The 112,419-nt window shown below is 34.3% G+C and overlaps 1 pseudogene; it reads right to left on the reverse strand.

Moving 5' to 3' along the window:
* Positions 1–44,281: 44,281 nt before the first annotated feature.
* LOC112400757 (E3 ubiquitin-protein ligase ZFP91 pseudogene) lies at positions 44,282–106,934 on the reverse strand (annotated as a pseudogene).
* Positions 106,935–112,419: the final 5,485 nt, after the last annotated feature.

Here is a 112,419-nt window from a genome sequence, read left to right on the forward strand (position 1 = left end):
CGTTATGTATATATGTAATGAATAAATGATGGAATGTTTTATATATATATATATATATATATATATATATATATATACATATATATAAAACTAATGTTCAGTAGTTACTATATGCCAGGTAATTTTATAGTCACTAGGGACACTGTGGAGTGACGAATAACACAGGCCAGGACATATCTCTGCCTTTATGGAATTTACACTCTTTTGGATTATAAGCTTTTACCATGAGACTCAGTTTAGAGTTATCTGAAGTTGTAAAATATATTCAATTTGGGTAAACTTGCCAACTGTATGGGTTGCATGTAAGATTATGGGGAGATTTTACAGCAAACACAATGAAGGGATAGTCTGCAAAATAGAGTCTGATTGCATATTATGTTTGTTTTTGACTTTCAAACCATTTTTAACCATGTTGAACCTTCAGCACATATTTACATTTTGAAATTAGGCATCAACATTGAAGTGTTAGGTTTTATTTAAAATAAGGATTCTTAAATTTTTCTTAAACTGACTGTACTGGGCCCATGTGATCTCATGGAGCCTCTGGACTGTTTCTGGATAGTATCTGTACCTCTAGAGTTGAGGCAGGGGAAGTAGAGCCTCACACGTGAAAAATTCATTTGATATGCCAAAGTTTATGGGGTCTTTTTAAGACTTTAATTTTACTTTTAGGTTCACAGAAAAATTAAGAGGAAGTTACAGGTATTTCTTATACACTCCCTACCCACACACATGCATAGCTTCCCCCATTAACAACATTACAACCCTTAACCTCCAGAGTGATACATATGTTATAATTTATGAACCTTCATTGATGGATCATAACACACAAAGTCCATAGTTTACATTATGGTTCACTCTTGGTGTGGTACATACTATGAGTTTGGATATTTATATATATAATAACATGTATCTATTATTATAGTAACATACAGAGTATTTTCACTCTCCTAAAACCCTCTGGGCTCCACCCATTCATATCTCTCCCTTCCAAATCCCAGAAACCACTGACTTTTTACTGTCTTCATAATTTTGCCTTTTCCTGAATGTCATCTAATTGGAATCATACAAACTTTTCAAATTGGGTTCTTTCACTTAGTAATATGCATTTAGGTTCCTCCATGTCTTTTCATGGTTTGAGAGCTCATTTCCTTTTAGCACTAAATAATATTCCATTGTCTGGATGTACCACAGTTTATCCAGTCACCTACTGAAGGAAATCTTGGTTTCCTCCAGGTTTTGGCAATCATAAATAAAGCTACTATAAATGTGTGTACAGACTTTTGTGTAGATATAAGTTTTCAACTCCTTTGGGTAAAAAACAGGAAGCACTAATGATGTATCGTATGGTAAGAGTATATTTAGTTTTGTAAGAGTCTGCCAAATGTGCTGTCTGTCTTTCGATGTGCCTGCGCTATTTTGTATTCCCACCAGCAATGAACTAAAATTCCTGTTGCTCAACGTAACAACATTTGGTGTTGTCAGTGTTCCAGATTTTGGCCATTCTAATAAGTGTTTACATGTATCTCGTTATTTTAATTTACATTTCCCTAATGATATATGGTGTGGAGCATCTTTTCATATGCTTATTTTCCATTTGTGTATCTCCTTTACAGAAGTATCTGTTAAGAATTTTGACCCATTTTTTAATCAGGTTGTTTGTTTTCTTCTTGTTGAGTTGTGAGATTTCTTTGTATATTTGGTAACAGTCCTTTATCAGATACGTCTTTTTTAAGTGTTTTCTACCAGTCAATGGCTTTTCTCATTCTCTTGGCATTGTCTTTGAAAGAGTAGAAATTTTTAATTTTAATGAGACCCACCTTATCAATTACTTCTTTCTTGGATCATGCCTTTGGTGCTGTATATAAAATGTCACCATCATACTCTAGGTTTTCTCCTACGTTACCTCCTAGGAGTTCTACAGTTTTGCATTTTAAATTTAGGTATATAATCCATTTTGTGTTAATTTTTTTGAAGGGTGTAAGAACTGTCTCTAAATTAATTCTTTTGCATGTGGATGCCCAGTTGTTCCAGTATTATTTGTTGAAAAAATATTTTTTTTCCATAGTGTTGCCTTGACTCCATTGTTAAAGATCAAAAACTATATTTGTGTGAACGTATTTCTGGGCTCTCTATTCTGTTCTATTGATCTTCATGTTCATTTTTTTGCCAACACCATACTATCTTAATTACTGTAGCTTTATTGTATGTTTTGAAGTAGAGTTGCTTCAGTCTTCCAGCTTTGTTCTTCTCCTTCAATATATTTTATATTTTCATAAATGTTATTCTTTTTTACAGTATTATTCACCAATTTATATTTCCACCAACAGTGCATAAGGGTTCCCTTTTCTCTACATCTTTGCCAACATTTGTTATTACTTGTCTTTTTGATAATAGTTATTCTAACAGGTGTAAGTTGATAACTCATTGCAGTTTTAATTTGCATTTCTCTGAAGATTAGTGACACTGAGCACCTTTTTACATACCTGTTGGTCATCTGTATGTCTTCTTTAGAAAAATGTCTATTTAAATGTACCTAAATAGAAGATCAGTTTAGACCTTCTGCCCATTTTTTAATTGGATTGTTTTTCTGTTGTTGAGTTGTATAAGTTCTTTATATATATTGGACATTAATCCCTTATCAGATATATAAATTGCCAATATATTCTCCTATTCATTAGGTTACATTTTCATTTTATTAATGGTTTCCTTTGCTATGCAGAAGCTTTTAAGTTTGATATAGTCTCACTTGTTCACGTTTCTTTTGTTGCCTTTGCTTTTGGTGTAACATCCAAAATTGTTCATGAAGACCAATGTCAAGGAAGTTACTGCCTATGTTTTCTTCTAGGAGTTTTATAGTTTCAGGTTTTATATTTAAGTCTTTAATCCATTTTGAGTTAAATTGTTGTGTATGTTGTAATATAGTGTTATAATTTCTTTCTTTTGCATGTGACTGTCCAGTATTTCCAGCACCGTTTATTGAAGAGACTGTCTTTTCCTCATTGTATATTCTTGGCTCTCTTGTCATAAATAAGTTGACCATATACGTTAGGTTTATTTCTGGGCTCTCTATTCTGTTCCATTGATCTATGTGTCTGCTTTTATGCTAATACCATAGTGTTTTAATTAGTATAACTTTGTAATATATTTTGAAATCAGGGAGTGTAATGCCTCCAGCTTTGTTCTTCTTTCTTCAGATACCTTTAGATATTTGGGTTTGTTTGTGGTTCCATACAAATTTTAGGAACGTTTGTTTAATTTCTGTGAAAATTGCCATTGAAATTTTGGTAGAGATTGCATTGAATCTTTAGATTGCTTTGAGTAGTATGAACATTATAACATTATTAATTTTTCTGATCCATGAGCATAGACTGTCTTTCCATTTATTTGTGTATTCTTCAATATTGAGTTGAGTATTCTGGGTCTTTTACTGCGCATACAAATTTTAGAATTAGTTTGTAGGTATCACAAAATAATTTGCTTGGATTTTGGTTGAGATTGCATTGAATTTGTGGATCAAGTGGAGAGGAACTGACATCTTAACAATATTGAGTCTTTTTAACCATGAACATAGATTATCTTTCCATTTATTTAATTTTTCATCAGAGTTGTATAGTTTTTCTCATAGAGGTATTGTACATACCTTTTTAAGATTTATACCTAAGTTTTTCATTTTAGGGGAGGTGCTAATTTAAATGACATTGTGGGGTTTTTTCATATTTCATTTTCTAATTGCTGCTATATGGAAATGTGATTGGCTTTGGTATATTAGCCTTGTATCCTGCAGACTTGCTGTAATCCCTTATTAGTTCTAGGAAAGTTTTCATTGATTCTTTTGGATTTTCTAAGTAGGTGATCATGTCATCTGTGAACAAAGGCAGTTTCATTTCTTCCCAATCTGTATACTTCTTGTTTTCTTTTCTTGTCTTACTGCATTAGCTGGAAATTCCAGTACAGTGCTGAAAACGAGTAGTGAGAGAGGACATCCTTGCTTTGTTCGTGATTTAGTGGGAAAGCTTCAAGGTTTTCACCACTAAGTATGAAATTAGCTGTAGGTTTCTGTAGGTATTATTCAAGTTGAGGAAGTTCTCATCTATTCATAGTCTACTGAGAGTTTTTATCATAAACATCTGTTGAATTTTGTCAAATGCTTTTCTTATTGCATCTATGGATAAGATCATTTGATTTTTTTTAGTCTCTTTATATGATGGATTACATTAGTTGATTTTTGAAATTTGAACCAGCCTTGCTTATAGGATAAATCACACTTAGTTGTGGTATATAATTCTTTTTATATATTATTGGATTTGATTTGCTAATATTTTGTTGAGCATTTTTACATCTATGTTCATGAGAGGTATCAGTCTGTAGTTTTCTTTGCTTGTAATGTCTTTGTCAGGTTTTGGTATTAGGATAATGCTGGCCTCATAGAATGAGTTAAGAAATATTCCCTCTGCTTTTATCCTCTCAAAAATATTGTGGTGAATTTTTTTTCTTAAATGTTTTATAGAATTTACCACTGGACACATCTGGGCCTGGTGTTTCTGTTTTGGAAGGTTATCAGTATTGATTCAATTTCTTTTATAGATATAGGCTTATTTTATTGTATTTTCTTCTTGTGTTAGTTTGTGTCCTGTGCAGCTTGGATCTTTCAAATAATTAGTCCATTTCACCTAGGTTCTTAAATTTGTGGGTATAGAGTTGTTCATAGTATTCTTTTATTAGTCTTTTAATGCCCATAGGCTCTGTTGTAATGTTCACTCTTTTCATTTCTGATATTAGTAATTTGTATCCTCTCTTTTTCTTAGATAGCCTGGCTAGAGGCTTATCCGTATCATTGAAGTTTTCAAAGAATCAGCTTTTGAATTTGTTGATTTTCTCTATTGATTTACCATTTTCAAATTAATTGATTGTTGCTCTAATTATTATTTCTTTTTTTCTTTTCACTTTGGATTCAATTTGTTCCTCTTTGTCTAGTTTCCTAAGGTAGACACTTAGATTATTGATTTGAAATCTGTCTTCTTTTCTAATTATTCATTCCATGCTATGAATTTACCTTTAATATGCTTTTCCTGCAGTAGTTTATGTTTTAACATCATGCATATTTTATCTTTCACTCCATATTATACCTTTTAATGTAAACATGATCTAGTAAAGTTAATACAGCAATTAATACAGCATTCTTATTTTGTGGCCTTCAATGTTGCTAGCATGACTTATGCTGCATAACTCTAAGAATATAAACATCTCAGGTAAGAAATAAACTGGTAAGTTAATAGTTTTCAAAGCAAACAGTTGTGGTTGGAAATATGGCCTGGGAGGCAGGACCTTTTCCTCAGACTACCAGAAATTCTCTTGCCTCTTAACAATTACCTGTTGTTCTAATACTGTTTCTAAACTATTACTAGTGTCCAAGTAAACGATAGAGCCAATTGTCCAGCAAGTAAACAGAACTGAAAGAAACATTTGTTACATCATATTAAGCTCAGACTTAAAAGGTTGTACATAGAACATTTTATATATTCTGTAGATCCAATTTCTTGATGCTATGTAATCTATGGCAATAGCAGGGAATGGTACAATAACTATATTGAAAAATTCAAAATTGAACCTTCTTGTGGGAACACATTTGTTAAGAAGGCTTTCTTAGGAAAGATCTATTGCTAGTAAATGGTTTTAAGTTAACCTGAAAATGTGTTTATTTTCCTTTTAATATTGATAGTTTTCCTAAGTACATGATTTTATATTGACAAATATTTTCTCTTGTCACTTTGATGTTATCAAAGTAATATTTTCTTTGTTGTTAAAAAAGTTTTAATTCCTCGTACACAATCTGCCTTTTCTATGCGGATGCTTTTAGATCTTGTCTTTGTCTCTGATGTTCTTTAGAAATGAATTTCTTTGTCCTGCTTGGAATATGATGTCCTTCATGAAATGGAGGACTTATATTTTTCATCAATATTGGAAAATTCTCACTACATTTTTAAATATAACCTCTCCATTGTTTTCTTTATTCTTTTCTGGAACTCAGATCAGATGTCTCATACACCTTCTTATATTACTGACTATGCATCTTATCTCAGTTTCCTATTTTTATCTTCCTTTGGGCTGAATCATAATTTAAGACCAATCCAGTAAGTGTTTCTACACTTGTTTCTAATCTGCTTTTTAAACTATCCTAAGATTGTATTTTATTTTGTTTCTTTTCTTTTGGGTGGCAATACCTTTAATTACCAGCGTTTATTCAGTTTACTTCTAAATCTAAGTGTGCAGTAATATTCTGAATTTTTGTAACCTCTTTTTCTCACTCATTTAAAAATTTTGTATGCATGCATTAAAAAAAAAAACTCCTACATAATTATTTTATAATCTGCATAGAATACCTCCAATCTTGGATTATTTGGATATAAATTTATTGTGTACTGTTCTGGCTAACTCATGTTTATGGTAGATAGTCTTCTCATGGCACTTGTTACTGTGTTTTATTATAAACGCAGATTTATTGGTATTTAATCTATATGTATTACTGGGCATCTGTGTAGAGAGATGCCTTCCTATAAGGATCAAAGAACCAGAATCCTATTCTCTGTGGAGTCATTCATCTCTACATACTTATGTTTCTAGAATTATTAAGAAATGAGAAAATTATGCCTTCTGTGTTCAATACCACTCTAGTTTTAGCTCCTGTCTTGTTTATTCTGTTTTGTTATTTTTAGTTAACTTCGTTATTTTTTGTGAGGTCAAAATGTTTGCTATAATTTATCTAACATTTATATTTTTTTATTGACTTTATGTTTCAGAATATCTATACTATGACATTTACGGGAGTAGTTTTCAGTAATACTGATAATTACCCTCAAAATTTGTGCTTTTTAATTCTTACATACAGAAATATATAAAACAGAAATACTAACTCAAAAGTTAAATTTGATTAACTTAATCAAATTAATACTCCCTTTTATTTAATAAAATGTTGATATTAATACTTAATCAAGTATTAGGAATCAAAAATTAATTTTTAATTAAATATTTAAAATCAATATAAGATTTCTATTATTGACATGCATGGACAAGTTGTAATGCTGCACTGACATTTTTACATAGTTGCAAGTATTTTCATATACACATTTGCAACAAAATAAGCTATCTTTCTAAATTTGTACAAATTGATTCATTTAGACAATAAAACCTCCAATGAGATATGAATGTGTATCAAGATGTTCCTTAAATGACTATATTAGGCCAGCAACAGTGTAATATAGAAAGATAAACAGTAAGGTAATGCTACATGGTAGCAATGGACCCAATATTATTTATTTCCTGAATGCTTAGACAAGCTAGAAGAATCCCAACCTGATTCCTAGTTAAATTAATAAGATGCAAGCATAGCAAAACCCTCACTGTTGGCACATCTTTGTAATTTATATGAAAGTCTCAAGTTTAAATTGTACCTTATAAGAAGGACAGAAAAACAAGTTTTTTCAGGCACATATCTATGCCCATGAAGAAAGAAATATTCAAAGGATGTATTTAAATTTTGAAAGATTGTCAGATGGAAATTCTTTTGAGTTGTTTTTCTATTTTTAAATAGAATTTTAAAAATTCCCCCAATAAGCTTTCCTTCTAATATAGCGAGATTCTTCTCTGTATTTTTTCATTAAATATATTATGTAACATTTTGAGAACACACTCTTACAAAATGTTCTTAAATATAATGTGAATGTATTCTGAGCAGTAAACATGTAAGGCATTCTGCCAATTTTCTTCATTTGTTGATATAATATTAAGAGTTTGAGACATAGCTCAATGCCAAAAAAATGATACTGTACTATAAGTGTAACATTAATTCATAAGTGATGATTAACAATAAGTAATAGTGAATAGAAAAGTGTTCAAAAAATGTTTATTGTCATCTTCAGTATCACTAAAACTTATCCTAGATGAGTTGTTCATACTTGACTTTTTTTAAAAGTTTATAATTCATGGAACTCATTAGCAGAGACAAGGCATATTCAAATTTAAGTGTCATGGTGGGTTATCTCAGGACCTGAAAAGAAGTAGTATAAACCCAAGTTAACGACACATAATGGGATATACACCCAAGTTTTGTATTGATGTGATTTATAGGTCCTTTCCTCTCTAATTGTATGTCATATCCTAAAATTCCTGTATTTTTCCCAAACATATGATCTTCTTCTGATAAAGATATCCTCAGACAATCACTAAGTCTTGTATCATCCATGTTGCACAGTTCTTTGAAGACTAACATTTGAAGAGTTAATTTGTGCTGAACATAAAATATTTCTGAGATCGACATGTGAATTTTTGCCATCCTTATTACAAGATGATGTTGTTGCCATTTTAATATTTTTACCACTAATAGATGATAAATTTTTAAAAAATATATTACTCAGTTCTTCAAAGCATATACACTGGACACATTTTTTCTATAATTTCCTTAAATTTATTTTTGTCTACAAATTATAATATTTTGTTTAATTTTATAATCTTAGTTTCTCATGTATGTGTATATGTGTGCATAAAAGAAAGAATCATGCATGTAATTAAAATGCTTGTAAGGAATTAAATAAATTACCCTGCTAATATTATAAACTAAATAATAGATGGCACTTTATGTTCTATGTGTTTGGAGATTGTTAGATACCACTAAATAGAAAAATCATATGAAGTGCACAAATATTTTCATAATTTGAAATATTCAATTTTACTCAATGCCAATCTTTAATCCTAGAAAAGTTAGACTAGCATACAACCTCCTCATGTTACTAATAATTTTTAATTTTAAATGAAATATAGACAAAAGAATGGTTAAAAATTTATAAAGTTGCTAACGCTTGTAGATAATACATGCATGTGGAAACTCAGGCCTCAACAAAGTCACATAGAAAACAAACTCAATTGTACTGAACTATAGTACAAAAATATTCAAGTAATAAATATGTCACTACTACAAATCAATAAATTTTGAATCTGTGGCAATTCAGACAACATAAATTAATAGATATCATATAGTAACTATCTCCACAGTGGATTTTTTTAAACAAGAAATCTAAAGTTTTCATAAATGTTGAGTGTTAGGAGCCATGTATTTAGTTAAGTGTTTAATATGAATTGTCTCATTTACCTCTCAGAAGTCCACATGGTAATATTTATAATATCCCCATTTTTCGCAAAAGGGAAATGAGGAAGCTAGTCTGACACCATTCTCCCAATATTTAAGATTTTACCTAACAGAAAGCAACACAGCATGGTGATTAAAAGCAAGAATGCCAGAACTTGAATATGTAGCTTTTATTTCATATGTTAAAGAAAGAAATACTCTATAAACTTGTCTATTTCATTTTTCTCATATGGAAAATGGGAACATAGCCAACATCTGTTTGCATTCTTTTGATAATTAAATATTAGCACGTGTGAAGAACTCTGTGACACAGTGCCCACTCATCAAATGAGAGCTATTAATTTCACAAAGTTTTGGGGTGATCTATTTCTGCTGTATGTCCTTTCCACTTATTATTGCTTTTGATCCTTTGTGTTTGTTTCGTTTCTATGGTTGTGCTTTTTTTAAATAGCAGTCTTAGGTAGTGCTTTACTGGTAGAAATGATCTGCGATCTCACCTTGAAAGCATGCTCCCTCGGTAGTGATCTGCGTTCCTTCCGACACGCGCTCTAATGGAGGCATTTCTTGCAATTACAGAGCCTACATTTCTTGTACCATAAATTTATATCCCATCCTAGCAGTGTTTGTGCTGATGATTTTCATGAGTGACTATTTTTCCACGTAAAGCATTGAATGAGACATAGATGTATCCTTGCCGCTTGCCATGATAAATATGTTTTATTCTATTCTACAATTTCTAACAAAAGATGGAATCTTTTCAGAATTTTATATTTAAGCCAGGTTCTCAGTTCTTTGTATAATTTTTCAGTACCAAGATGCGCCTTCCTTTTCCCCAGACCTTTCGATGTAAGGTTCTTGGTTACAAGGATTGATAAATGCCCCCCAAGGGAAGCTGAGTATCAATACAAGCTTACCTGTCTAGTTTCACACTTACTCTTTATGTTTTGACCTTTGGGTATTTACTTAACTTTCTTAAAGTCTCAGCTATATATTTAAAACAATTTTTACACATATTTTATCAAACATTTCAATGTGGGAGACATTTTAGACAAACATTGCAAGTAAGAGCAATTATTATTGAATTTTTCTTTTAAAACAATGTTTCAGACTGGTATACAAAAGTGACTCAGCAAGAGTAAAGATAAGGTGACCAATATGAAAGTTTTTGCAGTAGTCTTAATAAGAGAGAAGAATGACTTTGACTTTCAACAACAATGACTAAATGTGGTCAAATCAGGAATACATTTGGAAGTAGAGCCTAATGGGATTTATTGAAAAATTAGATGTGGGTTGTGGAAATCATAGGAAAAAAAAAGAGATTTCTAAGAGTTAAACCTGAAAAACAAGGAAGATGGAAGTGTATTTTAATTACCCAGGGAAAAATGAGAGCATTACACAAAAATCTCTAATAGTGAGGCTAGAGATACACTAAAGATTTGCTGTAGAACTGGTCAGATTTGATGACAGAAGGGTGAAGTGTGTAGCACAGAGAGGGAGGTGATTTATACGTGGGGTCCTCAGTTGATGAAGTTTCCAATAATTAAGATAATTAAAGTGGCAAGAGGAGAAGATTTGCAGAGAATGCTGACACAAATTCAGTTCTAGGCATGATGAGTTTGAGATGCTTATGGGACAATCATATGGATATTTTCAGATCAATTTTTTTAAAAAAGGATTGCATCCTCAGGGTAAAGTTCTGAGCCAGAGATAGAGACTTTGAAGGCATATTTACACTAATTATCTAAGTTTCTGAGACATAATAATATGTGAACTTTCTGAAACTTACTGGATACATTTTACAAAGTCAGTAGTATTTATGAAAGAAGTAAATATATTTTTACCATAATATTGGTGAGATCCCAAGTCTCTCTTCACATTCTGGATTTATTTTACCTGTAATATAGCTTTTATTTATAACTTCTATGCTTTACAATAATGAATTCCATTAATATGTATTTGAATTTTAAACCTTGACTTCAAACACCATTCTCCTGTGGCAAATAAACTGATTAAAATTAAGACCCAGAAAATTCTTTTATTAATCTGTTGTTTAGATGCTTATGTTCAATTTCTTGTATTATATATAACTTTGCTTCCAAGATGAAATCTGCCAACTACTATAGCACCATACTGAACTTTGGCCAAAACACAGGAATTTATTTTAATGATCCTCATATTTTCAGATTCTTCACTTGAAGTACAGGGCACCCTCTAGAGAACAGAATCAATAAACCTTGAAGAATGCATATGGAACATTATTTAAACTAAGAGCTGAAGGGAAGCTAGCAGATGCTAAGGAGCACTGAGGGTGAACTGCAGAAGTCTGCTAGGGACGACAGGCACATGAATGAAACATGCATCCACAGGATGGTAACTGTGGTATAATGAGAAGAGTGAGAAAAGAAAGAGCAGGGAAACTCATTACCTGACAGAACAGTAAGAGCCCTATGTAAGTGCATGTCCACAAAATGATATAGTCATCCATTCATTTAACAAAATGATTGGGCTTCCTGGTGCTGTGCTTGGTTGTAGGGGTACAGAATGGAATAAGATTTGGAAGGAATACTGATCATTGTGATATTGTTTATATACTCTAAGTGGCATTCAGTGGTGTCCTGGGAAGCCATAGAAAGAACGTTTGATGCCAATCAGTGGGTTAGAAGAGGTATCCATCTCACCAGGAGTTTAACCTTTCAAGGATATGTTGGAGTTAGTTAGAAATGGAGAGTTAGTTCAAAGCAGAGAGAAAGCACATGCAAAGGTATGTAGCCAAGAAACAATGAATGTCCTTGGGATATGGCTTCTCCAGTGTGTCTGTGATACAGATCAGAGAGGATTCAAAAGAGATGAGGCTGGAAGGGTTTTAAAGGGCTGAGATATAAATGAGTTTGTGTGCTATGCTCAGGAGTCTGCATCTTAATTTGAAGATGATGGAGAGGCACTGAATTCTTTGAAGCACAAGAATGAAGTGAAGAAATATGCACTTTGATAGCAGGGTGAAGGATGTCATGGAGGAAGGCAAAATTCATGTTGGACTTTATAAACGACACTAGTATTTAAGAAGCAGTGGTAAGAAATGAGGTGTAGGGAGAATTTGCAAATAAGAAACCAGTTGTTAAACATTAGAATCCCTAAAGTCTCAAGAGGGAGGAGATACAGGGATATGTGTATATGTATAGCTGATTCACTTTGTTATAAAGCAGAAACTAACACACCATTGTAAAGCAATTACACTTCAATAAAGATGTTTTTAAAAAATCCCTAAAGTCTTTGAAATTCATTCACAGGTACTTTATATGAAGATGTTTTTTCTAAGAAAATGCATGAAGATTATCTATAAAAATAAATAAAATAACAGAACAATTAAATATAAAAATCAGGTGCAATCTTTAGTTACCTTATTCAATGCTTAGCTATAGCAACAAATGTCTAATGGAAATTAACTTTCCAGAAGTGTTATCTATCTGTTCTATATACATCTGTTCCTCTGTTAACTGCTTGAAAGAGAAATGCCAGTATATAACGTTTCAATGACTAATAGGATTAATACATTCCCAAACCTAACTTTAAACATGTAGAAAACTTAAAGGTTTCAGAATCACTTAATATTTACTTTTAATTCCTCAGGAAACTTTTAAGATATGTGGCATGCTCATTAGCTTTCAAACTATTACATGATAATAGTGACTATTACAAAGTAATCAATATAAAGTCAGGAATATCTTGTCTTTATTCCCTTCACTGTCATTATTTTTGTATGACCAGTAGTAAGCAAAGTTCCTTGTTCTGCCCTTAGCCACTATATTAATTATCAGAATGACTTTGATTAAATATTTTATTCATTCATCTATTCAGTTATTACATTAATGAATATTTCTTGAGGGTTTTATTGATGTGAGTTACTGAGCTAGGAATCAGGGATATGAAGACAAATAACTAAGTGGATACTGCGTATAAAATAGATAACTAATGAGAACCTTCTGTATAGCACAGGAAACTCTACTCGGTGCTCTGTAGTGACCTAAATGGGAAGGAAACCCAGAAAAGAGGGGATATATGTGTATGTATGGTAGATTCACTTTGCTGTACAGCAGAAACTGGCACAGCAGAATAAAGCAACTATACTCCAATAAATAAATAAAAAGAACTAAGTGGATAATTAGTCATAGAGAGGGCCTATAAGAAACTTATAATAAAATGCAGTTAGTGCAATGATGAGTATAACTACATATAAGAATAAAAAGCCACCAAAAGCTTTCTGTTAACCTGTTTGATAGGTAGGATAATAGTCAGCAAATGCTTTCTGGATGAGGTTAGTGGGCCTATATACTGAACCAAAATAAGCATATGAGTTACATAGGTAAAAATGCAGTGAAAACAATATCCCATGAAATGTTTACTAGAATTTATGATGTAGACAGTTGGGAAACCTTATCCTTTGCAAAATGGCAATCATAGACGCTTTGCTTTTACCATTCTAGTGGCAGTGTGAAGGATGCATTTGAAGGTAACAAATATAAAGCCAAAAAAGTTATGACAGTCCTATAGGCATCCAAACTAGAGAGAATGATAAGTTCTACTGGCAGTAGCAAAGAGGGTACAAATTCTAGGGATGCAAAATTGGTCAAATCTAAAAAATGTGAAGGTGGTTCAACATAGCAACACTGGAAACTAGTTACATGAGGTTTAAGAATAGGGTTAGAGGAGTAATGGAATGAAAGAGCTGGAAGTAAAAATGATAATTATGAACAATTATTTGCCAATATATTTTAAATTTATTTATTTTATTTTTGGCTGCATTGGGTCTTCGTTGTTGCGCGTGGGCTTTCTCTAGTTGCAGTGAGCGGGGGCTACTCTTCATTGCAGTGCGGGGGCTTCTCATTATGGTGGCTTCTCTTGTTGTGGAATATGGGCTCTAGGCACACAGGCTTCAGTAGTTGCAGCACGCAGGCTCAGTAGTTGTGGCGCACAGGCTTAGCTGCTCCACAGCATGTGGGATCTTCCTGGACCAGGGCTTGAAGATGTGTCCCCTGCATTGGCAAGCGGATTCTTACTGTGCCACCAGGGAAGTCATGCCAATATATTTTAAATACTTGGTGAAATGGGCACATTCCTAGGAAAATGCCAGAACAAAAATGATACAAGAGGAATTTGACTAGTTATATATCAATTTTAGAATCTGAGTCTGTAATTTTAAAATCTTTCCATGAATGAACCTCTACATCTATTTGGTTTCACCCATAAATTTTAACAACTGTTTAAGTGATAAATTCTGCTTATCTTACAAACATCTCCTAGGGAAAAAAAAAATCAGATCATTCCACAGCTCATTTAATGAGGCTCACATAACCTTGATACCATAAGATATTATAAGAAAATTATACACCAATATCATTCATGAGCATAGATGCAAAAATCCTAAACACTATATTAGCGATACAAATCTAAGATTATATAAAAAGGGTAGTAAATATAATCACTAATCATTTAAAATATTAATAAATTCACTTCCTAAATTCGAGAATTGTCATCTATATACATAATTAAGAGAGTGAAAATGCAATTTGCTCAATTGTAGAAGGTATTTTCAACTCATATAACCTATAAAAGTCCTATATCTAACTTATATGACGTATTAAAGAAATAAAAAATCAAGAACCCAATTTTAAGAAGGTTGGAGACATCAAGAATCAGTTCATAACTAAATGATTCTAATTAGCTTATAAATATGGAAAGGTCCTCAATTCTTATGTAATCACAGAAATGCTGACATGTCCTCAACTGAATGGTCAATATTAAAAAAAAAAAGAAGAAAAGAAAAATTCTAACAAACTGATGGAGAAAATATAGAACAGTGGGAGCCCCCATATACTATTTGAAGGAATATAAATTGTTAAAATTTCCTGTCAAAAATTATTTGGCATTATCTACTAACATTGAACCTGCAAATACTCCATGAGACAGCAATTCCACTTCTAGGTACATACCCAACTGACATTCATGTGTATGCGCTCCACGATTCTTAGAGCTGAATATTCATGGGAATGCTATAATAGACCAGAAACTGAAAACAACTCAAATATCTGCCAAAGGTTGATTAGATAGATTGCTGTATATGAATACAGTGGAATACTATACAGCAATAAAAACAAAAGATTATAAGCATTAACAGTTAATACATATTTAGTGAGCAAAAGAAGCCAGACAGGAAATAATACATGATGGATGATTATGTTTATATTAGCTCCAAAATGCTGGCCAAATTAAGCTATAGTTTTTAGTGTGGTACTTAGGTGTGTGAGGAAGTTATTGCCATAAAATTAAGATAATATTTATCTCTGGGGGAGAGGAGGTAGAAATCAAGAGTGATAATGAAATATCTTTGGGGAAGGTAGCAATATTCTTTTTTCTTTAGATCACTGAGCTGTACATTTTCTCTGTGCTACATTTTATAATGAAAACCATTGAAAGCTACTGTGGAAAGATAAATTCTTGTTGGTTTAGTTCTATTTATTTCAAATAGCTTAATCCTACTCAAAACGACCCTAAGTGTAGAGATAAGTAACTTGGATGCTCGGATGATGGAAAAGACTGATATTGATAGTTACTTTATGGTTTTATTATGAGAGGTAAATGAGAAAATGCTGGTTAATAGAATCTGAAATAGATTTTCCTTATGTATTAAATTTCTTCTCTCAATTTCTTTTCTAATCTATCTATCTCATATCAAACTTGCCATCATCTTCATTTTCTCTCTCTCTTTCCTTTCTTTCTTCTCTACTTCAATATGATAAAAGTCTGTCAAGTTATTATCAAAATATCTAAATTCTCCTTCCACTTTCCTTTTCTTTCTACCACAATAACTTTGATAATTACTTCAATAATGAGGGGGGGACTGGAAAATAGCATCAGAATGAAGAGAAATTGCTGATACAGAAGATGTAGGATTTAATAATTAGGATTGAGTTCAGTAATGGAAAAGCCTGTGTAAGTGAATGAATGAAGGAAGTGGTGTTTAATTGTATATTTAGTATCAGAAACATGCTATGTAGAATATTTAATAAATGGTGGATATAGTTCATTTGTTATGATCATTTGATAACAGGAGGGGATGCCCAGGTATGTGATAGGATATTCAGTGATAGGATATATGTGGTAGGCCATACCCATTTAGAGTTAATGAAGGAAATCTCAACTGCATGTTAATATTTGGAAATTATTTATATAAAAATATCTATTGAAACATTTTATATAATTTAGATAAATGTATATAAAAAATAGAATGAGAAAAACAATAGGGTCAAAAATTAAACTTATGGCATACCAGTTTGAAATACTAATTGCAATAAGCATCAGCAAAGGAAATTATAAAGAAACTGGTTTTTATTCTACCTGCAAGCTATTTATTACAATAGCCTGTCATGGTTTCACATTTACTGGTAGAAGACATGAGAGTTCTGGCACAGAGAAAAAGGACTTTGTTTTTCACAGCTCAGCAAGTTTCATATGAGTTTCATATCCTTGTCAGTTTCCCTTGCTCCCTAAGTCCCATGGGGATAATGTCGAAGCACACCGACATGGATGCTGCGAATTTCATATCCACACAGGAAAAGATAAATAAATTGTGCAGATTCATACAACAGAAACTTACACAGCAACAAAAAAGCACATATTTCAGATATACACAATAACATAGATGAATCTTAATGGCATTGTTCTAAGTGATAGAAGCCAGGCACAAAGTATTTTATAATCTGTGATTCATTAATCTGACATACTAGAATAGACAATACTAGAATAGACAAAACTATAGTGAGAGAAAGCAGATTAGTGATTGCTAGGTACTGGCATCAGTGATGTATTGACTGAAAAGTTTCAGAAGAAGGCTGTTGGGGGTGTTGAAAGTATTGTATATTATGAGTATGATGGTGTTTACATACTATGTTTTCTATAGTAAATGCCAAAGAATTATATTTTCATGATGGCTGAATTTTGTTGTATGTATATGTCATTAGTTGGATTGTGTTCCCCTAAAGGAGATGTTGAAGTCCCAGCCCCTGGTATCTGTGAATTTGGCATTATTTGGCCATAGGGTCTTTGTCTGCAGATGTAATCAAGTCAAAATGAGATCATACTGGATTAAGGTATTCCCTAAATCTAATGACCAATGTCCTTATAAGAGGCCATGTGAAGGCACAGGTACAGAGATAGTCAGAGAGAATGCCACTCAGAGACAAGAGTGATAGAGCTGTAAACCAAGAAGTGTAAAAGATTGCTGGCAGTTACCAGAAGCTAGGAGAGAATCATAAAAAAGTTTTATCCTCAGAGCCTCAAGAAGGAAGCAACCTTGCTGACATCTTGATTTCAAACTTCTAGCTTCCAGACTGTGAGAGAATAAAGTTCTATAAGCCACCCAGTTTGTAATAATTTGCTATAGGAGTCGTAGGAAGCTAAAATAGTATATTTTACCCCTGTAAAGCTGCCTTTTGAAAAATAACATAAGGATATATTGCAAACAATATATGCAAACAGCATTGGTGAATTGTTTCTTATAACAACTTATTTTTAGAATTAAATCCAAGGTTGTATATTAGTTAGCATAGCCTAACTGATGTAATAAGTAGTCCCCAATGTGCTATATTTTTGCTCTTCTGATAATACCGGACAGGAGAAAAAGTTGGCAGTGATCCAACTTGATGAAGGCTCTGCCATATTCAACAGTTTGTTTGCTACAACTCCTGTGAAGAAGTACAGAGGAACACAGGTGTGATAGTTTCACGAGCCAAGACTGGAATAGGTGCCAATCACTTTCACACGTATTTCCTTGGCTGGCACACAGTTGTATGGCTTTACCTAACTGCCAAGGAACCTAGTAAATTTGTTTAGCTGTGTACTAGCTCTTGAAGAAATATTGCTTCAATTTGAGATGAACAAAAATTGAATATTCTCAGCTAAAGAATCTCTGTGAAAGTTCATTACTACCATACCACTTTAGACCAGGCTATAGCAGTAGTATTATAATTGGTCTTCATATAGCCACTCACTTCTCCACCCCAATCCAATGAGGACTTCTTAAAATGTAAGCCTCTTCATGCCGTGCCTCAGTTTAATACTCTTCAGTAGATATCCAGTGTTGATTTAAGTGAAAATACTTAATAGATCCTAGGAATTCTAACGTGATCTGAGTTTTGCTTATGTTTCCAAACTTACCTATTTAAGTAAGTCATTTATATTCTTTTCTCAAGCTAATTTAAACTTCTTACAATACCTAAAACATCATACTTCAGCATCTAAAACCCATCATGCTTTGTCTCACCTCAGTGAGAGACTAGACCTGAATGATAAGGTCTAGTCCCTTAACATTCAGGTCTACTCTCAGAATCATTTCCTGTGAAGCAATTATACTCCAGTAAAGATGCGAATACAAAAATAATTTCCTTAAGGAAACTTTTTTCCATTGACTCCTATGCCCCAAGGCTAAGTTAGTTTTCCTGTATTTAGGCTTATAGAAAGTCCTGTACATATCCCTTTAGAGCACAGGCACATAAGTAATTATTTAAATAATCATAATAATTATTTTTTAAATCTGAGTTTCCCAGTTAAAAATTTACAAGCAGAGATTGTGGCAGTTTTGTCCACCATTTCCTATTTCAGTGACCATCACATAGCAGGTTGTTAAAAGGTTAATTAATTGATGGCGCTGCTTACTGTTTGATAGAAGGGTATCTACTTATATACTTTCCAAAATGGATTTTTCTTGAATTGAGAGAGACAGAGTAAGGTAACCAAATAATTGTATTATTTTTCTGAAAAATATTGGAATCCATGAGGTAACGTACCTTTGATAATAGCACAAAAGAGCACACACCTAACTCCTGTCTCATTTTGTAATCACGTGTGTAATAAAACCACAGAATAGAAATGACAGGGACTTATTATTTGGTACAGAAGTCATATACCCTAAAGATGCTGCTAGTTTTCTAATTTTTTTGATTTCTATGATCATGTGAAGTTTGCATTAAAGAACAGACAAGTTTCCCAGACACATAATCGATTTCATAAACAAACACACTTAAAACATCTCTAAGCCCCTGTCTCCCACCACAAAGCAATAGTGCTTGGTTAGGACTGATAGAATAAATAAAATGAAACAACAAAACATTTGAATGCCCTAAATTGCAAAGCTAGGTTCATTGAAAAATTCTTAATGTTTTAAATATGCATAAACATAATATATAAGGCAGAATGTTTATTAAGGATGGCTCTCAGAACTTATTACTTCCAAATCTTAAAAGATATGTCCAGAATTTGCATGAATGTATAATGCTCATCACTGATAATTTATCCATTTATAGATGGATAATTTCCATATATCATGGAAACATTTACTGGGATGTTAAAGTGGAGTGCGTGGAGCTGGAGCACTCTTGCTGGGCTGGGAGACCACAGCAGTGCTCCCGTAGTGCTGCCCCAGTGAGTGCTCACAATGGCCATCACCACCCCACCTGGATCATAGCCCAGGCCCCCCGGTCTGTCTCTGCATGGCTAGACTGAGTCTCTTTCCAGGGCCCAACTGGTCCAGGTCGTGTGCTAGGCTGTGGTGTGGAGTGAGCAGGGCCAAGTTATTCACACCACTTGGATTGGGGAGTGCGGGGAAGCAGCGGCTGCCAGTGCAAACTCTCTCCACCCTAACTGTTGGCAAATCAGCACACGTGCTCCCCTCACGAGTGGAATAGGCTTCTCCAGCCTTTCTTTCTGTCTAAGAGGTTCTCCTGGGCTTCCCTGGTGGCGCAGTGGTTGAGAGTCCGCCTGCCGATGCAGGGACACAGGTTTGTGCCCCGGTCTGGGAAGATCCCACATGCCGGCAGAGCGGCTGGGCCCATGAGCCATGGCCCCTGAGCCTGCACATCTGGATCCTGTGCTCCTCAACAGGAGAGGCCACAACAGTGAGAGGCCCGCGTACGGCAAAAAAAGAGACTTTCTTAAAATCTCCCTTTCAGAATTTCATAAAAAGATACTTTTAAAGATTTGGAGTAGATAAACAATAACTGTATATTGATAGGAAGATAGATTTTACTTCTGTTTCAAAGAAACTTGGGAAATCTCAGTTCTAGATTTGGGGTTTTTTTGCATTTTTAATCTAGATATTTTTATCGTTCTAATTCTAAATGAAAGATTTTAAGAGCACTATCTTAAATACTTTGTATTAACAGACTCATTGGGGATTTTTAAACATAAATACTTTTAAATTTAGTTAGTAACTTATTCCATATTGCTACAGAGCATGGAAAGTGTGCTTGGCTGTGTGTGTACACACTCATATGGCATAATACATAGTCAAATAATTTGCATATGGTGTATTTTGCAGCCATTCAATAGCAGAAACATTAAATTTAAGAATTTGTGGAATCTTCAACAATATGATCCAATGACAGGAGATCCTCTGACAGTGAAGCATGATATGTCCAAATTAAAGTCCATTTAGCCCAGCTTAGATCTGAGCCATATCTATGGCCAATGTTTTTCTGATACGAATATAAAAAGTTAATTGAAAAAATTTTCATAAGCATGAACAGTAAATGAATAAAACTAAATTATCAACTTGAAAAGAGGATGAAAATATATATTTAACTGTCGATACTATAATGAGTAGAAAGAAATGATTAGAATTACATAATTCTCTAAAGTTAGAATACCCAATAGTAGCTTTATGACGCATTATCTTAGGGAAGACTTATTTACTCCATGCTTACTGAGTGACTGACTAACTCAGTGGCTGTCCACACTGAGTAACACTGTCACAAATTTACCTGTCTCAGATTTCAGTTCCTTCCAACCTGGCAGGTACTTACATATTTTAAATGATTTTAATGAGAACAACTTCAAATTACTTTATAAAAAATACTCAACAACATTTTGTTAACTGGAAAACTCAGCATTCACTAGGGCTGTTTTGCCAACTTCCCCCACAATACAAACACTGTATAACTTTACCTCTGTTAACTTTTCTATCTTGCAACTCAGGTGCTTTATTCCTACCAGAAAGAATGAAATGCTAAAGTCTCAGTGAACCTTGACTCATTTTCTTTTCCCCCAGGTCACATTCAAAGAAACATTAGTTCTATTTAGTTTCTATTCTGTTTCCCTTCCCTCTCACCAACTATGATTGACTGTGATAAAACAACACTGATGACAATAACAACAAAGTGACACCCCTATTAATGTGAATAATACCTCCTAATAATATCTGGAAGATAGAGAAGTCATGAGGACAAAACTCTGCATCATTAAAAACAAAATTAGGTAACAACCGAGAATTGGAAGAACAGAAATATCTGGCCACAGAAAAATAACTGTGCAAATAAAGGGAGAGGAAAAAAAAACAAAACTTACTGGAACCTAGAATGTGGTCTGAGGTTTACAGAGATGACCTGGAGAGTGGTTGAGAAGACTATCCAGATAGATGAGCATCTGAGAATTGAAACTCAGAAAGGGATATCTGATAAGGAAATTTAGGCTGAAACACCAGGCAGTGAAATTCTCTGCTCAGGCTTCCCTCCAGGAATATGATGAGAGGTTGAGCTTCGTTGGGAAAGCGCCTGATGCCCTCCTCCTTCTCCTCGCTCTCTCTCAACTTGGTGTGGCTGTGGACGCTGGAGGAGCTGTGGAGGAGCTGAAACAAAACAGTAACCCATTTAATATTTTATTTTTAGTGAGTAAACAGAGAACATCTATTCTAAAATTTATGAACACTGTACAAGCATACCTTGTTTTACTGTGCTTCACAGATGTGGTGTAGTTTACAAATTGAAGGTCTGTGGCAACCTTGTGTCAAGCAAGTCTATCGGTGATATTTTTCCAATAGCATTTACTGACTTCCTGTCTCTGTGTCCCATTTTGGTAATTCTCACCATCTTTCAAACTTTTTCATTATTATATTTGTTATGATCTGTGGTCAGTGATCTTTGATGTTATATGACTCACTGGCTCAGATGATGATAAGAATTTTTTAGCCATAAAGTATTTTTAATTAAGGTATGAACATTTCTTTTTAGACACAATGCTATTGCACATCTAATGGACTACACATAGCATAAACATAACTTTTACGTGCCTCAGAAAACCAAAAAATTCATGTGACTTGCTTTATTGCAATATTTGGTTTATTGCAGTGGTCTGGAACTGAACCTACAATATCTCTGACATATGTCTGTAACCTCAAATGACCCAGAACAGGGTTTCCCACGGGAAGATAAAACACACTTATGAATATCCTTGATGTCCCAGTAAACAATAGGGTGAAGTACTTGAATACCTTAATTTTACAGGCCTCAGACTCTCATTTTCTGTTCATATATAAAGTTCCTACACAAAGCTAGAAAAGTGATCAATGTTCCATAAAGGGAAGATTTTCAATTACACCCTGGCTTCACCAGAACAAAAGATTAGTGACAGCTTGAAACACTTTCTTCTTTGTGGCTTCAGTTAACCATCTGAAAATCCAAGAAAATGAAATGATGACTTAATCTTAAGAGGGGGGTGTCATTATCATAACTTTCTACACCTCATATAAGACTCCAAAATTCTCTTCCTATTTAGGGAATCCATGAAAGCCAAATTTTACTGGCGGTATCTCCCTTGGGAATATCTAACACAAGTAAAGGGATATTTAAAATTTTCATGACCAGCCAGACCAACCTCATGCATTTCACATAAAAAGTGAAAATTGTGTTTTTCCTACTCTTTAAACTATATTTTCCACTTCTTTGTTGACTCTTCTGATAAGATGAATTCTAGGCCTTGATATGCGGAAGGAAGGGGTTTGAAATGAGAGATAACATACATATATTGCTTAGCAAAAGCAGCCTATCTCTGAAAGAAAGAACCCAGGGACTGTGAGACTCACCAGTGTGTTCAATGAAGCATAGCTGATGATATGAGCAGGCTTGGGGCTGAGGTGCTCGTTTACAAAAGTGGAAGAGGTGGGTCAGCTATTGACAACCAGAACCACCCAACTTCTGAACCAAATAAACAAGAAGTTTATACGCATTTGCAGCTATGATGAAAACAAATAGGAAACGATAGAGAAGCTAATAGGAGGAAAATTATTTCTGAAGACAGGACACCATACTGTGCTAAATAATCTTTTCTGGTTGCTGCATAATGAATTCTAAGTCAGTAGTTCTAGTGTACACTTATATATAAAATTTTCAGTCAATGTATTTTACTTTTTAACATTGCAGATAAAGGTATTGTAGCAGAAAATTGCAAAGATTCAGAAATGGAAAAGAACAGATGAGAAATTCTAAAAAACTGACAAAAATAGGGTGGAAGGGTTTGGTAGGGAGACATCAAAATAACTTTTGTGGAGAGAAACAATTTTTCAGCATGTGTATCATTCACGCTTGCAGTGTTTGAAAATATTTCTTTCTAAATCTTGGACTTTTTCCATTCACCATGATGTTGCCATGCACACCATTTTCTGTAGGGTAAGTGCAAAGTCTTGAAACAGTGAGACTCTTTCCCTCAAGAATTTTATTTGTATGCTTCACGAAGTGCCCCACTGCAACAAGAGCCTCTGTCTAGTTGCTGTCCCTGTCTCCCCTACAAGTTTTACAGCCTTCTCTTCCTTTCCTTTTTACTATGCTACTAAATGCTTTTCAATCAAGATTGAACAATGGGAGATTTTTATGGACGAGAGAGGTAAAACACTTTTCCCCTACCTATAGAGCAATTATTAAGTTTCATATGGTTGATCATTTCTTTACAAGCTGTGTGTTTTGTCATATGTGTGTGTCATGTATGATTAAAGCATGTGTTTGTGTGCTCAGTCTATGATTACATCTATATGATATTAAACTATAAGATATAGAGATAATCTGCCAAATAAGCTAGCTATATAATATTCAGAAACCAAATTTCTGTCACTTGTCAAAATGAGGTCATCAGTCAAATCAATATTTTTCTTCTCTGTTCATTTAGCCTATTGGGACAATTAAATTTATTCAAAGAGCTCTATTCTTCTGTCTCAAGGATCTGATTAATTAGTACGTTTTCCCCCCTTAGAACAGCATTAGCTTCCTTTGTCTGGAATCATTAAACTTCACAAACACCCACACTTAATTTCCTTCAGTCTATTTATCTTAGAAACCGAGGCATCAAAGTAGTTAGTATGACTGATTCCTTCATGGTTTAACCAGTGAGAACATGCATATGGGGCCATGCTCAAACCAATCCTTTTGTCTCCAGCTATGTCTTTGTACACAAAAGAGCCAACTGGGAATAAAGCCTGTAGTTCACTTACAAATAATATTGTTATGTGGCCACAGCTTTAGACAATCTCCTAAATACCAAATATATGTTGGCAATCAAAACAGAGTGGGTAGCTATCCAAATTTCTATTCTCTTGAATATGTATAGCCTCTTCATTGCTGAAGAGTTTGCCGGTGTTGAGAATTTGGATTCAAACATGGCATTTAAAACCCACAAAATGATTTTTCATCAAAAATGAAAACCAAGATTGCCATTTAAATAGAAGATCAGAGGATAAGACAGAGAGAATCACAATGATGAGCAGAAAAATAGACGCATGGAGAGATTAGAATGGCAAAAGAACAGGGCAAAGTTAGAAAGCTTTTGATTGACATGTAATATATTGAATACTTTAGGAGTGATCAACATTGTAGGAACCATGAGCTCTATAGAAGTAATAGATATGTTGTAAGCTGAAGGCAAGCGCAATAAAATTTAAGAAAAAAATTATTAAATATCAATTGAATTGAAAAATCAATTACAAGACTGTGAACTAAGGGTGAATTTGTGTGGCAAAAGTATTAAAAAATGAGGGGATAAGTGAGGGCTGATATAGCAGGAGAAAGTTTAGGGTAGATGTTATCAGGTACCATGATGAATGATACTTGCAGAAAAAATAAAATTTACTAGGTCAAGGAGAAATGGAGTGAAGTTCTAAGTGAGGGAAAACAGGAACAGTAGTGAGCTTGTATATTTATTTCTTGTTGCTGCTATAACAAATTACTATGAACTGGATGGCCTAAAACAACTTGTGGCCAGTAGTCCAAAATTAGTATCGCTGAACCAAAAGGTGTTAGCAGAGCTGTCCTCCTCCCTGGCTACTCTAAGGTACAATACATTTCTTGCCTCTTGTAGCTTCTGATGCTACTGGCATCCTTGGTGCTTGTGGCCAAATCACTGCTATCTCTGCCTTCATGGTCACATTAACTTCTGTTTCTGTTAAATCTCCCTCTGGCTTCCTCCTAAACAGACGCTTGTGATTATATCTAGGGTCCACACAGATAGTCCAAGATAACCTCTTCATCTCAAGATCCTGAACTCCTTGATTTAATCACACCTGCAAAGATCTTTTGTTCTTATAAGGTAACATTTTTAGACATTGCAAGGATTAGGAATCTAATCCCCAGGGTCTGGGGACCATTATTCAGCCTCCCACCACACGGCAGCTCCGAGAGAGAGCAATGAGGCTGAGCTAATGGGCAGCTGAAGGAGGTTTACTGAGGAAGGAGAAGCAATAAAACAGGGTAAGAAACTGCGGTTGTTTTATAAATGATCCTAAAACCCAGAAAAATTTGTACTTGGTAACATATGATCTTCCAGTCTATTTTGTCCAGAAGTTACCTTTTACAATAACACATCATTCTTCAAATTTCCCCAAGATATTTTTATTTGAATACTTTATTATAAAAACACTTTGAATATTAATGATTTTGACAAACACATAATCTTATGGTGATACTGATCCTTTGTAAAACTTTATATTCAAGTAATATGGTAAGGATTCACTCAATAACCCCTATGAAATTTTCAAGAATATGTCAATGATATGATCAACATGCTTAATTTTCAGTATGTTAACACTTCTAATTTATCACCTCTCAAATGCTGCTAAAGAAAAAAACCTTTAAAGATTTGAAAAATGATTAGTTATTGTCTGCTCTCATTGCTAATAACATAATGAACTGGAAAAGAGAAAAACACATGTTTCAAGCTGACCACAGAAATTTAAATATAAACACTGCATTGATCTTTTTAATTGAAAATTAAAATAAAGGTGAATTTGAGAAAGGAAGACAACTGTTTTTTTTTTCATTTTGTCATATGCTATTACTCCAGCATGACCATAGTTTTCTCTACGGGTATGAAAGAAAAGACTGAAGCAGTAACCTTTTATTGCCTCTTTGAATGACAAAATCCCAGAGAGGGTTCAATACTTCTTTGACTCAAAAAAACTGATCTGTGAAATGCAGTCTTGATTTGCCAGTAAACTGCTTGCCTTCATTTATGAGGTGGTGTCTTTAAATAATACATGTGTTTAGATATAGTTAGGTTCAAATATAATTATAGAGAACATGAAGAAATGTATTCAACTTAAGATTATACCAGCAATATATTACTTGTTCTTTGTACTAAATAATTCATGAGACCCTTTATTTAACAATCACCAAAACTTAGCAACATCTACCACACTGATCCACAAGGGGGATGTATTTTTAAGAACTTTATTTCTTTGTTAATACACATCATATGTTGATTTTTTATTTTGTTTTCATGCAGGTATATACAATAGTAATCAAAAATAAAAAGACATAATTTAGGCAATAAATGTTTCTCAAAGCATCAAAGTTTTGTTGATGTAAGAAAAATTACTGAACCAAATGTTGGGAAATCAGAAATCATAGGCCAATTGATTTTACCAGAAAAACATTCCAGTTAACATTATATTAATTCTAACAGCAAAATTTCTCTGTATTAGCAATAACAACATAAAGAAAACCCCAGAGTAATTATAAACAAAACCAAAATCTTTTGTGTGATATTTTGCTCTAATCAAGGAAAACAAAATATCTGATGGGTAAGATTATTTTCAGCAATTTGAAACCGTCAGGTGTCTAGCATCCCATTTTATTCCATGTTTGACTATTGTATTTAAGCTATTGTCATAAAACAAAAGCTATTAGCTGCATAATGCAGGTCAAATGATACTTTCAGTGAAAATTGTTTAGAGTACAGGAAATCATAACTTTAATATATTTTTTTAAAAAGCTTTTGTGTCAAAAGAATATTTGAATTCCAAGTGAAGCACATACACATTTTGTGATTTTAAGTAAGTTACTGTTTCAGAGCCTCAGTAGTCTTATATAAAATATGGAGATAAGTTCAATTGTTTTGAACATTAAATATGATCTATATAATAAAAATAGCTAATAATCATCTAAAACTTATTATATGAATAACACTGTGTAAAACTATGTGTATATCACATGTATTCACTTCCTTAATCCCCACAGTAACTCAGTTAGTAAGGTACTAATATATACCCTATTTTACGGAGGAGGAAAATAAGACATAAAGAGGGTAGGGAACTTGCCTAAGATAACACTGTTACTAGATTGAAGAGCCAGGATTAAGACTTAAACAATTTTGCTCCAGAGGCTTCCTTTAATAATCAATAACATGATACCACAACAATAATCTGTCTCCCTAGAACATATCTAATATGATGGAATATACTATCTACTCAATAAATAATAGCTAGTTTTTTAAAACTCTCGACTCTCATCCTGCCTGTATACTTGCTTTTGGGCAATCAATACTCCTTTCTAAGTCCTAATTTCCTCATTATATGATTGAAAGTATGAATTTCATTGCTTCCCCCTAAATCACAAATTCTATGATGATGCCATTATATTATGTTTATGTAATGATGAGCAAAAAGAGTAATTTTAATTTTTTTCAATAAATTAAGTTATGAAAATTCTCCTTACTCTAATCAGATTATGTAATATATAATATATATAATATGCATTTTCTATGGTGAATACTTGTAAATCAGCAGTGAAACTCAAAATAATTACAGTAGAGTTAAGAGTAAGTTTCACTTTACTTAGAGTATACTTTGGCACACTTAGTATTTGTTTGCACCTGAGAAACCCATGTTTTGTAAGATAACTAATTCAAGAAAATGATTCTAGATGATAGCGTGTTCATATATGAATAACTTGACCTTTAGTTAGTTTCCAAAAGAGAGAAGTTTGATACATAAATGAATTTCATCTCCTTGAGCATCACTTCAAAATTCAGTCACAATAGTTTGGTGATTTTTTTTTTTTAGTGAATTCTCCCCATTCTAATTAAATTTCATAAATATTTATTGGAATTTACTCTGTCAAATACTGTAGAAACTATGCAGGAAATAAATAAATAAGACCAAAACACAGTACCTACTCTCCAGGTACTCACAGTTGCAATTGCATACCCACATACACAGACAAAGCAGAGTGAGATAAATGTGTGTGTGTGTGTGTGTGTGTGTGTCTGTGTGTTTGGAGGTGTTGATTAAGAAAACAAAGAAAACTTGAGGCTATAAATTGCTGACAGGGCCAAATAACTGAAGATGAAATAGAAATCAATGAGGCACACTACATAAGATTTTCACTGACAACAACCACAAGGGAGTAGAATCATATCCAGTAAACTGTAATAATAGCATTAGAAAGTTTAAAAACACTTTTTAAAAATTATTAGTTATCTATTTTATACATAGTAGTGTATATATGTCAATCCCAATCTCCCAATTCAACCCACAACCCCCACCCCGCTTTCCCCCCTTGGTGTCCATGCATTTGTTCTCTACATCTGTGTCTCTATTCTGCCTTGCAAACCGGTTCAGCTGTACCATTTTTCTAGATTCCACATACATGCATTAATATATGATACTTGTTTTCCTCTTTCTGAATTACTTCATTCTGTGTGACAATCTCTAGATCCATCCACATCTCTGAAAATGGCCCAATTTCATTCCTGTTTATGGCTGAGTAATATTCCATTGTATATAGGTACCACATCTTCTTTATCCATTCGTCTGTCATTGGGCATGTAGGTTGCTTCCATGACATGGCTATTGTAAATAGAGCTGCAATGAACATTAGGCACATGTGTATTTTTGAATTATGGTTTTCTCTGGGTATATGCCCAGCAGTGGGATTGCTGGTTCATATGGTAATTCTGTTTTTACTTTGTTAAGGAAACTCCGTACTGTTCCCCATAGTGGCTGTATCAATTTACATTCCCACTAACAGCATACAAGGGTTCCCTTTTCTCCACACCCTCTCCAGCATTTGTTGTTTGTAGATTTTCTGATTATGCACATTCTAACCAGTGTGAGGTGATACCTTGTTGTAGTTTTGATTTGCATTTCTCTAATAATTAGTGATGTTAAGCAGCTTTTCATGTATCTCTTGGCTATCTGTATGTCTTCTTTGGAGAAATGTCTATCTAGGTCTTCTGCCCATTTTTTGATTGGGTTGTTTGTCTTTTTAATATTGAGCTGCATGAGCTGTTTATATATGTTGGAGATTAATCCTTTGTCCATTGATTCGTCTGCAAATATATTCTCCCATTCCGAGGGTTGTCTTTGCATATTGTTTATAGTTTCCTTTGCTGCACAAAAAGTTTTAAGTTTCATTAGGTCCCATTTGTTTATTTTTGTTTTTATTTCCATTTCTCTAGGAGGTGGGTCAAAAAAAGATCTTGCTGTGATTTATATCAGAGTGTTCTTACTATGTTTTCCTCTAACAGTTTTATAGTGTCTGGTCTTATATTTAGGTCTTTAATCCATTTTGAGTTTATTTTTGTGTATGGTGTTAGGGAGAGTTCTAATTTCATTCTTTTACATGTAGCTGTCCAGTTTTCCCAGCACCATTTATTGAAGAGCCTGTCTTTTCTCCATTGTATATACTTGCCTCCTTTGTCATATATTAGTTCACCACAGGTGCATGGGTTTAACTCTGGGCTTTCTATCCTGTTCCATTGATCTTTATTTCTGTTTTTGTGACAGTACCATACTGTCTTGATTACTGTAGCTTTGTAGTGTAGTCTGAATTCAGGGAGACTTATTCCTCCAGTTCTGTTTTTTTTGCCCTCAAGATTGCTTTGGCTCTTCAGGGTCTTTTGTGCCTCCATAAAAATTTTAAGATTTTTTTTTGTTCTAGTTCTATAAAAAATGCCACTGGTAATTTGATAGGGATGGCACTGAATCTGTAGATTTATCTGGGTAGTATAGTCATTTTCACAACTTTGGTTCTTCCAATCCAAGAACATGGTATATCTCTCCATCTGTTTGTGTCATCTTTGATTTCTTTCATCAGTGTCTTCTTATACTTTTCTGAGTACAGGTCTTTTACCTCCTTGTAGGTTTATTCCTAGGTATTTTATTCTTTTTTGTTGCAATGGTGAATGGGATTGTTTCCTTAATTTCCCTTTCTGATCTTTCATTGTTAGTGTATAGGAATGCAAGAGATTTCTGTGCATTAATTTTGTACCTTCAAATTTACCAAATTCATTGATTAGCTCTAATAATATTCTGGTGGCACCTTTAGGATTATCTATGTATAGTATTCTGTCATCTGCAAACAGTGACAGATTTACTTATTCTTTTGCAATTTGTATTCCTTTTATTTCTTTTTCTTCTCTGATTGCTGTGGCTAAGACTTCCAAATCTATGTTGAATAATCATGGACAGAGTGGACATCCTTGTCTTATTCCTGATCTTAGAGGAAGTGTTTTCAGTTTTTTACTATTGAGAATGATATTTGTTGTGAGTTTGTCGTATATGGCTTTTGGTATGTTGAGGTAGGTTCCCTCTGTGCCCACTTTCTGGAGAGTTTTTATCATAAATCGGTGTTGAATTTTGTCAGAAGATTATCCTGCCTCTACTGAGTTGATCATATGTTTTTTTATTCTTCAATCTGTTAATATGGTGTATCACAGTGATTGATTTGCATATATTGAAGAATCCTTTTATCACTGGGATAAATGCCACTTGATAATAGTGTATGATCCTTTTAATATGTTGTTGGATTCTGTTTGCTAGTTTTTGTTGCAGATTTTTGTATCTATATTCATCAGCAATAGTGATCTCTAATTTTCTTTTTTTTGTAGTATCTTTGTCTGGTTTTGGTATCAGGGTGATTGGTAGAATGAGTTTGGGAGTGTTCCTTCCTCTGCAATTTTTGGAAGAGTTTGAGAAGGATGGGTGTTAACTCTTCTCTAAATGACTGATAGGGTTCACCTGTGAATCCATCTGGTCCTGGACTTTTGTTTTCTGGAAGATTTTTAATCACATTTTCAATTTCATTACTTGTGATTAGTCTGTTCATATTTTCTGTTTCTTCCTGGTTTAGTCTTGGAAGGTTACACCTTTGTAAGAATTTGTCCATTTATTCCAAGCTGTTCATTTTATTGGCATAGAGTTGTTTGTAGTAATCTCTTGTGAGTCTTTCTATTTCTGTGGTGTCCATTTAAACTTCTCCTTTTTCATTTCTGATTTTATTGATTTGAGTCCTCTCCCTCTTTTTCTTGATAAGTCTGGCTAAAGATTCTAGTTTTATTGATTTTTGCTATTGTTTTCTTTGTTTCTACTTCATTTATTTCTGCTCTGATCTTTATGATTTCTTTGCTTCTACTAACTTTGGGTTTTGTTTGTTCTTCTTTCTCTAGTTCCTTTACATGTAAGGTTAGATTGTTTATTTGAGATTTTTCTTGTTTCTTGGGGTAGGATCATATTGCTATAAACTTCCCTCTTAGAACTGCTTTTGCTGCTTCCCATTGGTTTTGGATCGCTGTGTTTTTGTTGTCATTTGTCTCTAGGAATTTTTGATTTCCTGTTTGATTTCATCAGTGATCTATTGGTTATTTAGTAACATATTGTTTAGCCTCCATGTGTTTGTGTTTTTTACATTTTTTCCCCTGTAATTAATTTCTAGTCTCATAGCATTGTGGTCAGAAAAGATGCTTGATATGACCTCAATTTTCTTAAATTTACCAAGGCTTGATTTGTGACTCAAGCTGTGGTGTATCCTGGAGAATATTCTGTGTACACTTGAGAAGAAAGTGTAATCTGCTGTTTTTGGATGGAAAGTCCAATAAATATCAATTAAAACTATCTTGTCTATTGTGTCATTTAAAGCTTGTGTTTCCTTATTAATTTTCTGTCTGCTTGATCTGTCCTTTGTTGTAAGTGAGGTGTTAAAGTCCCCCACTATGATTGTGTTACTGTTGATTTCCTCTTTTATAGTTGTTAGCATTTGCCTTACATATGGAGGTGCTCCTATGTTGGGTGCATATATATTTATAATTATTATATCCTCTTCTTGGATTGATCCCTTGATCATTATGTATTGTCCTTCTTTGTCTCTTGTAACATTCTTTATTTTAAAGTCTATTTTTTCTGATATGAGCATTGCTACTCCATCTTTCTTTGATTTCCTTTTGCACGGAATATCTTTTTCCATTCCCTCTCTTTCAGTGTATGTGTTCCTAGGTCTGAAGTGTGTCTCTTTTAGACAGCATATATTCAGGTCTTGTTTTTGTATTCATTCAGCGAACCTGTGTCTTTTGGTTGGTGCATTTAATCCATTCACATTTAAGGTAATTATCAACCTGTATGTTCCTATTACCATTTTCTTAATTGTTTTGGGTTTGTTTTTGTAGGTCCTTTTCTACTCTGTGTTTCCCACTTAGAGAACTTCCTTTAGCATTTGTTGTAGAGCTGGTTTGGTGGTGCTGAATTCTCTTAGCTTTTGCTTGTCTGTAAAGTTTTAATTTCTCTGTCAAATCTGAATGAGATCCTTGCCGTGTAGAGTGATCTTGGTTGTAGGTTCTTCCCTTTCATCACTTTACATAAATCATGCCACTCCCTTCTGGCTTGCAGAGTTTCTGCTGAGAAATCAGCTGTTAACCTTATGGGAGTTTTATTGTATGTTGTCATTTTTCCCTTGTTGCTTTTAATAATTTTTCTTTGTCTTTAATTTTTGTCAATTTGATTACTGTATGTCTTGGCATGTTTCTCCTTGGGTTTATCCTGCCTAGGAGTCTCTGTGCTTCCTGGACTTGGGTGGCTATTTCCTTTCCCATATTAGGGAATTTTTCAACTATAATCTCTTCAAATATTTTCTCAGGTCCTTTCTGTCTCTCTTCTCCTTCTAGGACCCCTATAATGTAAATGTTGGTGTGTTTCATATTGTCCCAGAGGTCTCTTAGGCTGTCTTCATTTCTTTTCATTCTTTTTTCTTTATTCGGTTTCACGGCAGTGATTTGCACCATTCTGTCTTCCAGGTCACTTGTCCGCTTTTCTGCCTCAGTTATTCTGCTATTGATTCCTCCTAGTGCATTTTTCATTTCAGTTATTGTATTATTCATCACTGTTTGTTTGTTCTTTAATTCTTCTAGGTCTTTGTTAAACATTTCTTGTATCTTCTCAATCTTTGCCTCCATTCTTTTCCGAGGTCCTGGATCATCTTCACTATCATTATTCTGAATTCTTTCGAATAGTGGAGTGAAGTTGCCTTTCTCCACTTCATTTAGTTGTTTTTCTGGGGTTTTATCTTGTTCCTTCATCTGGTACATAGTCCTCTGCCTTTTCATTTTGTCTATCTTTCTGTGACTGTGGTTTTCGTTCCACAGGCTGCAGGATTGTAGTTCTTCTTGCTTTTGCTGTCTGCTTTCTGGTAGATGAAGCTATCTAAGCGGCTTGTGCAAACTTTCTGATGGGAGGGACTGGTGGTGTGTAGAGCTGGGCGTTGCTCTGTTGGGAAGAGCTTAGTAAAACTTTAATCCACTTGTTTGCTGATGGGTAGGGTTGAGTTCCCTCCCTGTCGGTTGTATAGCTGAATGTGACCCAGCACTGAAGGCTACAGGCTCTTTGGTGGGGCTAATAGCGGACCAGATGACTCATGCCAAGGAGTACTTCCCAGAACTTCTGCTGCCAGTGCCCTTGTCCCCACAATGAGCCACAGCCACCTCCTAACCCTGCCTCTATAGGAGACCCTCCAACACTAGCAGGTAGGTCTGGTTCAGTCTCTATGGCATCACTGCTCCTTCCCCTTAGATCCCGATGTGCACACTATTTTGTGTGTGCCCTCCAAGAGTGGAGTCTCTGTTTTCCCCAGTCCTGTCAAAGTCCTGCAATCAAATCCTGCCAGGCTTCAAAGTCTGATTCTCTGGGAATTCCTCCTCCCATTGCCGGACCCCCAGGTTGGGAAGACTGATATGGGGCTCAGAACCTTCAGTCCAGTGGGTGGACTTCTGTGGTATAAGGGTTCTCCAGTTTGTGAGTCGCCCATCCAGCGGCTATGGAATTTGATTTTATTGTGATTGTGCCCCTCCTACCGTCTCATTGCGGCTTCTCCTTTGTCTTTGAATGTGAAGTATCTTATTTGGTGAGTTGCAGTGTCTTCCTGTCGTTGATTGTTCAGCAGTTAGTTGTGATTCTGGTGCTCTGGCAAGAGGGAGTGAGTGCACTACTCTTGCAAGAGGGAGTGGGTCCTTCTACTCTGCCATCTTGAACTAATCTCTAAAAATATTTTTTAAGTTCTTTCAACCCTGCTAAAACTTAGAACCATACTTAAAAGATTAAAGGGGGAGAAAAAAACAGCAAAAATAAACTCTTCCTTGATCAAAGACTTTTGATCAGACAAACTTTTTTTTTTAATTAATTAATTTATTTTTGCTGTGTTGGGTCTTCATTTCTGTGCCAGGGCTTTCTCTAGTTGTGGCAAGTGGGAGCCACTCTTCATCGTGGTGCACGGGCCTCTCACTATCGCGGCCTCTCTTGTTGCGGAGCACAGGCTCCAGACACGCAGGCTCAGCAGTTGTGGCTCATGGGCCTAGTTGCTCCATGGCATGTGGGATCCTCCCAGACCAGGGTTCGAACCCGTGTCCCCTTCATTAACAGGCAGATTCTCAACCACTGCATGACCAGTGAAGCCCCCAGACAAACTTTTTAGAAACACTTTTGTATCAAACCAAAGTCAGGTCTCTGACACAATTACAAGTTCTAAATACAGATCAGTGAGGAAAAATATATGATTTGTTAGAATCAGTTTATACATAATGGCAGTATATTCATTTAAAAATTTTTTAAAGTACAGAATGTAGCTACACCTTAGAAAACAGAAAAGGCCTTTCACCTTGTGAAGGTGATCTTATATAACTAAGAAGGTAGTAAAGTTTTCTTAATCTGGATTTTAAAGTTGGAATACTGTTCTCAGCTTCAGAGACATAGAGTTGGCTTGTCTATGGTGGTCGTGTTTTTATTGAAAGGATGGATGTATTTATTAGAAACCCCACTAATTTATATTTTTAAGGGATTACACATATGGTGCTATAACAAAGACCCAAAGTAAAGGTGACTCAAATAAGAAGCAAGTTGATTTTTCTCAAAAGTAATGATGGGAGAGTAATTAATCCAAGATAATGGATCAGCATCATGGTGTCATAGACACAGACCCATGTATTTTGTGGTTCTGCCATCTCTGTGGCATAACCCTCACATACAAGGTCCAAGGTTACTTGTTGCCATACTTGTACTCTTATTAGAAAGATGCAGGAGGAAGGGAAATGATGGTGGAACTCTTCTCTTAGGAATAAGACCTGAAATTTCTACTCATCCATACTTCTCATATTCCATGGGTCAACACTTAACGTGACCATAATTAGTTGCAAGGAAGGCCGAACAATGTAGTCTTCTAGTCAACTGCCTTGTGCCAAGCTACAATTTCTATTCTCTACAGAAAAATGCGGAGACATATATTGTGTAAAACCTAGCAGTTTCTCCCATGACAATTTTCGCATTGTTTTGAAGGTGGTTTTCCTTGATAGTTCAAAGTCTCTGACACTCAGGAGCTGGCCTGTTTTACTGGATAATTAGATGACACCTTGAGGTTTTGCCAACAGCTCAGAACCAAGCCATTGTGGAAATATTTACTGTTCGTTTCAGCTGAGGGGAAATGGTGCTGTTTGAGTTGGAAAGGAGGGGCTGTGACTTTGATCCTTTTCTATGATCTATCTCAGGGACAGAGATTCTGAGCCATAGTAACATGTGCATAAACTTTTAAACTCATTTTGGACTCTGTTTTCTTCTGTTATTTTTAAGGAATATAACACATAAAGATGACTTAGAATTATAGAAAAATTTTAAGGGACTTTTCAAACAATTTCTGTTCTCCCCCTCTGGTGTTCATTGATTTTATTGTACCAGTTGTTTACATATAAGAATCAAAAATAACAGTTTTAATATAATCAATGAACTAAAGGGAAGTGTAATACATGTGATTGTCAAGAGGCTATGGAACCATGTTGTAGACTTACCAAGGGTCTCCGATACCCCAGACCAAGAAAGGTAGGCATCCCGACCTGAGAAATGATCTGCTATGTAAATACACAGATATTTTAGTCCATGAAGTTCTAATTAATATCTCTCATGTAATCACTCCCATTTAAGATCTTAAACCAAAAACCTAACTCTGAAAATTAAAATTCTAATGGACAAAATAAATGAAAAACAAAAATCCATCAGCCTCAGCATGGTGGACCTGGTGATATGTTGGTATTTTGCTGTGCCTGGCAATACTCCAGGTAAAAATCAAAACATGTGGTCTCACTACTTGTTACAGTAGCTAGAGTGATCTTTTAAAAACTAAAGTCTTATCATGTCACTTTGCTGAAAGCCAATAGATTCCAACTTCCTTCAGTGAAAGCCAGAGTCTTCCTCTTGGCCTTCAAGCATTGCATGCTTTTTTCTCCTTTTCTGACTTAGTCTCTCCTCCTAGCTTCATTAACTACAGCCATTTGTGCTTCTTGCTATTTCTGGAACACACCAACTATTCCTGAAATTCTGCCTTCAAGCCTTTGCCATGGTTTTTACCTCTGCCTGGAATATTCTTCTCCCAGATATCTTATAGGGCTTGTTCCCTTACTTCATTATGTTTCTGCCCAAAATATCACCCAGTCAGAGAGACCTTCCCTGACTAGTATGTTTAAAATAAAACTTTTCAGTCACTTTCTGCCCGCTTAGGCTGATTTATTTATTTCCTTCTTAGCACTCATGCATTTAATTCATTGTTCATCATTGTCTTTTGTTCCATTAAAGGGTAATCCCCATGAGGGCAGTGACTTTCTATGTTCACATTCACTGCTGATCTTCATAGCTTAGAACAGTATCTAATGATTTGTGGGGCTTCAATACAAATCTGTTGAATAAATGAATAAAATAGTGTCATAGAATTTCTAATGGAAAGGAGCAGGAAGTTGTTGGACACAGCCTCCCTTGATATTGAAGGCAACCAGTGGATTGGGTGGGTTTGTGAGAAAAATTCATGACTTTACCCAGTCAACTAGAATTTCACCTTTAACTTGTTTCTGTGTTATCCCATAGAAGAGTCCACCTATTATTTGTTCACCTGACTTAACAGTGACATGTGGAATCCATTGCATTTTTATTTTTTTCAAGTACAATTTGAAGCTGAACTAAATCTTTTATTTTTATACTGATAAAAGAGAGAGCTTTATGTCTAAGACCAGCATCTTTACAGAAAAAGAGAACCAGGTAACTGTCAGAGTCATACACAACTAAGGAAGTGCTATGATAAATGGAGTGTCTGATAAGAAGTTGCTAGAACCATAATGCATACCAAGAATTATCCTGTGACAACATCCCACTGATTAAAGACCCATTCTCCTGATTATTTACAACTCAACCTCATTTATTTCTATCTGTAATGCATAACTAAAAGGCTTGACATACAAAAACCCAGTGCTTCAGAGGGTTACATTTTTTTTATAACAATGTATCTCCACTAACAGAGAGCAAAGGAAAATAGAGCTATTGCTGCAGCAATAGAATTCATAGAAATATCAGCTGCGGTTTCCCTAGGGACACACTAGCAGAAAATTGCAAGATATCATTTCAGTAAAGGATAAAAGTAATTCCAGAAGGTATGGAGAAGCCAGACAACCTCTCAATTCATTTATCAAAGTGCCTACAGCTCCCTTTTCAAGTCAGGTGAAACAACAATAAATATTTGCAAAGTAAATTAATCTGTACCCAAAGCATTTTAATAAATAAAAGGTCAAAAGAACACAGTACAGAGCTTTTAGCTCTTGCCAATTCTGTAAGTGAAATTTGATTGCAAAGGAGAAAAAATAATATAAAGGCAATAAAAATACAAAGAGCTATTGTAGAAAAGCTGGCCCTACTCATTTTATATTCATTATTTGAATTCAATTTGAATCATAAAATGGTCACATAATATAAAGTGCAGCAGGTAATTAGTAACCAAAGTGTAAGACCTAAAGTTTCCATTTTGATTAGTAGTGGAAAAAATTTAAAAAGATTAAAAAATGCTTAGTACCAGAAGAGGTGGATGTATATTTTACTAAATTGCAATGGGGAGTTAGAGGAATTTTCAGTTGGAGAAAGAATTCTTCTAGGAGCAAGCTCAGATAATTTCTTTGTTTCTCTGTTTCATCTGTCCCCAAAGTGAGTAAACACACATTTCCTAAAAGTTCACTGAAACATCTAACAAAAATGTTTATTCTGAAGCAGCATTTGCATATTTTCAATTTATTTTCATTAAAAATCAAGAGTTTTCATAATGTAGAGTTTGACAACAATCACATTGACAATAACAAAAAAAAATTACAATAGAACTTGTACTGCCTGAGAAATTTCTCTTGTGGCAGGCCATATTCTACATTTATAAATTTAAGAAACTGTGAAACAAATATCTAGAGTCCTATGGATGGTTAAATACAAATATAACTCCAGGGTAGTGTATATTACTTTATACCGGGCATCCTCATTCTTGCCAGGCAGGCATCTCAAGCCTGCCCACGCATCATGTGTTAAACTGAATTTGCTTATTTTGTACCTTTGTATTTTTTTTTAACACGATTGACTTCAGTGTTACCAAAATCTTAAAAGGAATTTTCAATTCTCTTCTTTACCTTCATCAAATCACTCAAACACTTCTGTTTATGTTTCTAAAATGTGCTTGCCCCTTTTTATTCGTATCTAATATTATTGTATCAATTTAAGTCCTCATCACTTCTCATCTCAACCATTACAGTAGCCCCCTAGGTACCCTTGCTTCTGCTGCACTCAAATCAATTGTTTCCCCCCGGAGTGGTACATAAAAACACATCTGCCAATGTCAGAGCTTGAGATCTTTCAATTGTTCCCTATTACAAAGTTGAAGTCTTTTAATATAACATTTAAGTCATTCTATGATTTGGCCCTATGCTCCCTCTCCTTAACCCCTCTTACTACTTCATGCCTCATTCACCAAATTTCTTGTGGCTCCATAAACATACCATGCTGTTTTTTGCCTCCTTGACTTCACTTAAATGTCTACGGGTGTGTGTACACTGTGTGTTTAGTGCATGTCATGTCTGGAGTAATAATAGTGATAGTGATAATAATAGTAACCACTTCCATAGTTTTTCTCTAAAACAAGCCCTGTTGTAAGCAATATGCATATATAAATGCACTTAAATCTAACAAAAGATCTATGTACTATTATTATCTCATTTTATATGTAAGGGAACTGAGGCACATTTATCCTAATTAACATACTTAGCTAGTGAACTGGGAGCTGGAATATAAATCTAGAGAGTCTGGTTTCAGATTTTATGCTGTTAAACATTTTCAACTGGTTATTTCTACTCATTATTCTAAAACCAAATGTAGGATCCCCATCCTCCAAAGTACATTCCATTTCCATGAGATAAAATTAAGTACATGTTCTCTCTACTGTAGTCCTTATATATTGAATTCTGTTTTCACTGAAATTGAAGCAAGCCATTAGACCATAGGCTCTATCAAAAAAGATATCAAATCTGTTTCATCTAAAATCTTCCAAGCACATAATATTGTTGATAAGTGTTTGTTAGACAGAACATCCTTTCTGTTTATATAGAACATATTTGCATCAAAATCTGGAATATATATCTTACTTTTCAGAGTTTCTTGCTTAGTACTTCCATTTTTTTTTAATCAGAATATATTTGCTTTACAATGTTTTGTTACTTTCTGCTGTACAGTGAAGTGAATCAGCTATGTGTATACACATACATCCCTTCCCTCTTGGACCTCCTTCACCCCCATCCCACCCATCTAAGGGCCAAATTTTTTTTCCTGTGTAAAATGAGAATAATAACGATGCCTACCTCACAACACTTTGTTGAAAATAATTAGATAACATGTATGTTTACCACAAGATAAGCACTACACTAATAGATTGGCTCTGCTTATTTTACCCTGTTCTAAGCAATTTTGGGTCATAGATATCAATTCTGAGTTTAAATCATTTAATTATGAGAATATTCCAATATTGATTTTACTGTATTCAACATATTTTTTCACTTAATTTGTTGTTAAAAGAAGAATTTGTAAATTCTTCTTCACTTTGAAAAAGTCACTCTAATAAAACAATACTTTTAAATCAGGAATATTGGTAATGTAGGCTTGTCATTTTTTGATGAGCCCCAGGAAAACTACTGGAGTGTTTTGTTTATTTAATCATGGTTGATACCCTAAAGTCCTTAGTAAGAAAAAGGCAAAAACTTTCCTGAGAATGGGGACATATCTTTTTTTTAAAAAAAAGGCAGAAATATTTGACAGTGTTATTTTTTCAGATAAGTCAGGTCAGCTCACTCAGCTTCACTCCTACAGACAGCTGCTCAGGGATTTTCTCTTTTAAGTGTTTATGCCTTTCCTATATACATCACAGAAGCTTTTATTGATGGAAGAGTGTTGCAAATGACTTGTATTAACATACGTAAATAATCTCATCTTTACAAATATGTGCACACATGCACACCCACACTCACACACAAGCCCTAACACTATGAGAATAGTTTTATCTATCAGATGAAGACCTGACTTGGACCAGTATTCTTGCTTTTGCCTTTCCTCACATCCAGCAATAACATGTCTGTTAAGGGATCTAATCATTTTGCCTCGAGCCTGTCACCAGGTTCGTGGTACAAGGACTCAATATCAGACTCCTTTTTTTGTATTGAAAGCAATTTCCTAGTAAGATCACATATTTACATGTATTTCAGCCTTGCTACTATTCCAAATCCCCATTTCTACATTCCTTTGTTTCCTGAGATCAGTGAACCCATAATTATTTTGACCATCACAGTTTGGTACATATTTTGCTTGTCTGAAAGAATTGCTCCCTGCTGTTCCAGTATTTGTCCTGTTCTGTTATTCCTTTTACTTCAGACTTTTCTAGACCTCTACTAAGCAGACCTTGAAACTTAGGTTATGACACTCATATGATATCATATTACAGCCTCTTTCTCTCTCTCTCTCCCTCTCTCTCTCCCCACCACACACACATATACACATACGTAATGACAATGTAAGATAACAAACATTTAATTTTTGTTTCATATTATGTTTTCAGATGTTGATACTTGCAAAATGCGAAGAACACATAGAATTACATGGAATTATGTTTGGACTTTTACTTATTTTTTAACAGCAAATATATTATCCTCATTTATTTTGATATTCACTCATTCACCCAAGGCCTATACCTCTTGTACCATGTGCTTTCCTAAAAATTTCTGACATGGCAATCCCTTTACATTTTATGTTCTGATACTTAAATACTTCTAGGAAAAAAAATGACTATTCACCCCAAAGTTAACTCTGTAACATGATCAAACTCAACCATAGCATAGATCATCATAGGAAACAACTCAGAAGCATACTTTTTATTATGTAAAAAATAGATTTTTAAAAAAATACATTTACAAGTTTAAATATATTATATATATACTCAGATATATGTATATATAATTTTTCTAGTAGGAGACTGGCAAAACCATGATTAAAAGCATGATTGTGTTTGGAGTGGAAAATTAAGCTATAAGTTAGAAACGAACTCAAGGAAAAACCCTTCCTAATACAAAAGATTTCCCCAGTGACCTCTATCTCTTAATTCTGCACATAGGAAATAAGATCAATTCGTTGATTTTAAATCAGACTATCAACTACCCAGATGGATTACATAACAGCAAAATAAGACATATATACCTCAAGAAAGTACATTCTGAAAGTATAGACTGCAGGTAATTAAAATTAGTAATGCTGCATTGTTAAAAACTTTTCCAAAAGAGTGTATGTTACCTTAGGAAGTACACTTTTTTTGAAGACACAAACTTTAGTTACCTAAAGTTTACTATTTAGTAAAGAAAAACAGCCCCAGGAAAAATTTTGAATACTGATTTACTATCTGCTTACAGAAGGAAAAGGGATCACTCAGGAACCTTTTTTTTTTTAATGTAATGAATTGGCTCAAGTGGTTATGGAGGCTGAGAAACTGAGATGTCCCAAGATATGGAGTTTGCAAGGTGAAGACCCAGAAGAACAGATGGCTTTTCCAGTCTAAGTCTAGAGCAGATGCCAATGGTGTAAGTTCCAATATGAGTCTGAGTCCAAGGGCAGGAGAAGACCAATGCCCCACATTGGTCTAAGTTTTCAAACTCCAGTTTAGCCATAAACTTGTTCTTCAAGTCATATATATTAGAAGACCTGACACACAGCAAGCCAAACCGCTGAGAAGCTGAGGTATGCAGCAGACTATTTATTTCCAGGGCAACCAAACGAGAAGGGAGAACAACTCTCCGAACCTCCACCTCGAGGGTGAGAACCTTGGGAGGTTTGCAGGATAAAGAATAAAGAAGCAGGGTGTTCTGAGGTATGGGGAGCTTGGGGAGGGTGGGGAAAGGTGATTGGAAAAAGGTGCAGTAATCTTCGCAGGCATAATTAAGCTACAGGAGAACAATAAAACTAAAAGCTGGTTCTTTGACAAGATAAACAAAATTGATAAACCATGAGCCAGATTCATCAAGAAAAAAAGGGAGAAGACTCAAATCAATAGAATTAGAAATGAAAAAGGAGAAGTAACAACTGACACTGCAGGATCATGAGAGATTACTACAAGCAACTATATGCCAATAAAATGGACAACCTGGAAGAAATGGACAAATTTTATATATAACACATATATATGGAATCTAAGAAAGAAAAAAAAAAGGTCATCAAGAACCTAGGGGCAAGAAAGGAATAAAGACACAGACCTACGAGAGAATGGACTTCAGGATATGGGGAGGGGGAATGGTAAGCTGTGACAAAGTGGCATGGACATATATACACTACCAAACTTAAAATAGGTAGCTAGTGGGAAGCAGCCACATAGCACAGGGAGATCAGCTTGGTGCTTTGTGACCACCTAAGGGGGTGGGATAGGGAGGGTGGGAGGGAGGGAGACGCAAGAGGGAAGAGATATGGGAACATATGTGTATGTATAACTGATTCACTTTGTTATAAAGCAGAAACTAACACACCATTGTAAAGCAATTATACTCCAGTAAAGATGTTAATAAATAAATAAATAGCTGAGTACAAGATCTTAGATAAAAAAAAAAAATCACAAACCCTGGCAACAGTTTTATTAGTAGGAAAAAATACTTTCATTCAAACCGAAACCGGAGACAATGTAACCTATGTTTTATCTAGATGTTATAAATATCCCTCATCTGTTTCAAAAAAAGAGAAAAAGAGGCAATTTTAATATTTGAATATTAAAAGACCTTACAAACATTTTTTAATAGTATCTTTTAGAATATATCACGTCTTCATATTAGTGAACTCTGCATTTTGACCTATTCCATTTTCATCAAATTTGCCTGCTTTAATATAACAAATTTAAAACATGTTAAAATTTCCCCTCAAATATTAGAGTATTGAAAAATCTGTTCCACCTGTTTTTCTTTACAATTTACAATTCCTGGTGAAAATTTAATACCTTATAGATATCTGTGAAAAACAAATCATACAATTTAGTTTCTTTGCTAGGAATATTAAGTAAAACAACTGAAATAAAACAACTCATGCAGTGTTTGGCACAAAACATATATTTAATAAATGCATAATATTTCTAAAGTGAAATTTATAGATAAATTTTCCATAAAAAGTATAAAACTTTTCCACCTAATTATTGTTTCATGCTAAAATTCTTTTTCTTATTTTATATTTCAAAGTTCCTGAAATAGTCATCACAAACAATTATGCTGAAAGAAAAATAATTATTTCTCTTTAAAATGGTATATTAGGGAATTTTTTAAAATTCTCTAATTTTTTTTATTTTACTGGATTTTAAATGCTCTAATTTTTTTTTTTTTTTTGGTCCTTTTTGTCTTTTAAATACAAAGTCTTAGCTGTCCCAGTGCCCAAAGTCTTCCCTTCCACTAAGGTCCAGTAGAGTCTGAATCTTCAATCAGAACCTCTGTGGTAGCAGCGAGTATATCCGAGTTCATGACCAGTCCTTCAGCACCTCCACTGCTGCCACTTCGCACAAAGATCTTCCCATCATCCATCAGGCTCACAGGTTCCTTTCCACTACAGTATGACCTTGACAGCCCTTCAGCTAGCTACTAGCAGGAGGCGCTCTCCAGAGATGGAGTTTCCCAAGGGCTCAGGAAGAAGAGGAAGACCCTGACCATCTGCAGGTTGTGTCAGGGACTCTGGATTAGTGTCCAAGATATCTGTGCTGGTGATGAGGGCGCCAGCATTGGCAGCCAGAGCTTCAGCAATCAGCACCTCAGGGTGGGTTTTTGCTTTGTGAGCCACTATGCTGTCCTTCTCATTTTTTTTTGCCACAGATATTGCAAGAAAACTGGTAGAAGGACTCTGCATCATGATTCTTCATGTGCCAGTTAAAGGATGCCTTTTGCTGACAAGTAAATCCACAGATCTCACATTGTAATGGCTCCTCGCCAGTGTGAATCATCCGGTGCACTGCCAGATTGTGGGAACTCTTGAAGGCCCGAGCACAGTATTCACAGATACAGTCTCTTTGATCTGTATGATGTTTGGCATGTCACAGAAGTTGCTTCTGGAGGCTGAAAAGTGGCCCACAGGAGGCATGGGGACATAAGTGTTCCTTCTTCAGCAAACACTGATATTTAATGTGGTGCTGCAAATAGCTAGGGTGAGCAAGAAGGCCCAAAATTCCACCCTAAGATCATGCTAATCACCTTCAGTTTTAAATGTGCAGAAGCCTACAGCTTAATTATTATTATTTTTTAACATCTTTATTAGAGTATAGTGGCTTTAAAATGGCGTGTCAGTTTCTGCTTTATAACAAAGTGAATCAGTTATACATACACATATGTCCCCATATCTCTTCCCTCTTGCATCTCCTTCCCTCCAACCCTCCCTATCCCACCCATCTAGGTGGTCACATAGCACTGAGCTGATCTCCCTGTGCTATGCAGCTGTTTCCCACTAGCTATCTATTTTACGTTTGGTACTGTATATATGTCCATGCCACTCTCTCACTTTCGCACAGCTTCACTACAAATAACTCAATTTGTACAAATAATTACAAATAACTCAATTTCTTTTTATGGCTGAGTAATATTCCATTGTATATATGTGCCACATCTTCTTTATCCATTCATCTGTTGATGGGCACTTAGGCTGCTTCCATGTCCTGGCTATTATAAATAGAGCTGCAATGAACATTGTGGTACCTGACTCTTTTAGAATTATTGTTTTCTCAGGGAATATGCCCAGTAGTGGGATTGCTGGGTCATGTGGTAGTTCCATTTTTAGTTTTTTAAGGAACCTCCATACTGTTCCCCATAGTGGCTGTATCAATTTACATTCCCACCAACAGTGCAAGAGGGTTCCCTTTTCTCAACACCCTCTCCAGCATTTATTGTTTCTAGATTTTTTGATGAAGGCCATTCTGACCGGTGTGAGATGATATCTCATTGTAGTTTTGATTTGCATTTCTCTAATGATTAATTATGTTGAGCATTCTTTCATGTGTTTGTTGGCAATCTGTATGTCTTCTTTGGAGAAATGTCTATTTAGGTCTTCTGCCCATTTTTGGATTGGGTTGTTTGTTTTTTTGATATTGAGCTGCGTGAGCTGCTTGTAAATTATGGAGACTAATCCTTTGTCAGTTGCTTCATTTGCAAATATTTTCTCCCATTCTGAGGGTGGTCTTTTCGTCTTATTTATGGTTTCCTTTGCTCTGCAAAAGCTTTTAAGTTTCATTAGGTCCCATTTGTTTATTTTTGTTTTTATTTCCATTACTCTAGGAGGTGGGTCAAAAAGGATCTTGCTGTGATTTATGTCATAGAGTGTTCTGCCTATGTTTTCCTCTAAGAGTTTGATGGTGTCTGGCCTTACATTTAAGTCTTTAATCCATTTTGAGTTTATTTCTGTGTATGGTGTTAGGGAGTTTTCTAAATTCATTCATTTACATGTAGCTGCCCAGTTTTCCCAGCACAAATTATTGGAGAGGCTGTCTTTTCTCCATTGCATAACCTTGTCTCCTTTGTCATAGATTAGTTGACCATAGGTCTGTGGGTTTATCTCTGGGCTTTCTATCCTGTTCCATTGATCTCTATTTCTGTTTTTGTGCCAGTACCATACTGTCTTGATTACTGTAGCTTTGTAGTATAGTCTGAAGTCAGGGAGCCTGATTCCTCCAGCTCCATTTTTCTTTCTCAAGATTGCTTTTGCAATTCTGGGTCTTTTGCATTTCTATACAAATTGTGAAATTTTTTGTTCTAGTTCTGTGAAAAATGCCAGTGGTATTTGATAGGGATTGTGTTGAATATGCAGATTGCTTTGGGTAGTAGAGGCATTTTCACAATGTTGATTCTTCCAATTCAAGAACATGGTATATCACTCCATCTATTTGTATCATCTTTCATTTCTTCCATCAATGTCATAATTTTCTGCATACAGGTCTTTTGTCTCCTTAGATAGGTTTATTCCTAGATATTTTATTCTTTTTGTTGCAATGGTAAATGGGAGTGTTTTCTTAATTTCACTTTCAGGTTTTTCATCATTAGTGTATAGGTATGCAAGATTTTTCTGTGCATTAATTTTGTATCCTGCAACTTCACCAAATTCATTGATTAGATCTAGTAGTTTTCTGGTAGCATCTTTAGAATTCTCTATGTATAGTATCATGTCATCTGCAAACAGTGACAGCTTTACTTCTTCTTTTCCTATTTGGATTCCTTTTATTTCTTTTTCTTCTCTGATCACTGTGGCTAAAACTTCAAAAACTATGTTGCATCATAGTGGTCAGAGTGCACAACCTTGTCTTGTTCCTGATCTTAGTGGAAATGGTTTCAGTTTTTCACCATAGAGGATATTCTTGGCTGTGGGTTTGTCATATATGGCCTTTATTATGTTGAGGAAAGTTCCCTCTATGCCTACTTTCTGGAGGGTTTTTATCATAAATGTGTGTTGAATTTTGTCAGAATCTTTCTCTGCATCCATTGAGATGATTGTATGGTTTTCTCCTTCAATTTGTTAATATGGTGTATCACATTGATTGATTTGCATATATTGAAGAATCCTTGCATTCCTGGGATAAACCCCACTTGATCATGGTTTATGATCCTTGTAATGTGCTGTTGGATTCTGTTTGCTAGTATTTTGTTGAGGATTTTTGCATCTATGTTCATCAGTGATATTGACCTGTAGTTTTCTTTCTTTGTGACATCTTTGTCTGGTTTTCATATCAGGGTGATGGTGGCCTTGTAGAATGAGTTTGGAAATGTTCCTCCCTCTGCTGTATTTTGCAGGAGTTTGAGAAGGATAGGTGTGAGCTCTTTTCTAAATGTTTGGTAGAATTTGCCTGTGAAGCCATCTGGTCCTGGGCTATTGTTTGTTGGAAGCTTTCTAATCACAGTTTCAATTTCAGTGCTTGTGATTGGTCTGCTCATATTTTCTATTTCTTCCTGGTTGAGTCTCGGAAGGTTGTGCATTTCTAAGAATTTGTCCATTTCTTCCAGGTTGTCCATTTTATTGGCATATAGTGGCTTGTAGTAATCTATCATGATCCTTTGTATTTCTGCAGTTTTAGTTGTTACTACTCCTTTTTCATTTCTAATTCTATTGATTTGAGTCTTCTCCCTTTTTCTTTTTGATGAGTCTGGCTAATGGTTTATCAATTTTGTTTATCTTGTCAAAGAACCAGCTTTTAGTTTTATTGTTGTTTGCTATTGTTTCCTTCATTCTTCTTGATTTATTTCTTATCTGATGTTTATGATTTCTTTCCTTCTGCTAACTTTGGGGTTATTTTATTCTTCTTTCTCTACTTGCTTTAGGTGTAAGGTGAGGTTGTTTATTTGAGATGTTTCTTGTTTCCTAAGGTACGATTTTATTGCTGAAAACTTCCCTCTCAGAACTGTTTTGGCTGCACCTCATAGGTTTTGGGTCATCGTGTTTTCACTGTCATTTTTTTCTAGGTATTTTTTTATTTCCTCTTTGATTTCTTCAGTGATCTGTTGGTTATTAAGTAGTGTATTGTTTAGCCTCCATGTGTTTGTATTTTTTATAGATTTTTTTCCTGGAATTGATATTTGGTCTCAAAGCATTGTGTTCAGAAAAGATACTTGATGCGATTTCAATTTTCTTAAATTTACCAAGGCTTGATTTGTGACACAAGGTATGATCTATCCTGGAGAGTGTTCCATGAGCACTTGAGAAGAATGTGTATTCTTTTGTTTTTGGATGGAATGTCCTATAAATATCATTTAAGTCCCTCATGTTTAATGTATCATTTAAAGCTTGTGTTTCCTTTTTTAATTTCATTTTGGATGATCTGTCCATTGGTTAAAGTGGTGTGTTAAAGTCCCTTACTATGATTGTGTTACTGTTGATTTCCCCTTTTATGGCTGTTAGTATTTGCCTTATGCATTGAGGTTCTCCTATGTTGGGTGCATCAATATTTACAATTCTTATATCTTCTTCTTGGATTGATCCCTTGATCATTATGTAGTGTCCTTCTTTGTCTCTTGTAATAGTCTTTATTTTAAAGTCTATTTGTGTGATATACGAATTGCCACTCCAGCTTTCTTTTGATTTCCATTTGCATGGAATATCTATCTTTTTCCATCCCCTCACTTTCAGTCTGTATGTGTCCCTAGGTCTGAAGTGGTTCTCTTGTAAACAGCATATATACAGGTCTTGTTTTTGTGTCCATTCAACTAGTCTATGCCTTTTGTTTGGAGTATTTAATCCATTTACATTTAAGGTAATTATCAATATGTATGTTCCTATTACCATTTTCTTAATTGTTTTGGGTTTGTTTTTGTAGGTCTTTTCCTTCTCTTGTGTTTCCTACCTAGAGAAGTTCCTTTGGCATTTGTTGTAAAGCTGGTTTGGTGGTGCTGAATTCTCTCAGCTTTTGCTTGTCTGTAAAGGTTTTAATTTTTCCATCCAATCTGAATGAGATCCTTGCTGGTCGAGTAATCTTGGTTGTAGGTTTTTCTTCTTCATCACTTTAAGTATGTCCTGCCACTGCCTTCTAGCTTGCAGAGTTTCTGCTGAAAGTTCAGCTGTTAACCTTATGGGGATTCCCATGTATGTTATTTGTTTTTTTTTTCCCTTGCTGTTTTTAATATTTTTTCTTTGTATTTAATTTTTGATAGTTTGATTAATATGTGTCTTGGCATGTTTCTCTTTCGATTTATCCTGTATGGGACTCTCTGTGCTTCCTGGATTTGATTAAGTATTTCCTTTCCCATATTAGGGAAATTTTCAACTGTAATCTCTTCAAGTATTTTCTCAGTCCCTTTCTTTTTCTCTTCTTCTTCTGGGACCCCTATAATTCGAATGTTGGTGTGTTTAATGTTTTCCCAGAGGTCTCTGAGACTGTCCTCAGTTCTTTTCATTCTTTTCTCTTTATTCTGCTCTGCAGTAATTATTTCCACTATTTTATCTTCCAGGTCACTTATCCATTCTTCTGCCTCAGTTATTCTGCTATTGATCCATTCTAGAGAATTTTTAATTTCATTTATTGTGTTGTTCATCATTGTTTGTTTGCTCTTTAGTTCTTCTAGGTCCTTGTTAAACATTCTTGTATTTTCTCCATTCTATATCCAAGATTTTGGGTCATCTTTACTATTATTTTACTGAATTCGTTTTCAGGTAGGTTGCCTATTTCCTCTGCATTTATTAGTTGTGGTGGGTTTTTGCTTTGCTCCTTCATCTGCTGTGTGTTTCTGTGTCTTCTCATTTTGCTTAACTTACTGTGTTTGGAGTCCCTTTACACAGGCTGAAGGTTCTTAGTTCCCGTTGTTTTTGGTGTCTGTCCCCAGTGGCTGAAGTTTGTTCAGTGGGTTGTGTAGGCTTCCTGGTGGAGGGGACTAGTGCCTGTTTTCTGGTGGATGAGGCTGGATCTTGTCTTTCTGGTGGGCAGGTCCACATCTGGTGGTGTGTTTTGGGGTGTCTGTGGCCTTATTATGATTTTTAGCCGTCCTCTCTGCTAATGGGTGGGGTTGTGTTCCTGTGTTGCTAGGTTTTTGGCATAGGGTGTCCAGCACTGTAGTTGGCTGGTCATTGAGTGAAGCTGGGTTTTGTCATTGAGATGGAGATCTCTGGGAGATTTTCGCCATTTGATATTACGTGGAGCTGAGAGGTCTCTTGTGGACCAGTGTCCTGAAGTTGGCTCTCCCACCTCAGAGGCACAGCCCTGATGCCTGGCTGGAGAAACAAGAGCCTTTCATCCACGCAGCTCAGAATAAAATGGAGAAAAAATAGAAAGAAAGAAAGAAAGAGAGAAAGAGAGAAAGGGGGGGAGGGAGGGAGGGAGGAAGAAAGAAAGAAAGAAAGGGAAAGAAAGAAAAAAGAAAGAAAGAAGATAAAATAAAATAGTTATTAAAATAGAAAATAATTATTAAGAAATAAATTTTAAAAAGAAAAAGAATCTGAGAGGCAGAACCCTAGAACAAATGGTAAAAGCAAAGCTATACAGACAAAATCACACACAGAAGCATACACATACACACTCACAGAAAGAGAAAAAGGGAATATATATATATATATATATATTTGCTCCCAAAGTCCTCCTTCTCAATTTGAGATGATTCGTTGTCTATTCAGGCATTCCACAGATGCAGGGTACATCAAGTTGACTGTGGAGATTTAATCCGATGCTCCTGAGGATGCTGGGAGAAATTTCCCTTTCTCTTCTTTGTTTGCACACCTCCTGGTGCTCAGTTTTGGATTGGGACCTGCCTCTGCATGTAGGTCGCCTGAGGGCGTCTGTTCTTCGCTCAGACAGGACGGGGTTAAAGTAGCAGCTGATTCAGGGGCTCTGGCTCACTTAGGTCGGGGGGAGGGAGGGGTAAGGATGCGGGGTGAGCCTGCGGCTGCAGAGGCCAGCATGATGTTGCAACAGCCTGAGGTGCGCCGTGCGTTCTCCCGGGGAAGTTGTCCCTGGATCACGGGACCCTGATAGTGGCAGGCTGCACAGGCTCCCGGGAGGGGAGGTGTGGACAGTGACCTGTGCTTGCACACAGGCTTTTGGTGGTGGCAGTAGCAGCCTTAGCATCTCATGCCCGTCTCTGGGGTCTGCACTGATAGCTGTGGCTCCTGCCCATCTCTGGAGCTCCCCTAATCTGTGCTCTTAATCCCCTCTCCTCACGCACCAGGAAACAGAGAAGTAAGAAAAAGCCTCTTGTCTCTTTGGCAGCTCCATACCTTTTCCTGGACTCCCTCCTGGCTAGCTGTGGCACATTAGCCCCGTTCAGGCTGTGTTCACGCTGCCAACCCCAGTCCTCTCCCTGCGCTCCAACCAAAGCCCGAGCCTCAGCTCCCAGCCCCGACGCCTCGGCAGGTGAGCAGACAAGCCTCTTGGGCTGGTGAGCGCTGGTCGGCACCGATCCTCTGTGCAGGAATCTCTCCGCTTTGCCCTCCACACCCCTGTTGCTGTGCTCTCCTCCATGACCCCGAATCTTCCCCCCTGTGCCACCTGCAGTCTCCGCCCGCAAAGGGGTCTCCTAGTGTGTGGAAACCTTTCCTCCTTCACAGCTCCCTCCCAGTGGGGTAGGTCCCGTCTGTATTCTTTTGTCTCTGTTTTTTCTTTTGCCCTACCCAGGTACTTGGGGAGTTTCTTGCCTTTTGGGAGGTCTGAGGTCTTCTGCCAGCGTTCAGTAGGGGTTCTATAGGAGCTGTTCCTCATGTAGATGTATTTCTGATATATTCGTGGGGAGGAAGGTGATCTCCGCATCTTGCTCTTCTGTATTCTTGAAGCTCCTCTCAGCTGTTTAAATAGATTAAAAGGAGTTGGTTATTTTAAAGTCAATTTACTTACAAATAATTTAAATTACGATTGTGATGGCTCCATCATCTGTATTGTGTTTTGTTAGACTCTGTTTTTTTATTAACTCAAAGTAACCGATGTAATATTCTCTATGCAGGAAAATACTAGCCATGCATTTTCTAAAGCAGGCTTTGGGAAATAAGTTAGAAAATAAAATAAAATTTTAACACCTTTATGTTTAAGATTCAGTTACAACTGTATTTTTCTCACCACAACAAAAACAAAAGAAGAGTCCATTTCATCTAGATTTTACATGATCTTCATAATAATCCTCAACATGGGCTTTCTATCAGAATATGAGTTTCTGTTTTGGAAAATCAGAGTAACCAAATAACAGCTGGTTGACTTTTCATGTGAATTTGTCACGTACCATCAAATTATTTTCTTCCACTGACTTGCTCATTCATTTTATTGAAAGTATTGTAATTTCTGAAATTGTCACAATTGGGCCTGCAATCATTATGATGAAATATCTCCTGGTTGTGTATATTAAAAGCCTCACCAAAAACTAAGAAAAATATTAAGGAGAAAGAAGACCAATCAGCAATTAGAAGCTATTAATGCTGAAATTATCACCAGTATGTTGGTAAAGGAACTGAGATTAGCTAACCCCAAATTTCAAAAGATATTTATTTATTTCCCCTAAGCACTGTTACTAAGTTTAAAAATAAATGCACCTAATTATTAAATAATTTGTGTCAAGAAGTTTCATAAATAAAGGGCAAATGTCTTCACTATTCTTACTTATTAGAAAGAATATATTAATTAAATTATTTGTCTGGGATTTAAAATTTTAGCAGAAAACCAAAATCAAAGGAATGAAAAAACATATATTGCACTACAGCTACTAATTTAAGGTCTGTCAATAATTTCAGCACCCATTCTTTAAAAAGCTATATATCCCAGTCACTTTATTTTTTTCCTTTTTGAGACATGGGGACGAGTATTTAATCTGATTTTTTGCACTTTTACTTTTCCATTAAGCATACTTACTTTCTAGTTGGCACAATTTTTGTTGTTACTAGAATTCACATTTTCAATTTTAATACTTGTCACTGCCAGGCATTTCACCTATAACAGACTAACCATATGTGTGTGAGTATTTTATCCTTATATTAAATAAAAATAATTTTCACAATAATCTTTCTGCTGAGCACACTCTGAACATAAACTTCCTGAAGACTTCCTCAGATAGACTATGACAGATTTAGAAAAAATATGAAGAGTACTTCTATTTGTTTAGTCAAAAATATTCCCCTTCAGTATATTTTAAAAAATCAATTGAACTGAAAGTTTATGTAAAATTACTTTACGTTGCTGCTATACAGAAAATGCTAACTTTATTGTTATTATGCATAGAAACCATATAACTTATAACAATCAGTTCTATTTGATATAATTTATAAAGTGTGTTTGTGTGTGAGTGTGTCTGTATACACCTTTATTTTTGGAGCACACTTATTTGTGGAGCAGTTGCTAAGGAGATATACACATGCATAAATAAGGAAATACACCCTTGTTTTAGCACATTTATTTGTGAAGCAGTTGCTAAGAGATACACACATGCATAGATGAGTGTATCTAAGGAGATACACACATGCATAAATGAAATAGTCCCTCATACCATAGCGATGTGGAAGAAAGCAAGATCCATTAGCACTAAGTTAATCTGAGCAGGGGAGGAGCTGTAAGACTGGGAAATATTTGTCTCAGTAAAGTGGCTGTGTTGGAATTTAGATCAACCAAACAATTTATGTTTGCTTATGAAATATAGTATATATCTCAAAGAATAGTAGAAAATAAGTTTAGGTAGATATAGATGAGTAGATTTTTCAAGCCTGAAAGCTGGAAGAGATTTCAAGGTGATAGAAAAATCACTAGTGAAAATACAACACTGGATAACTCTGATACTAACTTGCCAATATTTATAGTGAACAAGGGAATTTTTTAAATCACACTTTTTATTTTATATTGGAATATAGCTGATTAACAATGTTATGATAGTTTCAGGTGCACAGAAAAGTGACTCAGCCATACATATACATGTATCCATTCTCCCTTCAAACTCCCCTTCCATCCAGGCTACCACATAACATTGAGCCCCTGTGCTATATAGTAGGTCCTTGGTTATCCATTTAAATATGGCAGTGTGTACATGTCAGTCTCAAACTTCCTAACTATCCCTTCCTCCCACCCTTCCCCCCTGGTAACCATAAGTTTGTTTAGTCTGTGAATCTGTTTCTGTTTTGTAAATAACTTCATTTGTATCATTTCTTTTTAGATTCTTCATATAAGTGATACCATATGATATTTCTCTCTCTCTCTCTCTCTCTCTCTCTCTCTCTCTGACTTATTTCACTCAGTATGACATTCTCTAGGTCCATCCATGTTGATGCAAATGGCATTATTTCATTTTTTTGATGACTGAGTAATATTCCATTGTATATATGTATCACATCTTCTTTATCCATTGCACTGTCAATGGACATCTAGGTTGCTTCCATGTCTTGGATATTGTAAACAATGCTTCAGTGAACATTGGGGTGCATGTATCCTTTTGGACCATGTTTTTCTCCAGATATATGCCCAGTAGTGGGACAAAGAAATTTAACTAGATGTTAGCAGTTGGTAATTAAGAATCTAATATCATTGATATGTCTGATATAAGCACAAACATTTTAATCTGTCCTACTCTTTAACTAGATGGTATAAAATGCCAGGATACAAAATGAGCATTTCTTCATAAAAGCAGGTTATTCCCAGGTACTTAAATTTTCAGTAAACACCAAATTACTTTTAAGAAAACATACAAGTGGATAAAGAAGATGTGATACATATACACAATGGAATATTATTCATCCATTAAAAGGAAAGAAATTGGGTCATTTGTAGAGATGTGGATGGACTTGGAGACTGTCACACAGACCAAAGTAAGTCAGAAAGAGAAAAATATCGTATATTAGCACATATATGTGGAATCTAGAAAAATGGTACAGATGAACCTGTTTGCAAAGCAGAAATAGACACAGACATGGAGAACAAATGTGCGGACACCAAGAGAGGAAAGGATGGGTGGGATGAATTGGGAGATTTGGATTGACATGTATACACTGCTATGTATGTAATAGATAACTAGTGAGAGCCTGCTGTATAGCATGGGGATTTCTACTTGATGCTCTGTGGTGACCTAGATGGGAGGGAAATCCAGAAGGGAGGAGATATGTGTATGTATATGTCTGATTCACTTTGCTGTACAGCAGAAACTAGCACAACATTGTGAAGCAAGTATACCCCAATTAAAATATACACATATATATATATACAAGTGAAAACAAAAAACTAGCAATCATGCATAGTAGATGAAAAATCACTAAAGAATGACTTGAACCATTTTGGATTAATTTCTGTCATTTATAAATCTCCCTTTTTTCTCAAATCATCATTATAACATTTATCTCAATATTTATTTTACAGTCTTCTCTTGTATATCTCAGTTTATTTTCACAAATTTTATATTAAAAAATAAACAATGTTATTGAATTTATTTATTTATGTATTTTCTTAGCCCATTCAGGCTGCTATAACAAAATTCCATAGACTAGGTGGCTTATACACACTAAAAATGTATTTCTTAAAGTTAGTCTAGAAGTTTAAGAACAGGGTGCCAACATGATTGGATCTTACTGAAGACCTTTTCTGGGTGGCAAACTGCCAACTTCTCACTGTGTCTTTAAGCGGTGGAAGGAATTGTGAGATCTCTCTTAAGCCTGTTTGTTTTTTTTTTTTTTTTTTTTGCGGTACGCAGGCCTCTCACTGCTGTGGCCTCTCCCCTTGTGGAGCACAGGCTCCGGACGCGCAGGCCCAGCGGCCACGGCTCACGGGCCCAGCTGCTCCGTGGCATGTGGGATCCTCCCGGACCGCGGCACGAACCCGCGTCCCCTGCATCAGCAGGCGGACCCTCAACCACTGCGCCACCAGGAAAGCCCAAGCCTGTTTTATAAGGGCACTAATTTCATTCATGAAGGCTCCTTCCTCATGACCTACCCAGCTCCCAAAGGCCCTACCTTCTACTACCATCACCTTAAGGGTTAGGATCCAACACATAAGTTTTGGGGGTACACAAACACTCATAACATTCATATACTCATCTGTTGACATTGGCCAGAATATTCTTCTTGTCTGGACTACTTAGTCAGTTGGTATGTTGTTATTAGTCTAACAAACAGACTTGGATTTGGGGTAAAATTGCTGTAAAAAATTGTGACAATTAAATACACTTCACTGAGCTATCAAACCCATTTCTGATCAGCTAGATCTGTGTTGCTCACTGAATATGCAATAGAAAGGAAACTACTGGATGTGGATTAAAATTGCTAGCATCATTTTTGGATAATATAATTTGGTAAGCAGTTCTAAAAGCTACTTGGAAAATCATTAGAATCAGGAATTGAATAGCAAATACCTTAACTTTATGGACAATCAATTCAGTAGTCATATTATTGACCAAAAGAGTATCTGTGAAAGAGAATGTAAATATATTAATTTTTTAAAAATCTCACAGTTATTTTTAAAAACGATAATCCCTCACTAGCTTTAGACCAGAAACAGAACACTCATTTATTTATTTATTTTGCTTTTGCAATGGCTTCTCTTGCTATAGAATATTTTTTTAATTGAAGTATAGTTGATTTACAATGTTGTGTTAATTATTGCTGTACAGCAAAGTGATTCAGTTATAGATATATATACACACATTCTTTTTTTAAATATTCTTTTCCATTATGGTTTATCACAGGATATTGAATACAGTTCTCTGTGCTGTATGGTAGGACCTTATCGTTTATCCATTCTGTATATAAAAGCTTACATCTGCTAACCCCAACCTCCCACTCCATCCCTTCTCCCTTGGCAACCACCAATCTGAGGAACACTCATTTATGAATGAGACGGTATGTGTTAGACGACTGAACCATTCTGCAATCCTAAATGCATGTGATTCTTTTCAAGGCATTTCAGGATTTATCTCCATATTACTACGTAGTGATGTTAACTTTATAATGGCTTACACTTATTGCTAAATTTTAGGCTAAAAATGATATAAGATTTTTAGGTTCAACTATCTGTTTGCATAATTACTTATATGTTTGTATCCACTCTTAATTTGGGGAACAATTGAAATAAAAAGTTCATTAGAATTCATTTTTAATATTAAGAATTAGACCAGTTAAAATTAAACTTACATAACTTTACCTAAATTAAAATTTGGAAGACTGAGGCATATGATTGATGCTTGATATTTGCCTATAATTGCCTCTACATGATGCCAATACCTATAGTTTTAGCCATGACTGAAATGAAAAAATTCAGATAATAAGATCAGATTCTGCCTCTACACATAAATTTAATTGTTTGACTACTGAGTTGGCCATCAACTCAAAATGAAAAAGGTGGTTTATTTTACTATCTCTTGGGGGACTTATTTGACAGGGTATATCAGTTCATAGCTATTCAATATATATCTGACACTGACTATTTAATTGGTGATTAATTAAAATAAATTGCCATGCCCTAGGGGAATATACACCGGAGGCATTAACAACCTTATTTTAAAACAGAGTTTTTGTCATTTTTATTGGTTGATTGTTTGGTTAGTTTATTTTACATTGAGATGGGAATGGAGCCTAAAAACTGAAATATAGTTAAAGAAAAGCTGGACTGTTAAAGTTGAATGCTAAAGGACAATCTTGAGAAAATAAAATGTGTAAAAGGGCTTCCCTGGTGGCGCAGTGGTTGAGAGTCCGCCTGCCGATGCAGGGGACACGGGTTCGTGCCCCGGTCCGGGAAGATACCACATGCCGCAGAGCGGCTGGGCCCGTGAGCCATGGCCGCTGAGCCTGTGCGTGCAGAGCCTGTGCTCCGCAACGGGAGAGGCCACAGCAGTAAGAGGCTCGCATACCGCAAAAATAAATAAATAAATAAATATAAATAAATAAAATGTGTAAAAACAAAGACAATCTTATATTAAAATAATTCAAGATGTACTCTTATTTTCACTGTGATGAGAACAACAAAATTTACCAGTAGTTCAAGACTTACCAGTGGTTTCAAGAAAAGAAAAGGACTATTTTTACATTTTTATGAACTTATATCACGAAACCCACAACAAATCTCAAAAACATGGCTTTGTGGTGAGACATTTATGCTTGTGAGGCTTATTTACGAGATAAAAATCTCTGTTTTGTTTTGCTTTGTTTTCAATGCTGAGACATTCGTGCCAGTTTTATTGCCACTAGGCTTATTTCTCATTTCCTTAAGAAAATGCTTAAATTGGCTTAAAAAAGTAAAAATTTCAGGAAAGAAAAAATGCAGGAAAAGATAATCGGCTTGATGAAGTTGGCACTATTTTATTTTTCTCTTGTGATTTTCAATGTGATTTCAATTTTTATGAAATAAAAGTATATCTCAGCCTTCAATTAAGGAAAGATAAATACTTAGACTAAAGTTCTATAAACATATATAATTTTTTAAATATATTATAAGAAGTAAATATGACATGATTCTTTAAATAGAGCTGCACTGCTCAAACTGTTAACCATGAGTTATGTGGTTATGTGCATTTAAACTAAAAATAATAAATTAAATTCCATTAAAATTTATTTGCTCAGACACACTAGGCAAATTCAAGTGCTCCACGTGGCTAGCATACAGGATTGGCGATGCAGAGAATTTCTAACTGGACAGATCTAGTGAGTGACTTTTAAAAATACCACACTTAAGAACCATATCATAGAAAAGTCTCACATTTCTCTTTGTTAAATACTACTTTTTTTTCTATCACCCATATGTTGGATCGGAACACAACCTAGGATTTTTTTAGGGATGAGAGAAAGTGAACATATTTAACTCTTTCTATTTCCTTGATGGAAATAATATCACATAACTGTCTTTAACTAGTATGCATAACTTTATTTTTTTTAAAAAACTGAAATTTGTGAGCATGTTTATACTAATTTAAGCCTCTCCATGTATTGCTGGCACTAAGATTTTTGTTCCTCCCAAAACCCCATTAAAATTTTAGTAATGGGACTATTTTAAAAATAAAAGGACTTAGACCAGCAAGTTTGGAGAGAACAGAGCAAGAGATACTGATTACAGGATTTTGTTATCTGACAGGTAGATGAAATAGACCTGAGAGAGCCTTTTAAGCTACTAATGAGGAGAATGGAGAAACAACACAAATTGTACCAAAGAATTCTCAAAAACTTCAGGAATGAGGAAAGATATTTGGGCTAAAACTTTCACACATGAAAACAATTATAAATGAAAATGCCCTCCATTCAACATATTTTTGTCTAAGCTTACAAGATATATCAGAACTAGTAAAAGGAATATTTAGTGTTTTGTTTTTCAAATTAAAATATTGTATACTAGTGAAAAAAAATTGTGCAAGTGGTCATTTATATATATATATGTGTGTGTATATATATATATGTGTGTGTGTGTGTATATACACACATATATATATATAAACCAGAAAATGCAACTCTAATAGATATTATAGGTAAATAAAAAACTGATAACATATGGAAAAATAAATTTTAAAAAATATTATAAAAATGTTATTAAAAATATATGACCTGGAAATTGACTAAAATACATGAATCATTATTTTTATTGTTCCAATAATCAATACAAAAATATTTTCTTGCTTTAATATGCATAGCAACATATTTTTATTTTCAAAAACATTTTAATTTTGAAAATCTATATCCAATAAAATAAAACATTGTATCAATCTATATTTCAACAGTGATAAATTTCAATAATTTTAGTATTCTTTTCATTCTTGAATAGGTCCCAGATTGAACTATAAATTTTTGCTTATCCTACGTTAAACCCATGGAGCTCCCTCAGTGTGTCATGTGTACTGGTTGATAGGTCTGTCCTAGAGCACACTCAGATAGTTGGGTGACGCTATGAAGAAGGCTAACTGCCTCATTTATCCTGAGTATATGAAATAGTGAAAGGTTGACCAATACCTTAGGTAACCCTTTGAAATAACAAATGTTTCAACTAAGTTGTTTGGCTGAAGTTAAATAAGTGAAGATTCAAGATTATTGTTTCCAGGTCACCATTTGAGAGAAGACCTATAATCTACAGATCTCATTAGTCACTGAAATGTGTGGGGCTGTGGTTGGGAAAAACTGAATGGAAAGAACCCTGAGTTCAGCCTGAAACTTCTGCCAGAAGTTTACTTTTAATTTACTCATTTAAAAAATTATCACTAACATATATACATTTAAAGTTAGTCACTTTTCAACTGTTTTAGATGTTACTGTCCCATACTAGACTGTGTTTTGATTAAAAATTAAATTTGCAAATCATTTACAGGGTATGACTAATATTCTTGCCATAAATGGGAGCTAGGTTTCCTTACTATACAAAGCAGAGAGCAGAAATTCTGAAGGCAAGATCAGGATTTTCCAAAGGAAAATGATTCTGTTACTGCTCAAGATTAAAATTCCAAAGTCTAGCACTCTAGAGCATGAAGGGGATACTTAGACCAGGAAAATGTTGTCATCACATATACATTTTCAAGTTTCCTGAGAGTAAGACTGAGTGTAATTTTTTAGCTCATTCTGTGATGCAACCATGTAATTGGTTCTATAGGGATTTAGATGAGTGTGGATTAGGCGAGTGGTAGAGGTTATTGAAGACATCTGGGAGAAGCAGAATAAACAGTTCCTATAAAATTAAGTATTAGGGGCTTCCTTGGTGGCGCAGTGGTTGCGAGTCTGCCTGCTGATGCAGGGGACACGGGTTCGTGCCACGGTCCGGGAAGATCCCACATGCCGCGGAGCGGCTGGGCCCGTGAGCCATGGTCTCTGTGCCTGCACGTCTGGAGCCTGTGCTCTGCAGTGGGAGAGGACACGGCAGGGAGAGGCCCACGTACCAACCCCCCCCAAAAAAAAATTAGGTATTAGACATGGCCCAAGGCAAAATGTACTCATCATGGAGTCTATTTCCGCCATGGTGCTTTCCGCCCATGTAGAAAAGTCAACTTACTACGGACTTCTCAGGCACCATTACTCCAGTGTCCTTCCAAAACCAGAACTGTCTCCTTGTTTAAGAATTTCCATTCCTTCCCACTAAGGAAAACTTGTTTCTTCTAGGTTCTCTTTCCCTCAGGCCATCTCTTGATTGCTGAGTTGGTGGTCCATTAATTTGACAAATGAAGACACCACAATGCTAACTCAAATTCAGTTAAGCTTTTGGGCATCTAAACCACGTTTATAACAGATCCTGTGGGGATTATAAAGAGGAGGTGCAAATCTAATTTTTGAATGACCAAACTAACTGGATTGGTGGCCATTCCTTTCTTCTCTCTCACACTGGATAAAGAAAGAGCCTGGAGGGAATGGCCTTCATTAACATGTCTTTTAAATGGGAAAAATATTCCACTATTTCTTCTTTTAAAGTTAATATAAGTAAAGCACTGTTATGCAGGATTTTATAGCTCAGTTTTAGGAGTCATATTGAGGCTGAGGCCCTGCTCAGAAGTGTTCTTTAATAAATGTAGCTGTTGCTGTACATTTATAATTTAATACTGGTCTTTTTTTCCGTTCTATGATCACAAACAGGTGAACTTTACACTTAAGAAGAATACCTGATAGTTTAAATGACTGTATCCTATTTATAGTGAAAAATAACCATTTATAGATTTAAGTAGTGATTGGTATATATATATGTGTGTATATGTTTAAATATCAATATGTAAAACAATTTAAATGCTTAGAATTTTAGTATGAAATAATTCATATGTCTGTAAAATTCCAGTGCATTATCTCTTACTAATAGTCACAAATGTGAAGTAAGTCATTAGCATTGCCATGGCAAATGTAATCATGGGTTTCTGAATTAATTTATTAATTAATATTGCTTAGCTTAGGCATTATCTAGAATGTCTTTAGACATTTGCCTAAAGCCTTTTGAAAATAATCAGATTTTTAAAAATTATTCAGAATAGTCCGCCACAGTTATCTAGAGCTGATGCTCCATGTTCTCTAGTATATGATCTGGAATTATTTACTTGAAGATTATCATCGCCATGATCAGTTTATGTGAAGACATATAAACATATAAGACAGGACTTTGCTTAAGGTAGTAAGTAGCGAGCATGCTTTCCTCCTCCTCTTCAGCCCTGCATCCAAAATTGTAATTAGATGGCTAATGTGAAAATCAAAAGATAATTTATATTTTAAATTAATATTTTTTGGCACTTATCCCATATTTTCCCATATCCTTTAAATACCTTAAGCACATGGCAGTTCAATATTAAAGGGAAGAATCAATAATTCAAATGATCTCATGAAACCAGCAAGAAATAAACAATTAAGATTTTGTTATTAAGGAGTGACTGGAAAATTGACTCAAATTGTCATATGTTAAACATAGCCTAAGTAATTTATCACTTCATAAGGAATTCCAATTGCTGATCAACGAATAAAGTGTTGGTTTTAAAATGTTAAATTTTTTACTCTTGCATTTGTTTGATGTAGCATACCCTAGTCACTGCTGATTCTTGAAATTGCAGATCATTTAAGTATCTCTACTGAGCAACTTTATATGTTCTCCCAAAAGGAAATATATTCTTGTGGAAATATAATCACTGGATCATACCAGTGGATGTTTAATCTTGGAGAAAGTGAATTTTCCTGTATTATAAGACTGGGCTGATCAGCAGTAGCTATCTTTATTCTTTTTCATGTCTAGATTATGCCTCCTGCTTCACTGGAGAGAGGAATTGGGGACTATCTATGGGATTTTCTGCAATGTCAAATGATGTACTGCTTTTAACAAATATATTAAGCCTTCAGTTCTCAAACCTGCTGGAGTCAGCAGTATTTTAATTTTATAAATATCTTCAGTTTTTAAATTACTGCAAAATATAGCTCAGAAGGACAGAAAAGCACTGCCAACGGAACACCCTCACACCAACTATTCTACTTTTAAATATTTTTAGTGCTTCTCTAAATAATTTCTTGTTGATCATAAAAATGGGATAAGGCTTTATAATGAGATGTCTGAGTGATCCACAAGACAAAGACAGATTGAGTTTTGAAGTGTGCAGTGACATTTTAGCAGATAGAAGAAATGTCATGAGTTAATAGTTTGTATTGTTTTCATTTCAAGTTGTTTTTTCCTTCTGTTTCTGAAACTCAATAATGGATTCTTAATTTCCTTTTTACATTATTATCTAGTGAGAAAGATAATATCTTAAAAATTGTCCCACTTAATGTAAATGCTTCCTTAAAAGTTAATCTCTATTAGTCCTTTGTAAAATAATAGGAATTTCAGAAACTTTGTCTTCTTGGTGAGTATGAAACCATGCCCACTGGACACACAACACATGTATGCATACTGTATAGAAAGAACAAATAGCAGACTATACAAATTTATTGACTAACTATTGCTGAGATGAATTAACTTATTTTAAGAAATATACTTTGCATTAAATAAGTTTAATGGTGCCCCAATAAATATAAATTTGTTATAATATATAATTTTGTTAATAAACATAAATTTGTTATCTTTCAAAAAACTGTTCAGACTTCACACTCTTATTTTAATTCTAGATAACAACATAGTATTTTTCAGAATAAGATGTCATGACATATCATTAAAAGAAGAAACCTAGTTCATAAACTGTATAACTATGTTATTAAATGCTCCAAATATTAACATTCAAACATCAGCAGTAGTTCACACAATCATACTGATGCACAAATAAGCACGGTATCTGCAGGAGGTAGATAAGTACGATTTACTGAATAAAAATATTGTATGTTCTAAGATGAAACTACGATTTATAATAGTTTCAGATCATGATAGAGAAGCACCATGAATACAATTTAGTTGAATGTTCTCATTCTGCAGATAAGGGAATGGATTCTTAGAGAACATAGTGGGAAAAGAGAGTGGCAGATCCAAACTAAAACTCTGATCTGATCTCATGTCCCTGGTTCTATCTTTATATCAAGTGCCATATAAATATAATATTTGACCATAGTTCTTGTTGTTTTCTCTGCTCACTGAAGAAATCGAGGCACAGAAAATTAAATAGGTTGCCCCCCCAAAAATAGCTAATAATATAATGAAATCTTCTTGAGGTGTTTGACTCAAAAACCTGTGATCATGAGACTCCGGATTCTGCTAACAGTGTCCAAGCCTGAACAGAGCATCACTCTCACATTTACACCAGTAACAACAAAAAATCCCGGAGAAATTTGAAAATACACAAATTCATTCTAACCCATCAGATAATTGCAAAGCAACCAACTAACATAAGTCTAAACAAAGACAGGCACATACAAGTAAGTGAGCATTTGTTCAATTATGGCAGATGACATCAAACACCAGTAAGAAGAGTTCAGCTAATTGAAAGACTCTAGTCATTGAAAGACATACTTAAGAAAATGAAAACACAGGTAACAATCTGAGAGAAAATATTTTCAAATCACATATCTGCTAAAGAATTTTTTCTGTATTACATAAAAAATTCTCAAAAATCAATAGTAAGAAAACAAACCAATAAATCGACAACATATATCAACATACTTCACAAAAGAAGATGTACAGGTGGTTATTAAACAAATAAAAAAGGGGACCTCCCTGGTGGTACAGTGGTTAAGAATCCACCTGCCAATGCAGGGGACACAGATTTGAGCCCTAGTCCAGGAAAATCCCACATGCCGCAGAGCAACTAAGCCCGGGCGCCACAATTACTGAGCCTGCACTCTAGAGCCACGAGCCAAAACTACTAAGCCTGGGCGCCACAACTACTGAGCCTGCACTCTAGAGCCACGAGCCAAAACTACTGAGCCCATGTGCCACAGTGTGCCACAGCTACTTAAGCCCGCGTGCCTAGAGCCTATGCTCCACAACAAAAGAAGCCACTGCAATGAGAAGCCCGCGCACCACAACGAAGAGTAGCCCCCAGTCACCGTAGCTAGAGAAAGTGCGCACGCAGCAACAAAGACCCAACACAGCCAAGAAAAAAAAATTAATTAATTAATTTTTTAAAAAGTAAAAAGATACTGAGCATCATTAATCATTAGAGAATTACAAATTTATACCGCAATGATTTATCACTATACACTTATTAAATTGACAAATAAATTAACTAATTAAATAAACTAAAAAGCTGACAATACAGTGTTCTAGCAAGTGTGTATAGTAACTCAAACTCTGAGAGATTGATGGTATGAATACAAAACACATTTTGGAAAACGGTTTGATCATCTAAAGTTAAATATAAACTAAACATATGATCTAGCAATCCCACAATAGATATTTACCCAATTAAAATGAAAATCTATGTTCTTATAAAAACATGTACATGACTACTTAAAGCAGCTTCATTTATAATTGCTTACATCTGGAAACAACCCAAATATCCCTCAAATGGGGAATAGCAAAACACACTGCAGTAAATCCAAGCAATGAAATTCTACCCAAGAATAAAAAGGAATGAACTACTGATAGACCCAATAACATGGGTGAATTTAAAACACAATATACAGAGCTTAATAAGCAAGACTCAAAAGACTCTAGACTATGTGATTTCATTGTATGACATTCTTGCAACTGCAAACCTGTCAAGGCAGAAAACAACTGAGTTATTTCCAAGGGCCTGGAGTGAAGGGGCTGGTTGGTTACAAAAGGGTGACCAAGGCCTTCACATTCTGCTCAGCCTAGTTAAACTTTAGATAGGTGTCTTTCTGACTGTAGGCCCCTGAATTCCCTTTTCTTAGGGCATTTACTTCAGATTTTCTGAGGCCAGTTTCTTGCATCTTCTCATATCTAGAAAGGCACTAACATCATCAATGGAGACATCTGTGCCTCATGACTAGCAGCAGTCTTTTGCCAAAATGTGTGCTTGATTGCAAGTATCCCCCTTCACTAAAATCACATATATACTGACCTTCCCCACTACCTCTTTGGAGCAGTTGCACAGAGCTGAGAGACTGTCTTCCAGACTGTAGTTCTCATTTGGCTCCAAATAAAACTTAACTCACATTTCTCACACTGTGCAATTTTTTTTCAGCCAATAGTTTTAGCCAAAGGACATGAGTTTTACATACTTTTTTCCCTGTAGAAGTCTGATTGTAAATGTAGGTGTTCAGAACAGACGTCCCCAAGATGTGTGATCTTGGCATGTAGGTTATTTTGAGCTGAAGGCAATGGAGACCCTATAGGCTCAAGAGAAACTACTGCCCCTCAATTAACTACCTAGAAATACTTCCCAGAAAAAGAGGTATTACCAAAGATAAATTTTATCTAAGTGTTTCCATCTGTATGGCAGGGCAAACTTCTGCTCTTGTTCTTATTGTTCTGTGAATGACCCACCTGTCCTTGGAAGTCCCAGGCCCCAACCTCGTTCCTTAGCTCAGGATGTCACATATACCTCATTTTACCTTTCAGTCTTTGAACCTCTCGTGTATGTGGGGTTCCTTTACTTATGAAATTAAATTTGATTTTCTCCTGTTAATCTTTCTCATGTCAATTAATTCTTAGAACAGCCAGAAGAAAATAGAAGAGTAGAGGAAAATTCTTTCTCCCCAACATAAGTTAGTCAACATAAAGACAATAGTGAAAGAAGAGAATAAGCAGAGGAGGGACAGGGAAGATTTCCAGAGAATATGATAAGCAAATTGAGCCCAAAAACTAAGTTAAAATAAGCCAGGAGTCAAGAACAGAAAAGAGTATTATAAATGCTTTTGAGAAATTTAAAAAGATACAGTGTGACCGAACCAAATGGTAAGAAGAGAATCCTTGGTGACACCCTATCTACAGGTTAGAAGGAAAAAACCCACAAAGCATAATTAATTGTCAGAACAGGAAGGATTATTTGGCATAAGCTTGAAAGAGTGGAGAAATAGCATATGAAAAATTGAAATATCGGGCTTCCCTGGTGGCACAGTGGTTAAGAATCTGCCTGTCAATGCAGGGGACACGGGTTTGAACCCTGGTCCAGGAAGATCTCACATGCCATGGAGCAGCTAAGCCTGTACACCACAACTACTGAGCCTACGCTCTAGAGCCCACGAGCCACAACTACTGAGCCTGCGTGCCACAAACTACTGAAGCCCACGTGCCATAAGTACTGAGCCTGTGCTCTAGAGCCCGTGAGCCACAACTACTGAGCCTGTGCACCTACAGCCCATGCTCCACAACAAGAGAAGCCACCGCAATGAAAAGCCCACACACTGCAACAAAGAGTACCCCCACTCACTGCAACTAGAGAAAGCCCACGCACAGCAACAAAGATCCAATGCAGCCAAAAATAATAAGTAAATATAATAAATAAATTTATTAAAAAACAAAACAAAAAAATTGAAATATCCCTCAAGTTCTATTTCACTCAAAGATAGTATCTTCTCTGTGTTATATCAGACAGGGGATCCCCAACATCTGCTTGAAAGCAGAAGAATAACCTGATATCTGATCTATCAAAGTGATGGCAAGATATTTTTTTTGACCATTTGATCAGGTAGATATAGAAGAGATTGGTATCTCTTTCTTCCTCTGTTTTTTTCATCTGGTCGCTGATAGTCTAAATAAAAGGAAAGTATGTTTCATAAAAGCCATTGTAATTGCCATTAAAAACTAGGAGAAGAAGAATATGTTAAAGGAATGTAATTTATAGGGCTTCCCTGGTGGCGCAGTGGTTGAGAGTTCGCCTGCCGATGCAGGGGACACGGGTTCGTGCTCCGGTCCGAGAAGATCCCACACGCCGCGGAGCCTGCGCATCAGAGCCTGCGCGTCCGGAGCCTGTGCTCTGCAGGGGGAGAGGCCACAACAGTGAGAGTCCCGTGTACCGCAAAAAAAAAAAAAAAAATGTAATTTCTATAAAGACTGGGACAGTCTTCTTTTGTGCTTTCTATTATGCTTATGGATATAAACAGCAGGGAATCTTAAATGAAACCAGGAGTTTCCATGCATATTCATTAAGGTCAACTATGTGAAATTAAACACAGTTTACCTATGTCATGTAACGGTACTAAAGAGGCAAACAACAGGCTCCATTAAGGATGCTTGTAGACAGAAAATGTTCAAATGTCTTAAATAAAGTTACCTACTACATTTATTTAAGACATTTGAACATTTTCTGTCTACAAGCATCCTTAATGGACACAAGAGGGAAGAGATATGTGAACATATGTATATGTATAACTGATTCACTTTGTTATAAAGCAGAAACTAACACACCATTGTAAAGCAATTATACTCCAATAAAGATGTTAAAAAAAAAGAACAAAATAAAACCAAAAAAAGATTAAAGTATTAAAAAAAAAAAAGTTACCTACCACATACATACATAGCCAATACATGGTTTACTTTTTTATTCTACTTTAAGACTCATATTTTTCATATTTAATGTTGCTGAAAGATAATGCAACTTATAATTATGTATACATTTAACATATTAGTGTCCTAGTTTTATTAAGTATAATTAACTGATGATAAATAATATTTCATTGTTTTAGAATTGAAGAAATATAGTATTCATATGAAGCCCTTTGTTAAAATCTGGACCTTAGGGGTAAATGCAAAATTTTAATCTGTCTTTGTTATACTTACACTCTTACGGGGGAAAAAAGCCATTAAGCAACAATCTAAATATAATAACATAAAATTAAATATAATTGTATTAAGTATCCATTCTTCAAAAAATTGATTGTCCACAACATGCCAAGTTGTATTCTAAGTCCTAGGGACAGAATGATGAAAAAGACAGACTATACCCCCTTTGATAGCGCTTTTATCTAGCAAAGGATGCAAATAATACCATTTTTTAAATGATTAAGGTAAATTAAGGTAATGACAAGTATTATGCAAAAGTTAAATAGAATGAGATGGGAAAGAGTAACTGAGGGGAAGTTGAAGGTCGGAAGGATAATTTTGACTGCGTGCTCTGTAAAGGTTTCAGTAGTGAAGTAAATTTTGACTCTAAAGGGTATAACATTAAGGAGCTAGCCACAGAAATGTGTAGAACAGAGAAGTGCAAACTATAGGCCGTGGGCCAGATCCAACCTGTCTCCTTTTTCCATAAACAAAGTTTTGCTGAAACACAGTTTTGTCCACTTGTTTACATTGTATATAGCTGCTTTACTTCTACAATTGAAAAGCTGCAAAATTATGACAGGGACTATATGGCTCACATACTGCCAAATATTACCATCTGCCTTTATGGGGAAAGTCTGGCCATCCTAGTCTGGAGCAGTGCTGTCCAATTGAACCAAGAATGAGAGAAATGCTTTCCACACTGTTCTGTTAGATGTAGCCACATGTGGCAACTGAGCATCTGAAATGTGACCTGTGTAACCAGGTCTAGAGCAAGAACTTTTAGGGCATGGAGAACAGCAACGCAAAGCTACTGCAATAGGCCTATCATATTTCTACAGAAGAAAAAACATCAAGGTAGCTGAAACGAAGGAAGCAAGTGCAAACAGATTGAGTTTTGAGAGGTAGACAGATAACAGATTATAAAATCTTGGAGACAAGGTAGGGCATTTGGATTTTATTCTGAGAATGATGGGAGGTCACTGTAGGCGTTAATGATTATGGGTGGCATAACCATGTAAAATTTAAAAATATCACTAGTGTTTCTGGATATTATAAAGAAAACTTGTAAGTTGTTTTAAAATATAAAATGAGAGCCTTAATATTATCTTGGGTTCAGAGAGCTTTCCTGAGGATGTGTAGGTTAAATTGGAAATTTAAAACCTGTAAGATAGGTGTGGATGAAAGATAAGGAAAAAGATGGAGAGTGAGTAGGAATATGTAAGGGAGCTAGGTCATGAATGTCTGGACAAGCATATTAACAATAGAAGATTTAATCTCAAGAGCAATAGAAAACCATTTTTCATAAATGTCTCTTTTTTCCCATAGCTAAACAATGGCACAAATATATCAGCATTAAAAATAAAATCTAAGTCATCACTTTCCATGGCCAGTAACCACCTGTGGCTTATGAGCACTGAGCAGGTGGCTTGTCCAATTTGAGATGTGCTAAAGTTTAAGATACACACTCAGTTTCAAAGACTTAATGCTAACAAAGAAATATGTAATATTTCATTAATAAGTTTCATAGTGATCACATGTTGAAGTGATAACATTTCAGATAGATTTAACACAATATATAATCAATTTTAATTTATTTAATGTTGCTGGAAAAAACCTGAAACTTACATAGTGGCTCATATTTGAGGTGTGCATTGTATTTCTATTAACACTAATCTAAGTCCTGTAACAGTTAACATATAGGCGTGACAGTAGATTTGAGTAGTTAAATGATTTGTGAAGTGGGCACCCAGTTGAAAAGAGCACATATATTATCATACTTCTGATTCTTAACAGTGTGTCAGAGATGTTTCCTCTGCCATTCTGTAAGGCTGGGAGGCAGTTGCCATTTTCAGATTTGATTTGGCTTAGCTAGAGCATTTGCAAGAGTCAGTATTGCTCAGTGGGGAATGATCGTGACTTAAATATGATTCAGTATATGCTATCCTTTGTTAACTAACTTTTAAAATATTAGTTTTCTTTGTAAATCGTGTGTGTGTGGTGTTCAGTGTTTCCTTTTCTGAGGTTATCTATTCTGTGGATTTACCTTCATCAGCTTAACTTGAGTCTCCAGTGCAAGTATTAGAGTTATTGCTCAATAACTCTATTCCGAATATCTATATTTCTCATTTCTGGGGGCTATCTCCTTCTCTATTGCTACTTCAAAAAGCATGTAGGTACTATACTACTTTCTCAAATAGTATTGATATTTTTAGCCATTACTTTCCCTCTTTTTTTAAAAGATTGTCTTTGTGGATATGATTGATATATATATGCAATGGAATATTACTGTCATAAAAAAGAATGAAATTGTGCCATTTGTGACAACATGGGTGGACCTGGAGGATGTTATGCTAAGTGAAATAAGTCAGACAGAGAAAGACAAATACAAGTGTATTTTTTCACTTATATGTGGAATCTAAAAGAAAAATTTTAATATATAAATAAACAGAAACTGACACAGGTACAGAGAACAAACTAGTGGTTACCAGAGGGGGTGGGGAAAGATAGGTGAAGGTGATTAAGACGTATAAGCTACTAGGTGTAAAATAAATAAGTTACACAGATGTAATGTACAGCACAGGGAATATAGCCAGTATTTTATAATAACTTTATATGGAGTACAATCTATAAAAATATCAAATCACTGTGTTGTACACCTGAAATTAATATAATATTGTAAGTCAACTCTACTTCAAAAAAAGAAAATAAAAACATAATGGGTGTTGGGGGCAGGAAAATTTAGTGCAGTGTTTCGTGACAATTTTGACTTGATTTCTCTAACAAGAATAGAGTGATTGGCCCCTTATCCAAAATCCCATCATGTGTTTGAGGTTTTGGTATCTAGTATGTCTGCTTTTTTAGCCTCCACCACTTCTTTCTTTTCTTTCCATTTCTATCCACAGAGGATAATTTTTTTTTTAGAAGAGCTAGTCCATTTGATATGTCTAATACTCATCATAAAATCTTTAGCAACTTCTTTTCTTTTATGCACAGTATCAACTTGTACAGAGAAACTTTCCCATTTCTCCTGTGACCAACTTAAAGTACCGTGACGTACCAAGTCTCTCTAAGAAGACAAAGTGTACTTACCCAGAAAAGTGCTTTATATTTCAATTATGGATCTTCTGACAATTTTCTCGTGACTAATTTTTAGTAAATTCCAAACCTCTTGGGAACATTCCAGCTGGGGAATACAATATTAGCCATAATGAGAAATAATGGAATTCTAATAAACCCTGTTCATTTAAAAGACTAATACACAGCTGTTTTGGTTGCTGGCGATCTTGTTCCTTATGTATGCTTGGAAATTTTCCAGATAGAAATATCAAGATGTCATTAATGCCTTCTATTTTCCTCTTTTCTCTTTCTATATTTCATAGATTGTTTCTTACTCTTAATATAGATGTCAAACATTTACATTTGGATTAGAACCTATTCCTTTTGCAATAGGCAACAATGACAAAAGTAGGATCAAGGTAAATTGTAGATCAATTGAATGAGAGCAAACACAATGTGTTTTGTTTATCCATCCATATTTCTATGGACATTTGAGGTGTTTCCACCTTTTGGCTATTGTATATAATGCTACTATGAATGTTGGTGTATACATACTTTTCAAGCTCCTACTTTCAACTCTTTTGTGTATATACCTAAACATGGAATTGCTGGACTTTATGATGATTCTATGCTTAATTTTTGAGGAAACAGCATACAGTTTTCAACCGTAGTTATACCATTTTATACTCCTACCAGCAATGCATTAAGGTTCCAATTTCTCCACATTCTCACCGACACTTTTTTTCATTTCATTTCATTTTATTTCATTTCATTTTTATAATAACTATCCTAAGAGATGTGAAGTGATATCTCATTGTGACATATATTATTATATTGAATATTATTTGAATTTGTTTTTGTGTACTCTGTGTCTTTTGTTTAACTTAATAACCAAATTGACTATTAAAGTATCATCTGATGTTGACGAGTATATGCTACAATGGCCCACCCTATGTCAAGGGCTCAGGGCTTTACTGTATAGTGTGTCCTCTTGTCCTCAGAACTGGCTCCCTACTCATGATTCTATCTAGAGATTTACTTTCTCCTCAGTGTCATCCAGAAAATAAAATGTGATTCAACATTATTAATTAGAATACTTTATCTTGTCAGGACAGCTAAATTTTAATATCTAATGTTAAGAAAAATCTAAAGGTTATATATTACTGTTACAAGACTATTCTAGTCACTCTTTTTATCAATACACTATAAGATCATAAAGTTCTCCCTGATCAATCTATAATACTGATAGTTGTGATCATAGACATGTTTGTTGAGTATTTATTATTTTCCTGGCTTTGTTCTATGTACTTATAGTCAATTAAATTGGTTACATCCCACTCTGTAAGATGTATATTATTATTATCATCCTCATTTTAAGTTAATAAACTGAGGAAAAAAGAACTTAGTTAACTTGACCAAAACACAATGCTATTAGTGGAAATTTAGGAATTTCACTTAGAAAGTATGGTTCCAGAGCCTAACTCTTAACTAATATGTTCTTTTACCCCAGATAAACTAAATTAAGTCAATGTCATATATCTGAGTCCTCATGTATATATCTGCTAATACCTCATCTGAATTTAATTTAATTAGTCATTAATTATTCATTATTTAATTATGCATATAACATTTAGTATTTGGGGGAAATGGCTGGGCCATGGTGGAAAATAATTTAGAATATGAAAAACGTTGAAAAATGTATTAAGCAATTTGCATATTACATAAGAGGATCACAAAGACACAATAATTGTCGTTAACCTATTTAAAAGATTTTCCATCCTGTTATGGCTTGATCATCTTGTCATTTGTTATTTATGTGACCTAGCAATTGACATAGTTACTGTATTAGTGATCAAATTATATTTCTCACTTCTCAGCTCCAAATGTACTACATCTTCCTCAACAAGGTCAGAACCCCTAAGCTCATCCTTCCTTGAGTACTGTCCCTTAGTCTTAGGGTACCATATAAAGTTGCCTTATATCATACTTATTCTTTTATTATAGCTAATTCTTATTTTAAACGTTTACCATTTAACCCCCTTTGTGATTTCTATCTCTTGATTGGACCAAGACTGCTACAGTTGCAATTGCTACTGATATGGGAATATATTTTAGGAGTTGTGCCATGTCACCCAGCACATGGTCTTTCAGTATAATTGGTTCGTTGATACACACATAACCCCAAATTTTACCAAATTATAGTTATATAACTTTATTTTTATTTTCTGTGCAGTCATTTTTCTTACATTTGAAAATGCTGCCTTCTGGCTTACAATTCAGTGATCTAGGATCAGAGGTTAAACGATAAAACATCAGCATAATGAAAGGGTCTCATAAAAATCCATGGTTTTCTAATGGTGAGAAAATTTGGATAACCATCTTACACAGAACCTGCCAAGGAGTAGTGTAATTACTTTTCCTTAAGTATTGCTGCAAACTAATGAATGAGCAAGTGAGCTTCATATATTTTTATTCTCAATATATTATGTCAGATAGTAAAGGGTGAAGGAAGGGGTATCTTGAAATTCAGAAAGGCAGTCTTTCCTAAAGGCAACTGACTTTTTCATTTAAAAAAAAGCAATGTTTTAATAAGTGAGGTGTAACAGCAAAGAACTCATGTGTTTCCTTCAGGGAATGTTTTCCATTTAATTAGGGTATGGGTTATAGATTGGGAGACAGGAGACTTAGTCCATCATCTCTTCTCAATTGTGATAGTGACTTGCTTTGTCACTCACATACTCTTTTGTGTTTCTTGGAGCTATACTTTGAGATAATGAATATTACTGGTTTAAGATATTCATGGGCTATTTTCCTAAGTCTCTAAAACTTAGGGAAACTATATCAGATTGACAGACTACTTTGTCCCCAACCTACTAGAAATTTAGCCATGACGATGTGGAGCATGCTTATTACATATAATAATAAATGTTATACCAATGAAGTTATTATCATAGTCACAGAAAAATTACATGTATATAGTGGAAATTTGACTGGTAAGTCTTACAATTATTAAAAAAAAAACAACTTCAGAGGAAAGGAAAGTGACTATTCAAAGGTCCAGAGAAATCCCAAACACCATAAGCTACTCAGTGGAAATCTCAACAAGCCAATTTGAGAATAACACATAAAATGGGGAGGGAATTTTCCCTCTCTGGTGTGCATCTGGTCCTGAACAATGCAGTCTCACATAAAAATGCTCAAATATTCATCATCAGGAGGATTGACTGAATATACTTTATTATATTCACATAGTACTATGTATATAGTATTCAACTAACAAAAAACCAGCTAACATAATGTAAAAAAGGGACATGTCTTAGTTCATTAGGTCTGCTATAACAAAAATACTATAGGCCAGGTGGCTTATAAACAACAAACATTTATTTCTCACAGTTCTGGAGACTGGGAAATCTAAGATCATGATGCCTGCAGATTTGGTGTCTGGGGAGAGCTTGCTTCCTCACTGATAGCTGTCTTCTCCCTGTAATCTCATATGGCAAAAGGAAGAGGGATCTCTGTGAGGTCTCTTAAGAAAGCATTCATGAAGGCTCCGCACTAGTGAGCTAAGTACCTCCCAAAAGGTCTACCTTCTAATATCATCATATTAGGGATTAGGTTTTAACATATGAATTCTGAGAAGATACAAATATTCAGTCTGTAGCAGGGAGGGAACTACAAATAGAAAATGTGTGTGTGTGTGTGTGTGTATATATATATATATATACACACACACACACATATATATTATGTACATACACATGTATATGTAAGCACACATAGTAATGCATATTTACTTACATGATTAAAAAAGAAACAATGGAACAATAAATTGTAACATAAGAGGGGGTGGATATCTATAAAAAGGGAGAGAATAATGTGGAGAGGAGCAGGGATAGAAGCTAGACTTTTCTGAATATACTATTTTTATAGTTTTGATTTTGGAACCAAGGAAAGACTTTGCATTAAGAAGGTTATTTCAAAAATAAAAAGTAAACTACAACAAGTCAACTTTATATTGAATTGGTACAATGCAGAGAAAAAGTCTTTCAAGTGATTTTGAAATACCATAATTTAACTGTATTTGAATTAAGGACAAAAAGAATTGCAAATATAACTTAATATATCTTCAGAATTAATTTCATTTAGTGATAATTCTGTAGTTATTATTCTGAGACAGCTGTATGTGCATTTGAGAAAAATAAATTGTTAGTTATAGTGATATTATTGCTAACTAGGATTTTTATTGAAGGAAAAAGTAAATAACAGTTATAAGATCAGTGAGACTATGTAAAATCTCTATAGTCCTGAATTTGCCCTGAAAATATTAGGATGTACTCATGACATATTTTGTCTTTTGTATTATATCACACACATATATTATCATGTATGTATATACTTGCATGTATATGCATATTGATCAAGATGTTCTTAATGCCCCCTCAGCTTGACTGTACTTAAACAGGTTTCTTCCTGACTATATGCCCAGACCTCCCTTTTCTTAGAGTGTTTACCTTAGAAAACTTTGTTGTAAATTCTTTGTCTGCCCCTTCGAGATGTAAATCTGCCAGTGTCTTGCCAGTTTTACAACCCAGAGGCATCTTTCTCATGGAACTGGGAGCCATCTATTTGAAATATAATCATCAAGAAAGAGCCCCTCTATCTCTGTCTCTGGAGAGGGGAGGAGCATGACTTTGATAAGCGCCAATGAGCAAACACAGATGTCCTAGTGACATTGACCAACCTTGGGAATGTCCTCCACTCCTTTCCACTAACTCACCCCAGCAGTTATAAACATTGTTGCCTTTTATTTCAAGGGCGTTGTATTCAATCTCTTTCCCCTATTGCAATAGTTCTCAGTAAAGTCTTTCTTACCTGTTTAACTTTTACAACTTTTATTTGGCAACACACACACACACACAAATTCATTTCAAAATTTTTATTTCCTATCTCTAAAATGCTTGGAAACAATATCCAGTTTAGTAGCAGTAAGTAATCCTAATATGCAAATTGTAATCTCTAAATATAAATTTCATTAAAAAATGAACAAAGAGACCCTTGGAGAAGTAGCATATACCAAGGCAAGTACCAAAAAAAAAAAAAAGTAGCTAACAAAAACAGTGTCATCATGTCAAAATGTCTCAGGAACCAACTTGATGGTCCCCCTCCCCCACTGTTAATGATGAAACAATGTAAGCATTTAAGGATATTTGGTTAAAACATAACAAATATGTTTAATTCAAGAATCCATAATGTACTAAAAAACAAAAACACAGGAAGCAAACAAAACAAAATAAATAAAACCCCTCATTGATCATATTTGGTGAGTGCTAAGAAAACAGCTCATTATTTTAGAAACTGGCAAATAACAATAGATATGTATATACAGTTGACCCTTGAACAGCAAGGGTTTGAGTGTTAAGGGTTAAGGGTCAACTGTATATTCTATTTCTATCTCTAGCTCTGTGTCCCAGATTATAACTGATAAAGGAATGGGATAATTAAAATAGTATCATTTTGCCACCTCTAGTAAATTAACAGATCAACATTTCTTAAAACTACAAAAAAAGAGACAACATTAGCAGTTTCTTGAATAAAAAATGTAAACACCTATACATCAAAGCTGGCTTCCAGAATGGCCAAATGAGGCTCTTGGTGAACTACTCTCCCAAAAAAGCAACAAAAATACTGGCAAAACAGATACTACCAACAATTTCAGAACTCTGGAAATTAACAAACTCCATGGAATAAACTAATAGATGTTCATCAAAGAGAAACTACTGAACCTTGATAAGATAGCAGTGTCTATGGACTTCCAACTTGTGTGCCAACTCTCCATACCCTCCCTCTTTAGCTCTTTATCACAGTAGCCATGAAAACCAGTAGATTCACAGCCAAAGAGAGCATTCATCTCTTTCAGAGCTCCATTAAAAACGTCATCTCTGGATCACAGTGAATATTTTGTCCAAACTAGCAACAACCTGGAAAATCTCCATTCCCATGGTGTTGTGGCTATTTGAATTGACTCAGCAATCAGTTCAGTGAAAAAGAAAGCTCTATTCCAAGGCATTGCCAAAAACGATAACAATCTGCTGGCAAAATTACAGCATCCACAGTAACTAGAATCCAAGTGACGAAATAAAGATCAGAATGCCAGTAAAGGTAATTACATAGGTAAATAAAATGGACAGAATACACCTGTTCTTATTTGTTAATCTGGTGTTCTATCTGGTTTGAAATGCAGCTACTTAAAGTGATAATCATAAAATCATGTTGGTAACGTAAGAAGATATAATTTGTATGACAGTAATAGAAGAGAGCAGGAAAGAACAAAGGTATATTGCAACAAAGTCTTGGTATGTCACTGAAATTAGGTTAGTATTACAAGCTAAATTGTTTCAAGTTTATATGCTAATCATAATCTTTAGAGTAACTGTCTTAGTCTGCTTCAGCTTCTATAACAAAAATACTATAAAGATCATGTGGCTCACAAACAACAGAAATTTATTTCTTATTGTTCTGAGGATGTGAAGTCCAAGATCAAGGTTCCATCAGATTTAATGTCTGGTGAGAGCCTGTTTCCATGTTCATAGATGGCTGTCTTCTTGCTGTATCCTCACATGGTTTAAGGGGTAAGGGGTATCTGAGGCCTCTTTTATAAGGAGCTCTTTATATCTCATTGATGAGTGTTCCACCTTCATGACACATGAACTTTCCAAAAGCTCCACCTCCAAATACCATCACATTAGGTTTCAACACATGAATTGGAGAGGGAAGGGAGATGCAAACATTCATTCCATGGCAGTAACCAAAAATAAATAACCCCCAAAATATACAGGAAGAAGTGGAATTAAAAGGGTATACTATAAAATATCTACTTAACACAAAAGAAGTCATTAATTGGAGAATAGAGAGAAAAAATTATATGACATTTTTTTTAAAAAAAGCAATATGGGAGATGTAAGTCCTGCCTTACTAATAATTACATTAAATGTAAATGTATTAAAAATTCCAATCAAAGGCAGTGATTGAAAAGATGGATAAAATCATAATCCAAATCATAATGTTCACAACAGAAACAATTTAGATTCAAAGACAAAAATAAGCTGAAAGTAAAACAATGAAAACTATATAGTGCATGCATTAGTTTCCTGTATCTACTATAAGAAACCACCACAAACTTGGTGACTTAAAAGAGTAGGAATTCATACTCTCACCATTCTGGAGCCCAGAAGTCTATAATCATTATTAGTGGATGAAATCAAGGAGTCTGCAGGGCTGCACTCCCTCAAGATGCTCCAATGGTAAATTTAGTTACTGCCTTTCTTCCAGTTTCTGCTGATATTCCTTGGCTTGTGGGTGCATTACTACAATCTTCAAGACAAGCATATTCAAAAGTGTTTCTGCTCCCTATTTATATTACCTTCTCTTCTGTGTGTATAAGAAAGTCTTCTCTGCCTTTCTCTTTTAAGGACACTTGTGAATGCATTTACAGCTCACCCAGATAATCCAGGATAACCTCTCCATCTCAAGATCCTTAACCACATCTGCAAGGACTCCTTTTCTTTGTGAGGTATTATTTACAAGTTTCAGGGATTACAACCTTGGAGGGAGGAAGGGCGGGCATTAGTCTGCTTACCATGGAATGCAACCATTAACCAAAAGATAATTGGAGTGGCTTTGAAAATATATGAAAAAGTGGATTTAAAAAATTGTTTATGGAGACAGAATAGGACATTTTATAGTGATAAATGTTTTAATTCATCAGAAAGATATAATAACTATGTAATATATGAAATATATATATCTAATAACAGAGCCCCAAAATATATGAAGTAAGAAAAAAGGGTCACAATTAGTGAGAGAAATAGATAATTCAATAATATTTAGAGATACAAAACCCCATTTTCAATAATGGATAGAATATCTAGGAAGATCAACAAGGAAATAAAAAACTTGGACACAATAGGCAAGCTCTATATGTACTCAGTTTTCTGCCAGCCTGTGGAATTATTCAAACAATTCAATTATATTCTTCCGAGGGAACCAGAAATTCCCTTATTCTCTTGTTACTATGAAGCCTGCTTCCCACAGCTCCTGCTTGTTCACTTGGTTTCCAAGTCTAGCTCCTCTGTGACCCTGTGTGAAGCAGTGTCCTCCTCCTCCAGACTGGGAGTAAATATGACTAATAAACTGCTGTTGGTCTCATTTGACCAGTGCCAGGTATTGTTTTTTCTGCCAGCCCCATAACCTTAGGGTGGGAATCTCTCCCTCACTGGTGGGGTAAAGAGTAGACTAATAAAACCATAATATTCACAGGTTACAGGAATTAGGAAATAGATATCTTTGTGGGTCATCATTCAGCTTACCATATAATGGAATACCACAAACAACTTTGTGCCAAAACTAGATAGACTGAATGAATAAATTCCTAGAAAAACACAAATTACAAGAACTCACTGCAGAAGAAAAAGAAAAATTAAATAGACCTATAACAAGTAAAGTGATTGAGTTAGCCATCAAAAAACCTTACCACAAAGGAAAATCATGACCAGATGACTTCCCTGGTAAATTCTACCAAATGTTTAAAGAGGAATTAATACCTCTTAATTAATACCAATTAAGCCAGTATTACCCTGATAACACAAATTCATCAAAAGAAGAGAAAAACATATACCAATACATCTTAAGAATATAGATACAAAATGTCCTCAGTTGAATACCAGCAAACCAAATCCAGCAACGTATGTAAAAGGAGTATACACCATGACTAAGTGGGATATACCCCAGGAATGCAAGGTTGGTTTAACATCTGAGAAAAAACATACAACAATTTCAGTAGACGTGGAAAGACCATTTTACAAAGTATAATACCCTTTATAACAAAAACACATGACAAATTAGCAATACAAGGGAACTTATTTAAATTGGTGAAAAAGATCTATGAAAAACCCACAGCTACCATTATTCTTAATCGTGAAAGACTGATTGCTTATACCCTATTAACCTTAAAAAAAAAAAAAAAAAGGTGGTTTCTCTTGCCACTTTAATTCAGCACTGTACTGGAAATTCTAGGTAGAGCAAGTAGGCATGATTCTAGATTAGAAAGGAAAAGGTAAAAATATTTCTATTTGCAGGTAACATTATTTTATATATAGAACATTTTAAGGAATCTACAAAAACACTATTAGAACTTACAAACCAGGTTAGCAGTTTTGCAAGATACAACATTAATAAACTAAATCAATTGAATGTCTTTACAATTCCAGTGAACAGTATGAAAATGAAATTCAGAAAACAGCCCCATTTACAATACAGTTAATAGAATGATTTTAAAAAGGTGAAAAACATACACCCAACACTACAAAACATCGTTGAAAGAATTTAAGGATCTAAATCAATGCAATAACATTTCATGTTCATGCATCAGAAGACATAAAAATTAAGATGGCAATCCTTCTCATAATTACCTATAGAATCAACACTATCCCCATCAAAATTCCAGCACCCTATTTCCAGAAACAGACAAGCTGACACTAAAATTCATATGAAAATGTAAGCCAAAGGAATCTGGAACAAGAACAAAATTTGAGGGCTCACATATTTTTTATTTCAAAATTATTGCACAGTTACAGTAATCAAGAATGTATGGTATTGGCACAAGCACAGAAAGATAAATCAGTGGAATGAAATTTAAAATCCAGAAGCAAAAACCTTTATATTTATGTTCAATTGATTTTTGGCAAAGGTACCAAGACAATATACATAATGGAGAAAAACAGTCTTTTCAACAAATGGTCATTGACAACTGGATATTCACATACAAAAGAATGAATTTGGATCCCTATCTCACAATACATAAAAAAATTAATTCAAAGTGAATGATAGACATAAATGTAAGAGCTAAATCTACAAAATTCTTATGAGCCATCATAAGAGCAAATCTTTATTACCTTGAAATTGGGGATGGATTTTTAGATAGAACCTAAAAGTATAATTGACAAAAGAAAAAAAATTGTTTTTCATCAAAATTAAAACTTGTGTACTTTAAAGGATACCTTTAAGAAAGAGAAAAGACAACTCACAGACTGGAACAAAATATTTGTAAATGACATATAGATGGTCCCTGAAATAGGATGGTTTGACCTAAGATTTTTCCACATTACAATGGTATGATACAATACTCATTCAGTATAAATGAATCTTCAAATTTTGAATTTTGATCTTTTCCTGGGTTAGCCATATGTGGTTCAATACTCTCTCATGATGCTCAGCAGCGGCAGCCACAGCTCCCAGTCAGTCATGTGATCACAAGGGTAAACAACTGGTACACCTACAACCATTCTATAACCATACAACCAGTTTGGTTTTCACTTTCAGTACAGTATTCAATGAATTACATGATATATTCAGTACTTTATTATAAAATAGACTTTGTGCTAAATGATTTTGCCCAACTGTAGGATAATATAAGTGTTCTGAGCATGTTTAAGGTATGTCAGAGAAAGACAAATGCTCTATGTTATGATTTATATGTGGAATCTAAAAAATAAAACAAAGGAATGACTATAACAAAACAGAAACAGTCTCACAGAGAACAAACTAGTTGTTACCAGTGGGAAGAGGAAGGGGGGAGGGTTAGGGGTACAAACTACTACGTATAAAATAAATAAACCAGAAAGATATATTATGCAGCATAGGGAATATAGTCAGTATTTTATAGTAATTTTAAATGGAGTAAGTATAATCTGTAAAATTACTGAATCACTCTGCTGCACACCAGAAACTAATATAGTATTGTGAATCAACTCTACTTTAATTTAAAAAGTCTATCATACATTAGGCCTAACTTTAGGGAAACTGTACATTTGAGAGCCATTGTGTTCTACTTTTTTATAAGCTTAAAATGATAAAACAAAATAAGACAATTGAAAAAAATTACAAAATGTTTGTAAGCATTTTTTCTGGCTAATTTACTCAGTTGCAGAGTAAATATTTACAGTTGGTAATGACACTTTGTTGCACTTTTAATACATTTTATGTATGTCTGTTATATTCATTAGTTTAAATAGTTACTGGGTTTTTATTATTGGTTTTTTATAAAGGATGACAATATTTGAACAAGTCTAAACTTGAGCCTGTCCTTATGGAGCTGACTAACTAGTGGGGAGTGTTTGCATTCAACACTAATTATACATATTTCATTTTGAGTTTACACTAAGGATTAGGTTGTCAGTTCAGACTTATACAACTCAGAGATCTCAGGTGGTATCAATATATATTAATAACTTCAAGGATTCAGTCAGTTATGTGGAACAGACAAAGCAGAGAGAGATCTGGACATTTAGGGCAGCTTTCCATGTCCTTCCTTCCTGCCTTAGACATAAACTCTGCCCCAGAATAAAAGAGGTCTCTATGAGAGGCACATGGGTTAGTGCCTCAAGATATCAGGGAACATTTAGCTTATGAAACCTGTCTATTTATATTTCAACTTACATGACATTTCCCAGAGAGCCATGCCTATAAATACTTAGCTTCAGGGTTTATTTTCTAAAAGCAATTCTTAGCAACGACAATCCTGTTATGAATATTCAATTAATAAGTACTCTCTTTCTAGCCGAAAATAATCTATTTGGTCAGATGTCCACTTACCACACAGACAGGAAAATTAAATCTCATGACTTGCCTTCTTTCTTTTTGCCTGGAATGTCCCCCTGATGCAGAGGACAAATGGATCACAGGTTGGTAGTTCAATTCTATTTTCCTCTTTTATATTTTCATATTAGAAAAAATTTATAGAAGAGAATATTCCACAAGATTACTTATCTGAGAAAGGTAGTATGGGCATGGGTGCTACAGTATGTTTACAGTAAAAACACATATATAAGTTCCTGTTAAACTGTGTTGAAGATCATTTTTTTCATTTTTCAGTATATCCTTTCCTCTGTTTGACTCAATCTATGACCGTGCAGGGAATAGTATATCATTTTGGTCAAATGTATTCTAAGTAGTATTTGGTAAAAAGAAGACTTAAAAGAAGAATGAATCTTCAAAAATTTTGCTGCCCTGAAATGTTGGTAAATAAGGCATCAAGAGCACAATCCTTTTTTATGCTTTTATATTTTTACTGTGTATTGTTTTATTGCAGAATATTTTATTGTAATAGCACTCATTTCTGAGATCACACTTACTTTTACGACTTCCATGTGATTGGAATACATTACATAAGTAAAACTTGACTTATTAGTTGAAACAGATATTCACGTATTTCTAAATGCCATTTTACCTGAAGTCTATATTTTATATAATTTTCAGGAATGGATCCCTAAAGACAAATCCCATGAACTTTCATCTGCACAAATCTTATTTTTCTACTGGCAAGATAATAGGACATCACATCTTTGCAGACTGCACAATTCTAAAATATGGGAACAAGGAGTAGCTAAAGATGAACAAAACAGAAAGCTAAAGCACATTTACAAGTAATCAAGTGGAGTATAAATGTGAAAATACCTAAATCATGGATTCTCAAAGTTATTGAGTGTGATTGAGGTTTCTCATATTTTATTCATGATAGATGATAGATAGATAGATAGAGATAGATGATATATTGATAGATTAGATGGTAGTCAGATGGACAGTTAGATAGATGATAGAGAGATACGATACCATTCTATGTTTATAATTTTTATTTCCTTTGCTAACATTTGATTTCAGGATATTATGCATGAAAAACTGTATATCATACACTTTAAGAGAGTTTTTAAAAGATCTATATAAGCAAATGCATGCTTATAAAAAATAGGTCTTTTCTTTGTTTTCCAATTTGAGGATTTGAGATATAGTCCATACACCAGAAAACTTAGCATTTCAAAGTGTAAAATTCAGTGGTTTTCAGTATTTACAAAGTTGTGCAAACATCACCACTAACTAATTGCACAACATTCTCATCATCCCCCAAAGAAATTGGTACCTATAAGCAGTTATTTTACTTTTCCCCCTTCCCTGATTTCCTGGCAACCACTAATCTACTATAGAATTACCTATTCTAGACATTCCATGTGAATGGAAAGACACAATATGTGACTTGTGTGTCTGTCCTCTTTCACTAAGCATATTTTCACATCTGTGCATGGTAGAGCATATAACAGCATTTCAATCCATTTTATTGGTTGAAAAATATTCCATTGTACAGATATACCACATTTTGTTTAGCCTTTCATCAATTGATGAATGTTTCCATTGTTTCCACTTTTTGTCTATTGTGAATAATGCTGCAGGTGCTTACTTGAATTATTATAGTCATCCTATATTCTTTAATTAAGAGAGAAACTGGGTATTTGATTTATGTGTTTTTATATATATATTTGTTTTTTTATTTGATAGAAAAATGTTTACTTTTATGTTAGAGAATCCAATCCTAGAGAGCAAATTATAATCAAACTTTTGTTCAGCCTTCATATTGAAATTGTCTAAAAATCATAGGGTATTTTAGGAAAACTCATGGTTATTGCTATGGTTGCAAAATTCATTTATTAGGACATTAGAGAGATTTTCTGCGGTTCTGTAAGCAACAGTTTTCCTGAAGAAAATTTGGGGTTTGTCAATTGAGAACAAAAGACATCTGTTAAAACTAAGGATAAAAGTTGTGGGCTAAAGAGGATTACTGAGACTAGCAAAGGTTGGGGATATCAGTATTCATAGGTAGAAAAAGGTTACTGCGTATTGATTCTGGTCTAAGTTTGGTGAAAAAAAATGTATAGTGCCAACAAATAGCTCAAGATTATGGCTTTCTCCAAAGTTACTCTGTGGTCAAGGGATAAAGATAAGTGAGATGTTTGAAGAATCTAGAGATAGTTTTACAGAAGCATGTGTGCCAGAGATACAAGAGGCAAGGGGATTGAGGGCGTCACAGCGAGAGTATTTGATGTGATGAACTATGAGGTCTCAGCCAGAAGGGCATGAATCCAGCCAGTACCTACTTCCTTTTACCCTCATATTAAGTTTCTACCTTACTTAAAAAAATAAGGTAGTGAATTTATGTCAACAGAATGAGTCTTTTTACAAGTAATATTATTTTGCTGATAATACAGAAAACAAAAATCACCCTTAATTCACTACCTGAAAATAAAAACAGTTAATGTTTTGGTATATTTCACTTCATTCCAATCTATGAAAATGTGCATATTGTGTGTGTGTGTGTATGCATATGTGTATGTGTGTGGTGAGGTGCAGGGGAGACCACTGCAGAGTAAGTAAGACATAGAGACGGAAGGAGGGAGGAAGGGAGAGAAACGGGAGAGAGAGTGATAGCTGCATGTACATATACTATTTTGGTAACTTTTCAAATTTTTCTTTTTTTTTTTCTTTTTTTTTTTTTTTTTTTTTTGTGGTACGCGGGCCTCTCACTGTTGTGGCCTCTCCCGTTGCGGAGCACAGGCTCCAGACGCGCAGGCTCAGCGGCCATGGCTCACGGGCCCAGCCGCTCCGCGGCATAGGGGATCTTCCCGGACCGGGGCACGAACCTGTGTCCCCTGCATCAGCAGGCGGACTCTCAACCACTGCGCCTCCAGGGAAGCCTTCAAATTTTTCTTTTAAATTCGTAGTTTTCTGAATATTCTCAAATAATTAACATTTTTAAAAATATGCTTTGCAACTGATTGCATATTATTTTTAAAAGGGAAGTATTTGTGTGACATTAAATTATTATAATATTCATTTTATAAATACTATTTTAAATAGCATTCTTCAGTTACACCTTTCACTCATCAATAATTTTATCTTTGACTTCACAATAGGTAATTAGAAGAATTATTGTGTCAAATGTTATCAATACCTTCAAGGTCCTGCTAACCTACTTTCAGAATGCCCTCAGTTATCTTTGGGGGCACAAGAAAGGTGTGTCTATTTATTCTTTCAGTAAAGATGCAATAACCAGGACTAAAGTTAATGCCCTGCCTGAAATAATTTAAAAACTAAAGAAAATATATAAGACATATGTTTTCAATACCTTGGATATCAAGAAACGAGGAACGATGATTAGTGATTGCTGGGGAACATGCAATGAATAAGGTAGGACCTATGATTTTGCTATTTCAATTCCTAGAGAGAGCTTCTGGTCAACAGACGGGGAAGAGAAACTCAGGCAAAGCATGTTTTCTCATTGGTTGAAAGGATGGAGCTGGGGATCCAGAGGAAAGACAGAGGATGGGAGAGATGAGAGCTGCACAGAAAGAGAAACTGGGAGATCTGCAGAGGGTTCCCCTCAAGTCTTCAGCAGGGGGCATACCTGTCAGGAAACCACAAGTGGCCAGGAAAAAAAATCACACAAAAGAGCAGAAGGAACAACCTTAAGAGTTTGCAGAGGGCAAGGAATAGGTCTTTCCCTGTCAATTCAAGTGGAAAAACTCATAACTAATGGAGAAGTATAGTACCCAGAAGGGTACTGCCTGAATAATGAGGAACAAATTATTTTTGGACAAAACACAGCTTGGGTCTTACGTAACAAAGCTTAAAAGTAAAAACTAAAAGTATCATACAATTTCCAAGTAACTTAACTGCATTTCAAAACAAGCTCAAGAATATTCATAGGAAAAACAACAACAACAAAAATATCCAGTCTACAACAAGGTAAAATTCACAATGTCTGTCAGTTAGTAAAAAATTTCCAGGCATGTGAAAATAGAGGAAAATAGAACTCATCATGAGCAGAAAATCAATCAAAATTGACACAGGGATGACTTAGATAATAGAATTATTAGAAAATGATACTAAAATAGTTATCATAACTATATTTATATGCTCAAGATGCTAGAGGAAAGATTGATCATGCAAAGAAGAGGAAGAAAGAAATAAAAATAGCCAGATTAAACATCTAAATACATCAAAATATCTAAAATGAAAAATCCACTGGATGTGGTTAACAGAAGTTTGGATATTGTAGAAGTGAAGATTAGTGAGCTTGAAGGTATAACAATAGAACCTATCCAAAATGAAACATTCAGAAGAAAAGAAAAGACTAAAAAACTAAGGTGAAGGAAAGACTTTTTCAGACATATGAAACCTGAAAGAATTCATCACCAGCAGACCTTTACTTCAAGTAATTTCAGAAGAATTCTTCAGGCAGAAGGGAAATAATACTATATAAAAATCTGGCCCTACATTGAATAATGAAGAAGGGAAGAATTTTTTAAAATTATGATTTAAAGTTCTTTAAATAATAATTATTTATGTAGGAGTGTGACTTGATGAAATTCACCTTTTAAAAATGTTTATTTGACTTTAATATGATCATTGTCAGACAGATATTAAAGGATATTATTTCCTATTTGAGGCGAAAAATGGTAGTAACACGGACAAGATAAAATTGCACTGGCTTATTATATTTTGGAGTTAAAAGCAGTATACTTTGGACACAGACATCAGTGAGAATAAATTTTTGTCACATAATCCAAATAAAGTCTACTTTCTCCAAGAAAGTGCACCAAGTACACTAGCTGGTACGAGTTGCTGGGTACTGCAGCTCTTATTTCAACTTCTGAATGCACACTGCATTACCAAACATTTGATACTCTCTCTAATCTTCCTTAAGGGCAAAGGCAAAATTCAGGTTTCTTTTATTGTCTGCAACTAGTAGATGGCTAATACATCTAGTAAATGCTTGTTAATTTTATGCTACTAATATTAATACATACGTACTATATATGAGACTTTGGGACTTTGGGAGAGTCTTACATTTAATGTTTATTCCATAGGTTTTAGAATTGATATGGTTAAAACATGACATTTAGGAGAAAATTAGAAATTTGTAAACTGAATACATACTGACTAGATATTAATGGCCAGAGATTAGATATTTAATTTAATAATTATATTATAGTTGCTATAAAATATTTCATTTTTTCAAAATTTATCCTGAAATAATTATGGAAGCAATAATAGAATTCTGGTATTTTCTACAAAAATAAGTTGAGGGAGAATTTGGGGGTCTATCATGAATCAATAATTTTTAATGCTGGATAGACACAGATTGAAGAAACAATTTTATCAGCAATTATATAGGTTTGAAATTTCCTATAATACACAGTTTTTTAAAGTTTGGCAGGTAATATTACATATATTCTATTTCTTACGGGATTAAGATGTACAAGAACCAAAAAGAAATGAACATCCAACAATTCTATGATGAAATCATCTTGCTAACTGTAATCCTATATTCTTGTCTTGGAGGTTCAACAGCTATAATACACATAAATATATCAAACTTTTTGACAAATTCTGACATAACATAATTTAACATGCTTTAGCCCACCATTCCCAAATAATTTGATCACTGAACCATCTTATCATCATGTTAGCAGTTATTAATATCTCAAGGAATACACCATGAGACGCTTTAATCTATGCTGTTTCACCACTTTTTAGCTATTGGACTTTTATTAATATCCCCTCCCATTAAAGACACATGTGAAACAGCATGGGCTTTGATGTCAAATAGTTGTGGTTTGGAGGTCTAGATACACCATTTGCTAGCTGTGTAAATTTGGGCACGGTAATTAATATCTCTGAAACTTATTTTCCTCTTCTGTGAATTAGATAAAAAATAAATCTTCAGAGTGTTATTTAAAGTGTACCCCCATGGGCAGTATTAATAATGGTTAAATTTCCTAGTAAAATGCATTATTTACTAAGAAATTTTATTTAGGTCAATAAAGTAAATGAAAAAACTAGGCTATAAGAAAAATAATCTAAAATTACTTAATTTCATTTTTGTGTATGTACAAAATGATTAGAATTTATTTAGTACAAGTTTGATTTGAAAGAGAATGTTACATTAGTGCTAAAAAAAAGCTAATGTAAAGCCAGTTATTAATTACATTTTTGGTTAAGGGAGAATATTTCTACTGGAGGATATACTTAGCTGGAAAATGGAGCTCTGTGTCTGTTTCTAAGTGTAATATTAAGATAATAACCAGGACGGTAAGAGGATCTATAAATACAGTGAGCTGAAGATTTTCAAAGAAGACATGTTTGGCCCCAAATAAACAAGATTGGTACAGATATGTTAAGCCCTCACAGAATTTTGTAGTGCTAAATTATAGAAAAGGGATTAGAGTTACCATGGATCACATCAGATTAGAAGAAATAAAATGAGATTGTTGCCCAATTCTTTACTTTGGATTTCTTTAGACAGTAATTTTCCTAAATGTGTGGTACCTTTAATTTGGTAGACAACTCATACATAGATCATCTACATTGGATAAATCTTAGGCACGCTTATGCTTTTAATGTGAAATATTATTACGAACTGTTAAAGAAAATTTTATTGTGTTCTACCCAACATTCATTTTCGTCTATTTCCTTAGTTTAGACATAGAGTGCTTATTTCATTGTGATGTCCACCTCTGTCCTATATACCTTTAGATCATGAGAGCGTCTCCCAAGTTCAACAAGTTGGGTTTACTAGGTAAAATCCAGTTATATGTGCTTTAATTTGCCTTGCTTATAACTAGTTAAAAAGGAGCTGACCCAACTCTGATTTATTAAATATGTTGGTATTTGGCTTACTGTTGGCAGGTGGAGGGAGCACATGTTTATGATTCCCTACTCTTTTTCTGCCTCTGACATATTTGTGTGTGAAAAAGTTCTGCCTCAACCATAATAAGAGACTTGAAAAGATCTAGGCTGAGGACAATATAACTCATTTAGGATAACAGACAGAAGAGATGCAAGGAAACTTGAGGTTGATGTTATTATCATCGAACCACCAAATCAACCAGCGCTCAACTCTGACCTATCTTTAGAAGTCCTAATCATGTGAGATATATGTAATAATGTATGCCCTTCATCATGAGTCAATTTGAGTCAGAATTATTGTTGATGTGGTTTTTGTTATTTTCAATTGAAGGAATGCTAGTTAGGAGGAAATGACAAAGACAACAATCTTAAATATGATACATCCTATCAGTGCACAAGTAATTTTAGGGATATATATTATTCCTAAGTATATTCTATATGTTATATACAAATTATATATAACTACGTTACTTGGCAGAATTGAAACATTTCATTTTATATGTTATAAACTATAAACTATATATAATAACACATATAATAAAACATTTCAATTCCACCAAGTAGCATAGTAACAGATACACAGTCATATTGATCACATGTTCATCTGTTAAAAATCATAAGATTAAATTTACCAAGGCAGTTATAACATGAAATAATTTGTTTCTAAGCTATATTTTGAGTCAATCTTGAAATCATTGCAAAATATAAATAAAGTCAAAGATATCAGGGAAACACTAATGTGAAATTATCACAATTTACTGACAAAATAAGCTAAATCACTAGAAATTTTGATAAAGTAGAAGTATGTGTGTGTGGGAAGTAAATATTCATTTCCTGTTTATTTGAATTAATATTGTCTTTTTCTCTTATGATATCAAGCTCTGCATTTTTCTTCTTCCTAAAAGATGTTTCTTTACAAGTTCTTCAGAATTCTCCAAAAAGGTAGGGTAGAGAGGTACAAAGGGATAATTCGGTCTTATATTTGATTCATCACTTTTTTTTTTTAATGCCATGAACTATTCATTATAAGAAGAGGGTTATTCAGCAAACATTCAACTGGCAGAAATGCATAAATTTTAGCTAGAGCTTCTAGGACATATTACTGAGAGTAAAATTTTTGAAACTGATAAGGGAAGAACATGAAAGGAATCTCTTTACAGAATTTTAAAAGCAAAGTAACTTAAATTCATGGTCTTCTTAAAGTAAGCAGGGTCTTAGAGTATCTTAATCCTGATTTTTAAGTATCAGACTTCAGATAATGCAGTTAAAATAACAACTCTTACAGAGAAAAAATAATAATAAAAATGATAATAAGAGAATTATGTAGAAACAAACTGCTTAAAGAATTTACATAGATGATTGTTGACAAAGAAATAACAAAATGATATTCAGGCATAATAATGTGCCTTACTACTTGCATTGCAATAACTTTTATAAATATTTTCACATAATAAATTTGATTCTGTAACTAAGAGCCATATTAAAAAGTAGCTCTCAAGATCATTTTAAAAACTGTCCCACATACAGACTGAAAGAGAGAGGATGAAAAAAGATACTACATGCAAATGGAAATCAAAAGAAAGCTGGAGTAGTTATTCTTATATCAGACAAAATAGACTTTATAAATAGAGACTATTACAAGAGAAAAAGAAGGACACTACATAATGATCAAGGGATCAATCCAAGAAGAAAATATAACAATTATAAATATTTATGCACCCAACATAGGAGCACTTCAATACTTAAGGCAAATGCCAACAGCCATAAAAGGGGAAATTGACAGTAACACAATCATAGTAGGGGACATTAACACCCCACTTTCACCAATGTACAGACCATCCAAAATTAAAATAAGTAAGGAAACACAAGCTTTAAATGATACATTAAACAAAATGGACTTAATTGATATTTATAGGACATCCCAACCAAAAACTGCAGATTACACTTTCTCTCAAGTGTGCATCGAACATTCTCCAGGATAAATCATATCTTGGGTCACATATCAAGCCTTGATGAATTTAAGAAAATTGAAATCATATTAAGCATCCTTTCCTACTATAATGCTATGAGACTAGGTATTATTTACAGGAAAAAAATCTGTAAAAATTACAAACACATGGAGGCTAAACAATACACTACTAAATAACCAAGAGATCACTGAAGAAATCAAAAAAGGAAATTAAAAAATACCTAGAAACAAATGACAATGAAAACATGACGACCCAAAAACTACAGGATGCAGAAGAAAGCAGTTCTAAGAAGGAAGTTTATAGCAATACAATCCTATCTGAAGAAACAAGAAACATCTCAAAACAGCAACCTAACCTTACACCTAAAGCAATTAGAGAAAGAAGAACAAAATAACCCCAAAGTTAGAAGAAGGAAAGAAATCATAAATATCAGATCAGAAATAAATGAAAAAGAAATGAAGGAAACAATAGCAAAGATCAATAAAACTAAAAGCTGGTTCTTTGAGAAGATAAAAAATTGATAAACCATTAGCCAGCACATCAAGAAAAAAAGGGCGAAAACTCAAACCAATAGAATTAGAAATGAAAACAGAAAAGTAACAACTGACACTGCAGAAATACAAAGGATCATGAGAGATTACTACAAGCAACTATATGCCCATAAAATGGACAACCTGAAAGAAACCGACAAATTCTTAGAAAAGCACAACCTTCTGAGACTGAACCAGGAAGAAATAGAAAATATAAACAGACAAATCACAAGCACTGAAATTGAGACTGTGATTAAAAATCTTCCAAAAAACAAAAGCCCAGCACCAGATGACTTCACAGGCGAATTCTATCAAACAGTTAGGGAAGAGCTAACTCCTATCCTTCTCAAGCTCCTTCAAAATATAGCAGAGGGAGGTACACTCCTAAACTCATTCTATGAGGCCACCATCACACTGATACTAAAAGCAGAAAAAGAGGTCACAAAGAAAGAAAACTGCAGGCCAATATCACTGATGAATATAGATGCAAAAATCCTCAACAAAACACTAGCAAACAGAATCCAACAGCACATTAAAAGGATCATACACCATGATCAAGTGGGGTTCATCCCAGGAATGCAAGGATCCTGCAATATACGCAAATCAATCAATGTGATACACCAAATTAACAAATTGAAGGAAAAAAACTATATGATCATCTCAGTAGTAGTAGAAAAAGTTTTCGAAAAAGTTCAACACCCATTTATGAAAAATCCCTCTAGAAAGTAAGCATAGAGGGAACTTACCTCAACATAATAAAGGCCATATATGACAAGCCCAGAGACAACATTGTTCTTAATGGTGAAAAACTGAAACCATTTCCTCTAAGATCAGCAAGAAGAAAATGTTGTTCACTCTCACCATTATTCAACATACTTTTGGAAGTTTTAACCACAGCAATCAGAGAAGAAAAAGAAATAAAAGGAATACAAATTGGAAAAGAAGTAAAATGGTCACTGTTTGCAGATTACATGATACTATGCATAGAGAACCCTGAAGATGCTACCAGAAAACTACTAGAGCTAGTGAATTTGGAAAAGTAACAGGATACAAAATTAATGCATAGAAATCTCTTTCATTCCTATACACTAATGATGAAAAATCTGAGACGCTCAACAACACTAATTATTAGAGAAATGCAAATCAAAACTACAATGATGTATCACCTCACACCAGTCAGAATGGCTATCACCAAAAAATCTGCAAGCAATATATGCTGGAGAGGGTGTAGTGAAAAGGGAGCCGTCTTGCACTGTTGGTGGGAATATAAATTGATACAGCCACTATGGAGAACAGTACAGAGGTTCCTTAAAAAACTAAAAATAGAACTACCATATGACCCAGCAATCACACTACTGGGCATATACCCTGAGAAAACCATAATTCAAAAAGAGTCATGTACCAAAATGTTCATTGCAGCTCTATTTACGATAGCCAGGACATGGAAGCAACCTAAGTATCCATCAACAGATGAATGGATAAAGAAGATGTGGCACATATATACAATGGAATATTACTGAGCCAAAAAAAGAAGCAAAATTGAGTTATTTGTAGTTGGGTGGATGGACCTAGAGTCTGTCATGCTGAGTGAAGTAAGTTTGAAAGAGAAAAACAAATACCGTATACTAAAACATGTATATGGAATCTGAAATAAAAAATGGTTTTGAAGAACCTAGGGGCAGGACAGGAATAAAGACGCAGACGTAAAAAATGGAATTGAGGTCACGGGGAGAGGGAAGGGTAATCTGGGGCTAAGTGAGAGAGTGGCATGGACATATATACACTACCAAATGTAAAATAGATAGCTAGTGGAAAGCAGCCACATTGCACAGGGAGATCAGCTTGGTGCTTTGTGACCACCTAGAGGGGTGGGATAGGGAGGGTGGTAGGGAGATGCAAGGGGGAGGAGATATGGGGATATATGTATATGTTTAGCTGATTCACTTTGTTATAAAGCAGAAACTAATACCATTGTAAAGCAAATATACTCCAATAAAGATGTTAAAAAAGAAAAAAGCTGTCCCATATGAAAATAGGAAATTTTCCTCAAGGCAGAAATATTGATGATCATTCTTGTATTCTTACCTTAACATATAGTATCTATTTACTAAGTCAAAACTTTTGCTTAGGCAATATAAAAAATAAATGTTAAATTATGAATGACATATGAAATTAGTTTGTTTCCCTATAGAACTTCACAATCATTTCAAAAGAGAGTGGGGGACTTCTAAAAATTATATTCACTTTATATAGCAAATGATATTTATTTTTCAAACCATGGAGATCGAAAGAATGGCTATTAAAGATATGTTATACTCAAATACATAGTAAATTTTACCTGAATCAAAGGTATGGGAACAAGGTAATCATCTTGAAAGTGTCCACTAAATGGAAAGATATCTGGTATTATGAAACAATTGATTTGTCCTGGAGAATTATCAATTAAAATAATGTCTATAAACATAGAAAAAGTAAGTATTTTTGCAATATACCATTGTCTTTTTCCCATCATATCAGAAAGCAAGGAATAGGATATGCTCAATAAACAGAGTTCTCACAAATGTGCGAATCTTTCATCTCTGTAAGTTGTCATAGGTACTTTTTGGATTTAACTTGGATTTAGAGAACGGATGTGGTAAAGCATAACAAAAATAAGGAACTCAGATATCTCTGATTCATGTTTCAAGGAAAGCAAACATGCCACTCCATGTATTTGGGAATGATTGTTGCCATGAGATAATACCAACAAAAATGATGTTAATAGTAAAGTGAAGGAGAAAAAAAGAATTAGTCCTGGATTTGTTTTTTGATTACCCTGATTCTGCTGAATTGATCTATACTAGACTTTTAAAACATTCATAGGGGGAAGCACTTACTGGTAAGAGCATGAAGCCAATAATCTTTTATACCTAATACAGTGTCCCAAAACAGTACTATAATGTTTCTGTAATGTGTTTTTGAGAGACCCATTGTAGATATTGCTTGTTTCCATGAAAAGACTCAAATTTTAATCATCATCAAGGACTAGAAATAATAAAGCACCAAGGGGGCAATTAATAGATAACCCTCACAGATGGGCATTTAAAAAAAATAATAATGCTTCTTTAAACACACACACACTCACACATGTAAAAATGAGTACTCTATTTTTTTTTTTTTAAAGATCAAACTAACTTCCAAAACTAGAAGAGCCTTTACGGCTTTCATAGAGATTATGAAATTCTTAGATGATTTAAGTTAATTCATTCTTCTAGGTTCCAACTCTATGTACTACCATCACTGCTTAAACTGCTACTGGATTTTTGCCAAGATTAAGCAGCCCAGAGCCTTATATTGCCCTGAATTTTTTTTTTTTTTTAAGAATTGAAAGTATCTTGTGCCACACAGTGAACTTGCAGCTGTGACTTCTGATCTCTGGAGCTTTAAATGATTTTTATAATGAAAATTTCTTATAGATATACTTCCTTTAGGTGTTTGGAAGAGGCTATCACTTTATCCTTCGTTCATCTGAAAGGAAGCATTAAGTTGCTTCTCTAAATTATCAAATTCTTTCCAACAGGCACGTGCTTGGTAAACAAGTAAAGATCTTAAGGAATTCATCTAGAAATCTGGTGGGTTCCCATGGCTGCTGGGGCTTTCTTTCCCTTACTGTAACTCTTAACTTTATTGAAGACTTACGTAGATTTATACTACGGAGTCTAGTAAGTCTTTTCAAATAGCCAACCCAACGTAATCAGTGAGATACTTATTTTTAATGCAATACCACTTAAGCATGAACTCATAAAAACAGTTGGGTTTTCTTCATCTGAAAAATCTCTGATGAACGCCTATGCTTTTTAATCCACATTTGGTCCCCAGTGTATTGTACTATTATATTTAATTATTTATTATACTAATACTAAGCATAGAGTCAACTACTTAGTTTAAAACAAGACAAAACAATTCAAGACCTATTCAGTCTACCTACTTTCCCTTAAGAGACAGATAGTAAATTTGACTTTGCAGGCCATACAATCTGTAACTATATAGAGTAACTACTAAACTCTCCTGTTGATAGTGAAAAAAAGCCATTGACAATATGTCAATGAACGAATATGGCTGTCTTTCAATAAAACTTTATTTACAAAAACAGGCTAAATTGGCTCCATGTGCCATAGAGTCAAACAGGCAAAGGCAAAAATTTAATAGTTGGCTTCATATTCATCCATACTTCATATATATTCATCCTCATATATTGAGAAAATAGATTTTATTTTATTTTCAGATATATTACATGAAATTTTAGTCCTGGCTGACATGATTTCCCAGTATTCAATGTTTAGTTGTGGAAAAAACAAAAAAGAATAAGTGTATTTTCCAACTTGAACCTTAAATTTAAATATACTCCCTGAAATATGAATGCTTCCATCTTCTGGGCTCTAAATCTGTAATCATATTTAATGTCAGAATTTTTTCTTAAGATCTTTAAAACTTGTCAGGTTAATGTAATTTGTATACTTACATTGAAAATATATATCCATTTCATCTAAATCTTTGATAGCTGCCAAAATGAAAATGTCATAGTGAAGTAGAAATGTACTTCTATCATATTAAAAAAATTATAATAGTTTCAACAATTGCTCAAACAATTGTTACAGCAGTCTTGTGAAAAATGACTGATTTGGTTCTTTTGATCCAGATTTGTATGTGCTGTCTTTATGTAATCAAGTAATACTCTAGTCTTTTTTTTTTTTTTGGAACCAGACAATGAAGTCAAGAAAATTAGAGGAATGCATGTATGAAATGTTAGAAAATATTATCTTTATGAGTCCTCAGGTGGTGAAATAAAAATTCAAACAGTATTTTCATGTATTTCTTGCTCGTCTCATTTCCATATTATAGATATTTTTGTAGAGAAATATTTGTAAGTCTGGAGCTTCTGAGAAATTATAAGCATATAGTGTCAAGTAATAAATTTAAAATTATATGAAGTCCTTATAAGTAAAAAGAAAATGACAAAAGTATTAATACATTTATTAAAATGACATTAAGTACCAAGAGAAGAGGTGTGAGTTATAAGTATTTAAGGTAAAAATTCAGCTTTAATTCACCCTAAAGAAGAATCTAGCCAAATCCTCATCTTAACCAAATGCCTGTATACTAAGAAGTTTGTTAGGTATACTTCCATACTATCCATTTTACATCTTATAAAAGTATAGAGTTTATATCAATGTGAGTGCCTAAATATTAAAAATACAAAAATAGGGCTTCCCTGGTGGCGCAGTGGTTGAGAGTCCGCCTGCCGATGCAGGGGACACGGGTTCATGCCCCGGTCCGGGAAGATCCCACATGCCGCGGAGCGGCTATGGCCCTGAGCCATGACCGCTGAGCCTGCACGTCTGGAGCCTGTGCTCTGCAATGGGAGAGGCCGCAACAGTGAGAGGCCCACGTGCCGCAAAAAATAAATAAATAAAAATACAAAAATAAAACAAAACATTTCAAAATACAAGCAAAAGTAAACCTATTGTAAAATAAAAGTAGAATCTGTCATTCTACAGTTTTATCTCTAACTCTTTGTATTCAATAAATATTTCATATAAAGGGCTACTTCCTCAATCTTTAGATTTACTTTTTCTTTTGAAGTAATTTATTTTGCTTCCGTATTAACTGATCTCATTTGCTTTGTCTCTGCCTGTTATATTTGAGGGAAATTAACTTCTCACTTTTTCCCCGGAGAATCATTCTCTTCACCCCACATCACACTTGACTCTCTCTTTTAACCAGGGAACTCGATTTATTTACTCAGAATAAATGATGTTGCATGACTGACTGCCTAGGTTGAACGCATGCATTAACCCTGATCCCTGGGGTATCATTAAGTGCAAAATACTTGTCTATTTGTTTTATGAGTGAAAAATGGAAGTATCACTGCAGCAATTCACTGCAAACAATATTCTGCAATAAAACTGCTCCTTGTAACTTTGCCTTTCTTTCCGAATTGGTCTAATTGCAGGTAGAGACTTGATAAGAATAAAGCAGGGTAAAACTTCAGTTCATTGAAAGGCAATCAATTTGTTTTGTAAAACTTTCTTTATATCACATGTCAGGGGGAAAGAAAATAGGTAAGAACATATGTAATGCCAGTGTAGATATCAAGACAATGTCAAATCACCCACAATTTCACTCCTCCTGCATTTACTCAGATAGGAGGATGTATATAACAGCTCTTTAAAAATATAAGACTTTCTATAGACATATAATGAGTTATGATAGTAGTGTTATGATTATTTACTATTATTTCACAAAGCACTTTAAACTCTGCTGAATATGTATTTTTCATCCAAAAAAACTTTATAACTCTTTTGAATGGAGGGACACAAAGAATCTAGAGCCTAGAATATATTTGTGAACTCTTTACCACTTATTGCAGTCTGCCACTTCCATCTCCAAATATTTCAGTCATTTGTATTGCAATATACCTTCCAAAGAGAGAAAAGAAAAGAGTATAAGCTAAAATGTTGGCATTTATGCCAAACAGTGGCTATGCTAATAAGAGAGTATCTCTCAAGTGACTCACATCTCTTTGTATGGAAGTGGGAAAAGGTTCTGGTAAAGACCTTCATTGTGTAAATTTCTACAGTACTCCCCACATGCCTTCAGAGTTTAAAGAGGAAACTTTCTTTTCTGAAGACAAAAGAAAAGATACAAACAACACACAGGTCATTTAAATAATGAGAAGAGGCCTTAAAGATCACATAAAAATAAAAGTAAACTTAGGATCCCACAATCATTCCTCCAGAAAATATTTTTCCAACTCTTTGTACCAAACACATTTCCAACAGTTTGTGCCAAACATATTTGAAGTTTTGATGCAGCAACTTTCTGTGGGATTTGGAAAAGACAAAAAATACTTTTCAAAATTATCAATTTAAGCACTTAAAAATGTCAAAAATGCCTGGAGCAGTATACAGAGCTGCTGACCTGGTAGCCTTAATGAGCTAAGGTGAATTAAGAAGAGACACTTCCAGTAACTTTTGGTTTCCATATAGGATATTTGTAGATGCACATATTTCTTTTTTTTTTTAAGTATTGAATTTTATATTTGTAACTAAAAGAACTACTTTTAAACTATTTAGCAAATGAACAGATTGTTTAGTAATTCAAATAAAAATGTATCACAAAATGTTTCAGAAACAATATGAAGTATCTTTAATCCTCTAACATTTCTGTAGCATTCGAATAAAGCTTCTAATAGAATTAACATTACATACTAAACCAATAAAATTTTCTTTTTTTAGTATCTTTATTGACTTATAGTTGATTCACAATGTTGTGATAATTACTGCTGTACAGCAAAGTTATTCAGTTATACATATATACACATTCTTTTTTTTATATTCTTTTCCATTATGGTTTATCATAGGAGTGTTATACAGTAGGACTTTGTTGTTTATCCATTCTATATATAAAATCTTACCTCTGCTAACTCCAACCTCCCACTCCATCCCTCCCCAACCCTCTCCCTCTTGGCAACCACTAGTCTGTTCTCTATGTCCATGACTCTGTTTCTCTTTCATAGATAGGTTCATTTGTGTCATATTTTAGATTCTACATATAAGTGATATCATATGGTATTTGTCTTTCCCTTTCTAATTCACTTAGTATGCTAATCTCTAGTTGCTTCCATGTTGCTGCAAATGGCATTATTTCATTCTTTTTTGTGGCTGAGCAGTATTCCATTGTACACATGTACCACATCTTCTTTATCCATTCATTTTTTGATGGACATTTAAGTTGTTTCTATGTCTTTGTTATTGTGAATAGTGCTGCTATGAACATAGGGGTGAGTGTATTTTTTGAATTAGTTTTGTCTGGATATATGCCCAGGAGTGGGATTGCTGTATCATATGGTAGTTCTATTTTTAGTTTTCTGAGGAACCACCATACAGTTTTCCACAGTGGCTGCACCAATTTACATTCCCATCAACAATGTAGGAGGGTTCCCTTTTCTCCACATCCTCTCCAGATGCACATATTTCTAAGGTTGAGTGCTAGATAATTGGACATTTCCATAGACTGGACCTTGTCTGGTGAGAAAATTAGCCATTTGGAATGAAAAGCAGACAACAACATGCACAAAGTAATATTAAGCAGAGTCAATTAGTTAATATATCCTCTGTTAGCTCATTGCCAGAAAATCCATAAAATGATTCAAAGAATCTCTACTTTTAATTCAGGTGAAAAATATAGATGTTCAAAAGATTGATGGAGTTGATAAACAATTAACTAAGTGACTGGCTAGAGCTTAACTTCTTTGAGAATGCTTTGGTCTAATGAAATTTAAAGAGAAAATATAAAATTATTCATAAAACAAAACACATAGCTGGTGTTAGTTACTGGTCACATTGTAGAGTTTCTGACTAAAAATATATGGATTTGTTATTGGCTTTTCTGCAATTTTATAATATTCACAAGCATTTCAATGGAATAGAGGCAGTCTAATTCAATATCTGTTTATCTTAATATTATAATGCTAAATATAAATCAACCCAGATTAGATACCTACTTCTAACAATAGTAAATTTTTAATTATTTATCATGCAAAGATATATTCATAATGTATATACAAGTTAACTTCCACCTTTCAGGAAGATGGTTTAAGTCTTGTTTTTATAAAATCTTCCCCAAAACAGGTTACAAATAAATATATATAAAAAAAAAAAAACCAAAATCACACAATTGCTTTTCTTTCTTTTCTTTTCTATTTTAAATCCTCTGGCAGAAAAGAATCACAAATCTAGGAATGGAATGAATATTTATTATGCACCTCCATATTGTTCATAATATTTCTTCTTTAATTACTTTTTATATGAAGTAGGTTTGTTTGTCTCTGATTCTTGGTGGGGAAAATGAAATTCAGAGATAAACTTTACAAGTTAATTGTTAATAAGAAGCACTTATCATAGTCAAGTTTTGAAACCAGGCCAGCCGTAAAACAAAGAATGTTCCCCAACGTTTTGCATGTTTCTTATCCTAGGTAGGTCGATCATCTATATAATAGAGTCCTGGTCACCTGTGAGTGCTTTATTTTGTTTGACTAGATGTGGCCTAAGTAATGGCGTCGTGTTAAAAGACAAAGGTGGAGGTCATAAATTTTGAGTTTTATTCTTCATCACTTCCCAAACTACTTGAGAGACCTTCATTGATCTGTTTAAACTCTCTTTTGTCAGCTTCTTATGTTATATGTGAAGTGTAATAATATTTTCTGAAGGTAAACAGTGATAAGCTAAAGATTTTATAAACTCTAGAGTAGCCATATATACATCTATTAAAAATATATAGTTGCTAAATCAATGGAGGAGATACAGTGGAATACTAAAACGTAAACAATTGATCCAAATGAAATAGAAGGGAGGGGGGAAAGAACAGAATGGATAAGTAATAAAATAAAGATTATGAAGGTAAAATTAATTCTATCCATATCAATAATGACTATAAATGTAAAAGGAGTAAATACTCTCCTTAAAACTAGTAATTATCGTACTGGATTAAAAAGCAAGACCCAACTACATGCTCTTACAAAAGATGCATATAACATAAGGTTGCAAAGAGTTTTTCAAAAATTGAAAAATTATGCCATACAAACACTAATCATGAGAAAGTCAGAGTAGATATATTGATATTAGAGAAAGTTGACCTGAATGAAAAGGGTATGAACAGAGAGATAATTTTATGATGATAAAGGAAACATTCATCAAGAAGACATACAAATGTTGTGTGCATATACTCATTAATGGAAATTCAAAATACAAGAATTAAAATAAACCTGACAAATTGTAGGGGGAAATAGCAAATTCACAATTATAGTTACAGATTTCAACCCCTTCTCTCAGTGACTGAAAGAAAAATAAGTGGAAAAATATCTAGTAAGAATAAAAAGATCCAAATACACAATACTATTTCTACCCTAACTCCTAAAATATAAAAGGAGGCAATACTTTCCAATATAAATATTGAGTTACATTTTCCCATATATGCATTGATATTGTTCATAACACATTTTACTTTGCCATATTTTACAGCAAGCTTAGTCTTTGTACGCCCTTAATGATTTTAAAAGATATTAAGAAACACTTTTATGGACTGCATTTTTATGTTACATTAAAAAGCAATCTGAGGTAACTAAATTATCTCTTTTAATAAATTCAGCATGGAACATACTCTGGGGAAGAGATATTAATAATATTTGTGAAATTGATAAAATGAAGAACAATGTGTCAAAGAGGTGCTCCATGGCCCAGGAACATGTTTGCTAAGCTTGCAACTCCTAGTATAGGACCTGATACACAGTGAGTATTTTACTTTTCCATAAACTGTTTCAATAACTGGAAATTAATACAATTGTTCCTTTAAAAATATTAGGCAAGAAACTAAGAGAAGAATGGTTAAAAAAGGATACGTTGGTATTCTCTAATAGGAAAAATAGTTATTGGTATAGACTGTAAACAGAATGAGATTTATTAAAAATAATGAAAGAGGCAGGATGAGGTGCAGGGATGAGACAAAATTTAACTCCAAAGAACTGGAGAGAGATTTAAGAATTGAAATGAAATGGTTGGTTAATGTACCATTCAATTTTAAGTGAACTTTATACACATTTAGAATAGAGTAAGATTATAATGGAGGTCTGAAATTTCAAACACAACCCCAAAGCTATAAACCTTAAAGTATAAAATTAAATAATAAACAGTATATCAAAATAAAGCATAAAAAATAGAAGGAAGTGAACAATTTGGAAATTTTCCACTTGCAAGGTAAAAATGTCAATATTTGCCTAAATAAAGCTTATTATAAATCAGCTAAGATTAATTCCCTGACAGAAAATTGTAAAAAAGGCATAAATTCAGAAAAAAGAAATATGTAAAAATGTGAAAAGCTCCTCAAATATCTATGAAATCAAAGTAATACAATTTAAATAGCAATGAAATATTTTGAATTTTCAGATTGGCAAAGATTAAAATGAACAACAATGTACTTTTTTTTTTTGAAGATGTAGGTGTCCATTCATTCTAGCTACTATAACAAAAATACCATGTATAGGAGACTTACAAACAGCTAATATTTATATCTCACAGTCCTGGAAGCCGGGAAGTCCAAGATTGTGGCAGCAGCAGATCCCATGTCTTATGAGAGCCTGCTTCTGCATTTTGGCTTTTTTCTTACTGTAACCTCACATGCAGAAGAGGCTAGGGAGCTCTGTGGGATCTCTTTTATAAGAACACTAGTCTCATTCAGGAGAGCTCCGCACTTATGACCTAGTCCTTCTCAATGACCCCACTTCCTAATAGGATTACATTGGGTATTAAGTCTCAACATGAGTTTTGGGAGGATGCAAACATTCAGTTCACAGTAGTGGGAAATGAGTTCTGTCAAACACTTCTTGTTATATGAATGTTAGGAATGTAAGTATGGAAATACATGTCAATGTTTACCTATATTTTTAAAGAAAAAGAGAAGTAATAAGGTCTGGGAAAAATTATATTGTTTCCTTACAAAATATACAAGTAAAAATCGTAATCTACAATAAGTGCAAATAAGGGAATCATATTTTTTCTAGACTTTACTACTTTGATTTTGGGATATAGGTACATATTGCTTTATTAAAGCAATTTGTAACAGAGAGAGAAAGAATATATCCCATGGCATTTTTTAGTATACCTGGAAAAATATTGAACATCAAGTCATGTTAATGAAGTGCTTTATTTGGAAAAATTATGTCCAAACAGAATTACTTTTTTATTCATTTTATACACAGCTACCAATCATCATCTCTCAGCACTGTGTGTTTCCTCATAGCACTGTGTGTAACCAATAGGGACAGGACTGATTCTTCCTCTACTGGCTAATAACAGAGTTGACTCCCTAAGAGATACATATGTTTAAATACAAATAACCACAAAGATCAGTAATGCAAGAAGTGACCTGAGACAGAATTGAAATAAAATAAGCAGTATAAATTATAAACAAAATAATACATACTCTAAGTTGAATAAGGAAAAAAAATCCAGTGTCTTGAAGAAGTACAAAATGAGTCATAAAAAAATGGACTGTATTATGCATGTTTGAAAGACGGATCCAGTATAACACCTGCCTCTGGATTTTCCAAGCTAAGCAACCATAGGAAATTGCTGTGTAAAATTGCAATAATTTCCAAAACAACTTTTAAAAAAGCACTTTGGGACGTGTGGAAGCTGATGAACCATGTCTTAGCGTAAGTAGTAATTTCACCGAACCAGGTGAAAAATACTAGGTTAAGCAAAGGTACCATAGGGGTTTTAGCTTAAGGATTTTTCATTCCATAGATTTTTAAGCTATGTATTTTTTAAAGTTGAAAGTCATGTTAAGTTGTATTCAAATTTTCTACTCAAAAGACAAAAGTTTTCACTTTTTACCAGTCCCTAGATCAAATTAGTATTCCCTAAACAGAGCATAAATTGCATTATAAAATGAAACTAATTTTAACTACAATCTGGATACGTGACACTGTTGATATATTTACCCTCCTCTCTTTCCTTCCCCCAAACTTTCTTTTAAAGTGTTAAAATATTAGGAGTCTTTGGATTTCATTAAGTATGGAATCAATCAGGAATTAGGCACATCCTTTGCTTTGTTTTTCCTTCTCATTTAAATCACTTGAGTGGAACCTATTTTAAGTAGCCACACATGAGATGTTTTCTTGTGCCCTCAAACTTCTAGTGCCACACTGATAGCAGATGAAATTTATAACATTAAAAATATCTAATAATTCAAAGAAAGGAAGATTTTACAACACCGTTCTAATGGTCTAGTTCCAACATTACATGTGTGTGGAGTGGTCTGGGGGTGCGCATGTGGGGTCAGCTTTTGACTGAACAAAAGCTGAATATTTTAAAATTCCTCATAGAGTTGAACAAAATAGTGCCAAAGGAGAACTAAAGTGGGATGATAGAACGATGAATTCATGAGATAATGATACATTTCCCAACCTCAAAGCTTCAGGACAGTTTAAGTTTGCAAAATGTTTATAGACATAACATATCTGAATTAAGGATCTGAGCGTCCCAAGGCAAGAAAGTTCCAGCTGCAATGTGCCTTAGATAAGCCCTTTAATGCTATGGATACAAGCAAAACATTAATACATGAATGACTGATTCTGTGAAAGGATTTCCAACCTTAGGTAAGCAGTTCCATTCTTTGAGTCCTAACTTAAGTCTTTACAAATTGAATATCTTTCTATTTCTACTAAAATCACTACCTTTGGTTTGGTCCCAAATGTTTTTAAGGCTCTTGAGAAGAGTCAAAGATCAATACAGATGTTTAATTCTAAATAATAAAATCTGTCATGGAGTCAGTGGGACATACTGGAAGGAACATACTGGAAAGAAGGCTAATCCATATATCAGTTGTTATAGCTTCTAATTTTGAATGACTCCTCACTGGCAAATTGTGCTAGAGAAAAAGAGAAAGATTTAGACATTAAGAAAGCGGAATAAAATATACTTTTAGCCAAAGTACATACTTTTGCAGTGCAGTATTAAGAAAGATAAATAAAATTGATCTTCAAAGTATTTGCTTTGCTTTCTTCCTTCCTAAACAATAGGGAACAAAGATAAGTGCGTAGAGGAGTGGTGGGGTGGGGAAGATGCATTAGGCTGAGTGAATTTCTTTAGAGGGAATTTTATTAGTCTCTGTTATGAACTGAATGTTTGTGTTCCCCTAAAATTCACAAGTCAAAACTATGACCCCAAGTGTGATGATGTTAGGAGGTGGGGTCTTTGGCAGGTAAATGGGATTAATTATGTTGTGAGGGTGGAGCCCTCGTGAATGGGATTACTGCCCTTATAAGAGTCAGGTGAGCCTTTGCTTCCTGTCTCTCTTGCCTTGTGAGGATACTAGCAGTCAGCAGTCTGAAACGCTGAAACCTGAAGACGGCTCTCACCAGAACCCTATCCTGCTGGCACCCTGATTTTGGAGTTCCCATCCTCCCAAACCGTGAGAAATAAGTTTCTGTTGTTTTTAAGCCACTCAATCTATGGTATTTTTGTTATATTCATGGTATTCTGAGGGGACTAAGACTCTGTTGTGTTTTGATGAAGCGGTATCCTGCATTAGAGGTGAAAATTCTATTACCCCCTTTGTTAGTAGAAGCTCTATAGATAGTCTACTGTTAACAATTACAAATTAACAAGGCTGAGAAGTTAAATTCACTTCCTCTAAGAAATATCTGAGTTGTTCGAATTACTCTTGCCTTAGGCCTATCCCAGGAAGTTAGAGCTCATCCTTATACGCCAGTGTCAGGAGCTGAGCTGAGCTGAGAGAGAGAGAGCTGAGTTGCCAGGTGTGGGAGTAGCAGTTAAAGCAACAAACCGAGAACAAAAGAGTTATGTGTTTAGTCACTTATTGAGGTGATATAAGCAAGCGTCTAAAACCGAAAGAATGGCCGACTCTCCCTGACGCATTTTCCCCCAAGGAAAGATTTGCCGGTGGAGGCCCTGGTGGATCAGCACAGATGTGGGACATTTCACTGATGAGGGCTCCCCTGACAAAAGGCTCTGGTAGTTTTATGGACTCTGGAGTACTGAACTCTGGGGTGGCGGGGGCAGGGGTGCAAAGGAGTATGGTTAGGTGTGGAAAAGTACTGGGTACTGAGTCAGAATGGGGAAAAGTACCCTCATGCCTTCCTTGAGGAATCCTTGGCAGAGACAGCTGAAGAGGCACTTGACTAAGGGCCTCAGATAGAGACCTAGGAATGAAAGTACCCAGGCTAAAAATGTAAATACTGCAAAGAGTATGACCAGCCACTGGAGCCTGAGACCTTGACTGCAACTGCCCTCAGAGCCTGCAGTGCATTGGCTGTGCCTGAGCCTGGTATGGGGAGGGCAGATTTCCCCCGTGAGGGCTGTCACATAAAGCCTTTGTAATTGGCTGTTATATCAGGTCTGAAAAATTACATACAGGTTTTTAACCAGGAGCCAAACTCTTCAACCAATTTTATCATTTGAAAGATAAATTAATTGACTGCAATTGCTTTGACCTATTTCACTAGAGTACTGAAAGATTTCTGAGAGATACTACATATTTGATTATAAGGTCAGATAATGACTAGTAACTATTATGACTGTTTTTGAAAAGCCATAGTCACAGTGAAAGAGTCCACAATAAGATGAAAGATTAGTACAAATACTTCTGGTTTCATCTACTGATAAGTAACATGATTCATTAAATTTTAGGAGAATATGAGTCCCAAGAAAGTCAAATATAAATTACTTAGCAGTTATGGAAAAGTCAAACCAATTTCTGATGTATTGAGTGCTCTAAAAATGAAAAAAATAATCGGTAAAATAGAAGGCAATATACTAGAACAATATTAGCTTTTCATTAACCGCTCAAAAACCAGAGAAACTTTTAAACTGTTAGGCCAGTTTTCAGCAAGACTGTGACTCTAAGATGAATTTATTTTCTGGGTATGTCGAAGTTGAAGGAAAGTCTATATGATTGAAAAGAGTATGACAAGCTTTCAACAAAACACAACAAACAATTGCTTATTTCATTCCTATATTCCTGGAAATATTCAAAAATAGATAAGAGAGAAAGCACATGACTAAATATAGTGTGTATGTGGGTTTATGTGTATACATATGTATACACACGTTATATATATATAACATATGTTATATATATATGCATACACACATATATATATAAAATCTCCTAATACATAAAGGAGAGAATCCTTTCTTTGCACTTCTTCTGGGTTTCCTAGCTATAACCCATCTTATATTTACCTGAGACCAAAAAAAAAAAAAGTCCTGTGATTTAGTACAGACATAGGCCTTACTGCATAGCTTACGCCTGAAGCCAGTGAAAGGAAAATCTTATGAGAACATTTTCCAAAATATGTATAATGGCCTATATCATCCTCAGAAAATAGACTCAAGCCCAGTATTTTTGTTTGTTTTCTTTTTCTTAATCAAGATTTTTAATCAAGAATTAAGGACATTCATGATATATGTGTTATCACTAATGGATTAGAATAGGAAGCAGAGGCTGCAATTCTGCCCTCTCCTTACTATTTTCTTCTTATTATTTACTGATCATGGACAGAAACTCATTATGAAACAACCATTCCCTTTGAAGTCATAATAAAATAAAAGCAAAAGAAAACCAGACATTTACCTCGGGAGTACAATTACAATGATGCTATGTTTCTTTTTCAAATAATAAGAATTCTTATTCAACTAGAATCTTAGGAATTTAAGTAAGTTTCTCTGCCACATATGAAGAAAACAGAAGTTAGGAAATTATTAAATCATATTCATATATTTTTCTCTTTTCTCTATTACATTCCAGCTGAATTTAACTTTTTACTATCTAGTAATTGACATTTTAGAAAGAACAATATAAAAATGGTCTTTAAATGTAGCTATTTTCACAAAAAACAAACTTAAGCATTTGTGTTGTTTATATTCTTCCCCCTTTGGGGGAGTAATTCATGTCCAAAGAACATAATGGCCAGCCTTTAAGACTGGTATAACTAAAAACGGTGAAATCATATACAGACATAAAAAGACTTTACCAGAAGTAGTGGGAAAATGCCATGTAGTTTAAAGGCAATGACTGCTAATCTGTAAACTGATGATACTCATGTACCTTTTTTATTTTTCCACACACACACACACACACACACACACACACACACACACACACTGTGTTTTATTTTTACAAGAGATAAATAAACTGACACCAAACATTGTAAATGGATGACCACAACAGAAGCAACAGTGATTGCAATTACCAAACACGAAACACACTCATACTATGTCATAATATTGACATTCAGTCCAGGAATCCTCCACTGTAACAGCTCCTTTACTTTGCAGTGAAAATTGATTTGTATATTTTTTGCCTCTGAGTCCTTGTGGGATTTTTTTTTTATTCAAACAGAAAGTCACAAAAATTATAATCATTCTCATCAGTTCACTCAGTCCCATGTAATTAATTTTATTTTTTCATCTTGATCTTTTGTTAGCACTTTTATGAATTCATCAGTTTTCCATTAGAGTTCTGAAAATGCTTATTCATTCAGTTCAGCAGTATAGTCAGTTACCAGAAACCTGTACTTGTCAGAGTCTTTTCCACGAATTCCTTGAAGATGAAACACTTTTATAGGAACATTTTTGCAAAAGCATCAGAGTACACCCAGAACTGTCTGTAAATGACAAAAGACTTAAAAATGACCACGGTTAAAGATTTGATGAAATTTCATAATAATGCAATTGACAAGGAAATTTAGTTATTTCTGAGTTATACATTTTACGGTAATAACTAGAATTATGACTTATAACATTATAGCAAAACATATAAGATTTTTAGAAATTTCATGTAATGTCTAAAACACTTATATTAACATATTTCCAAACAAATAACCCAAAGAAAGTTTAGTATTAGCTGTTTTTTTGTTGTTTGTTTTTTTATACTGCAGGTTCTTATTAGTCATCAATTTTATACACATCAGTGTATACATGTCAATCCCAATCGCCCAATTCAGCACACCACCGTCCCCACCCCACCGCAGTTTTCCCCCCTTGGTGTCCATACATTTGTTCTCTACATCTGTGTCTCAACTTCTGCCCTGCAAACCCGTTCATCTGTACCATTTTTCTAGGTTCCACATACATGTGTTAATATACGATATTTGTTTTTCCAAGTTATTTTATAGAGAAAATAACTAAAATTTCTGGGAGTAAAAGTTCAATGAAGCCAGTTCCACACAAAAGATAAAAACCTTTCCTTCTTGCCATAGCTTCATAAATGCTTCCTGCATGCTTTTAAAGTAATACTACAGTTTGAATCTTACGTGCTGTAAGGTTAGTTTTTAGATTTTAATGAATTAAGTAACATCTTAGGAAAAGGAAATAGTATCAATAGCAATATTTTGGATCAAATGTGGAATAAATAGGAAAAGAGGCAGAGGGAAAATAGTGTTATAGTTTCTCTGAGATAATTATTGCTTAGTTGAAGGAAGAAGAGAAAGGTTCTACTCTGTTGTGGAAAGTGTGGTGATAATATCTGGCAGTGCTTTGTATTTTACGGACAAAATCATCAAGTTCTGGAAGCAAAGATTTATATTAAATGTCATGGACAGAAACCAAATTTACTTTGTGTTAAATGAATAGAGTCATAAGTTTACATTATATGATGGAAATACTGCTTATTAGAAATGTAGATTTAGATAACAAGACTCATTCAATATTTATTATATTAACTTAAATAATTGGAAAAATATGACTTATCTAGATGCTGTGCTAAGACAATAAGAGATAAAGAAATATATTTTAAGGAAAACTCTACTTATTTATTTTTGCCTCTAACTCATTATGCTCAATTTTCTTAAATAAAATCCATTGTGTATTAAAACATTTCCTTTATTACAAATCTATTAATTGGTACATATCAATATTTTTTTTTTTAATTTAAGCAAACCTTGACCATTCTCTTGGTTGCAAACAAATAAAAGTACCTATTATCATTGACATCTACATCCCTTTAAGTATTATATTTAGGGACTATTTACTAGTTAAGCTGCATAAGAAAATCTTCAGATGTCCACCCAATAGTGACAGGAATACAAATAGAGGAGTTTCTATTAATTAAACTTCTTTTTTCAATTGAAGTATAGTTGCTTTACAATATTGTGTTAGTTTCAGATGTACAGCATAGTGACTCAGTATTTTTGCAGATTATATTCAAGTACACGTTATTTCAAGATAATGGACATAGTTCCCTGTGCTATATAGTACAGCTTTATTGCTTATCTATTTTATATATAGTAGTTTGTATCTGTTAATCTCTTAACCCTGATTAGTCCCTCCCACTTCCCTTTCTCCAACAAACTTGGTAACCACAAGTTTGTTTTCTATCTCTGTGAGTCTGTTTCTGTTTTGTATATACATTCATTTGTATTATTTTTTAGATCCCACATATAAGTGATATATGGTACTTGCCTTTGGTTTATTTCACAAAGCAAAATATTCTCTAGTCCATCTATGTTGCTGCAAATGGCAGTATTTCATTCTTTTTTGTGGCTGAGTAATATCCCATTGTGTGTGTGTGTGTGTGTGTGTGTATACACCACATCTTCTTAATCCAATTGTCTGTTGATGAGCACTTGGATTGCTTCCATGTCTTGGCTATTATAAATAGTGCTGTTATTAATATTAGGGTGCATGTTTCTTTGTGAATTAGAGTTTTTATTTTTCTAGATATGTAGGAGTGGAATTTCTGGATCATATGGTGGTTCTATTATTAGTTTTTGTTGGGTTTTTTTACTTCTTTTTTTTTTTTACTGTTTTCCATAGTGGATGCACCAGTTTACATTCCCATAAACAGTGTACCAGGTTTCCCTTTTTTCTACAACCTCTCCAACTTTGTTGTTTGTAGACTTTTTTTTTTTTTTTTTTTTTTGG

This window comes from Neophocaena asiaeorientalis, unplaced genomic scaffold (genome assembly GCF_003031525.2).
Source record: "Neophocaena asiaeorientalis asiaeorientalis breed wild unplaced genomic scaffold, Neophocaena_asiaeorientalis_V1.1 scaffold19, whole genome shotgun sequence".
Classification (NCBI taxonomy): domain Eukaryota; kingdom Metazoa; phylum Chordata; class Mammalia; order Artiodactyla; family Phocoenidae; genus Neophocaena; species Neophocaena asiaeorientalis.